Source organism: Lonchura striata, chromosome Z (genome assembly GCF_050655825.1).
Source record: "Lonchura striata isolate lonStrDom1 chromosome Z, ASM5065582v1, whole genome shotgun sequence".
NCBI classification, from domain to species: domain Eukaryota; kingdom Metazoa; phylum Chordata; class Aves; order Passeriformes; family Estrildidae; genus Lonchura; species Lonchura striata.
In genome coordinates, this window is record NC_140740.1 from 76929837 (window position 1) to 77063450 (window position 133614).

General features: G+C 38.7%; 1 protein-coding gene and 1 long non-coding RNA gene across 2 annotated transcripts; one reads left to right on the plus strand and one right to left on the minus strand.

Annotated features, from left to right (window-relative positions):
- Positions 1-9741: 9741 nt before the first annotated feature.
- Positions 9742-58277, plus strand: ERCC6L2 (ERCC excision repair 6 like 2). The gene is made up of 19 exons (XM_085567323.1): positions 9742-9940; positions 12450-12874; positions 15208-15327; positions 16763-16956; positions 18125-18286; positions 19468-19675; positions 21077-21217; positions 22617-22730; positions 24138-24257; positions 30211-30282; positions 30861-31006; positions 35821-35916; positions 37289-37388; positions 38358-38510; positions 39163-39243; positions 40520-41669; positions 42372-42526; positions 55462-55643; positions 57013-58277. Exons 1-19 carry the CDS (start codon positions 9919-9921, stop codon positions 57944-57946), a joined length of 4575 nt encoding a protein of 1524 aa, XP_085423449.1. The 5' UTR covers positions 9742-9918; the 3' UTR covers positions 57947-58277.
- On the minus strand, positions 20110-92036 carry LOC116184646 (uncharacterized). Its single transcript, XR_014951468.1, has 5 exons — positions 86875-92036; positions 62021-77941; positions 36823-36903; positions 22368-22431; positions 20110-20649 (listed from the first exon to the last, which is right to left on the minus strand). It is a non-coding gene; the product is annotated as an uncharacterized LOC116184646 (long non-coding RNA).
- Positions 92037-133614: the final 41578 nt, after the last annotated feature.

Consider the following 133614-nt stretch of genomic DNA (forward strand, 5'->3'; position numbering starts at 1 on the left):
TGTTGGGAAGGGATGTTTTGTCCCAGTGGGGTGCCCGCCTGGACATTCCTTGCCCTGCGTGGGATTTTTAGTGTGGGCCACTGCGGAGCGCACCTCCCCACCGCTGAACTGGAAAACCGATGACCCGGTGTGGGTGGACCAGTGGCCCCTTCCACAAGAAAAACTAATTGCGCTCAACAACTTAGTAGAGGAGCAGGTGCGCCAGGGACATTTAATACCTTCCACCAGTCCCTGGAACACACCTGTCTTTGTAATAAAGAAACCTGGCAAGGACAGGTGGCGCCTGCTCCAAGACCTACGCAGGGTCAACGAAGTCATCGAGGATATGGGCCCACTCCAACCTGGCCTTCCCTCCCCTTCCATGCTCCCCCGGGATTGGCAGCTCGCAGTCATCGATATCAAGGACTGCTTTTTTAGCATCCCACTGTATCCCAGGGATGCTCTCAGATTCGCCTTCTCCGTCCCCTCCATCAATCGGGCGGAGCCTTACAAACGTTATCAATGGACCACTTTGCCCCGGTGTTGTGCCAGACGTTTGTGGCGCAGGTCCTATCCCCTGTTCGAAAACTGTTCCCAGAGGCCGTCATCCTTCACTACATGGATGACGTGCTTATCTGTGCAGAAACATCTACATATTTAAAGGCTGTTTTGATAAAGACTATGAAAGCCATTAGATCCGCGGGATTCGAGATCGCAGAGGAGAAAATTCAGCTGACGGCCCCATGGAAGTACCTCGGATTCGTGATCACGGGAAGGACCATCGTACCCCAGTCCATCACCATCAAGGACCAGCCGAAGACACTGCGGGACCTGCAACAGATCTGCGGCACCATCACCTGGATCCGACCTCTCCTGGGACTCACCACGGAGGAGCTGGCGCCCCTCTTCAACCTCCTGCGAGGAGACGGTGACCTGGCTTCTCCGCGCGAGCTGACACCTGCCGCCAAAGGAGCCCTGGAGAGAGTCGCGGATGCCATCAGGTCCCGCCAGGCTCATCGGGTCGATCGGACGCTTCCCCTGGACCTTGCCATCCTGGGTAAGTGTCCCAACCTCCATGGGTTGCTGTTTCAGTGGGACGCTGGGCGAAAGGACCCACTTCTTATCATCGAGTGGTTGTTCCTTCCGCACCAGCCCTCCAAAACGATCTCTACTCCCGCAGAGCTAATGGCAAAACTCATCATTAAGGCACGGCATCGTCTCCGGACCCTCGCAGGGTGTGACCCGGCGTGCATTTATATACCATTAAATTTGGAACAATTGGAATCTTTACTCCAAACAAATGAAAATCTGCAAATTTCAATTGACAGCTATCCTGGCCAAATTTCGATCCATTACCCTAAACATAAATTGTTCAAGGACACTCTATATCTGGCTCCAAAATCGTTCAAAAGCAAAGTACCAATTAAAGGTGCTCTCACGGTGTTCACCGACGGGTCGGGAAGATCCCACAAGTCGGTGATCACTTGGAAGGACCCGGATAGTCAGAAGTGGGAGTCTGACATCCAGATAGTTGAGGGTTCCCCCCAGATCGCAGAACTTGCTGCGGTCGTGAGAGCATTCAAAAAATTTCAACAACCATTTAATTTGGTGACAGATTCGGCTTATGTCGCCGGGATAGCCGAGCGGGCTGAACATGCCTTGCTCAAGGAAGTCAAAAACGAGAAATTATTTCAGCTGCTCTCGGATCTTATTTGGCTTATCTCCCACCGGGAGCAACTGTTCCACATAATGCATGTCCGAGCTCACACAGACCTGCCTGGCCCCGTTGCCGAGGGCAACCGGAGAGCGGATCAACTCGCTATGCCCGCGAACTTCAATGCACCGGCACTTTCCACGAACCTGCCCGACACTTTTGCACAAGCGAGGCTGAGCCACGCATTTTTCCACCAAAATGCGCCCGCGCTCACTCGCCAATTCAAACTATCTTTGTCTCAAGCAAAATCCATCGTCGCCACATGCCCAAGCTGCCAGGCCTTCGCTTTACCACCGTTACCTACTGGGGTCAACCCCCGAGGCCTGGGAGCATTGGAGCTGTGGCAGACGGATGTCACCCACTACCAGCCTTTCGGACGACTTAAATACATGCATGTGTCTATTGACACTTTCTCAGGCGCCATCTTTGCCTCTCTCCACACTGGAGAAAAAACTAGAGATGTTATTAAACACCTCTTCATGGCCTTTTCCACCCTCGGGGTGCCTAAGGCCATCAAGACGGACAATGGACCAGGCTTTACATCAGCCCGGTTCAACCAATTTTTACAGCAATGGGGGATTGCCCACACCACCGGCATCCCTCATAATCCAACGGGACAGGCAATTGTGGAGAGGTCCCACAAAGAACTGAAAAAACTCATAGAGCAACAACACGATGCCGCTCTAGTGATGACCCCCGTGGAAAGGGTCTGTAAGGCACTTTATGTATTAAATTTCCTTAACTGCTCTGAAAAAGAGCCAGACCCTCCCGTGCTTAGGCACTTTTTTAACAACACGCGGGCACACTTAAAAGAGCGGCCTCCAGTGCTCATCCGGGACCCCGAAACTAAGCAGATCAGCGGCCCGTACCCTCTCATCACTTGGGGGAGAGGGTACGCTTGTGTTTCAACAGGCCAAGGTCCGAAATGGGTCCCGGGGAAATACATCAAGCCCTTTCTAGAAGATAACACCATCGTCGATCCTCCCACAAGAACTACAACAACGCCTGCCTCATTACCACCGGACTCAGCAGTCGCTTGGCGCCGACGGAAGAGGAAGACATCACAACGGACACCCAACATCGTATTAAAGACATTACTCACCAGACGTTACCTTCCCCCACCGATCAATGACTGCCCACAAACCCCATCCCCTCCTGTTCCCTTCCCTTTACCCACTTACCTTACCCGTTGCTCCCATCCCACTTAAATGTCAATTTTTTACTTAAAAATAAAAAGGGGGAGTTAGGGAAGTTGGGGAAGAAGACCATATTTTTCCTGAATATTTTCTCTTTGCACTTTAGTTCGCTAGAGATGGCTGCCCAAAAGACATCCACCAACGACCTACGAGAGGGGACGCCCCGACGTATCCGGCTGGCCGCAAGCCTCACGCTCCTTACCATCATGTGGCTGCAGGCGGCGGACGGCTGGATTGTGCCACAGCCGAAGGAAAACGTCTGGGTAACGCTGGCAAAGTCCTTGCAACAAGAGAACTTTTGCTTGGCCATGGGCAATGTGGACAACCCGTTGTCCACATGCCTGGTGGGGGTCCCTCTGGTAGCCGATGATTGGCCAGTTTCCAACTCTGACCTGCTCCGAACCACGGGCAGGAGACCTAACCCGGTCGACACTTGGGATGCGTGGACGAAAATACTACCAAATTCGAAAGAGGAGCCCCAAGAATTGGATCTGTTGGGGTCCTCTCCTGCTACATACTGCGTAAAGTTTTATTTTAAGAGGCCAAGTCAGAATTGGCATGGGATTGACTTGGCCAAAAACACCTACAGAAAAGATGTTACACCATTGAACAAAAAATACAATTCGGCTAATTGGTGTAACTATACAAGTCCTATAATTTCTGTTTCCTCCATTCGTCCCAAGTCGTTGCCCCGGGGGATGTTTCTTGTCTGTGGGGACAGAGTATGGTCAGCCATCCCATCTCGGCTCCAGGGAGGACCGTGTAGCCTTGGCAAGCTTACTACCCTCACTCCAAATAAAACCCAAATTATGGATTGGAAGAAAGAGAGACAATTGGCCAGACAAAAAAGATCCTATGACCAATTCGACCAAAATTGCGATGACAAAATTTATAATTGGGGAAAAACAAAGAGGGTTGCCGCTTCCATCTTTCTACCCTGGTATGCGGTTGCTAAAGCCCTCGGTGAGCTTTCTCACCTGGAGTGCTGGATAGCGAAGCATGCCAACGCATCGTCCGCCACCCTCTCCGATCTCTTGGCGGACGAACAGACCACCAGGCAGGCCACCCTCCGAAATCGGGCGGCGATAGACTTTCTGCTGCTAGCCCATGGCCACAGCTGCGAGGACTTTGAAGGACTGTGCTGCTTCAATTTGACATCAAGAAGCAAATCCATTCAAGCCAGCATCCAGCGTATCCAGACACAAGTCCAAAACCTACAAACAGAGACTTCGGCTGTGGACCCTGCCACCAAGTTACTGTCCCAGTGGGGCGTCCCGGGATGGGCAGCCTCGATCCTCAGAGGACTTTTATGGATTTTAGTTATTGTTCTTATTATTTTCATTGCCCTAGCAATTTTTAAGAGGATGTTAATTAAAACTTTAGGGAATGTTTATTTAATTAATAAAGAAGGGGGAGATGTGGTAGGGGACTTGGGAAAAGCTCCCCCGAACATGCCTTGGGAGGAGGCTGTTGTGTAAGTTCCCGCCTCCAAGCTGCCCATCAAACCTACCACTCCCCTCATGTTATGTAACCTTCAGTTATGCCCACCTTTATGTCAATCACTTTTGTACTTGCCCTCAGTTCTAGAATGTTCTTAAGTTCTTTGTCTGCAATTGGTTCTTCCCCAGTTACCACCCTCTTCCCTTATTCCCATTTGTTGTATCCCCATTATCTCATCCCAACTCCTCCTCCTAGCCCTATTCCTATTGGACCCTTTGTACCCTGTCCCTCCTACTTGTTACCTGATATAAGCTCTACCCCGCCCCTTGTTCGGGGCTCTCTGAGCCTGCTCCCTTGCTGTGTGGTCGGGTCACAGATCCTCCCTGACACCCACCCTCAGTGAATAAAGCAGAGCTTGAGAGTCAACCTGCCGTGGTGCAAGCCTTATTATTACCACCGCGTCCTCGTCGGGGCCTCCACGACAGACCCCCAGGACGCAGCCTTGTATGAGTTGCTCTCAAGGTTGATCGATCTTGTCTCCCACCAAGAGCAACCCTTCTACGTGATGCATGTCAGGTTGCATACAGAGCTGCCAGGGTTCATCGCCGAGGGCAATTGGAGAGCTGATGCCCTGGCTGCCCCTGCCAGAACGCCCCTCTCCCTGATATGTTTGAGTAGGCACAGATCAGCCATTGGCCTGGTGCGGCAATTCCATCTAACCCACAAACAGGCCCGGGCCATTGTGGCAACATACCCCCAGTGCAAAAACCATCAGGTGCCCGCGTTAAGCGCAGGGGCAAACCCCAGAGGGTTACACAGCTGTGAGGTGTGGCAGGATGTCACAAAGGTACCCGAGTTTGGCAGACTCAAAAATGTCCATGTATCAGTTGACAGCTGTGGAGTTGTGTTTTTATACTTCATTGTATTTTCATTATATTTTGATTTCCGAATGGTTTATTCCTCCCCCCCTTTATGTTTCTTTGGTTTGTCCCTAGTTTTCCCACCTCTCCTCATGTGTCCATCATCCCAAAAGTGCTAAGTAATCCCCTTGTCTCCTCCCAGGTGCCTTGTCCATCACTCAGCATCCCCTCCTTTACATCTGGAAGCTTCCCTCCTTGGCATTGGGTGATTGGATAAGGGCCTGGGGCCCCTCCCCCATTCCTCCCTCATTGGATGCCTCATCTGTCAGTTTGTACAAGAGCCACTCCTTACTGTTCTCCCATTGGATAGTCAATTCCCCTCCCTCTCGGTATTTAAACTGTAGTTTGCATCTCTCCGGTGCTCTTGTTTGCTGGTTGCATTTGAGTCCTGTTGAACTCTTTGGAACCCTTATTTTTGGGTTGCATTTCTAGGTTTTCCCCCTTCTATGGTTGTTTCTGTACACCCCCCACGTAAAATGGTTCTGCCCTCCTCCTCCTCCTCCTCCCTCCACCTGTCAATCCTCCCTCCCTCCACCCACTATAAGAGAAATCCCGCTGAGTCATTCCCTTGACCCCACCCTGGAGCCTGTCTGTCACTTGGAGGCCTCTCCCTCCCACCTAGAAAGTTTCATCCAGAGCCTTGAGTGATAGGCTGTTCTCTGGGGTCCCCTCCTCCCTCCCTTCCTCACTGGACCCCATACCTGCTTGTCACCCCAGTTGCCACACCACCGGGGGAAGGCGGGAAGGCACCGCAACAGCTGGGAATTCCCTCCTGGCTCCAGGGTGACCCATGCAGCATTGGCAAGCTTACTAGCCTCACTCCAAATAAGCCACAAATTCTGGATTGGAAGAAGGAAAGACAATTGGCACGTACAAAAAGGTCTTACTCACAATTAGATTCAAATTGTGACTCAGAAATTTATAATAGGGGCAAGATGAAGAGGGTTGCTGCATCCATCTTCCTTCCATGGTATGCAGCAGCCAAGGCCCTTGGTGAGCTTTCTCACCCGGAGTGCTGGATTAGTAAGCATGCCAACGCCTCGTCCGCCGCTTTATCTGATTTCTTGCCAGACGAACAAACCACCAGACATGCCACACTGCAAAATCGAGTGGCCATTGACTTCCTGCTGCTCACCCATGGTCACAGCTGCTAAGACTTCAAAGGACTGTGCTGTTTCAATTTGTCATCGAGAAACACCTCCATCCAGGCAAATATCCAGTGGATCCAGACGGAAGTCCAAGATATCAAGACAAAAACTTTGGCTGTGGACTCAGTGAACAAACTCCTTTCACAGTGGGGTGTCCCCGGGCGGGTGGCCTCAATTCTAAAAGGACTTCTATGGATTTTTCTCATCATTTTTATTATTTCAGTTGCTCTCACCTTGTTTAAGACACCTTTAGTTAAGACTTTTGGAAACATTTATTTAATAAATAAAAATGGGGGAGATGTGGGAGGGGGTCCTGGGGATAGTTGCCCTGGGATGCCCTGGGAGACCACAACTGTATGATTTCCTGCCTCCCTCATGACAATAATTTGTTATACCTTCCCCTGTTTATGTCAATCATTGTACTATCTCTCAGTTCCAGAAAGTTTCCTGTTCTCTGCATCCCCATTGGTTCCCTCCTGTTAACCATTCCTTCCCCTTGTCCCCATTGGTTCATCCTGTCACTCTTCCCCTGCTCCTCCCGAGTCTTTTCCCCATTGGTCCCTATGTACTGTGACCCTCCTATCCCCACCCGGATATATACCTTGACCTACCCTCAGGACAGGGCTCTCACAGCTAGCTGCCCTCTCTAGTGGCTGTCTCCCTTCACCCTGATTTGCCTTTCCCAATAATAAAGCCCTTGAGAACTAAAGCTGCCTGTGAGTCATCCCATCTTCGATGGAACAAGAACTATAGCTATCCAGGCTTCTGTAGACCACGCCCACTGTGGTGTTCCCTGTGGCACAAAGGTCCAGGGAACGCCTCACATTATAAAATCTAGCATGCCACTCCTTTCAGTTTTGGGTTACTTTTGTGGTTGGCATAGTTCCTTTCATCTTCCTTTAGAATGAATGCATGACTACATACTTCTCAAAAATAATGTAATACTGGTACTATATTATGTTCTATTGCTGAGCAACCTCCTGCAATGTATGTGGTGCTCAATATTCATGTAGTTCATAGTTGAACTTTCTAACATAGCACTAACATAGCTAGTTATAATGCTTGCTATTTTCCTATTAGTTTAGTTTAACTGGCGAGCACCCACCACCCAGCTTTCATTAACCTCTTTTAGAACAAAATTCTGGGTAATAGCAGACAATTAAACGACTTAATGCTGATCTAGGCTGCACAAATCTATATTACTCTTAGAGCAGACAGGCAGCCTGCTTGCATGTTTGCTGCAAGCAGAAACAGCAAAGAGACCCAAATCTACTGCCTTTCTTGCTAATGAAAACACTATAAGATGCAAAATTTTGATAAGTCTAATTACCCATCTTCATTGTACAGAATTTTGTGGCATATGCCAGAAAAATCCAGGTTTTTTACTAATAATGCTTAATCCCTTCTAAAAATTCACCAAAATTATATAAACTGAAAGATAATTAAAAGGAATGTCCCAAATTTGTTGTTTTCTGCATTAAAAGCTAAAGCTGATTTGAAAATAATCTTGCATGCTCCTCACACATTTACATTTAGCTTTCTGAAGGGAAATAAGTATAGCACAATTAAATGCATGTGAAGGCATTTTGTCAAAGTAATAGCAAGGATCTGGGAAGCCATACCTTTCATGTAATATTCCATTGCATTGCTACTGAGATATGAGTCCATCTGGATAGATTTCTTGGTGGGGCCTAATTTCTTTTCAGCAAGAACAGGGTAATTGCTACTGGCTGCCTTTGTAATCTGCAAAATGTAACTGTGTCCAGTTCAGCTCTCCTGAGAGTGGTTTTCATGGATGGAGGTGGAATGGCGCTAAACAAACGCGTCTCTCTTGATTTTTTGTCTTCCCAAAAGTCAGATTCTTGGCTCTCAGCACCCATCACCTCTGTGCAGCTGGCTGTTCTGTACTGTGCCAGCTGTGTCTTCCATTGCATCAGCGCTTTGTCCTGCTTCCTCACCTCTCCAGTTTTTTTCACAGAGAATAACTTTAGATCTCTTTCCCCCTGCCGCCCAGAATCACAGAACAGGTAAGGTTAGATGGGACCAGGTTCCAGTTTAGTCTAACTTCCTTGTTCAAGCAGGGTCATCCTTGAGCACATTACAGGATTATATCCAGTCCGTTCTTGAGTATCTCCAGCAAAAGAGACCCTACAACCTCTCTGACAACCTGTTCCAGTGCATGGTCACCAGCCCTCAGTAAAGAAGTTCTTCCTCATGTTAAAGTGGAACTTCTGTACATCAGTTTGCGACCATTGTCTCTTGTCCTTTTGCTTGGCACCACTGAGGAGAGACTGGCTCCATCCTCTGACACCTTCCCTTCAGGTATTTACTCACATTGATACGGTCTCCTTTCAGTCATCTGGACACTGAACAGGCCCAGCTCCCTCAGAAGAGAAACGCTCCTAAGGCCTCTAATCAGCCTCCTCCTAGCCCTGTGCTGGCCCCACTCCAAGAGCTGTTGTCTTGAGGAGGCCAGAACTGGACGCACGGGCAGCACGGGCCAGGTGCCACATCAGGCGTGGGTGCCACATTGGGCACAGTGCCACATCTGGTCCCGGTGCCACATCGCATGCAGGAGCCACACTGGGCCTTGGTGCCACATCGGGCTCGGGTGCCATGTTGGGCTCGGGTGACACATCGGGCCCAGGAGCCACATCTGGTCTCAGTACCACATCGGGCTCAGGTATCACATCGGGCCCCAGTGCCACATGGGGCCCTGGTGCCACATCGGGCCCAGGAGCCACATTGGGCTCGGGTGCCACATCGGGCTCAGGTGCCACCTCGGGCTCAGGAGCCACATCGGGCCCAGTGCTACATCGGGCTTGTGTGCCACAGAAAGTGCAGGAGCCACATTGGGCCCAGTGCCACATCGGGCTCAGTGTGACATAGGGCCCACTGCGACATCGGGCCTAGGAGCCACATCGGGCTGAGGAGCCACATCGGGCTCAGGGGCCACATCGGGCTCGGGTGCCACATCGGGCTCGGGTGCCACATCGGGTCCCGGGGCCACATTGGGCTCGGGTGCCACATCGGGCTCAGGAGCCACATCGGGCTCGGGTGCCACATCGGGCTCAGGGGCCACATCGGGCTCAGGGGCCACACCGAGCGCCGCCGCCGCGGCGGCCCCGCGCCGCTCGGCCAGGACATCTCGCGATATTTCCCGCGGGCAGCCGGCGCCGGCGAGCACGGAGCACCATGGCAACGCAGTTCTCGCGATATTTGCCGCGCGGCCGCTGCCCGCGGCGGGCGGGGCCGGGCCCGGCTCTCCGCGGCCGCGGCGCTCCGGGGTCCGGCCGCGGTGCGGAGCGGGGACGGGGACGGGGACAGGGACGGGGACGGGGACGGGGACGGGGACAGCCCCCGGCCCTTTACCGAGGTGCCCCGCGGGCTCCGGCGGCGCCCGCACCGCCGTGACCCGCCCGGTGGAGGGGCGGCTCCGGGTCCCCCGCGCGCCGGTGCCCGTCTGCCCCCGGTGCCCCCGCCCGCGGGCCCCGTCGGGCTTTGCACGGCCAAAAGTTAAAATGTGTGATGATGGTGTCCCAGGTAAGCTTATTCCGTATTCCTCGAATTCTGTTTTTACAGTCATTTGTTAAGAGTATAAAATGAAAAAAAAAAGCAACCGAAGGACAACGAAACCTTACAGTCTAAGTGGTCAATTCTCACTGGTTAGAAAACATTCGACATAATTTCGTAGAGGAGTAGTGGTTGAAAAGAACGAGTGTGTGACAGGATGCCATTATCACTATGATTTAGTACAGTTAATGTTGACAGTGGCACATTTTTCCCACCTGTAGTAAAAAGTGTAAGTACAGGTAAGCATCCTAAATCCAGTTTCATCATTCGTGGCAACTGTATTATACCCATGCTAGGTAGCCATGTGAGATAATTTTCTTTGTTTTTAAAGACTGGTCCACGTGAATTATGGTTCTAATTCAAAAGCCAAGAAGTTGGTGAATCAGGCTAGTTAAACTAAGCAGTTCATGCATTGGCTTTATCAGCATTCTTTTCTGGCCCTTAGTAGCAGTGGTGTCCTTAATACCATTTTTTGTTTCAGCCTTTTTCTTATTCTGTTTGCTACTTCTCACTAAGTTTGGAGTTTAGTAACACTACTACTATTGCCCAGTGTAATTTATTTCACTTTGCACCTGAACTTTACTTGTGATGATCCATATGCAACTCCTTAACCTCAAGTAAAAGCTTCACTAAAATCAAAAACTGTCGTCTTAAATAATGGTTTTAACTTTGAGAGTTTCTGAACATGTTGCATATCCCTTCACTACTGTAAAAAAAAAAAAGGAATTACAGAAGTGCTCTGCTATTTTAATTTTGATTTGCATATATAACAGTGTACTGTACATAGCTGGTTTCAGTTTTTCATTTTTAGTTCCTGTTCTCAAGAAATTGCAGAAAGAATTAGATGCTACTGGAAGAAGTAAATGTACTCATCTTTTTGCATTGAGATGAGAGATGTGTACAAATGCCATGAACTTCAAGGATTAGTTTTGTTGAATTTACAGCCTGTACTTTATCCTTTGCCTCAGAAAGTTACATTTGAGCTTCAAGTCTTTGAGAAGGTCTGAGGGAATGGCTGAGGGGCTTGGAGCAGCTTATGTAGAAGGTCACAAGGTATGGGGCTGAACTCCAAATAAGGATAATGGGGCCATTATTAAAGAGATCTGCAAAATGGTGAATTGAGTGGGAAGACTGTGGTTTATGACCTTGTTAATGTAAGAACTAGTGGGCTGTCAGTTTAGGTCTTTGGATTGAAGTTCATATCAGGCAAAAGTGTGACTTGTATCCAGAGGAGACCCACAATATTTTTAGTCAGAAGTCTCCAAATTCTAGGAATCTGCATGTGTTGAAAGGGGAATGGAGCTACTTGAAAGAGAGCAGTCTACTGGTATTTGCTAAACAGACAAAATCACCTGTGGCCCATGAAAACCCTGTAACTAAAAGAATACTTTAGAGGCCAAAAAAAATTGGAATTAAGGGTGTTGTGTAGACTTGTACTGTTTTTATTGTTACCTGCGTCTCAGCTTAGGGCCAGTGCTGGCTGTGGAATAGTGAGCTTGGCTACATTGATGCTTTTGTTTTCTCTAAGTGTATATAATTAAATCAATTTAGTAAATGAATTATGAGTTATCATTGATTTAACTAATGCATTGTGGACATTAAACCTGTAAGTGTATGCTTCCAGGTGCTCAGAACTTGGTGGGGAAAATCAGTTTTCTTGCAGTTTTTACTCAGAGTCATTAAAATGGGTGAAGGTGGAATTTCTTGCCTTCAGAACTTTTTTCCTTACTTCTGAAAAGTGTCTGGGTTGATGTGTCCAGGAATATATACCACCACTGGTCATAGAATGATGAATACTTGCTCTGGTGCAAGATTCTTCATGGCTCGCTCCTTCCTGTAAAAAAAAGGTGTGCCTCATGGTAATTGATAATGACTTTCTTGTAAGTATCAAAACTATTCCAGCAAATAGATAAGAAACAATGAATGTTCTGAGATGAATCATGTATCCCTTTGTTTTGGGATGATTGAGCAGGGGAAGACTAAAAATTGTTTCTGCAAACTTGAAAGAATGCCCCTTTTTCTCTCAGTTCAGATTTGGAAAACTTTATGCGCAGCCATTACTTGCAAGGTCTTTTTACTGTGAAGAGTGAAGACCTTGTTTTTTTCCAGTAGAGGTATTTTGTATTATTTTTAATTGTCAGTGTGATGTGAGGTCTTTCCACTTTGGTACATACTGCTGTGTTTGCCTGTGTGAAGCCACTGTGTTAACTTAATGTATCGGAATCTGGATTTTGCTTTATTTTCCTATACACCTTCTGTTATTTCTAAAATACTGGCATTAGAGGAAACTATAATTTTATAGTCTAGCTGTAAATAGTAACTGCTATTTTGATTCTAGTGCTACCTTCAATAAAGTGTTTGTATGAAGTTGTGTGCATTTTGTCAACTAAATTTATATCTATTGTTTTAATAGTGAAGAAGTTAAATACTTTGTACATCAGGCCAGTTTATCACTATGTGTGTTTGTTTTTTTTAATAGACCATTGGCATATTGGGGAGAAATGCCTTGCACCTTGTTTTGAAAATGGAAAACTTCATGAAGGAACAATAACTGCTCTTGAAAAGGACAAGAATGGAAAATCATTTGCTGTTGTATCATTCTTCGATTCTGAAGAAAGGAAAATACTAATAAGAAAACTTTGTAAAATCAAAGACAGTCGAGGACCCTGGAAGAACTCAATATTTGATGAGGGTGATCTGGAAAAGCCATATTTTCCTGACCAAAATCTTCCATCTCCTGGAGTTGCTTTTAAATTATCTGACAATGGCGATTTTATCCCATATACAATTAACAGATACCTGCGTGATTATCAAAGGGAAGGAGCCCAGTTTCTGTATAGACACTATGCTAATAAAAGAGGGTGTATTCTTGGAGATGATATGGGCCTTGGAAAAACAATACAGGTATTCTTTTTGCTTGTTACAGTGGGAGAATATAGTATTTTCTGGGATCTGTAAATCTTTTTTTAAAAAGCATTGTATTTGTGAAGTTTAATCCTCCCTCTGCTGTTACAGGGGTGGATAAGGCAGGACATGATGTCCAGGACAGCGCTCAGATCCAGGAATCCATTGCTGATTTAAGAGTCACTCCTTAACAGGCCATAAAACTGGGATGGAACTCCTTTTAGTATAAGCATGAGTAATTATGATAGTTAAAATGTTAGTGTGTTGAATTTACTTTGACCATTGCTACCTGCTCATAATGAAAGCAGTTTGCACTGGAATACAGTAAAAGAACTTGAGACTCTTATCTGACTCTTGCTTTTAAAATACCTTTTTCCTTTTTTCCTGAAAACAACTAGTTTCACTGTTCTGGAAATGCAAAAGAACTGTCACTTTCACTTCCATCTGTGGAAATAGTGCTTTGTTATTCCATGCCACTTCAGTAGCCTTTGTGCTCAAGGTCAGGTTGGCTGGGGGCTTGAGCAATCTGGTCTAGGTGATCTTAAAGGTTGGTTTCTTCCAACCCTTACCATTTTATGATTCTGTGATCTTCTGTTGAACACAGTATTTGCATTTAAGTTCAGCATGGGAAAGGCAGTTCAGTAAATATAAAGTAAAATGGTAGAATTAACTTGTTTAGAAAAGGTTAATACACATGAAAAATATAAATCTAAACTTCATTGAATAACAGATACAGTCTTAGAAAAAAGTTGCTTTAGGATTGTCAGTTGGCTGAAGCTTACTGTTTCTGAATTATAGGATGGTTCATGAAATAAAAACTACTCTGGAAATCCTTTGAATTTTAATATTCTTTATATTTCTGAACTGATTTTTGCTTTAAATGTCCCAACGATATGGTTCATTCATATCAAGCTGAAGCTTAGGTGAAGGCAAATAGAATAATGTTATTTCTTAGTGTGATTACAGTAAACAGTAATTTGCTGTCAAGGCATTTAGATTGCTTCTTGCTTGATCTAGAAGAGTCAAAGATTTTTTTATAATGAGTTGCTGTTTCACTGCCTTTGCTGCTCTTATAAATTTGTGATGCAAATTCTTCCAAGAATGGAGAACGTGGAAAAGACATGGAGATTTATTGTTCAGTTGAATTTGATTTAATTCTCAAAGTCGTTAGTAAAACAACATGTGCAAACTGGCAGTTGATCTCAACCTCAGTTTATGAGACAGTATGTATAAAAATGTTTGGGTTATTTTTATTCTACATACCTTTCTTTCATTCTGTGGCCATACGTGTGACGGATTTCTTCTCTCTTCTGTCCATACAACTATTCTTTTCAGGGGGTATTTTTTCTGCACTCTGCTCTCCTGACTAGCTTTTTATCCACATCATTAGAGGGAGAAAGTTCTTTTTTTTTGGACATCAACAGTTGGTAGCTTTACCTCTGTCCTGCTATGAGCAGCTGTGTAGCAGCTGCACAAAGGAAGTGGCTGGAGCTGGCTGTTCTGAATAAAAGGAGCCTGTTGAGTTTTCAAAAGAAGGGCACCTCTCTGGTGATGCATCTGGTCCTTGCTGCTGCTTCTGGATGGAAGTCCATGGATACCATTTATCCCAAGTGAATTTTGAATTTGCATGTTCTGGCCAGATTGTTCTCTGCCTTCTTCCTGTTTTGGATTATGATAGGAGCAGTTTGGAATAGCCTGTGCTGGGATGTTTGTCCTTGCTGTGGTGTATTGTAATAAATGTGTTCTCATAATCACCTTGACTGGTTTTAGGCAGATGGGAGAATATAGCACAAAAGAAAAAAAATGGTTTTGATGTCAGCAACAGGAATTTGAAGGAATGGAACATAGAGGAAAAGGTGTATTAGTAAAAAACAAACCTGTAGGATAAGCCTCTTCTTCCTTTTGCAGGAATAACGTTGAGAGGATAGTTAGAGAATATCTGTTCCTTGTGTTTTCTCATCTGAAATTCAAGTACACTGAAAAGGAGGAGAGTTGCAAGACAAGCCTCATTTCTGTATTTTCCTGGATCATTCATACTCTGTCTTTAGTGTATTTTTGTGACATTTCCACTTCAAGAATGAAAGAGTGAGATAGAGCAATTAATTGTTCTTATCATTAGTTGAAGGAGTTCTTAGAAATCCAAAGTCCCATTTTAAAAACATTTATTTAAAGCCAATAAACACCTCATGTCTGCACCCCCCAGAAAAAAATCTACCCCCCCACCAAACTAAACCATCTTCCAGAGTCCTGTCCAGGATTTTGTCTTAAATGTTTATTTTTTGTGGAATTCATTCAATTGTACGTAGTCACTGAGAATTGTTTTCTTTTTCAAGGTCATTTCATTTTTGGCTGCAGTGTTGCACAAGAAGGGAACACATGAGGATATTGAAAATAATATGCCGGAGTTTTTACTGAGGACAATGAAAAAGGGTTCAGATTGTAACCCCAAGAAGGTACAACTTTTAGTGACACTAGCTTAAGGATTTTGATAAAAGGCAATATTTGGATTTATTTATTTGCTTGTTCTAGGAATTTATGTACATTAATTTTTAAAATTCAGCTGCTGAGGTGGGATTTCATGCCTTTCCTAGTACTGTTTGGGAAGCCTTCAGTTTTCATGACTGCCATAATGCCCTCTCTCTCTAATTGTTATTGTCTAATTTGTTACTACTGTTCATCTGCACTAATAGAAAACATTTGGAATTGTCTGGGTTAGATTTGTGGCTAGAGTACATTGAAAAGCCCATGTTAGTGAGTAGAAAATTAGTGTTGTGTGATGATATTTTTAAAGTAAAAAAGCATATATATCTATAATAACAGGGTATTTAATTAAGACAAATCCATATGTTTGGAAAGTGTATTGCTAATAGTCTTGAGATGTCCTGGCTGTCTTAATGTTGGAAGTAAGTCTGGCTGATAATCTAGGTAATCAAATACAGTGACAGCAAATAAAAGATATATGTAAAACTTCGGTGTGAATAAGATAAATCTGAAGAGTATTTTAATTTTACCCATTACAGAAACCATGTGATTTCTATTTTCAGTTGTTGTTTTTGTTTTGCTGCAGTAGTTAAGAGAATTTGACTGGCATAATGGGTCGTATGACTGTAGCTCTGTGAATGATGGATACATGCCCCTCAGGAAGTAACAGGCTGAGAAGAAGGGGTAAAGGGATAGCACTTTATGTGCAAAGAAACAGGAATGGTTCTGACTCTGACTATGAGTGAGAGAAGAATGTCACTTTGAGGACATTTAATGTTGAAAGACGTCACACAGCGGTTATAGACCCCATCCATCCTTACAGGGTTTTGAAGACCTCAGTTGGCTAAGCCTGGGTTTGATGTCAGTGTTGCCACTGCTTTGACTATTAAGTTGGACTGAAAATGTCCCAAGGTTACTTCCTACCTGTTTGATTTTATTATCCTGTGATACTGAATTGTATGAGCTCCCCTAATTTTTTAAACTCTTCAGGACTATCTGTTTTCAAGTCACATGATGACTAGACTTACAGATTTGAGGAAGCTGCTCAACTTCTTCATCCTTTTATTTTCTCCATTTGTAAAATATTTTATGGTATACAGATGCTATGGCAATGCAAAATGATAGTTTCACATCCTACTGCATTTAAGAGTATAATTTAAGTAAGTAGTGCTTTGTAGTATTTAATTTTAGTATGACAGTATTTTTCTGCTGTATTATACACATCTCAGGGTAAACAGATTACTTTTGTATTTATATTAATTTTAGATATGTTCTATACATCTTTGAAATGACAGAATTAAACAGTCTGCTCAGAGCAGTAAAATAGTTAAGATCTTGACTTCTGTTATTGAGAAGTTGCTATGTTTTAATTTTTCAAGTGATACTATAATATATATTTGTTTTCAGACTTTCCTCATAGTGGCCCCTCTTTCAGTGCTGTACAACTGGAAGGATGAGCTAGACACATGGGGATACTTTAAAGTCTTTGTCTTACATGGCAGTAAAAAAGATGATGACATGAATCGCATCAAGCAAGGGAAATGTGAAGTTGCTCTTACGACATATGAGATACTTCGCCTGTATTTGGATGAATTTAACAGGTAATAGTTTTAATATCTTTTTGTACACACTGAATTTTAGCTGTCTAATTTGCATTGTTCTTTTCAAGGACTTTTTTTTTGTACAATATATTTGCAGCCTAAAAAGATGCTCTTAAGTAATTACTTGTCAGGAATAAGAATACGTACGCTCAGTTATGCATGTGAATCAGTATGAGAGATTTAAGTGGAAGGAGCTAGGATATGAACATCTGTTAGACTTTTCAGAAACTACAATTTTTAGCATGTTTTGGGAATGTAGGAACTTGAATATGAATGAATGTATTTAGTGATTAGCAAAAATGCCACAAGATCAGCCTTCATTAGTGAACTAAATGCAGCTTGCTCAGGAGACATGCTTTCTACTAAACATCTCTAGACATGTCTGTTTCAGCCTTTTGCAATCAATATGGATGTGGTTGTGTTCTGAAATATTCATATATATAAAGTGAACTCATGAAGTTAGTAAATATCTTCCTAGAGAGTTGAAGACTTTATTATTATCTCAGTGTACAGGTCATTCTACCCCTAAGTTTTATTTTTGAACTGGCTGCAAAATATCTTTTGGTCACTGCTTATAGCAATGTTCCTTCTTATCACAATCCCAAAATATTAAAATTTCTCTGCTATATTGATATTGTATATATATTCTTGAGTGATACTTTATTTTGTAGAAAGCCATGCAGATTGAAATGTTTTCAGTTCATTGGTATTTGTCTTGGATAATTTTTGTTGGCAAAATGAAGCATACCTATATTAAGTGTACTTCAGTAGTTTACCTTTAGAGACTTATTTTTTGTAAATCTTAATTATAAGTGGAGTTAATTTTAATGAGATATGCTGGATTCATTGGTCCACAGATTGAAAGCTTCTTTGTTCACAGAAAGCATTTGATGCAGGTGACAGTAGCTCATTTATTTGACAATGTAGTTTAGCCATTAAGTTCAACTATGTTAATTGAATTTATGAAACAAACAATATAAGGAAATAGACTGGTATAATATAAAAACAGGGAAATCAAAAAATAATAATGTGTTATAATATTATCACAGCTTCACTTTTTGTACGGCTTTGTATGACTTTCACTTTTTTGTGTGGCTTCACTTTTTCTATGTATGTGGGATGATGGGACAAATAATGTCAATGAATGGAATCTTTTTTTGATCTGCAGTATAGAGTGGTCTGCTGTGATAGTGGATGAAGCACATAGAATCAAGAATCCAAAGGCTCAAATAACTCAAACCATGAAGTCATTAAAATGCAGTGTTCGCATAGGTCTTACTGGAACCATTCTTCAAAATAATATGAAGGAACTTTGGTGTGTTATGGACTGGTAAATAGAATACTTTATTTTATATTTAAACACCTCTGTGTGTTGACTGTGCAGTGGGGTTAGGGCAGGACTGGATGATATGGACCCATCTGTGTTGTTAAAAGAACAACAACAAAACACAAACCTCAACCTCAAAACACCTGCTTTTTTTTAAGAATATGACTTCCTGGGGAGGTAAGCTCCTGGTATTTTACAGTTACTTACTTAATAGATTTGGAGTTCATCCCAGATGGCTTCTTTGGGGAATTTGAGAAGTAGTTAAAATTATTCTTCCTCCACCTCCTTTTTGTTTCTTTTTTTTTTTTTTTTTTTTTTTTTTTTTTTCCCTGAGGGACACTCTTTTTTCCTTCTGTCCTTCACCCAGTAGATAGGGAATCATTACACAACCTTGACCAACATAGTGCCTTTGCTCCAGTATGTGCAGGTCATTCTGACCTGCTTGGAGGATGAAAGTAGTAGCATTTTGCGCTTTTTTTTTCCAAAATACACAAGTGTGCATATTTGAAAAGCAAGTCTTGTCCAGAAAAACTTTAATGGTCAAGGAGAGGTACAACTGACCGTAGATACAAATCTAAATCTCTTGGGAATGCTTTGCAGAGAAAGAACAAAGCAAACATACTTTAAATATAAGGACATACAGAACAGAATTAGCAGGAGGAATATTTTAAGCTTAGTGTTCCATCTGGTTCATTAAAACTATGCTGATGCTGTTGGTAAATTGTTCCAATGTGTAATGCTGCCAACAATTACTAAATTCTTTCTACTATTTGGTTTCTCAAGATTTTATTTTGTTAATTGTAATATCTGCATATTCTGATTTCATAAAACCAGTAAAAATTGAAAACATGACTGCTTAGCTTCCAGTTTAGTCTCCTCAACTCTTGCAGCCTTGTAGTTTAGGGCTTCTGTATAATTTTGATTTCTGTTGTTCTGCTAAATGTTTTTTCTCATGATATTGGAACCCTTTTCCTGAGGGGTATGTCTTAGCATTTGAGGATCATAGAAAACAAAGGGAAGATGGCATGTCTTAAAATAGTGCATGCTTCTATTTGTACTTAAAATTTTTAGTAGTTTCTCTAGTGACTGCTACTTTAAGATATCTTGCTGTTAGTCAGAAAAAAAATGTATGGTATGCTTTAAATCAGTGAATCGATGCCCCATCCCGTTTTGTTTTTTAATAGGGCTGTACCAGGACTTTTAGGTAGCAGAGTACATTTCAAGAAGAAATTTTCTGATCCAGTGGAGCATGGCCAGAGGCACACTGCAACTAAAAGGGAGCTAGCAACAGGTCGTAAGGCCATGGTGAAGCTGGCAAGAATAATGTCTGGCTGGTTTCTGAGACGTACCAAAGCGCTTATCAGTGATCAGTTGCCAAAAAAGGAAGATAGGGTAAGAGTGCCTTCATGTTTCAAATACAATGCTAATAAATGTATCTCTTCTTTTTTGTTTTCTTGTTGTATTTTCTCTCTTGCATCATGTCTGTAGTTTATGGTTCTTTCTTAATCTTTCTAACTTAAGAATCCATACCCTTGGACAAAGTGCACTTGAAGTAGTGTGCTTTGTTCACATAATTACTATGATTGCACATTGAAATGGAGTTAATCAAGCATGAAAGTGCTCAACTAGTCTTCTGATTAGTGATTTACACATCTGTTTTATGTATGTTTTTGTCCTTACCTCTGCAAGCCCAAAGCAATGTATGTAAATGTCTTGAAATTCTATGCAGAACTTGTGAATTTGCATCTTGACACTTTGTGTATGGAACAGTATGCTTTTAACTCCCTTGTTTTTCAATCTTGAAATAAAAATCTCAGACAAATGGATTCTGTGATAGATTTGTAATCCTGTTCATCTGATGCAATTGTAAATATTACATGAAGTGATAATACTTTATTGAAAAAGCTAAGAGTTCTGCTAAATCTTTTCATCTGAGTTGACAAATATGTAAGTTTGCATCTGGTTTTATTTTCAAAATTTGGTGGTTTTTCTTCATCCTTAGTTTATAATAATGTCATCTGGACAGTCTTCTGAAGGAAAGATTAACACAAACATCAGTCAGTCTCCTTTCTGAATCTAGCAGGTTTTATTCTTTGCATTATCTTGTTAATGTGAGTACATGTTCAAGTTACTGCTGTATTATTATAGCTCAGCATGGTGCTGCTGCTATGTTGATAGTGTAGGTTAAGGAATGATCTTGGGATTTCTGTCTCCTGCTGCTTAAGACTAAAGATGTCATGGAGATGCCACCCATGGTCTTTCAGAAGAGGGATCAGAGTTTTCGCCATAGCACTGTGTAGTTCCTTGCCTTCTCATTGTTTATTCTGTTTGTCCCGCCTGTGGTAGTGCCCTACAACAGCTAATGCCTAAAAAGGGGAAAGAAAGGGCAAATTAAGCACCTTGCAAAACAGAGAGAAATCTGTAATTAATATTATGCATTTACTTCTCTCACTTTTCCTTCCTCCTATTCCTTCACAAAAGCCATGTTTAAAGGTTTTGAGCAAAATAACATCAGGTTCTTGTAGAATGACACTGTTATTCTTTGTAGAATTTTGGGGTGGAATAGAATACGTATGCATACATTTTTGCTACAGTTTCATGCTCTTTTTTTGTCAATATTCACTTTTTTCATTTGGTGGTAGAATAATTTCCTGAAACTATTTGAGCAAGTATAGTATTTATTTCTACTTTATTTTCAGTGATCTGTGATTTGTGTTTTTTGATGCAGTGGTTTTTTTTGCCTTTCATTGTATGCTGTACATGATAGTGTTTCTTGTGTTTTCTCTTTGTCAGATGGTGTTTTGTTCCCTAACTGAATTCCAGAAAGCTGTGTACCAGGCTGTGCTAGAGACAGATGATGTAACCTTGGTGTTAAGAGCAGGAGAGCCCTGTAGCTGCAATAGTGGCCGGAAGAGGAAGAACTGTTGTTACAAAGTAAGAACTTGGCACTGTTTGGATTTTACAGCGTAGTCTCCAGAATTTCTCAAGTGACTCTCTGCTGATGAAGAGCTGACTGAAATGTTTGTCTAGTTGTAGCTCATCTTTTTGGGAAATCGCAGCTGGAAACATGGGGAGCTGCATCACAAGCATTATAGAGTTAAGCACTCTGGGGTTACTGCAAAGCTGCTTTGCATGCCCTGAGCAGGTGATTGTTCCGTATGCAGTAAATTTTGGAACTTCTGTATTAATAAATGCACCTGTGATTTAGTTGATACTGGCAAAGCTACTGCATTGAGATGTTCAGTACGTGTCAGGCATGCTGCTCCCAGGTGCCTCAGGGGGTGTGTGCAGGAGCTGGGAATGGGAGGCATGCTGGCTGAACTTAGCAGGTTGCCTGGGTAGTTCCTTGTGTTCTAACATTGACTTTGCCTTGCTTCATGAGGGGAGAACTGTAACAGCACCGCAGAGCACAAGCTTTGCTGATTTCTTCAGTCTTTTCTGGACCTCTTTAAACCTTAATCAGTCTGGCTTTGTATTTATTTTGCTTACCTCACTCAGTAGTCTCATATTAAGCAAATCTTTTAAACATTTAGAAGCATAGGTAACACGCCCATTTCTCCCTTTTATCTCTCTAGCCTGCTCTGATTCTTATGCAGTGTTTTGAGTTTTTTTCCAAATGATGTAGCTTCTTCAGTTTCCTGCATCTTTCTTTATAAGCAATCCCCTTATCAGTTTTGTTTAGTATTCCATGGACAGTAGCCCTCTTTGCAGGCTTTTGTTTCTAGTGATGTTCTGTAGAAAAAAAGAAATGCTGGTGAACTTCATTCACAAAAGGGCAGTAGGCAGGCCTGCAGATAGTTGAGTGCTCTTATGGACTGTTTTATTCCAAAGTTAACTGTGAAATTTAGTAATTTGAGAAGACAAAGGAAAACAAATATTGATCAAGCTAGCCAGCCATAACTAGGAAGATAGCTGATGCTGTTGCACAGTTGCTGTTGCACTGTAGAATGTCTTGAAGCTTGAATTACGCTATTTGAGATGTTTGTAAAGCTTTATAGGCTTTTGCTGGAGAGAAAAGTTAGCAGTTGAAAGGTAAGAAGTCATTCAAACTGCTCTTGCTTGATTTAGTTAGCTATAAAGTTACCGTTTCTTGTTTACTGAAGAATTTTTGTTTATCTCCATGGGATGTCTGTAGAAGGGTGGCAAAGCTGAAATAAAAATAAAACTTGATTAATTTTTGTCAGAAATACAGTATTCATCTCTTGGGGATTAGTTATAGTACTGAAAATTGTTAAACCTGGTACGAATTAAACCTGGTAAGAATAGCACTTGTTTGACATTATTACTTATTTTCAGTAGTATTTATTTTCATAAACTGGGCTTTTTTTTGTAGGCAAATGCACATGGTGAAACAATTAAGTCATTGCGCTTCAGTTACCTAATGATCCTACAGAAGGTTGCAAATCATGCCGCACTGCTGCAGACAGACAGCACTAGCAAACTGCAGGTTAGTTTCAAAAGTATCTAAAAAATATACTTTTGTAAAATGAATGGGATGGAAACTCTTGAATGAAAATTGCTGCAGGCCTCCTTATAAGTCTTAACTAACTGCAATTAAGGTATTTTGTAAAATTCCTATTCCATTCAGTCATACAGATGCATACCTTGTAAAGATGTTATATAAAACAGCATGTTCATTTAGTTGATTCATACCTGAAAGTAAGAGTTATAAAACATCGAAGAGATTAGGAGGGAGAGTAATTTTTAATTATTTCTAATAGTGCCATTTTTGTTATATTTATGAAGAGTGCCTATAAGAGGAATGTCTTAGTGCAAATAAAAAAATAATGGATAATTAGAATGTTTTTTTTCTCTAGTGCTTTATGTTAAGAGCTGAGTTTGTTTAAATAATGAGAAACAGGTTTTAGAAGAAATTGCTCAATCAGGATCACCTTATTTTGTAACTGTGGCAAGCAACAAGACCCACAAACGGGAGTTTCAGAAATGCTTGTGTGTGAGCCTTAAGATCCAGGAATGAGGAAAGGGATTTAGGGATGTTACAACTTTTTCTTAGAATCTATCAAGGAACAGAAACCAGAACGTCCTAGCTAATTTTGCAAGTTTGTTCCATTAAAGCAGTTTTGCTTTCTCATAAATGTTACTTTTAGTGTCCAGCACATTACGCACAGCATATTCCCAGATGTTTTCAGTGGGCTTTTTTGTGTACTGCATTTTTAGTTTTTGTTGTTATAATATCTGATATTTAAATAAGCTCTGAAATCACGGAATACAAGTATTTTGTGACTTAGAGTCTTCTGCATCATGCATAATTGCTAATTTTACCAACGAATACTTCATGGTGTTTCTTACCTTGAGTATTGAAGGTGCTTATGTGTGTTATCCTTAGGTGAGAGATGTGGTCTTTTCTTTCTTTCTGGAAAAGTGGACTTAAAGTGTGAGGTTGTGATTAAGTTCAGAGCTAAATTTAGCAATGGAGCTTTATCTGGCTTTTGAACACCTTAAGTCCATTTCCTGTACAGTTTTTGTTGTGGAACAATATGCAGTTCCCATACTGGCTTGTTACCTGAGAAAGTCAAGAGAAATGTTGGTGCACAATCCTTGGGTAATGCAAACCTCAAGGCAGCAGAATGTTTTGAAACTGTCAGTTCTGTCCAGGAGAAGAAATTCTGAATGTGATCCATGATTTCAGATTAAGAAATCCTTTGTTTTTAAATGAAACAAAGCAAAACACACAGGATATGTTTTATCCAGCAGTTTTGTAGTGAACTAAATTAAAAACCACATAACTCTTGAGATACTTTGGCAGATCATATTTCAACCTATTTAACTCCTCGCATTGCTTAATATATTTCTGATTTTTAACACCTGTTTAATCTTTCTGCTTTTCTTCCAGGAAGCACATATCAAACGAGTTTGCAACCAGGTATTTTCCAGTTTTCCAGATTTTGTGCAGTTAAGCAAAGATGCAGCCTTTGAAACTATTTCAGATCCAAAATATAGTGGAAAAATGAAGGTAAACCCCTTCCTTAGAAAAAATATAAATTTTATTAATAGTAATAGATTTGGCCTATATTATATGGATATAATAAGATATACACCTAATAGTTCTGGGGGTTTCAGTTATTCTGTTTACTGTTCATCATACAACAGCAGGAATCTCCTGTCATGGATCAGTATTTATCTGGGCAAAGACTGGATAAGAGTAATCTGTGAAGCTAAAATTTTCTGAGATTTTAGCTTCACATGTTTGATGGTGGGCATGGAAATTACTCTTACAGTCAACAGAACTATTGTTTCACAAAACCATGGATTCTGGTGACAGTTGGAAATATCTGTCAAAGAAAAGGAAGCAAAACAAAATTATGGTCTTAATGGTTTGTGCACAGCTTCAATTTTGTGTGTAGCTCCAGTTTCTCCTCTCAAAAAGCAGATGTTAGATTTGAAAAGGTTCAGAGGACAGTTCAGAGGAGGGTCACAGGTATGGATAGTAACTGTGTCAGAAGCAGCCAAGTAGGCTGGGACACTCCAGGCTGTAAAGAATGTCTTAGGTAAATGTGAGTGGGTCCTAAACAATCATGAATAGCATGGAACTGGTGAAAATGTATTTGAACCCATTCTTGAACGCTTTGGACAGTAAATGAAAATAATAGTAGTTTCTCTGAAGATGACCAAAATAAATGTGTCTAGTATGAATTTGCAAAACTCCTCATGTTAGAAACTGTCTTTCTCTGGTTTCAGAGAGGAACAAAAGGTTACATGATGACATATAGTGTATCTGAGGATGATGTTGTTTAATGTAGATGAAAAGTATGTCTAATACAACTAATTAAAAAGAAACCATACTAGTTTTAGTGGTACTCTGGAGCTGAGTTGGGAGGGGTAGGAGCTATGCAGAATTTTGGCTTTCCGTAAGCCTGGATATTAACATTTTCCTCATGGGACTTTTGGTAGTGGGAGGACTCTGTTGCTGTAGCAGGAATGGCTGTTGCCACTTTACTGATTTGTTACTATGTAAGCAATGTCTTTCTTTACTGTTAATACATATGTGTGAAATGCCTGCATATTAACTTTGTTGCTTACACTTGATTATTTTGCGAATGTGAATTTATCTGTTAAATTAACACATAGCATTAAAAACCAAATCCATCATCTTCAGAAATTGAAGAATTGCTTATGAAGCAATTCTGTTACTAATTATTTCACTATGACATTATTCACATTGCTACTTGTAATTTTTGTTATTATTTTTTTTTTTTCTTGTTATATTCTTCTGGAAAAGTTGGCAGCCCATGGCTTGGACTTGTACACCTTTGCCAGATTAAAAACTGTCTGGGTATCTGAGCCCAGAGAGTGGTGATGGATGGTGGCACATCTAGTTGACATCCAGGCACCAGTGGTGTCTCCCAGGGTTCAGTTTTGAGGCCAGTCCTGTTCAGCATCTTTGCTGATGATCTGGATGAGGGGATCAAGTGCACTCTCAGTAGATTTGTAATCTTAAAATGGGTGGGACTGTTGATCTGCTGGAAGTTAAGAAGGCTCTGTAGAGGAATCAGTGGGCTGAGACCAATGGTATGAGGTTCAGCAAGACCCAATGCCAGGTCCTGCATTTGGCCACAGCAACCCCCTGCAGCACAGGCTGGGGCAGAGTGGCTGGAAAGCTGCCAGCTGAGAAAGGTAATGGAGGTGCTGGTCAACAGTGGCTGGACGTGAGCCAGCAGTTTGCCCAGGTGGCCAGGAAGGCCAGTGGCATCTTGGCTTGTATCAGAAATTTTGCGTGCAGCAGGATCAGGGAGGTGATTCTTCCCCTGTGCTTGGTATGTGCTTGGAGGCCGCACCTTGAGCACTGTATCCATTTCTGGGCCCCTCTGGGCAAGAAGGACACTGAGATGCTGCCTGGAGCATGTTCAGAGAAGGGCAAAGGAGCTGGTGCAGGGTCTGGAGTGTCAGGTTTATGAGGAGCAGCTGAGACAGCTGGGATTTGTTTAGCCTGGAGAAAAGGTCTCCCCTGAGCCTCCTGACTGCTCTGTACAACTACCTGAAATGAGGTTGTGGTAAGATGTGGTCCTGAGTTAAATTTGTGCAGTAGCTGTGAGGGAGTGGTAGCTGAAGTGGTGTAGATGCAGCCAAAGGGTTGTTCTTTACATCCAAGAAAGCCACAGGTGTCCTGGAAAACAGCAAAGAAGATGTGGCCACTAGGGCAACAGAGGCAATTTTCCTCTTCTGCTTCATTCATGCAGTGTACTGTATCCAGCTTTCTCAGCAGAAAAAGTATATGGACATGCTGGAACAAGTCCAAAGGGCCCGTAAAGATTATTAGATGGGTGGAACACCTCTTCTATGAGGAAAGGCTGAGGAAATTGAGGTTGCTGAGTCTGGAGAAGAGAAGGGTTTTGGGTAATCTCATTGCTTCCTTTCAGTGATGAAGGAAGTCTAAAGTAATCTGGAGAGGGACATTTTACAGAGATAGGGAAAGAAATAATGGCTTCAAAACGAAATAGAGTAAATTTAGGTTGGATAATAGGAAGAAATTCTTAACTGTGAGGGTAGTGAGGCAGTGGAGCAGGTTTTCTGTAGAAGCTATGGATGCCCTGTCCCTGGAAGTGTTCAAGGCCAGTTTGAATCTAGTAGGTGGCATCTCTGCCCATGGTGGCATGGTTTGAAACTAAATGATCTTTAACTGAAACTATTGTATGATTCAGTGATCTTTGTGCCTGGAAGGACGATAATGGTTACATAGCTATCATTGAAAATAAGATGGGTTTTGGGTCCATTAATTTTAACTTGATGATGCCAAAAACCGGTTCATAGCTTTTTGGGGTTTTTTTGCCTAAATTATAGAATGGAAGCTATTTGTGATGATTGTGCATTTTATATTGTGAAAGCAAATCATTCAGGAAGTATGTAATTTAGAAAGTTGTCATACCATAAGAATGTAATCACAGAGGAGTCAACTGGTACTAGGGCTAGGAAATGGCTTTATAAAATTTTAACATGTTTATTTGGAAATAACTGAGACTAATTATAGTAAAATGTTTTTAATAACCTTGTTGCACTGTAGTAGTTTGCATTTCCTAGATAAATAAATTCATCATTCATTTCATAAATTCTGGAAACTAAGTGACATTCTTTTGTAACTTTAATCTGGTAGTGTAGACTGAATAAGCATTACTTAAAATTCACTACAGACTACATAGAAATTTTGGTACAGGTGATTATTCTTTTGTAGATAAACATAGTTGCAAAGGAATAGTTTACAGCATTTAAAAAAAAATATTCAGGAAGGGGGAAAGGCTGTGATTTTTTTAAATGTTTATTGGTTAAGCAGCTGTTACTGTTTTGCAGAGTTGAAAAGGTTCCATCTGCTTAGCCTATCTCTCCTCCAACCACCCAGAAACATTCTGTTGTGGGATATGAATTACTTCCACCAGTAAAACTAGATTTGCTTGTATGAAAGGGTTAAAGAGTATTTGTGTCCTACCTGTTCTTGTGAGTCATCTCTGTGTTTTGCAAGCTGTAGCATGCCACCCCAGGCTTTTTGCTCTGAATTTTGGATTACAAGAGCCTGGAAAAAACAGTCCTGCAATCCAAATATACAACATGTATAATCATTGATGGGGTACCTAATACGGTATAATGAGGACACTTACATATCTGTGTTACAGTGGGAGATGGATAATACACAGTGATTAAAAGCTTCAGCTTTTTTTTGTGAAATTATCCCCTCCTTTTCCCATGTACTGCAGAACATACAGTGTGCAAGTTTTGTTGGCATGTTTTATTACAAGGTAAATTTCATGCTTAGATTTTTAAATAGACATAGTTAAATATATGAGAACTGAAAGGAATGTCATGTTTTGTTTGGAAACAACTGTTTTTCTGTCATGATGTTGTAAAATAGTGGACACCTACAAAGTTTAAAGACAAGTTGTTCATTGCTTTTGAAACACAACGATTTCAGATTGTCCACATGGAAGTATTGGGGACTGCTTGGAAAAGAAGATAAGTGAGGATAGTATTACAATCCTGCAGTAATTCCCATTCAAACTACCTTGTTTGATTATTTCTACAGTTTTGTTAACATTGTGTCTCAGAGAGACTCTATAAGCTTTTAGGTGTAAAGGGTTCTTAAATGTCTGGGCCATTGAAATATTTTTTTTAAGATTTATTTTTTTTAAACTGCATACATTTCCACAGAGAACCATTTGTGGGGTTTTGGAATACTGTTCTTAATACAAATCTCTTAGGAGTAACTCTTGTATTGATTTAATTAGTTTTGCTTGGGATATCATCATTCAGTAGGAAAATGGAAGTCTCTTGGAGCACTTTGCAAGAAATGGTAACCTCTGTCATTAAACATAACCCTGACCCAGGCAGGGCTGGCCTTGAAGCCTTAAAACATACTGCAGGCTAGCTTGAACATCTCTATAGAAAAAAGTTCTCAAAAGCAAGAGGTAAAATTTCATCACATATAGATGACTCACAATGCATCGCAATGGGGAGACGTATGCTTAAATCCATGTGGTCTCTTAGAACATGTGACTTCTGCTTGAGTATGATCAAGTGTTTCTGTTTTGGGCTAAAAACATACAGGATAGTATTCTGGTGTGCAAATGTAGAATTTGCTTATCTTTGGTGCAGAAACGTTAATTACTTTTCCCTGTTAGAGTTGTTTCTTACTCCAGAATGCCTAAATTCTCCATGGGGATGAAATTGATCCATTTCATTTAAGTGAATTGGGTGGATTTATTTTTGTATTCTCCTGTAGGAAATTCACTATTTGACCTGTACTTTAATAATAACAACAATAACACAGAAGCCAATTTCTTCTAGTTTAAAAGAATGTCACTTCTGTTTCTTTTCTTAATGTGGCTAAATAAAATGCAAATGTGAGTAGTATACCTTCTGCTAAATGGCCGGTTGTGCATTTTTCCCCAGTAAAATAAATCCTAGTTTATATGTTCATGTACAATGAAATGAGGCCAAAAAAATCTGTCATTTGTACCTTGTTTTCACTTGTAACAAGCTGGCTAACATTTACTAAGGAGCTCATAAGTGACATATAATTACTATTTTATGTTCTAGATATTGTCCAAAATTGTAACATTAGTACAAACATTCATCATTATTTGATTGTCAAAGACTTACTAGGCTTGTAGTTAAATAATTATTGATTAACAGTTTATCTATTTATCAGTGAAGAAATAGAATTTCAAAAATATTTATTGCCCAGTGGGAAAAAGCTACAGTCATGGTACAGAAAATTCCTCTTTTCCCATTGTGTATGACTTCAGCACAGTGCTCTGGAGCGGCCATTGCCAGATGTGGACATGGTTCTTTTGAAAATAACAGTATCACTATTATACACAAGGCTCTGGATTATTTGCTTCCCCACCAGAACGTTGTGTGTGGGCGGATTATTGGCATTTCAAGGTCTGTACAGAGTCTGGGAAGCTGGATCCTACTGTAAACAGAGCAACAGATGAGAGTGGGAGAGGGGAGAGGCATACATCTCACTGATTATTTTAAGAAGACAAGTTCCAACAAGCTCTGAACTCAGATGTAGGACAGGAAGTTTAAACAGACCTTGGAGTTTTCAGGATAAATATGTGCTTTTTTTAAATGAAAAAACTCAGAATCTGAGCTAAAGTGTGACATAAGTAATGTTCTGTTGCAGTCTATACACTGACACAAGTAGCTTCTGAATCTACCTGTTAATGGTTGGATAACCTTTTCACAGTAGGATTTCCATGTACATCATTGAAAATGCAAAGTTCCAGCATCTCCATTACCTTTAGGCCATTTATTATGTTAGTAATGATTTTTGTTATGGCTCTGCTTGGCTTTGCAAATAAGTTTCAGTGTAGTCTGTTTGGAGGTTCAAAACATGAGTTAAGTGTGTGCAAGATAACATGATAAAAATTTAGATTTTAGATAAAAATGTCTTTATTTTTCTGCTTCAATTACAGGTCCTTCAGCAGCTTTTAAATCACTTCCAAAAAAATAAGGATAAAGTTCTTCTTTTCTCCTTTTCCACAAAGGTGAGCTCCATGTTATTTCTATCAATTAACTGCAGCAGTAAGTTCTTAAGTGTGAATCTGAAAATTGACACCTTGTCAGCCACATTTCCTTATTGTTTTTACTGTTCAGAGTAATTATGAGAACAGTGTGCCATACTGCACAAGCATATTGAAACCCTGTCTTACTTCATGATAAAAATGGGTGATGGCAGAACAAGTGTAAGACTCTTCTGTTTTCCCTAGAGCTTTCTGAAATAGTTGTTTAAAGAAATATCAGCTTGCTAAGATGGGAGGAAACTGCTTAAATGGAATGCCTGCTGACTGGGTGGATTGAGTGACAGGTAGCGATGAAACAGGCAGCCAGGGTGGGATGATGGAGTCAGACACACCAGTATTAAACACCTTGAGTGCTGTAGAATCATGGCTAAAGAGAATCGTGAATGTTGATACCAAAATGGCAAATATTTACCATAATTAGCAATGGTGGTGTGCTAAAAATGTATTTGATAAACATAGTCCCTGTGATCATGTTTAATTTAAAAGATACTATTAAGTACTTAACTTTCTTTTTTTCCTTTTTTCTTCATTTTTCCACTCAGTTGCTAGATGTGCTAGAACAGTACTGCATGGCATCTGGGCTAGATTACCGAAGACTTGATGGAAATACAAAATCAGAAGATAGGATCAGAATTGTAAGAGAGTTCAACAGCCTTCAGGAAATTAACATATGTCTTGTATCTACAATGTAAGAAAATTTAACTTGTAGTTTGTTTCAGTATGTCTGTCAAGCGTTAGTAAATTGGTTACTCTGCATTTTTCTTGCTGAGCTTGTAAGGGATTACTTTTTGAGAAGGTGAGAGTAAGTGTAGACTTACTGCTTTGGTCTGAAGCTTCTTAAAATATATAGACACCTTCTCCCTCCCTCCTTTCTGCTTTGTGAAGATTTCTAAGATCAGAAAGAAGTGGGTCTTCTGGATCCTAGTTTAAAGTTGTTGTAGGATTGAAGAAGCAGTTTTAAACATTCCTATTAAAACATTATTATGTCATTATCTACAACAGGCTTTTAATTTTATTGGAGACAGACTCAGTGTCTTGTTTTACAGTAGTAGAACTAGCAAGTGAATTTGAACATGAAGTGCCATATTGAACTGAAAAATTCTCACTATTACTGCAATTTATTAATCATGTTAATTAGCTAGCATGTCTATTTCAAAATATTTCAACAAGATCTTTTATTGTCTTTCTAAAATGTATTTACCTATCAGATTTGCGTATCAATTTATGATGGGTAACAACTTCTTTTGAAATAGACTATTATGTTCAACTAAAGTTCTTGTTACTATAATAACTATAACTATTTATTTGTTTTATTTGGGTTACTTCCTTGCTTCATCTTGGATAAAATTTTTTTATTGGGTAAGGGCAGAAAAGGAGCAGAAAGAAGCTTTGCTTTTTTTGCCTCCTACCCAGAGGGGAAAACTCAGTGACACTTGATGAAATATGAGTATCTGATCACTGTAGTTTTTACTGGAAGTGGGTGTGTTTGAGTTAGGAGGATCCAAACTACCTCTATATAACTAGAGCAGACATCATCTTAAAGGCTGTTGCAAGTGGATGTCAGAGCAGTCTTCACATACTCTGCTTATGTATAGGGTTGTGCAGAGATTTGTGATACTGGTCATGTACATCAGTTTGTAATCTCTGCAACTGTGAAATCTGGCAATGAGCTTCTCTAAGACCTTCATGGGTCCATACCCCTTTGTCCCTGAAGACAGATGGAAAATTCTGAATCTATAGCATTATGAAGAACTAATTTTTGCTTCAGTCAGTACTATAATCATAGATCTGTTAGTTCTCTTTCATTAATTTAAATCGAAATATAAATGAAGGTCAACCAAACAGAGATGGGTTTTCTCCTCTCTGTTGTGAGGGCTTGTGTACAGAGACTAGTGAGCCTTCTCTGCCTGCTGATGGTCCTGGAGAAAAGGCTTGGTTTGGTTGTTTGTAGTTTTACTTACCTTATGAAACAAGTGAAAGGAACAAACCATAATGGAATTACAGTCAGTATAAGTACTGTATTGAAAGCACAACAGAGGGTGCAATTGTTTGCCTAGTTTATTACAGATAACAGGAAATGACTTTTTCCTTGCTTGATGCACAGGAATGGAAGCATCTTTACATTTATAATCCTTTAGAAATTAGAAAGTGATTTATCCTATTTCTGCTATACAAGAGATTGATCTTTCCTCTCACTCAGATTTCAGACATATATATAATAATAATATGCTTTAGAGTATATTCTCTATTTTTCATTACAGAGGACATTGATAGAATTGGTTCATACTTTTCTGTCTATACTTTCTTGCAAAGTTTCTGGCTGACTGCTCTGTGTAGTCAATTTATGTGTGAAGGTCTCATTGCTCAGAGAACCAAATGTTGATTTTCACTGAAAATACTTGCATGGTCTTTTGGAAGTGTAAGTCCATTCTGCAAAGGGTGAATTCTCTGCATAGTAATCTTGAGACTGCCATTATGTTCACTGGCACAATTAATATGCAACTTGGAAAACATAAAACACCAATCAGAGAACTACAGTGCAGCACTGATGATAACTTTCACTATTAAATTTGCAATGTTCATATTTTATGTTCCTTTGTTTTCAAAATCACATATAGAGATAGAGACCCATAGAGATTTGAAAATCCTGGTTTTAATTAATCAGTTAATTTTTTTGCCAAATGGGACCTTAAAAAAGAAAATAAAAGAACAAAGAATAAAAAACCAAAAGTTTATCTATCTTTAGACATCAGTCTTGAAGTTAATATTGCTACCAAGCATGGCTATCCCTAATGCTTTTATTGACAGCTGTGACTAATAAAGCTTTATGGATAAATATATAGGTGTTGAGAGAAAATGTAATTAATTTCTTCAGAGCTTGTACATTTAATCAAACCATTAGATAATGAATTTCAGGTTGAGCACTAGGGAAAAATAGGTATACACCTGTTGGAACTTCTAAGTCTCATGAAGTAATACCTGTTTGAGAATACTTCAGTCTTGCACTGGTGTTGCTGGGAAAATATGTGATTATTTAGAAAAAAAGAAGAAGATTTTTAGGCATGCTTAGAAACATTAAAATTATCGCTGGAGTTGCTGTAACTTGATAGGAGAATGTCAAACCTTTCAATTTTGCTGGTGCTTCTTAGCCAAAAGAAGAGAAACTGTGTATGCACCAGTACCAAAGTCAGCACAGTTCTGTTCCATCATAGTTTTCTGGAATAAAGAAAAGCAGCAAATATGCCTGCCTTTAAATCACTGTTTCTGGATTTGTTTTTGTGGTAGTTTTTCTCTAGGTTGGTTCTGTCAGAATTAATTGTTAATGAAAATCCATTTCTGCTTCTCAGCTTTCTTTTTATGTAAAGAGAAATGTCTAGAGAAATTTGTAGGTAATTTTTATCATATAAGGCCCACTTCCATTCTGCCTGCAGCATTCTCTACTACTGTCCATTACTGGCCTGCTGTTAGTTACTTTTTACTTTTACAGAGCTTCATTTAGCTTTAATTCTTTCACAGCAATGGTTTGAACAGCTTTTAGTGTGCATATGATAGCATTGAAAGAACTTTCAGCCACAAAAGCCTCTCTGGAACAAAGAGCATAGAAACTATAGAAAATCTAGCTTGGTAAACATAATTACATAATCAAAACTTTCATAGACCCTTTCCTAATGTAGCATTGTTCTGTACCTTTTGAGGTACTAAGTTGGGCAGTTTTAAGTAAGATGGTCTTCTGAAAACTGTTCAACAAAACTCTTTATTTAAACCACATCATAGTAATTTGCATGGACCAAATTGCAGTAATGATTAACTGCTAGTTAAAATGAAAGGTAAAATGGAGAACGTAACTCACAATGCAGAAACTTCTGCATTTGCTCTCTCTATGAAGGATATAAGAGCTATTCCTTTCTGATTTGGACTAACTGAATTTTTGGGTCATATCTAAAAACACTGAAAGGTAAAATTATTATAAAGCTAGATATCCTATTTTGTTAATTTTTATGGACAGTTGGTTTTACCTGTTGACTTACATTTCAGTCCAGCTGCAGGGCTGGTTTGGAAACAGGAGAGGCTAAAGTCTTACTAAAAAGAGTTATTTCATTAAAAAGAAACACACTAAATGTGATAAATACCATCATGTATTCTGAAAGAAAAACCCAACCCAAATATTGTTATTCAGTAGTTCACAGTTTGAGAATGTGAGTTCTCTAGAAGTATCCATTAATATTGGCAGGTTTCTATATCCCCTCCCTTTCCGGATATAACTAACCCAGAGCTACACCATACTTAGAAGGGAAAGGCCGCAGCTGCATTTACATTGACATGGACTCCTTGAAAACCAAAAAGTGGTGGGGGCTCCATAGGTTTTTGGTTTCTGTCTCCATTCACTCTTACACTTGAAAACTTTACCTTACTTGTATATCTTGTGTGCTTCAAACAAGCAAAATTTAAAGTAATCTGTTAAACCAGGTGCTTGATAAATTAAATGGGATTGACTTTCTCAATTTTGCAGTACTGCTTTCAGAAAAATGGCACACTTCAAATTAGTGATGCCTATGCTAATGTGAATAATTGTTTTAATAGTTTATTTAGTAATAGTATTTATCTTGTGCTTGTGTAGGAGCTTGTGTCTTTTGTATGATAGTTGGTTGAGCCAGTCAAAAAAAAAATCAGTATTTGCTTGCTTTACAGCTGGATGAGAAGTGGTATTTTTCTCACTTTTGGTCCTATCAAATCATTCATCTGTGCACATGCCAAACTCCAAGTAGCTGAGGAGTTTTGCAGGGTTCAGCAGTTAACTGCCTCAGGTTAGATGTATGCTCAATTTCTTGTCTGGCTTGCAGGTTTTACCTGGAAACACTTTACAGCTATTGGGTGTCATAAGATGATGCAGGTGACTTTTTTCCTTTTAATGTCTGGTACAATTGTTGCTCATATGCAGATACATGGCCAACAGCTGAGTAACTTACTGTACAAATACACTTGTGTTAGTTGTTAATGCTTACAGGTGTGGTTTATCTGTGATTGTGACCACTTTAGTGAAAGCTGCACAGCATTATTGTCAAAACCTATGTACTGAGAATAGATTAAGTAAAATTTCACCTGTAGTTTTCCTGCTTCCATAATGTTAACTGACATAAAACTGATTATGAATTTCATTATAGTATTGAGGGGTGTTGCTCTGTGTAGGACTTAATGGGAACGAAGTAGCAACAGGGATTTTTACTAAGTTGATAGCAGTTGGTTATTACTCAGCTATTTATACAGTCTGTAATAGTGTTGATATTTAGATGAGAAAACTGTATTTTATGGCAGTGGTTATTTGAATACTTGATGGTTGTTAGTACAACAGTAACACAAAACTGTACTGCACTGTTTTCAGTATCTTTTTTTTTTTTTTTTATTGGGGAAGGGTAGGCCAGTATGGACCTAATACAGAACCATCTAATTGCAGTTTTTTTCTTACTATCATATAGTTCTGGTTTTTCATTTTTATGTTTTTAGGGCTGGTGGACTGGGTCTTAATTTTGTTGGTGCCAATGTTGTTATACTGTTTGATCCTACATGGAATCCAGCAAATGATCTTCAAGCAATTGACAGGTACACTCTCAAAATATAGAACTTGATCCATGTTGCACTGTTCCATTCATTCTGTAATCTGATTGTCCAACTAAAATTTTTTTCTCAAATAAGAAATTTTTTACATTGTCTGATTCATCCATAACACAATAGAAAAAGTCCAACTAAATTAGGCTTTAGCTTTGATGTGATTATTTTAACCCAAATTTTAGAATATATTTTCCTTTATTTCTTTTTTTGCAGCACTGGGCCAAACAAAAACTCAAAAAAACCTCCTTTTGGTTACTATAACTTCTTGTGATCTCTGGAATATGTGTGTGTAGATGACATTTTTCTTGTGTTCTTCATGAAGAATACATTGTAGTTAACCCTAGTTCAAATGGTGTTTTGAATTCCCAAACCCTAAAAGACAGGGTCTCTTTATGTTCTCTTCTACTTTACCATTGTGGAGATTAATGTCTTTTTAGCACTCTGATATTATGGTGTTGGAGTATTTCTAGTAATGTAGATTTTTCTTTCAAGGCTTTTTGATTGTAGGATATTTCCCTAGGAATCCAAGGCAGACTGCTGACTTTTTAGTAACTGAAGTAAAGAATATTGAAAACCTATAAAGAATACTAAAAACCTATAAAAGAATACTAAAAATTCAGTAGATTTATATATTTTCATGAGCAGAAATACACTTGTTTCTATTATCTCATGCAATTACATAATTCTGTTTTAAGGGTCTTTATGATTTCTAGGATGTGTTTATGTGCAGCTGTTCTAGAGAAGTATATCAGAAACATGTGTTGGGGACTACCTTTAAAGAATCTTTGTAAGACCACATTACTATGAATTGTTTTAGCCTTCTGTGAATTTTGTGGAATATAGTCTATTAGAATTCTCAGAATTTACCATTTGAATAGAACACTGTCAGTTCCTTACCTGTTTTTATGATGTTGTATCTTGTAAAGTAATTTATGAAGTTAAAGAACCAACTGCTCCAAGAAATCCATGAGTTAATTCCTGTATAATGGAAATAGGAGAATACTTTGAGCAAAAGTAGGTGGAGACACAAAAGGAAAAAAACCCCAACAAACCTGAGATAAACAGAGAAGATGTGTTTTGTGGAGAGGTGGGAGGCAGTTCTTGTGATATAAAATGAGGAGAAGGCTTTTTAAACTGGATAGGCCTGGAGAGAAATATAAAATACTTGAAGGTAAAGGGAAAGGAAATCAATTACTGAGGAAAATTCAGAAAAGTAAGGAAAACAACACAATCAACGTATGTGTAATTTCGAATAGTCCTGTTTTATTAGAATGCACTTAACATATTTACTTTGTTTACTGTTTATTCCTACCCTAAGAACTCTCATTTCTTAAAATGTTTTTAATGTACCATGTCCTTGCAGAGCTTATAGAATTGGCCAACACAGAGCTGTCAAAGTGTTTAGATTGATATCCTTGGGGACTGTAGAAGAGATCATGTACTTGCGACAAGTTTATAAACAGGTAAAGCTCACAAACAATTTAAATGGGGAGCTCTTCCAAGCAGATTCAGGGACTGAAAGCTAATCTAGCCTGTAGTAAAACTGTAGTTTACATTGTGTTTATGGTAGATGATGTTTCCTTAACATACTAAGCCAAAGTGCATCATTTAGCAGCTGTTAAAGAATGGAACTGAATTATATTTGTATTCAAGAGTTTTTCTGTAACTGTTGACAGTTTAATTATGCAGTGTACATTATTCAGGTTATACAGAGAGCTGCTTTTATTTGAAGACTTATGAAGTACAACTGTGATAGTTGTAGTAAGTATCTGCAGCAGTTTGATTCACCAACTTTTTCTCATGGAAGTCTGGAGAAAGTAAAGCAGAAATCTTGCTGATGCTATAGAAGAAAAGTTTGTGATCTCTTAGAAAAAGAAGACTGGGATTTTTGGTCCAGTCTGCTTGGATTTCCAAAAAGCATGTATAAGTCTTGATAGGATGTATAAATGTTTTTTTCCATTTTTATCAATTGGCTTGTATTTCTCTAGTTGAATAAGCAGTAATAAACAGAGTAATTATAAATCTGAGGGTTGGGGTTTTTTCAGCTATACTTGGATTGCTTTCCCTTAGCAAGTAAGTATACAGTGCAAAGGAAGGTGAAAAAATGCTAATAATTTAGTATAGTGGAGCTGAGCTGTCAAGATACAGAGGAGTGACAGTAACATGAATAGTAGGTATCTGATAACAGGCAACAATGTAGTAAAAGTCTTCAAATGTTCTATTTTTTTTTTAAATTCAGTAAAGCGAAGCAGGTTCATATTATACCACAAACTATTATACCAACATCTGCCAGGGAAATTAAAACAAAATATCCTCGCTTAGGAATTTCTGCTTGTTCTAGCTAAAGCTGTGTATATAATGTGGGTGCCAGGAAATTCTGACGTGTTGTTGTAGCAAACACTTCTGAAATCTCTTGTGTTGTTCTGTTTTAGCAACTTCACTGTGCAGTGATTGGAACTGAAAATGCCAGGCGGTATTTTGAGGCAGTGCAAGGATCAAAGGAGCATCAAGGAGAGCTTTTTGGGATTCATAACCTTTTCAAACTTAGGACTCATGGGTCCTGTCTTACCAAAGACATACTGGAGGTATGAAGTACTACCCTTTTAGATAATAGTTTTACAGTTTTCATTTCTTCATGAGGCTTTTTGGTCGTTGTTTTGAATGGAAACACTATAAAACAGAATCATGAAACTTAATAAATACTTGTCTGTGCAATGACTTGAATGGAATAGGAATGCTAATTTCTCATTCTGATATAGACCATATGAATTTCTCTAAATCCAAGAATGGTAAAAGCTTGGTTTATAATTTTCATAAATTTCCTAGTATATGTATTTTTCTGGTATAAAAACTACGTATCTTATTTTTTTGATACTTTAATGCAGCTTTGTGCACAGATACCTTTTATGCATCAGTTACTGATACTGACCTTTTAAGCCAGAATTTTTACCAAAAAATATTTTTTATGATCACATTAACCTTCTTAGTGCACTTCTGGGGATGTCAATAATTGTTAAGAAAAAAGTTTGCTACAGCTAGCTTACATCTTCAAATTTACTGCAGCTTTATTTCATGTTTCTTTTTCTTTTCCTTTTCTTTTGTTACTTTTCCTCTCTAGGAATTTAGTCTGGACTTTGCTTATTCTACTTCTGGTGCTTACACTTCTTTTTCTGTGCTTGTCTTTGTGTGTAATAAAAAAGCTGTATCTGTTTATGTTAACATATTTGATTGTCTTAGAGGGAAGGACGGGTAGAAGCAGGAGTCATTACAGCAACTACATGGCTGAAGGAAGAGAATCGTTCCTGCAGCTCAGAAGAGGTGAGGTGTCCTTGTGGACTGTACACCAGAGCATGACAGACCTCTAATTCCCAGTATTGGAGTGGCAAATGTGGGCAATATATCTTTAGGCTGGTAATACTTTTACCCTGTTGTTATGAAGATTTTGTTTAGGGAATTGTGGAAAGGAGTACAGCGGGTTTAGATGACTGAAAGCTTCAGGTTTTGTGTAACTCTAGAAGACCTGGGTTATTTAGTTGTTATAGTCAGACAATCAGAGTGATTTCCACCAAACCAGTGGTCTGTTCAATGTCTTTTTTATTTTTAATGTATGTAATTATCTAATGGTTTCCTTCTGGAATAAGATCTTTTTTTTTTTTTCCAACAAAGGTCAGTTTTAATAGGAGCATTGCATGTTTTGACTGAGTGCCATGTTCAGGTACTTTGAGTAAAGTTATCACTAGATTAGATTGCACTGAATTATATTACAAATTAGCCACTATCTCTTATGCCTGTTGGAGATTTGTGTGAGTATATATCAGCATTTCTTGTAACCTTACATTGATCTCAGTCTCATATTCATAATACATAACTGGATGGTCATGATCTCACCTATGACTTGATGAAAAGCAGCAATTTTTTAAGCGTAGGTTAAATGCTTTTTGATGAGCAGAATTATATCAGGATTAATATATTAAATTTAAAACATCTCTGAGTACAGAATTTTGGTATTTACTGTTCTTCCATTTGCAGGCTGTCATAATTCTTACCTCAGTATAGTATACAGTTTTGGAGCGGTGTTCTGGACTTTAGGATCTTAAAAATGTTTTAAGATTGCCTGGGCATAATTTTGTTTGAATACAGTAGGCTTTGATGAATTTTGGAGTGGAATGTTAGCACCCATATACAAGGAAGTAAACCACTGCACAGATATTTATCATTATACACAATATTAAAGTTTGAATCATAAAGTAATCTTCCAAAGCACCCTTGAAAGATGAAAAGTGGCAGTGAGATAGTGTAAACTTGAAAAATATGGATGTGGATTGGGAAGGCATAAATTGTTTTAGCAGTGTACAGCATATACTGTCTCAAGTACATAATACTGTTGGTTATTTTCAGTGGTTTTCTGCTAACAATATTCTGCCAGAGACTTCAATAATTTCTCATTATGAATTATTTTGCATTTTATAATATTATTTTGCATAGTTTTTGCTTGAGTAACAGTGAAATTCTGCTTTTTTTACACTGCTTTGGAATTAGGCATGTTGGGTACACTATAAATCTTAAATAACTTTGTAGTATTTTTTATTTTTAGTATGAAGAACCAGACTGTCAAGAAGATGGAGATCCTCAAAGCATTCGGGCGCAATTAAAAAGAGAAGAAACTGATTTTTGGGATGATTTGAGTGATGATGATGTTCTGGAGAGTTCTGTGAAAAAATCTGACAGAAGGAAGCCATGCAATAAAAATGGTTTTGTGGTAACAAAGGGACAGCTTTCCTTAATACAGTGTGGATTCTCTAAGTTGTTGCAGAGAGAAATTGAGACTACCAAAGAAGGGGATCATAATTGTAACTCTCATCATTCAAGTTCTAATGATCACACTATAAGAAAAAATGTAAATAGCAAGCATGGTGGTTTTCAGAAATGTCAAACCAGTGTGCCTGTTTTGAAGCATGGGAAAGCTGTTCTGCCTCCAAATGGAAGTGATAAGCAAGATATGCATAGTACAGAATGGCTTGGTTTATCAGGCTCTGAGGAGGAAGGGGACAGAAAAAATGAGGATCAAAGCATTTTAAAACAATGTGAAATAGTCATGGAAACTGAAAGTAGTTCTGAAGCAGATGATGATGTCATCTTTCCTACGCAAGTTCAAGTATGCCAGCAACCAGTGCTTACTAAAGAAGGTGAAATGCATAGGTCAACATCTGAAAATTGTGAAGAGTTAGCAAAAGAAAAAGCTGGGTTTGTGTTTAAGGGAAACAGTAGACAATTTGGATTCCACAGTGCTGAGTCAGATTGCACCGTACTCGTTGAAGATGTCAAGAATGACATAGAGTTGAAAGGAGCAAGTGACGTAAGTGATGAGTCTGATGATATTGAACTTCCCTATAATTCTGAATCAAGAAAGCTAGGAACTCGGAGTTTTCCAAAGTGGAAAGAATCTCTCCCACAAGTAAAGGAGCCCTACAGAAAAGGAGAGAAAAGCGGTTCTCAGAATATAGATGAATTCTCATCCTCTGAAGAAAGCTCTCCAGTTGAGAAAATTCATGCCAGGAAGCAAAGCTATAGGAGTAAACAACAGAGCAGCAGAATTCAGTTTGGGTCTAAAATGTTGTGTCCTATTCAAGATACCTCTGTTGCACAAATGAAGTCTAAAAATTATGCTGTACGTAGAACATATGCAAATAAAACTGTATTTGAGCATCAAGAGAAAAATATGGAATCAATGGACAAATATTTAGGTAACTATTAAGTTTATTTGTTAATTTTATTTCAACTAAAGTAATAACATATGTCTAATTTACCATTGTCAGCAGGTTTTAAGTTCTTGTTGCTGTACATTAATTTTTGTTACATAGTAAATGTTCTGCTAAGTTATTATTCAGTAATATCTTTCTGTAGTTTGCTCTTTATTAGTCTTACTTTTTTGTCTTATAGGCTGACAGGCTGCTTTGTAATTCTTAGTTAAACTCTTACCATATCTTGAAATATGCTGAGATTGAAGATTTATTAAAAATCCACAACCTAAATATTTGAACTGTAAAATCTTATGAGTCTTGACAGGGTTGTTAAATAAAATTTACAGAAAAAAAAAACTGTGGTGTGGGAGTTTTAAACACCATGTAGAAGACTTGATTCCTAAAGACTTAATTTTAATCATTGACGTTGCAGCTGTTGAGCCATAGATGCTTTGAAATGTCTTTGTCCATATGAAAATAATCACACTGAAATTGAAGTAGTGTTAAACTATCTGGATAAATCCAAGTAAGTCTAATGATTGTTGTTAATTTCATAGAACTGAGTAACTTGGTTCTGAGTGAAATCGTAACAAATTTTACAACTTCAATATAATTTTTTTTAATTACAGTATCTTTCAGTGCAAATGTGTACCTTCAGAGTTTTGGAATAACTAATGTCCTTGTATTTTTCTCATAATGTATCAGATGGTGTTCAAGAAGTGGCATATATTCATTCAAATCAGAATGTGGTTGGATCCAGCAAAGCTGAAAATCACTTGAGCCGATGGGCGGTGCATGACGTATTTGAGTTGAAGCAGTTTTCCCAGCTCCCTGCTAATGTAGCTGTCCGTAGTGCCAAGGTAAAGAGATATTTTTGGAAATGTCATTTTAACTTTTATTTATCTTCATTTTTCATCGTAAAAACCTCTAAAAACTTGTTTTTCTGTTACTGGCCACCATGAATGATCAAAGACACTGAAGATGAGAGGAAGAGAATGCTCAGTTGGAAGTCTAATAAATTACTTTGGTTTTTTTGGGGGTGGCTTTTACATTATTCAGCTTTGAAAAAGTTGGGAACTAAACAGCACAGCACCCTCTGTGGGATTTTTTTGTGGAAGAAATGTTAAGATTAAAGATAGGGTTTTTGAAATCAAATTCTGAGACATGTTTTTCTGATTTGAGCCTTGAAAAATCTTCAGTTTGTCCTGGATTCAGTTAACAAAAACCCAATTGTCAGGGTACATTTTGGACACCCTGTAGCATAGAAATTTAAACATACATCAGTTGGCAGACTCTCCTGGGGAGGTGAGCATACACAGTTACTATAATTAAGTCAAATTGTCTATGTTTAATGTCTTAAACATAGAAGTAGAGTTTATTGGGAGTTCTTATTTTCAGCAATGGATATGTTTAATGTTTTTTGTTGGTCCTGTAGCTTGTTTGATTGCATTTGGTATACACACAAATCTGGAATAAAATCAGGTACATCTTTCATATTTTTTATTCTTACTACATTTTTTTTTAATCTGCTGTGATTATCTGGGTATTTGGTTGTTGCTTTGTAATAAATATTTGCAATTTCCTAGACTGAGTTTTGAGATAAACCACAAGCACAGAATAAGTCACTGGTGAATGTGCAGCTTAGTCTTTACGGACACATTAGCTATCCAGAAATTGTAGACATACGACTGTGTTGTTCTGGGGTGTTGAACATCTTCAGTGACTAGAAGAGTTTCTTCCAGTGCTGTTGTTATACTGTATTTAATTAAGCCATTAGCAGAGTTGCCAAGAATTTTTATACTGGGAAGATCAAACCAGGTGAATCGGTAAAAGTAAGCCCTTTTCAATTCTAACACATTTGTATTAGAGTGTTCCTTATTAGCAGAAAAGTTGGTCAAAAATACTCAAGAGTACGGTAGGAAGGTACTTATTAATTGGCAATGGTTGACAACATTATTAAAACCAAATAAAAATGAAAGAAAACTTTGAAGAGAGTATTTTGACTAAATGTCTGTTGATCCACCTCAGTTCAAAATTAGTTTGTGGTTCTCATGTAACTTAAAGCTTATTGTGTAGAGTTACGTCACTGCAAGTATTGCAGATTAACTTACCTTGATGACCTTGTCAGGTTTTTTAAGGTATGCGCTTTGGCTCAGAAGCAACAGTAGTATCTCTTCTCTTGGAGATCTAAGTAACAAGAAGAACATTAAAAATTATGGAGAAGGCTGCCTCTTTTTTCACGTCCGGTTACTCATTTATGTAAAGGCACTAAGGTAGAAGTAAAATATAGATTACTCCATATTCTTAAATGTGGCATTTTGAGCTTTGTAGACAGTATTGAAAGATCCTCTACTAAGAATTTTACTGCCACTGTTTTTGTTTTTACTTTGTATTTCCTTAGAAGACATTTTGTGAAAAGACATGGTCACTGTTGTGCTTCTGGCCATCAGACTTTGCTGGTCATTTTTCACTTACTTGCCATCAGTTGAAGTTAGGACATTCACTGTCTGAGCATCTACCTGTTTTATCATAAATAATGCTACTTAATAAAAATGTTTTTCAGTAGATTAAAGCAAGCAGCATCTTATGTAATATTAAAAATACAGCTGAGTAATTGCATTTCCATACTTGTTTTAGGTAAATAAAATTACAGTTTTGAATGTTGGAATGTTAATTGGAAACTGATAGTCATTGAAGGAAAAACAAAGTCTTGTCAGAAATGTTGAAATTCCTTATTAATGTAGAGTTCAAGTGTCATTGGTTTAATAGTTTGTCAAAAACTCTTGTGTAGCTCTTTCTGTTGGCTGTGGGTATCAATGATATTAGATTCGTAATTCAAAGCTTTTTTTACAGTGTATTTAGGCTGAAGCTTTATGTGATAGCATCATGAAGGCATCTGAATAATATTTATGCCCCTTGTTAGAACAGCTGATCTAATCATTTTATTTCTAAGTAGAAGCAATCAAGAAAGGTTATTTTAATTTCACAGACAGGTCTGATCAGGACCAAAAAGTATAATGTCCTTTGTGCTCATTTGTGTCATGTGTGTTCATTTTACCTATGGCAACTCTGTCTTCCTGCTTTACAGTTTCACTCAGTAAACAGTCTGTAACAATACATTTCTGATGTAATAAATTTTAAATACATTTTCCAAGCAACAACTTATATCACTGTGAAAGGGGTTCAAGAATTTTGAAAAACTGGAAGTATTTTGTTGAATTGTATGAGATGGGAAATACAAATTTCTAAAAATATTGGTGGAAGAGTGACATTTTTGTCTCATGCTTACATAGAAATCTGGAATGACAGGGATAATAAGCAATGTTATAATATGCTAAAGCAATTAATAAAGAAAACCCCTTGCAAGAGCAATGACATGTTGACTTCTTGCTATTGACTAGCCATCTAATCACATTTTGGGTTCACTACTTCTCTTGAACTTTTAGAACCTAGGTTAAGGTCTATAGTTTCAATAGCCAATTAATTGAGATTATATGAGTACAGGTAACAGAAAAAATAAGTTGCTAGAAAGCACTATAAAACAATGTCTTCTTCCTGGTTGTCTACTTGTAGTAGCTAAAAGTCTAAATTAGGTTTATTAGTGCTTCATTTATTGCTGAGTCATGAAGACTAACGTAGTTGCTTAAGTTGTAGTAACTGCTTAAAGCTGGAGCAGGCTGCAGAACCTGTGAGGTCTCTGAAAGTGAGAGAGGTTGCATGGGAAGAAGATCCCTAAGAGCCAAGTTGGAAGGGATGGGAGGCAGCAAGTCTTGTTCCTCAGAAAATAATTGAAGGTATGTAGAACATCCTAAGAACATGAGTAATGAACAAGCTTGTATTTAAATTGATTATAAAAAAAGTGTAAGACTTTAACACATTTTCTTACCTCAGATTTCACCTTGGTGATATTTTCTTTCCTTGAGTTTAGAAGGCCAGTGTTAAATCTGCACACTTGGCACTAGTTTAGTTCTCAGTCAAGTCTCTCTTAACTTTTTAAACTGTGGCTTCAATTAAGCTGATTTTTTAATCCAGTAATGTCTATTATCAGTCTCTCCTTAATTTTACCTGGCTAGTATTTTTACATCCTAGCTACCTTTTCTCTGAACAGGTAGAACATATTATGTTACTCTTCTACTGCTCTGTGCCGTTAAAGGCTTAAGGAGACAAAACTTTGATTCTTTTTATGAGAAATAGATTTTACTACTATTTTTTTCCCTTGTTTTCTTTGTTCTCCAGGTTCCATAATAGTCCTGAATTCAAGTCTGCAGAGCCTTTTACACTTCTTTCCCCAGAGCTGATGGGGAGTGTAGTCATATTGTCTATATATGGTTTTTAACAGAATTTTTCCAAATAACTAGTTTAGCTAGAATGTTCACTTTTATAGTAATGAGTGCTTATTTGGTCTGTATTTGTATAAGTACTGCACGACTCTGAAAAGCACAGTTTGGCAGCAACCAGAATATAAAGGAAAAAAAAAAAAGACATCATGATACTTCACTCACAACTTAGCAGTTGTGAGATAAAATCCAGAAGTAATAAATGTAACAGTGTAAACTATGCATTAATTGTACAAGCAAGAGAATAAACTATAATTTGATTGAATATAAAAGAAAATCTGTGTGTGACAATAATAGTAGCAAACATATGTGGAAAGGTATTTTATCATGTGATCCATTGTAGAAAATGTGTCTTTTATCAGAGAAATCCATGAGATTGCATAAAAAGAGAAGAAGATGCTCTTCTTCTGTTGTTGAAGATTTTAGGTGAATTGAAGCAGCATTCTCAGTGAAGAAGGACATTGTTAAGTTGTTACAGAACGGTTTTCACAAATAGTCACAGCAGTGGAGATTCATTTATGGTTTATTTTGCAAGTATGATGAGCGAGTATGATGAGCAGGTACTTTAAAGACTTAAGATTTACTGGAGTTTTTTGACAGACATGGCATATCTCTTTAATGCAGAATGCTTATAATTATAATTATAATAAAATATTGTAATACCTGTAGTTCCTGTGTTGAATGTAGTTATCCTTTTTGTGAAGATTATCTGTTTTCTGACCATGGCCCACGACTGTCAGTATAAGATTGCTGCAGATTTTGAGAAGAAAATACATAAGTCCTATAGAGTATGACCCTTAAAGTTCATCTAGTTCAAACTCCCTGCAATCAGAAGGGACATCTTCAACTAGATAAAGTTGGAGCCATATCCAACCTGACCTTGAATGTTTCCAGCAACGGGGCATCCACTGCCTCTCTGGACAACCAGCTGCAGTATCTTACGGTCTTCACTGTCACAAAGCCTTCTTCCTTATGTCTTATCTAGATCAAAACCAGGCTCTGCTAAATAGTCTTTTTCCATCTCTCTTACAGACTTGTTAAGTACTGAAGGGTCATGGTAAGTTCTCTCCAGAGTCTTCTCTTCTCCAGGCTAAATAACCTGGCTAAATAGGAGAGGTGTTCCATCCCTCCACTCATTTTTGTGATCTTTCTGCATGAAGAGCAAGGGGACAGAATCACCTGCCTTGACCTGTGGCCACATTTCTTTTGATGCAGCACAAAACAGTATGGCAATCCTCCTTCAAAGAGTTGATGTTTCTGATACTGCTGCTTATGCAGAAGGAACTGATGTGTCAATACTTGGAGGTGTTTAGAGCCTCAGTAATCAAAACAAAGTCAGGAGTTTATGTTCCATGCATAAGTGTTGCAGACAGCTGTTTCTGAAGAAAATTTGGAGATAGGGATTACACTGTATAATAGGTTAATAGTACATCTTTTCTTCCTTTATAGTTATAAATTTTGCTTGCATGTCCTAGAACCTAAGCATCACAGAAAGTAGACAGGTGTGTCTCTGTGCAGTTTGAGATCTCACGCTACTCATAATCTTTGCTAAGAATTCGTGAGTGCTGAAGCATGAGTTTAATTTTTATTTGTGATGCCATGATGCAGGGAGAATCACATGTGGCTATAGTAAACACCTTGAGGTAGAAAATGCATGGCATTCATTGTGGCACATGGCCACTCCAGTAAAGATTACTGAGAGCTGTTGTATGACAACAAAACACACTTGGTATGCTGCTTCACTGAAGATTATTCATAAGAAGGGTTTTCCAGTCTATTATATACAAGTGTGAAGGAAGAAGAAATTAAATAAATAACTTGTTTTTTTCTGGGATTATTTTGTTCAGTTTAGTCTGATATGACGATGTTGAACACTGTGTTCTGTGCTTGAGTTGAAATTCAAGTCTTGTTTAAATAGACTTTTAGACCTGCATTTACTTCAGCCTTTCAGAGAGAGAGAAGAGTCTTGAGTAATTAATGTGTACTTTGCTCAAAATTATTCTGACATTAATTTTGAGGAAAGAAGTGTTAACAAATTCTCTAAGGCCTTACTCGTCTACTAAGTAATTTTAGAGGTTTTATTTTCTTGGTGGACTTCAGGTTCCAAAGCAACCTGATTTCAGTGCAGAAGCTTTTTATGTCCTTGGGTTTTTTGGCAACTTGCACTGAAACTTTTATTTGTGATACTTTTTCTTAGCTACCATAAGAAAGAGAAACCTCTCAGAGGCAAGATTTAAATATCTTCTTCTAATGTTTCTACTCTGTTCTGAATTAAATGACTGCATTTCCTAATGAATTTCCTAATTAATTTCTGTGTTAATTGGCAAAACCAGCTTACGTTAAATGTTTTGCACAGAATGGAAGTCTGGGATGGGCTTTCTCTAGTTCTTCTACAGCTGAATTTGTGTAGTATTTCTTCAGTAGGAATCCAGGGTGTGGAGGGGGGGCTGTGTGAGCATGGGGATGTCTTTGGAGAAGGTTTGGAGGTTTCACAAAAAAGATGGAAGATGGGAACAGTACATACTAACTAATTTGAAAAACTGATGATGTCGCCTATTAGAGCAAGTTTGCGCTTACTAATATGTGGAAAAGTATTAGTCACAAGATCTTGTACTGTACCTGAATATGTGAAGTCTTTTTTTCTGTCAACTGCATGTTTTCAACTTAAGTTTACTTAATGTTTTACTGAAAAGAAATGTACAAAGACAGCCATTCAATTGAGGATTAATCACTATGGCAATAGAAGTGTGGTGACTAAAAAGGGGGAGGATGTATTCCCCCCTCAGCTTCCTGCCAGCTGTCATATTCAACCTCAGCAGCATGAATTCAGGCCAAAATATAGACTGTGACCAGCTCGAAGAAACTTTATCTGTATTTTTATAAATTTGTACAAGAATTGCACTATAAAGGAAGACTTAATCCCCTGGATTGGATGACAGACATTTGGCACTATTGCCAGTGTTTGACAGAGAAATAACGAGATGCTTTGTAGTAAAACCTGGATTAATGGTAAACCCCTCTTTATGTTATTGCAATGTGGTGTAAATGAGAAAACTAAGCATGCTGTCAGCCTAGGAAAAAACATGGCCTTTGTATCTCCAATGCAGATTTAAGTACTATTGAGAATACTGTAAATACAAAAGTTGTGTCATTAAGAACTCTACTTTATTTTATTTGTATTACACTGACATTTTGTAGATTATTTAAACAAAGACTTTCTATCAGTTGTAGGATCTCTTATTGCAGTGTGTTTACACAGCTTTCAGATTCAACAAGTTTAGATAGTTGTTTACAAAGAGTAGGCTTTTGGGAGATAACATGCCTTTGGCCTTGCTCTTCTAGGATGGGGAACTATGCAACTTTAAAGTAATTGTTCCCAAATGATTGGCCTGTAATGCTGTTTTATTGAGTTTACTGGTTCAGTTTGCAATGGAATTAACCATTTCACTATTCTACTTTTGTTTGTGTTTTTATAATGTAGTGAGGTTGTATTTTTATGATGTAATGAGTTAATATGTGGTATTCTTTGAAGGTTGTAGTGGAGTTTTCTTTATGATATATGTGCATGGCCTTTGGTTTTGCTACTCTTTGACAGAAGGATGAGAGGGTGAATGAAGATGGGTGCAAGTCCACAGCTTCTGCTGGAATAAGCAACTACCTTAAGCTTTGAATTCTGAGACAGGCTGAGTGTCTCCTCCCGTTCTCAACAATAATAACTATAGTGATTCAAGGTCTGATATGTCTTACAGGAATTACTTTAGGTAAAGGTTCAAAAACTTAAGATTGCTCCTAATTAAAAATTCTTGCTCTGTTACCTGATTGTAAAAGAAACAGACTCAAGTAAATATGAAATACAGAAGATGAAATCTGTTCTCAATTCATATAGTAGTAAATTCTCCAGTACCAAGAAAAATATTAGAGTTTATGGAATTCCTTGTCTCAGTTTGTTTATGCAATAAAGCTACATGAAACATACATGGAGAAATGACAATGTAAAAATTTGTGTAATTTTATCAGCTTTAATTCTACTGGTCTCTTGGTTCTGGCAACATGTTTTGGAGGAGTAGTTTGGATCCATAATAAATCTTAACAGTTTTTATAACTTGAAAAATATTTCTGCTGTTAGTCTGCTGGGATGCATTCAAATATTAGATACACTTGTAATTGTAGCCAACATAACTTTGTTTAGCTCAGAAAGCTTGATGTAAATATAGTTATCCTTAAGTATTTTAAAATTTTAAGGTAGGTTAGCTTTATTATCTAAGACAATTAATGTATTGACTGTTGACTATACATTACTTGTAATTCTCATTCTACAGCCTTATTTTCTTAGAACAGCAGATGCATTCATTCAGAGACTTGCTTTTCCATTAAGAAAGCTAAATTCAAAGGAAAAACTAATGTCCACATCAAAAATAGTTCTGAAATACTATAAGATTCAGGCTCATTTTAAACTGGAATTTATAACTCACCATAAGTCTCTGAAGTACAGTTTGTTCAGTAGTGTGTTCTTGGCAAGTAGAAAAGTAATTCTAGTTTATTTAACAATCTTGTGAAAGTAGATACAGGGGTTTTTTTGCTAATTGTATTTTTTGTCTTCAATGTGGACCTCATTTTTAAAGAAACTGCATGAAATTTTATGTAGATACTATTACAATTTATCTTCCTTGACATACAGAATAATTTAGGAAGTGATTATTATGTGACATGTACATACTACATTGGCTTTAAAAGGTCCCTTTCAATTTAAACTACTCTATCAGTCTGTGTAGAAGAAAGAAGCAAACAAGACCAAGAATGGACAGTCAGGTATCAAACATTTCTTGGTACTTTATGTCCTGACAGCAGAGAAACATTGGTAAAATAAAAATAATATGTAGCAATAGCATATGCTCAAGAAACATATATAGAAGAGTTGTAATAATTAATACATATGATCAGAAAAAACTGTCGGGGGGGGAGGGGGGGGAACCCAAACCAACAAGAACCTCCAAACCAGACCAAAAAACTACATGAAAACACTGCAAAGGAGAAAAAGATTATTTGAAATAATTTAGAAATGTAATTTGTGTAGATAAAAACACTGGAATGCAGTATCAAATCATCAAATTAATAGCAATCATCCAAAACCAACTTCAACTCGCAATGTATTGGGAAGGTCATGTGTTTTCTCAAGTTTTCAGGGAAATGGGAAAACATAAATTAAGATATGGCATAATGATTTGTTATTTGTTGTAAAATATATTTTAAGAGGTTAGTCATACTGAATTTACTGTTTCTTTCTGGTGTTTTGGGTGACTGCAAGACAGCTAGACATTTTAGAAGGCAATTCTTGTTTATTATAGAAATATAAACAGTGCAACTGCAATGATAAGTATTCTGGATATCTGACAACAGTGGTTTCATGCACACCAAAAGAGAAAAGTCTTGTAACACTGTGGGCAAATCAGAGGGATTATTGATGCTTGGAAGTCAGTATCTGGCAAAGTAATTACTGTAGGGATACTTTGGGTAATGAGGAACTAAAAGAGAGGAAGGTGCTTGCACATGGTGCAACTATGGCTGAAGAATAATTACGCAAACATTTTCAGATTCAGGCTTCTGAAGGACGTTCATTATCCTCCAAGTCTGGTGTCTTAACAAATTGCCACAGACATGAGACAGTTTAAAAAACAAGTATCTCTGTTTCTCTTTTTTTTCTACTTCATCTTACTCCCAGCTTCTGCCCACTTACTCTCCCATACCTTTTCATCTTTCTTTGCCTTGCTTGAAGGAACTAAAGAAAAGGGAGTTACTGGCTTAAGGTGTCCAGTCATCTCCGTCATGTCTGATGATGCATATATGTGGTGTAACATTCATTGCTCTAGAGTATAGTGCTGCCTCTTTATGCCTGCTGCAAGAAGGACAGATACTGAAGTTTTGTACTGTCAAAGCTAAACCAAAATTAGGTTTGGTAGGTGTATACAGTTTTTAACTGCTGTAACTACGCAGCAGGAGACAAATTGCCACACAAAGCTAATACATCCAAGAGTTATAGCTTCAATATGGAAACTTAAAGTAGGTATTACTGCTGCATTGTAGCACTTAAATTTCTGCTTGATGCCTGTGCTCATTCTTCTTGAAGAGTGTTACCCTTAAATGGGTTTTGTGACACTTAATGTGCAGATAGTCTAGCATGTTTGCTACATTCTTGATTGCTGCATTAGGTAATATATAATTCAAAGAAATCAAAACTATCATTGGTATCCAAAACTTTATATATATTTTCAAGAGTAAGAGAATTAGGAAAAGAAGATAGGATCAAAACCTACATAGACTCAATGGAACATGAAAGGGTTTAATATATGCTTTCTTTGAAGAATTTTTACATTGTAGTAAGAATCCCTGGGTTTCTGAACACTTTAGAAATAATTTTCTGAACAACTACTTAATCTGTCGTCTTTCCCATTGCGATATTTAAAAAGTGTCTTAAATGTAGTAGATCAAGGGGGAATAGAAGAAGAAAACAAGGATAATAAGACAAGAAGGACTGGCTACAATTTTGTGGGGTTTTCCATAGTTCACAATAGCACTTCATAATTTCATTTTATTGTACTTTCATTAACTTTTTCTTTGCATTTAGTTAGATATTTCTGGAGTGTAACTTTTTCTCATTTCATTTTTTCAATTAAAAACCACTGCCTTCTACTAAACCACTTGCATGATCTTTGTCTTACATGTATGCCTTTGAAAGTAAATAAAATGTGCATTTCTTTTGAACTTGCTGTGAAGATTTTCTTGACATAATGGAACTGCACAAAGTTTAGTAAAGTATTAAAATACTGCATTCAGTAGTTCTATCAAAATTTTCTATCTTTGATGTCAATGTAATTATTTTGCTGTGCCTCTTGCCCCTCCCCCTCACATTTGTGAAAACAGAAATGTATAGTGGTGTTACAGATAATTCAATATAGACAAACATAATTTGACAGATGACAAACAAGTATTGATCAGCTTTAAATGAAATTTTCCACTTTGATCCACAGGAATTTTATAACAAGCACTGCAAAGGCATACTGTGTTTAATGTATTTAAATATTTAGTAAAGACTTTCCTGATTGCTGTCACTCTGTCTGTCAATATTCTTTTAACATACAGCATGCAGAAGGATTTTTGTTTCCTTTATCGATTCCATTGTACAATATCAAAATATGAGATACTGAATATCATACAGAGTGTGACATTCAATAGTACAAACAGATTAAATGTCCCAGTGTCTGTAGAAGAAGAAGCTAGGAGTCAGAGGCTTCTAGCTAGATCAAGTTGTCTTGATCTCAGTCTTGCTTTGTGAGATTGTCTTATGTATGTGATAAGTGTGATAATTTGTGTGAACATGACCTGCACTATACAGTCAACACAGCATTTCGTGTAGAAGCGAGGGGTGTGGACACAGTAATTTGTCAGAGAAAGGGCTTGAAGAACAGAAAAATACAGAAATCTGTGCAAGAGAAATTATCATTGTGAGATCAGTGATTCAGAGGGCAAATATTGAAAGATATGGCCATGAGATTAATGAATTTAGGAGGACAATACAGGAAGTCAAATTCAAAAGAAAGCAAAATAATATAGAATATTGACAGTACTGGAATATTGACTGAAGTTTTCACTTTTTGATAGTAATGCTAATAGAAAGATAGAATATTTTAATCTCATTTTTCAAATCTTACTTACACATAGACCCTGTCATCCATTGTGTCATTTTGAATATTAAGCAGCAGATTTGACCTTTAACAGACATGGAGACATTTAAAAAAAACTAAGTGTTTTGGGTTTATTTTAAAAATTTTAGTTTTTTAAAAAAATAAGTTCCTGGATTTAGGAGCTGGGTGTTGGGCTTTCTAAAATGTTTGTCTGTTCAGCAGAGTCAGTTGTTGTGTTTCAGCCTAACCTGAGTATCATGTAACCAATTGCCTTTGCTCTAGGGAGCTGGGAAATTCTCAGGAGTAACTCACAATGGCTGCAGACTTCCACTGGAATTCGCTCCTGCAGTTCCTGCAATAACTTTTTTTACAGTAATTTTTTCTGCAATGAGTTAAAAAAAAGCCCACCTTTAAACAACTTATTAAGTAGAAGAGAATGCATGCTTTTTGTATGCATTTGGTGGTATTTTGGTATTGTTCTTTTGGGTGGTGCAGTGTACCTAAGATTTTATGCTTTCAGAACTAAATATTGCCTTTTGTGCATTTATATGCAGTTAATAATACTTCCAACATTAAATGTGGTTCTTTGCAAAGACAAGCAATTTTATGACTTTCAGTCTGTTAACAACATTTGGTTTTTTTCCCAAAGATATTAAAAATCTTCTGTGTTTGAACAGATGTGTAAACCCAAGTGTTACTACCTTATATACTTGGGTCTTGTTTAATGAGAGGTAGATTGATGTGCATTTATGGGGGTTTTAACATAACTTTAAGACAGACATTTACATGTCTGTCTTAAAGTTGTCTTCTATTGTATTCAAGTTATACTTTTTTGAATTATACAGTCCTGATTTCCTAACAGAGTGAAAAATAAGCTGTCTTATCATAGTGAGATCAGAATACTATATTTTTCATGCAAAAAATCCATAAAAATAAATATTTTTTAAAACTATGGTTGCTTTCTTTTTTGAAAATACATTTTCCAAGTAAAAATGTTAACAAATGTATACAGAACCAGCAAAATAACTTATTTATGCTGCAGGTAACATCTGCTAATTCAGTCTTAATTTTGTTTCTAGTATTATACTATTATTGGGAGAATAGGGTTTTTTTCTTAATTTGGGTGGAGTTTCTGTGTTGTGTAGAGTAACATAATGGTGTAGTAAAATGTTGGTCTTTGGAGCTGTAGATTGGTCTTAGAATGAAAATTTATGCCTGTAGGTTCTGTAATATTAACATCTCTCTCACTATGCTAGTTTGAGGTTACTTACCAAAGTAGTGGAGTGAGAACACATGTGATATTCTAAAGCTCAAGAACATTGTGAACAGCCTATGAAAATAAAGGAAATGGACATGGACCAAGTAGAAAAACATTGAGAAGAAACAGTGTAGCTCTGAAACCAAAATTTGAACAGCAGATGACAAGGTGTGAATGCCATTTGTGATTTAATCTCTAAAGTAGTGTTTGTAGGGAGACTGAGGATATCAGTAACCAGCTATGTTTTGGCAAAGGGGAGGTTTTGGTGAGAATTTGTGAGAATTTCAGAAAAAATAACTCATGTTCAAATAGGATCATATTTTTGTGCAAGATGCCAGAGAATCAAGACTTCCCTTCATTGTCCCTGGAATTTCGCGACTGAGCAGGGAGTCTGCATTTTAGCTCTAAATACCAATCCTAGTGTTCAGTTTAGTTACAAGGGACAGAATTGGGTGCAGTTGGGTGCATTGTTACATCACAGGCACAGCTGTTCTAATGATTTCAATGTTTCATTTTACTAGAAAAATTATGAAGTTCCAGAAGACAGTACTTCAGAGAAGAAAGTTATTAAGGAAAGGCAAGAAATGTTGAAGAAGCAAAATCATCTGTATATTACACATCCTGTGACCCAAAGAAGCAAAAAAGTACACAGAGTAGGTTCAACCACCTTTATGATTGGAAGGACACCCAAAGAAATACGCAGGTGAGACTGTTTTGGTGAGTTGGAAGTAAAATTCTAAGGTTGAAACAGACTTTCTTTTGAGTAGTTGCATTTGTCTTTGTTTCAACCCTATATACAGTAATTTTTTCAACCCTATATACTGTAATTTTCTATGGCAGGAGTGAAATTAGTGGGAAACTTTGATTCACATTACTCTATGAGTACTGTAATTGATTAATAAAATTATTTGAATGCACAAATTACTTGAATGTGTTGATTCAATGGTCATAGATTACATAACTGTAGATGTCATCACCATGAGTGTTTGTATTATGTGTATCTTGGGCTACTACAAAACAGTGTTTAAACTGTATAGAAAAGAGGCATTTTATAACATTAGCTTCTGACTGCATACTGATTTTGCCCAGATCTCATCACTTGCGCTGAATGACTGTTAAAAAAACTGGGCTTCATGCTTCTTTTTTAGCATGGCGCTCAGTACTTTTGATATCTCTTCTAATGCTTTTTTCCCCACCGTTATTTTTTGAGGGATAATAATTTTTTGTTTCCTTGTTTTTTGTTTTCCCAAGTGATTGCAGTTATGAATATTAATTTCTGTTGTTATGTAGATAGCAGTTCAATAAAAATATCCCCGTGTTTTGTGGAAATAGAAAGTAGAAAGCGGTAGCTAGCTAAGCAAACCTACAGAACAGGTATTTGGTATATATTTTCAATTTGCCTTGAGACAAGTAAATTGCTATATGAAAGTTGGTATCTAGGTAATGCCTGTAAGCATTCAGAAGCTATCATATGTGCTAGCTGGCTTCAGTTGTCCATATTGTTCTTGTCAAAGTGGCAAGAGCAGGTTATCTATTAGCACTGGCATGCAATTAGACTTTGTAGTACATGTGGATGTGCCATGGAGTGAATGAGGATGATTACATGCCTCAGTTTGTTGTGCTTGTAGGGCAGAGTGGAAAGCTGTCTGCAGTTACCACAGTCAAGTGATTGGAGCTAGCCAGTCCAGTAGTATTTGAGGCAAACAGAGTTAAATCTTACTGCCTTTTGGAGCCTTCCTAACAGGAAAGGAGACATGTTTCATATCTCTTCTCCAACACAGGATTGCAAAACTACCTTTCCAGCCTTCCAGTAAGGTTCTCTGACCTCAGACTAGGGCTAACTCAACTAGAATGGCCTATTTTAATTTGAGCTTGGCTTTTTAGCAGAAACAAATATTCCATAACCCACTGGGTAGGATGATGTGGACGATGTCCCCTGTGCATGCATTTATCCAATTTTTGTTTAGCAAGTCTTCTTTAAAAGGACTTGGAACAACTATTTCCACCCCATTTCCCCCACCTCCTTGTTAAGGGTTTTAGAATAACACATTTTTCCTTCTTGATAATTACAGGAGACAGTTTGAGGAAATGGTATCTCACTTTAATATGGGATCAGTGAAGGACCTTGCAGAACATATTGCAAAAGCTACATCAGAAACCAGGCAGAAGCTATTGAAGGAATTCTATGTTTCCAAGCATCCAGAAATGGAGTCTTTCTTCTCACTTGAAATACCAGCAGAAGCTTCACATAACTGTGAGGAAAGAGAACTGGGTACAATACGCTCCAGAAAAAGAAAATACATTGTTAATTTCAGAAGATCTGAGTCTAAACCTTCATCAGCTAAAGGCCTACTTTTGAGTGGAACTACAGAAACACAGACCCAGGAGAGCCATAAAGGAAAAACAGAACAGCTTCACAAGGACTCCTACTTGCAAGATATGTTTGTTGATGCAAAATATAAACAATCATCCACTGTTGCTACTCAACATATCCAAAGAAGAAACAGTCAAGCATTCAAGGATTTTATGGCATCTGGCTCATTAAGCAGTAAATCAGAAATAATTGAGGTGCTGCCTACAAAAAGTTGTGGAGGACAGCAAGACTCAGAAGAAACACAGCTGCCAAAGGAAAGATCCGTGTCTCAGTCAGAAAATGGAGATAGAAAAGCTCAGATTTGCAAGAAAAATTCTTTTGTGGACTTACTTGGAGATACGTCTATTCTTGATGAAATCTTCAGAAATGATGGAAATGGGTCTACAGGATCACCAAGGATATTCTCTTCAAGACAAGCAGAAAAATCAAAGGGGAGACCAAAAGATTTCTGGGATATGCTGAATGAGCAGAATGAGGACAGCCTCAGAAAGCTGACAGATATAGCAGTCATAGAGAAGCTTTGTGAAAGAGCTCCTCATTCCTCAGTGACAGAAGATAGAGACGTGTGTGAAAGTTCTCTCTGGAAAAGAAATGAAACTTTTTTGTGGAAAAAATACAGTGCAGATGATTGAGATGAACCATCCACTACTAAATCTTGTAATGTAGTAAAATGAAAGTTTTCTATGTAAGTTGCACTATAACTATTTTATTTGAACTTTGACAGCATTATGCCACAAAATGTGGTAATTCCATAAAATTAAAGGTAAAATGATAAATTCATATTTATAGTGATACAGAATTACATTTTACAAGTAATTATTTACTTGTAATTATTTGCAAGTAAATATGTATGTATTTACATATGCAGTGTGTAGTACATATATGCACAGTCATGCATATGTACTGTATATTGTAACCTATGATATATCATGATTTTATATTAAAATTTTTAGCATTTTCTGAGTGCGCTCTACTTTAATTCTGATTAGTGCTTCTCTTGAGCTTAGGAATTTTTTTTCCTTTACTTAAATGTGGACATCAGCAGTCATCTCAACACAATTTAGAAATAACAGGATTTGACAATGATACTGCATATATTTTCTGAGGTGCTAGAGACTGGAGGACTTCCTGAGACAGGGATGATGTCTTTGTGCCTAGTAGCTTTTGATGAATTCCCATCCTCCATGATTTTGCTTCATCTCTGAAGCTGTGGACCTTTAAAATCTTCATAGTATCCTATAAAAGTGAGTTTCTCAGCTTGGTTAATATGAAGAACCACCAAGTTTTTTTATTTGATCTTTCTCAAATTAGAAAACATTAAATTATGTTAGGTATCAAATTTCATCTCATTACACTTTCATCTCCCTTTTTTTATAGACTTCTGTTATGTCTTTGTCAGGGAATATGCAGCACAGTGTATGTGTTGGAAATAAGCAGTACATTGCATATGTGATAAGGAATTTGAACATCTTGACAGGTTATTATCTTACATGTGGAATACTGGATGTAGTAAAATTTCCATATGAAAACTATTCTTCACAGATTGGAAGAGTGTAAGATACTCAGTGTCATACCTCATTTGCCAAGTAGTCTGTCACATTTTTCAGTGCTACGGGTCCATGTAAAGAGTACCTTGTAAGACATAATGAGAAGAGACCAGGGCTTCATGTTGCTCTGGAAACCTTAACCCTGATTTTTGATTTTTGTAAGCATTAGTATACGGGTTTACATTGAATGTACTGTATAAATTGTTTTATGTAAAGGTTAAATGTTACAAAATTTTAAAGCCCTAGACACTGAACCTGCACAGCAGTAGTCTGTGAATGGTGGTGGTTTTTGTAGTCTGGAAGATTGCCCACTGGAAAATAAGCTTAAATTTGATCTGGAGCAGCTTCTACTTTAGGTCATGGGAAGCTGTTGTGGACTGCACTCTGTCTCTGTGGTAACCATTGTGCACATATTATAAGTGGAAACCATCTAAAATACTGATCGTGAAATCTGACTTAACTACCTTAAATAAGGAGCTGAGTATTTAACATAAATGTTAAGTAATTAAATCTTTGGGTTTTACAGCTAGCTAACATAAATAAGAGTAATGTCTTCCCTAACTTTTTCTTACTCTGAATACATGCTGTTGCCACTTTACCAAATTGTATAATGGCCAGTTGGAACAGCTTTTCAAGAAGTAGTATGAACTAAGAAGGTAAAAGAAGAAGCTGTAAGCTCTTACTCATTGGTACACTGGAATTATGTACAGCTAAAGGAAGTCAGCCTAAGTTAGGCAATATTTACACCCTCAGTGATGTTAATAAATACGAGATAAATTAATGCCTTTTGTTTGTGGTATCAGTATTGATTTTCTTTACAGGTTAGTGTTCTTACGCTTAGGCAAACTGCTTTTTAGGTAAGAAAGAGAAAGTTTGGTGGAATAAAAACTGTGGTCATCAAATACGTTAAAAAAGAGGAAGGGAATAGCTCCTTTGTGTCTATAGCAAAAAGAGGAGTTAAGTGGCTTAAATTGCACCAAAGATAATTGAAGTAATGTGTAGGTTTGGAAAGACAGGTGTCTGCTGAAGAAGGCAGGAGCCTCGCCTGAAATGGAAAAATGTAGACTCCTTCCCTCTGAATTGTTGTAAATTTGAAATTAAGGGCGTCTCTCGGGCAAAAATATGGGAGCAGGAATAACAGTTCTTTATTAGGGAAGAAAATAAAAAGATAAAATAAACAATGCGGTAAACCAAAACAATACTGACAGAGTCAGAATACAACCTGACACCCTGTTGGACAGGGTTTGTAGCAGTTCAGTTGGAATTGTGGCTGCATCCTCCTGCAGTGTCAGGTGTGGTTCTGTTAGAGCAGTGGTCCTGGAGAAAAGGGTGCATTCTTCCTCTGAAGAGGCAGTGGGAGAGGCAGCTGATCCTCTGGGAAATCCAGCATAGAAAAAGCTGTGCTGGTGAGCCAGAATCTCAAGACAATGTGCAGGTAGTAATGCTTGGCTCCTTCTGCCTGCTTAACACAAGTCAACTGCCCTACAGATGGCAAATAGAATACATCTTGCTTTTCAATCTAGGAAAAGTAAGATAATAGAGAAAGAAACCCTATAGGGAGTTAATAGGTTGTGTAGTGCCAGTATTTGACATAATCAAGAAGAGGAGAGAAAAGTACCTGCTAAAAGTTGCATGGATGAAACTGTCCTTTTTTAGGCCAGAAGGAGGGACTGATAACCTCCACCTGAGGGTCCAGAAGGGGCTAGATAACCTTATTTCATTTCAGCTCATATTGGTACACTGAAGGAAGGCTTCACCTTAGCTCCATGTTTGTCAGCATGGTGTGAATCAGTAGGTGCTACACAGAGCAAAATCTGATTGGGGTAGGTAAGATATGCATTGATGAACAAGTATGAAGCTGTCATAATTTTCCTGAAGTAATCAGGAAATTATGTTTCTCTTACAAGGTGATGGTATGCAGAAATCAAAACTTCCATAGATGTGCATGTTTTATTCACATGTATGCCAAATACTGACAGTATATTTGTGGAAATCTATTTGTTATATGCAATTGAATTGAGCTATGGAAACATGTCTTGAGGTAAGATTTATGTCACTCTATTGCTTCCTGAAAATGTATTTTACAAGGAAATATCACCTAAGCCATAAATGTTCCAACTTAGTGCCCTAGGGATCTGTCTGTAAAATATTTTGGTTGTCAAGACATCTGTATAGTTTTAAAAAATTAATCTACATACATTAAAAAAAAGAAGAATTTTACCATAGTCTTCAAATATTAGAACTGAAGAGATTAATTCTGTCTTCTTAGAAATCTGTGGATATCATTTTATTTGGCTTTAAAAACAAAAATTATTCTGTGGAGTTCATACTTCCATGTACAGGTTCCATGCAGGAAGGCATGGACTACAGGAAAACTCTTAAACAACCTCCTGGCATAAAGAAATATCTTCATGGTAGTTGTTACCTGATCTGAATATAAATCATCCAGGAGATGGGGTGTCATTGCTTTCATGTGGAAGTGACTTGGTAGGTTTTGCTATTCCTGATTGCAGTTCCCTTGTTTTTTTACTCATTGGTGTTCTTATGGGTCTGGCTGTGGGTCCCTGACCTTGCAGGTGGTACAGTAATTCCAGTATTGCCTTCAATAGAAATTCTTTGACTGGAAAAAAACCAAGTTGCCAGTGGAATAGTGTAAAATTTGGTCCTGTCTGTGCTAACAAACACAACAAGCTATCCCAACAACAACCTTACAAGACCTAGGTAAAGACACTGTGTGTTCTGAATCTGATTTGCAGTGCAGTGTGGACCCTAAGTTGTTTTGCAAATTAGGCCTGTACTTAGAACTGCATTTGGCAGTAGCTTTGTGGTACATGAATTCCATATTTGATCTGGGGGAGGGAGACTGAATAATTTCAGGTAATTAATATATTTGAGAAAGTCAAAGTGTAGATGTATACATTTGTCAAGACATTAAGACAGTATGAAAGGACACATCTTAGCTTTAGCAGGTCATGACTTTGAGCACCAGAAGGTACACTGATGACAGTGCCATGACTTCAGCACAGGGAATAAAAACCAGCCTTACAAAGAGGAAAGGGTGATTGGTAATAAAATAATCAGAGTATCACAGGATAATTCAAAGGTGATAAGACAGTTACTATGTAAGAAAAAAATTACTTACTTCCTTAGATATCTTACCTGCAGAAGGAGGAGAGAATTTTGTTCTTCCAGAGAAGCATTTAACTGCCTTTGCTGCTGGATATTTTTCCATTCCTGCAGTGTCCTGCATATCTTATTCACTGCATACCTTCCAGCTTATGCAACAAATGATGTAATATTGTTACAAATACTCTCTCCTCGTGTTTGCACATTCCCTGATTCAGTACATCTTGACTTGTTCCATTCTATAAAAAAAGTAATGGCCCCTTAAGAAGATATCATGTCACAATCTACCTTTCTTATGGGGGTACCTGAAAAGTAGATAATTGGCTAGGGATGACTAAGGAGATGCAATTTCTGCCGTTGAAACTGCATGTCTGGATTGCAGATGAGAGAGGTAGGCAGTGATTCAGAGCATGTAAGAGACATGCCTCTTGTCCTGTAGATCATGTGTGGATCATAGCAGAGTCCTTGTGAGTCTTTATTTCACAAAGACAAGTGGGTGATTCTGACAGCTAATTCTGAAAGAGGAAGAAAGTGCATCTAAATGGATGATTGGAGGGCTTTAGAACTGTTTGCGTGGCATCCTAACCTTTGTTTAGTTGGCATCAGGAAGCTGAATTTCCTTTTCAAACACCAAGTGAAGACTGCACTCTGAAGTAAAGGACTTAATGTACGCATGACACTTGAGGACAGATTGTCTCAGTTGTTCTCTGAGTTTGCCTGAGCTGAGATGATGGAATTGAGTGGTCAGAACCTGACCTAGTGTCTGTGTCAACACCCAGGATGACTGAATTGAGACTGTACACACAACTTGCACAAGCTGGGCCATAAGCAGGCCCACTGCACTAAAGCATTGTTTTCTGAAAATATGCAGAGACATCTTAATTACATTACAATTGGCATTGGTCTGTTGTAGCATATCGCAATAGCTGAATGTTATTTATGTATTTAATAGCAGTATTACCAGCCCCTAACACTGTACCCAGTGAACACAATGACTTATCAGTGGGGATAGCTGGGATGCTAAACAAATACCAGCTAACCTCAGTGTGAATCTCTTTTCTTCAACAGAACTGTTTATACTAGATGAGTTTTATTCCCCTTTGTTTGTATTGAATTGTTTCCTTCATGTGAATGGTCATGTAAACATGATATACTGTATCATCCTGAAAATCATTCTATGCTACTTACTTTAAAAACAAAGACCATATGTCTGTTTATATTGTTTGAGGTAAGTACTCAAAACTGTCATCAGCACTTGCCTCTCCATGATTCAGACTATGCTAGAATTTCTGTGAGAGTTTCTGCTTGTTCGGGTTTATAACTCTGCAGCAAGTAAAACATTCATACTGTGGTCTGATTGGAAGTGGAATTTAATCACCTCTGAGAAAGCTGTTTTCTTAAAACGTCTCTTTTGTGCTTTTGTCTCTTCACCTCCACAGCAGACTCGGAGATTAGCTTGGCTTGATCCCTCAATATATGTATACTGTAATAGCATAACTAGAGGTATTTATGCTCATCTTGCCTCTCTGCCTTCACTTTTTTGTAGTTGTGGTTATATATATTGCTGTAATTACAATATGCTAATTCTAGTCTAAGAGTCTCATGCTTGGAGGGAATATTGAGGAATATCTCCTCATTAGTACAATACTGAGGTTCTGTTCTGCGTCTGATATGTCACTCTGCACTATTTAGAAAAAACAGAGCCTGTGTTCCTTGTAATGGACATTTCCTTTACATTACTATTGCCCTAATCATTAGAGGTAGATAATATATATTTTATAGATAGGTACTTACTTATGTACTGTATATTATATACTATACATACCTATGTATATATAAATTAGAATGATACTATATAATCAACTTCTAGCATACAGTACAAGAAATTATGATTACAAAATAAGTATTTTATGCCTGAGGCAAAAGAAATATTAGGTATTTTATCTTAATATTTGACATACTGCTGTTTGACCTTGGGAACAGAGAATAATTTAGTGGTTTAGAATTTAGTGGTTCTATCAAATTGTAGTTGGATAATTTGCCATTTCATAGTCTTCTATGTCAAACCCTAGGCAGATAAGAAACCAGTGAAAAATGGTAACATTAGAATTCAGTGCCATTCATCTCTCTGATTCTTTGTAAACTGTACAGAGGAGAATGTGCAGTCTCTTACTTAGTGTAGTTTCTTAGACTGTGCAGTCTAGGAAAATGTGCTTGGACTAAACTGGTATTTCTCTTGAAACATTTCTGGATAGAATAAGGAATTCTCTTTGTAAATTCCATTTCACTAAAAGAAATAGAAGCAGTAGGAAGCCACTTAAAAATGAAAGTTGGACTTGCTATTGCTTATATAATGAAAGTTAAAATAAGAATTTAATATTTAACAATTAAATAATCCTCTTTAGTAATGAGAAAAGCTGTTTAAAGTGGTGGGAGTTTTAAAAATGCTTTTGTTTACCCTTTGGTTCAAGCATTCTATGCATTAATGTTCATGAATTCCAGTGAAAGGAATAACCTGACTAGTGACTGAAAAAGACAAAGACATGGAACTTGTTTGCATCTGGAGACCCTGATGTCCAGTGTCAAAACTACCACCCTTACCCTAAGAAAGGTAAAGGTTTAGGTAAAGGTTTTTGCAGAGTTTACTCTGTATGGTTAGGTATTTAGGCTGTGATGATAGGTTTAGCGTGGTTACAGTTTTTCATCTCATGCATGAAGTCTTTGCTTCTACTATGAGAAGAAACATTTGTAACGTGGTAGTCTTGAGAATGATGTGTTTGAAAATAAAAAATCATGGTAAGAAAATTTAGGAAATTTTAGGGGAGTTTAAAAAATAGAACAAGACACTTTTATTTTACTTACCTCACCATCAAAATCTCAACATCTTAAAAGATTTATTTAAGACCCAGAGTGAGGAATAAAATCCTCTGTAATTGAATTGCTATATTTTAAGCATGTTACTTTTTAAGCAAAAGTTTATGTTTTGTTCTTTCATTCCTTCAGGGATGAGAAGTGGGTATTCAAAACCTCTGGGAAGCCTCAGTGAATCTGTTTTTCTTGGCAGCAGAGAACTTTAATTTTTAACCTTGCAGGATTACAGCATAACAGATTGGAAGTCTGTGGTCTGTGTTTGGCTTCATCTTTTGGTTTTCAGGCAGCGAACTGGGAACTAACTAGAAGAGATTATAACTACCCAGTAGCTTGGTTTGGATGCACTGAGATGATAGCCCACAGTGCAGCTGTGCTTCACAGCTGCAGAGGCTGCAGCTGATCCGTGGTGCAACCTAGGATTTCTTCATCCTTGGCTTTGTGCTCAGACAGAGGGGAAAAATTATAAATCTTAAAGGGGAAGAAATAAAGGGATGTCATTAGAAATGTGGTGATCTGCAGAGAGGGAGGGTGATGTCTCTGAGAAAAGTTAGTATTCCTCAGCATACAGTAGAAGAGAGGATGCATGAGCAGTTATAATTTTGTACTTTTCCAGCTTCTGAGTGTTTTTTATGACTTTCTTACGCAGTTCTGAAAAGGTGATTTTTGAAAGCATACAAACAAAACCATAAAGAGAAGGGTGTTCCTTTACTCAGAAGTGATTGATTCCCATGTGGGTCATTATGAAAATTTGTAATCACAATTCCAATAACTTGACCAATTGAAGTTGCTGATAGCACTGGATTGCAGTCTTTTTTGTAGACTAGCCAGTTAGGGGGAAAAAAAGGATGTAGTTGTTGAAACTGATTGAAAACAAAAGAGTGCAGGTGTCTGTGAAATTTTGGTTCTATTCTACAGCTGGAGACAGTGTTTGTGTATTTAACACAGTGGATCATTATGCCCTGCCTGTTTCATCTGTCTCTTGAAGTCTGCTCTGCTTTCTATTTCTTTCTTGTTAGCCCAAGCTCTTCAGCTTGTTTCCAAGCTAATGAGTATTCTCCGTGTCCTGCATGGGCACTATCTGTGAGTGTTGATGGAACAACAGGCAGAATTTCTCAGCTCTCGGTTCTGGTGCCACAGCAGTTTCTGGGGGCCAGTACCAAAAATTGCCAGTACATAATTGCCACAAAAAGACCCAAAATGCTCTACAAATCCTTTTGTAATTGTGGAGTCACTGATTTCATCTGTGGGAAGGACATGCATTTAGTCTGGTGATAAAGGAAGTGTAATAAGGCAAGGTAGTAACCTGAACAGTAACAGAAAGTGTTGTGCAAACTTCATTGGTGGACGTATCACCAGTAGTGTGTATGATATGAGTATAGATGTACATTTGTATGCATAAGCAGATAGTATCAATGGCTCAGTTGCTGGTATTACTGATGAGGTAGAAGACAATGGAAAAGGCACAGGAGTCAGTCTGTAAGCACCTTTTCTTGTCCTATTAAAGCTTTGTTGGGGCAGCTCAGCAGTGGTGCTACAATTGTTATGCAGGAGAACTCCTTACTTGCTGAAGACAATAAAGCTACTTCATTTAGTCTAGCATAAAGGAAATATTTAAGGAGAGGTGAGCAGGAGTCCGGCTGCTGTCTTACTGTTTATAAGTGTATTCATTTGCTGTAAGGCTGTGAGAATTAAGCTTAGGAGGGGATATTGAATCTATGGAGTAACAGCTGTGGAAAAGTTTGCCCTTTACCTCTTCTGTGTGTAGTTTGTTCCCAACAGCCATACAGTATAGTTCCTCTGCTTAGGAGAGGAAAGAGTGTGAGTTTTTAATATGCAATAAACTTATCTTCCTGGTTTACTTATTTTTATTGTTATAATGCAAAGTAATATTTGAAACATTCAGTGATTTTAGCTTAACTAAACAAGTAGTGACAGAACCAACATTAGTCTCTAGGAAAATTGTGGGAAGGTCTTCTCATCTCCCTGTGCAGTAAAAATAGCTTTAATATGTTTGCATCAGCAGTTTCTCCTCTTGAAAGTATTTAAATGGCACAGACTCTCTGGCATGGTATGCACATACTGCAGTAATCCATTTTTTTCATCAGTGTGTTACTAATAATGAGCAACCTAAGCTCTGAAAACCTCCCTCTGCTCTTAGCTGTAAAAGAATGCTTAAAGGATTTAAGGATGTCAGTCATCATCTGGTTTTTTAGCAGGGGTGTGTGTATGTGTGCACAGGGATGAGGGGAAGAGAGCCCAAGCCGGAGTTCAGAAATTACACTGTGTGTGTGGTCTGAGGTTATTTCTCATTTCATGAAATGCACGCTTCATTCCTGGCTCCAACAAACTTGCACGTCACTGAATAAGTCCCTTATCCAGTTTCCAAAACACTGAAGAGATTTGAAAGGACTCTGTGGGTGGACTGCTACTATCAGCAAAAGCAAATAAGCTAGCCTATTTAGTTAAGCATTTTTTAATACTTAAGCAGAATAACCGATAGCAACACTTGAACGGTTGTGGCCAGCCAAGGGAAGAGAAGGAAGGGGAAAAAACCACACAAGTTTAAGCAGTCATACATTAATTAACATTAAAGGCTGCATTATATTTCCTGGTGTGTGAAGGTGCTGTCTGATCAGTCCAGGAAGAACACTAGGGAATGATTAAATGAACTGCCTGTGCCTCTAACAGTCCCCTGTGGTCTGCTGGTCACAGTTTAATCAGCATTTCACCTTCCTTTAATCAAAAGTGGTGTAAAATTATTATTGTAAGTCCCAGAAAGATCAATCTAAATAATCCTTGTATCAAGCTGGTTTGGTGTCTAAAATATGTAAATTGCTCTACCCTGGAGTACTACAAATGTCCAGCAAAAAGTATTATTATAGCAAAATGTAACTCTGTAATAAATCTCAGTATCTAAAACAAATGATGGTTCATTTTGTGGCAGAAAGAAACTACAACAAGCAAACAAAATATTACTATTCATTCCATTTGAAATGGTTTGGCCAGAACATGGTTGAGTACTCCAAATCCTGTTTTCAATCTAGTATTCAGTGATCAGAATATCTCCAATCTTGATTCGTTGACTCCAAATGAGCAGTGTTGCCAGATCCATGTATTCAAAGATTAACTTCACTATAGCTCTGAACTAAATCAGAAAAAAAGAATCTCCTTTAAAGTGAATCTTAGGCAGAAATCTTGTATCCTGAGAGATCAGGATCTATGAAAGCCTAGGCAGGGCAATAAGTGATAGCGTAATTTGATGAAAGCATCCTGTGACAGAGAGGCAACAATGGTCTCCTTGCCCTGGGTAGCATGGCCTGGGTCCACGCCTCTCAGAGGTCTAGCAGAGTGCATGGCTAGAGGCCTTTGCCCCAGCAGTGAGGTTCCTGCTTCCCTGTGGCATGAGAGAGGGAATAATCAGGTTGTAGATCGGGGATTTTGCTGAAACCTTTGCAACCCAGCATGCAACTTAAATACTTCTCACCTCCCAGTACCAATGTTAAATTAGGTGCCAAAGGTCTCATGCTCTGAATAAACAGTAGAGAAATGAATGTTGCCAAGGGGTTGTTGAATTGTAGGGAAGGGAGGCAAGAGGTATTAGATGGTTTTATTTCCTTTGTGACATTAGCAACTCTTACTTGCTTAGTGTGGGCCAAAGACAGTTGAATTGCCAAACCATGTTACATATTGTCTTTTCAGGCTGCATGGATCCAGGAAGAACTGGTGACTGTAGCTCTTGTCTGTTTTCACAGGCTGCTGCCACAGGTTGTCTCCATCACATCTTCTGTGTGGGAAAGGGGGCAGGCTTACCCTTCCCTTTGATAGCATATCTGCATCTCTCTCCCCACAGGGAAAATGAAGCACAAGGCAGGCAAACTGCATGAGCAAAAACTCTTGTGATGGACCCAGATGACATAGATCTTAGCTGTGAAACTGTTCTTCCTTTCTTAGCTTGTGTAATGTGTGATCTGCCTTCAGGGGATTTCCTGCTGTGCTGCTTGACAGATCTGATGAACAGTAGGTACTGGAGGGAGTTGTGGCATGATGGCATTCAAGGATGAATGGCATGAAAAGCTCTAAAGCATGTGCAGTTACTCTCTGGACAGACTAGACAATATAGACCCTGAAAAGAAATTTGTTAGGGCATCCATAATGAAATTTAATGGTAAACAGATCTGGACAGTGAAATGAGTTAGTTTATGGGGAAAGGTGGCATTTGAAAAAATTTTAGGGTGTACTAAGGACCTATATAAAAGGTTCAGAGAGATTTGAATAATAAAATACTAATGCACTGCAAGTCATTTTATGTTTTCCCTGTCCTTGAATGACAGCAATTTATGCTGAATATTTCCACATTTTTACCAGCCCCAGAACTGAAAATTGTTGTATTTTTATTTATTTAGTCTGACTTATTCTGGACAAGATTTTAGTCTTTCATTCCTTTGTGCTTAAAGCACACCAGTGTGTCCAGCTGCTGAATACAGAGCTTTTCTCAGCAGTTGTCTGCATTAGCATCTGGCTACTAAGACCAAGCTGTGCTGCCAGACTTAACAACACTGTCCAGACAAGGCTTTCCCAGAGTTGGATGAGCCTAGGAAATAAACCCACCAACCCCAAAACCGGCTTAGAGAAATCAATGCCAGTTTCAAATACCACACTTTAAAGAGCTTCTGCTTGTGAAGCTAGCAATCAGAAAACCTCTCTCTGTCTGGAAAAGGGCACTGAACCATCCCCTGTTACAGGACCTGACGCTGAGTTCTTGGTGGTAAGTGACCACATTACTCTTTGGGGCCTGTGGGTGTCAAAGAAAAGATGCATGTGAGAAAAGACGCCAGCTGAAAGCATGGATATGTTTTGAACACTGGAGGTAGTTTAGTAGCCTGAGCCTGTTTCTGATTAAAATAAGAGTCCTTCAGATGAATGGAATGTAAACCACATACCAATTATTGGAATCCCATAAAGGAAACTCCCTTTTCCGTCTGTCTATTCATCCATCCGGCCACCCACAAAAGTACAGTGTCTCAGAAATATCCCTCAGCAGAAATGATGGAAAAATTCAGTCCTTGTTTCCTTTTTCCTTACCTCCCAGGTGCTGGATGACAACTAAAGAGATGAAATTGCAGTGAAGCCACTTAAACAGTTATCAAAGAAATGGACCTGCTAATTAAAAGGATAATATTTCCTGGCACAGGAGAAAACACACAAAGTCAAATCTTGAGGCTTTCTTCAAGCCAACTTCTGTGGGAATGTGACTGTGTGAGGGCTGCAGGAGTAAGTCTTTGAGTAAAATCCATTCTAAGTGAAAGCATTAGGTCAATGTACTCATTAGAACAAAGTACTAAGGCATGCATATGCCTGTTTCATTTGGCAAATCTCTCACTCCTTTGTGTTCCCATTGCACTTTTCATTGAGGCTTTTCCATGTAATTTATTGCAGTAATTAATATTCCTGTTGCTTACTTCTGTGAGGTGGAAGGCATTTCTCCCAGGTCAGTTTTGCATTTTAAGTGTTACAGTATCTGTTTTACAGATGGTAAGTCTAAGACAGAAAGTTCAGAAACAGCAAATCAGTGCTGGAGTATGTCAGAGTCCCATTCCTGTCTGTGACCACAATAAACACTGCTTCTCCTAAGTATGCTCTAATCTCAAACACACTGCTTAAATGAGATCTTCCCTATATGACTGAAGGCAATACATCTGTTTTCATGAGCAGTCTCTAGCATCCCTGACACCACATTGAGGAATACAGATCTGTGGAAGAGGTGATGCTATGAAATGCTTTTTACATTGCTTCTGTAATTGCAGGACAGTTCAGTCTCATTGCAAAAAGCAGCCTTTGGACAGCTGGAAGAAGTTTTAGATGTTAATAGTTTAGGCAAGATTTGGGTCTACAGTAGTATTATGGTCTAGTTCATGGTGATTGGTTTTTGATACTCTGCTGGCCTCTAGAGGGATAATTTATACAGGCTGAAGCAGTAACAGAGGGATTTTAAGCAATCTTGCCTGCTCTTCAATCTTCTTGCCAGCTAGTTCTTTCCTATTTGGCAAGGCCTTTAAATAATGAGGCTTTGTAGCTCTTTGGAAACACTTTCTCTTTTAACCTCCATGATTTTCCTTCTCTCTGGGCAATACATGTAAGCTAAGTTTCTTCTGCTTGAATAAATAAGGGTAGAAGATCCTGGTAATAAACACTGCTCAACCACTGAAGTGAGAAGCTCTGAGGAAAATGTGCCAAAGGCAAGTGAGAGAGAAAAATGCAGAAAAGCCAAGACAGCATTTTGTGCATAACTTCCATAATTTAAAATCTCTTAAAGGCTAAGAATACCTTCTCATGAATCCTGTCATGTTTATTGAAAATAATGACTGCATTGTAAAAAAAATAAGATCATGACTTTGAAATTCCCAAAAGCCAGTAGGCTTTTCTGCTTTCTTCTTGGCTTTTTCTACTTTCTTCTTCACACACTGTAAGAATTTTCTGTATTTGCCAACTTATTCCCAGACTATATCTTTATGTTTTTCAGGATATGTGTATTAAATCTTAAAAAAAAAAAAAAAAGAAAAGGTGACAATTTACTGCAGAGAGCAGATAATGGTCTGTAAGCAGTAACTGCTTTCAGGAAATGATGTTAACATTAAATACATATAGTCTTAATACCTAAACTGTACCTCTATAACTTCTGAGGATAATAAGCATCTTGGTGCATCTATGTGAAGGCATGAATTACTGTTTCAAAGTCATTATACCCTGTATTCAGCAGAATACATCCTTCAGATCCTCAGCTCTGTCCAGGTCCTTTGCCTCCATTCACTGTGGCCACTCTCACTCAGCTAAAGTGTTTCTTGTCTCCTCGGGATGTTCCCATTACCAGCTTATTGACAGTTGTCCATTTGGAGTCAGGTTGGCTTGCTGGACCCCAGTGCAAAGTAATTTTTTACTCATCTGTGCCTAGTGATATTATAATTGAGGGATATGTTTCTATTTGCTTCTCCTTTTCTCTTTGAGGTGACTCAGAAATTTTCAGTGTAGGGAAGAACCTTGTCAAGAGATCATCCTGATGTCAGTGCTATTTTAATGTTTAGGCTAACATAGTATTAACCAGTTTCCCTCACTTATTCCTTTGCACCATTAAAACATGTGTGGCAAATATTGCTGGCAGCAAAATGGCTTTTGTGGCCTTGCTCTGGTAGGATACATATCAGTCATGGGATGTTCTTCTTACTGTATTCTAATAAAATACTGAAGGAAATAAAATGCTGTAATAATCAAGATCTATGGCTGTAATCTACAACAAAACTAATTTTGTCTTCCTGTCTTGTGTGGAAAAACAAAAGATTCTACACTGGTATACCTGTCTTCTCTAGAAATATTTCCTCTAATTCCTTCCCCGTGTTGTTGCTGTGCAGCTATGTCATCAAAATTCAACAAACTAAGTTACTTATCAAAATTTATATATACTCTTCAATGTGTACAGGAAGCTAATATGTCAAAAGAGTGCAGTGTACTGGAGTGAGAGGTAAATTTTTGGTGGAAAGTTGTAAAATTATCTAAGTAATGATGGTTGCTGTGTGCCACTTGAGAAGCCAGTCAAGACTAGTTAGTTGTTATAAATCTGATCTTCATGTGGCTTTGTATTAAGAACTACTGTCAAAGTTTATGATGAATCTGTGTAGCTCACATGTGCTATTAGTAAAATTGTGTTTCCAAATGGAGAACAAATGAAACAAAGGAAATTCTGTTTCATTCCAATTAAGAATGTCAATCCAATTAAGAGCTGTGTAGCGCCGCAGAGTCTCAATATTGTTTTGCAGCTCTGGTTAGTGTGTGGTATATGAAAAAAGGCAACCATAAAACAGTGATTGCCTGATGTGGCCCTAAAATGTGTACTAGAAGTTGCTGGATTAGTGGTGATGGTAACTACAGGCAGGGAAATTCAACAGCGATGTATCATCTATGCAGCAAATAACTGGGGTCAAAGACAAAGACTACATTCAGAAATTCTGTCCTTTTGTTGTGGGAAACAGCCTCAAATGCAAATGCTTATTGGTTTGAACAAACCTTGAAGGAACTGATGGAAATTTAAACATATTAAAAAAATACACAGGTCTGTGTGAGCCTTTCAGAAATAAAATGCCAGGGTCTTCTGGATTCATCAGAGTACAAACAACACAGAACTGACAGAAAATGTTGCATTTCTGCAGCTGATGTGTGACATAACAATAATCAACATGTTAAATGAGAGTTAAAACAGACCTTGATATAATCTCCGTAACTTCCTCCAGCTTCACAGCAAGACCGTGAAGATGACCTAGAGGGATGAATATGCAAAAAATCTAGATGCTATGAGCAACTTAAACATAAGAAATCCCTCACTTTCTCTTGGGTGTTATTACAGTGAAGCTCTCATATAGTTGTGAAAAGCTGACACTAAAAATCTGTCTTGTGAAGTACAGGAGTGTTGAGTTCTCTGGCAGAGAACAGGAAAAGAATATTCATTTGATCTGCAGAATATCCAGGCAGCTTACAACGAAACCTGTATTATGTGCTGAATGTTACTACTTTCCCTCACTCAAGCTTTGGTCTGAATGACTGGCTTATTATGCTCATGAATTTGGAGGCTGTAGCAGGCATGTAGTGTTAGTGAATATGGCCAAAATGCCTGAGGACACAGAAAGAAGGAGGGGGAAAAATAATTCCTGCCTAAATAAAAATGGAGCTTCAGTTTCATTTGTGTCAGTGTTGGATCAAAACTTTTGGGAAGTCTGAGAAGCCCATTGTAGGTTTATCCACATGGATTAAATTCATACCATGTGCAGGAAGGTCATTCCCCTCCTTTCATTTCAGTCTTCCACATCAGCAAAATGTCACAGTAATTGACAGAGGAACTTAGTGGTTATTAAGCGCTGCTGGGTAGGAAATTATTTTCTTGTACTGCAAATAACCAATTTCTAAATCTTGCTCTAGGAGTACATGTGAAGGTCTTATGAGAATGACAGAAAAATATGATCATTTATGGTACCAGATATTAGGATAGTCATTTCAAGCTATCAATCAAGTTACAAATGTTGGTTGTGTGCCAGTGGAAGAAGGAAGTAGCAGTGGTGACAAGGGGCTGGCAACAATTCTTTTGTGTCATATTCTGATATGATGGGGTGAGATCTAATACAGTCCCACCATGTCTAAACAGTTATGGTAAAAGGATTGACTGATATTCTGGAATAACTGCTCATTGGATTCTTTAGTTGGAAGCAAGTTAGAGTAGTTAATTTGTTTTTTCAGGTGGTTGTTGCCATGAATTGTGGGTCTTCTATGCTTCAAGTAACATCAGGTTCTTGGGAAGCTGATGAATCAGAACTGTCTGAAAGATGTAACCAGATGCTCATATACAACTAGGAGGGAAAATAATCCTGTAACTTTTTAGTATCTTCTTATAGATTCATAAGAGTTTAAAACCAGAAAGGACCATTAACTTCTTTCACAACCATTGAATTGCATTTCCTCTCGATTTTTTCATTAAGCATACTACATTACAGCTACTGCATACTACATTTCAGGTATGTTAAACAATCTTCATTGTGCTTTATACAGAATATAAATATATATTCTATATGAAGGTCAGCCAGAGCAATATGTGCATAAATAGCCTTCCTTATAATCAGAAAATCTTATTATTTGAAAACCAACCAATATTTCAACATTATTTTGTTGAATCAAGACCACAAGATATGTGTAGAGCCATCCCATCAGTCATTTTTATTAATCAGTCTACAGTGTTAAAACCAAAAAAATGGACTACCAGTAAACTTTTAGTTGTTTTGTTTTTTGGAAAACAGGAGTACAGGAATCCATTACGGCTTTGTGTTTTCCAGACTCTGTACCACTGCCTTGCTTGGGCTTGAAATTGCCAAATAGCATTTCCAATGGGAACTCTAACACAGAGCACACATTCCATTACTGGATACTTTTTCCCCAGTGAGATTTTAGAAATTTTTCAAGAAAGGGAAGAAACTTTTTGGAATATTAGGAGAAAACTACTACTTTCAGTTTGCATTGGAGACTTTTTCTGGCAGCCATCTGAGTGGGCCAGTTCTGCACACTGAATTCAATGCACTAGGGGCTGGAGTCATTAACAGGAGACTTTGTAATCTGGAGGGTTTTTTTGCCCTTTGAGGAAACTGGAAGACATTTTCTGACTCAGGGAGAGTCAGATGATAAAATTCTGTTACTGACAACTGAATTCTCTCTTTCTTAACACCTTTTATATGCATCATACTGTCAAGAATTTAGCAGCTTATTGCTTTCTGCAGAACAGCAGAGCACTCACAAGAGCTATGAAAGTTAATGGAAGGGTCATATGGAAAATGTAAAATCCTATTAATTCAAAAAAATTGGAAAAAAAAAATCTAGGAACCTCAATTTACACACCCACTTGAGACCCTGATCCTCTTGGACATTAATCTTCTGTGCTTAAATTACCGTGTTTTATGGTAGTCCCTCACTTCATAGGTTTGGTATAAATGCAGTTTGTAAAGCATTCAAGTATTATAATGATAAGGAAAACAGAGAGACATGCAAGAAACTCAGGGCTTATTTCTTCAAAGTTATCTCTGAATTATGCAGAAGACACATGCTGAACACTGGGAATGGAACACAGTGATGACTAGTGGTCCTTGCCATTTCCTAAGGCACATACAGAAGTGACCCCATGTTCTGGCATTCTTCATTTTAAAGAATTGAAACTGTGACTTCATTGTGGATTTTTAGATGTGTGCACCACACACAGAGAATAATGCGTCCCTAATAGCTTTTCTTTTCATCATCTTTGTAATCCTAACTCTAATCTGAGTTTCCTAAAATATTCCTTACATTTCTATACTTCTCTTTTACTAGAAAACTGCTTTTGTTTGTTTGTTTGTTTGTTTTGTTTTTGTTTTTGTTTTTTAACATCATGACATATTTTATGTTTACATCAGAAGAACAAGTATTTTTTTGTCCACAACATACCCATCCTTCCTCCAGAATCAAAAAGAAAATCTAGGTCTTTGCATCCTGTTGTATTGTTCTGTCCTTACCTGCTCTGGTTCTCAATCCTGTGGGTGCTTTTTTATGGAAAAAGGCTTTTCACCCAGAGGGTGGTTGGGCACTGGAACAGGCTCCCCAGGGAAGTGAGGTCACCAGCCTCACTGAGCATAAAAATAGTTTGGACAATACTGTCATGCACATGGTGTGGCCCTTGGGGATGGTGGTGTGCAGGGCCAGGAGCTGGACTCAATGATCCTTGTGGGTGCCTTCCAACTCAGCTTATTCTATGATTCTGTAATCCAGCTGACAATTATTTGGCATCTGCTTTGGTTCCACTTCCTTACTCCCTGCACTAACCTTCTTTCTGAGGATGTCCTGTCTAGTGTTTCAGTGAAGAGATTTCTCTGACAATATTAGTATTCACAAAAATTGCCTCATACAAAGCACAGGATAGCACATTCTTTTCCCAATCCAGTGTGACTTGTATTCTCATTTTTTTCATGTAGGTGGTACTTAAATTTGCCTTGTGTCTCACTTTAGGTCTATCAAATACTACAGGTCTTTGTCTTCTACCAGTAAAGGAAACCTCATAAAGTTTTAATGGTTATCTTTCAGTATATTTCTTACTTCAAAGGCACCATTATGACCATATTAGGATTTCCCTTCTTGAAGATATATCTATCAAAAATTTCATTACATATAATCATCATGGCAAAAAATGAGCTGTCTAGATACAGTATGCAATTACAGTAACTGTAGGGACATGGCTGAAAAATCACACTTACCCATGTAAACCTCAGGGTGTGAGATCCTCTTCCAAACATCTCTCCATAAAACAAAGGAATTTTGCAGCATGCTGCTTTCACAGCCCAAGTCATTAGGACATTTCTCATTGATTACACAGAAAATAGATTAATTTGTAATGCAGCCAACAAATGTGTAGCTCACACATGTGCTATATTTGATATTGTATGCTTTGTTTTGTAGCTGTTCTTTATCTAGTTACTAGAAACTAAACATGGTGTCCTTGGGTGAAACATTAGACCAGGGCACTGCTGGACTCTTCAGGATTTGCAGCTTCCAGATGTTTTTACACAACTGTTCGAAACAGAGAGGTGGTGTGTATGGCTTTCATTTTGTTTTTCTAAATTATGCTCTATTGCTCCTTTGTCTCCCTTCCTTTGTGTGGTATTTGAGATGGTTTAAGGTAAGGGTGTATATTGGCAATCCATTTTTATTGGGGCTCTGGATCCAATCAGTGCTGCTAGTCATTAAAGAACTTCTCCATCTACTATTTTTTATAAGCTTCTTTACACTGTCTGAGTAGTTATGTCTTTTTTTGACAAAAATATTTTACATGATAGATTGAATGAAACAGAAATTTTCAAATTAATTTGTGAACTCTGCTAATGAAAAGAAATAATGTGAAAAAATAAATCACTGCTTTAAAAAGACCTCTATGTTGTGTCTCATAAAAAAGCCTTCAGATGTTCTTTAGTACTAACTGTATTTTTTTATTACTCTTCCTAATATCTAATAATGAAACCTTGTATTTATGTGCCTCATCTTCAAAGTGCTTTGAAAACATTTGTTATCTGAACATCTGCAGGATGGGATGTCCGTCTGCTACACAAAGCAATCTTAAATGAGTGCAGCACAACTGTACCACATGCCAGATTTTGGGAGGATGATTTTGCTTCAACTTTATCTACCATTTGCCCAAAGGTTTACAGCATATTTTAGACATTCTTGGCTGTAGATTCAAAGATGCTATAGCAAAATAACACATATCTCTATGACACAAAAATTGAATTTGTTTATTTTGAATCTGGAACTTTCTAATATGTGCTACTTGGTTGCCTTAATCTCAGAATCCTGTGAAATTCTAATGCTACAACTTAGCAGAGACTTTGGGTGATTTTCTGTGATTTGCAACTAATAGGAGAGCATTGTCAGGAGGCAAAGCAGCTCAAGAGGTCTATAGGCTCTTCTACAGCATCTGCCATAGATCCCTGTACAGCAGTGGAGCTCAGGAGCAGCCCTCTGTGTCAATGAGATCACACTCTAAAAAAAAAAAAAAAATAATTAATTGAACTGGTAATCAAGCAAACGCTCTTGGAGTTTGCATTCATTGGGACATCACATTAATCTTATATGGGTGTGAGTCTAGTTTTATCAGTGAAACTAACAAAGAAAAAAACCCTCCAAAACTTCAATTTTACACAGACTTTTTGAAAAAGAATGTAATAATTCATCAAGCTGAACTTTCATCTTCTGTTCCTAAACAGTAATTTAGGGCCTGTTTGCCCTGCTTGAACCTATTTCATTTTTCTTCTTTCATTTCAATACTTTGGTAGCTGAGATTGGGAAATGGCAGATGAATGTGTTTTATGGGAAAGTTTAAAGGCAGGAGTTCATGTGCAGCATGTTATCAATCATGTCCTGTAAATATGATTACAGCATTTACACTGCTTCACATCAAAAGCCAAATGTTTTGTGATGTCTCCACCATCGTAAACTTGAAGGAAACTTTTTAAATGGTAGTGATCCCTCTCTGAAACTGGATGCCTGCTGTCAGCAGTGAAAGCAGTAGCAGTCAGCAGTAGATCTGAGAAAACTGGTAGCAGAGGGTGCAAATGCCAAGCTGCTGGTCAGTGCTGCAGTTGCCTAGGGAAGAACCAGAGATTTGCTATCATCTGCTCCAGCTGCAGTGAGGAAGTTGGCATCTTTCCACCTGCACTTGTAATGGAATCAATATGGGTGTCTTGCTACAGCATCTGTAGAGCCATCTGTCTTTAACCACTGACCCTGATTATCTTAGTGGGCCTAACTTTGATTAATCTCCTTGAGTGTTTTGTTTACAGAACCTGATTTCATTGTACTCAAATTTTACAATTATTGGGGTTTTTTGTTTTGTTTTGTGTTTTTTTGTTTTTATTTGTATCAGAACAGAGCTAAAGTTAGCTTTTTTGCATTGTGCCTGGGGACATGGATGTGAACAGAACAACTGAGTCTGAATTTTTCACTTGTTATTGAGATGAATTTAGGTGCAATTATTTCTGGTTTACATTTTTGTCTAGTGTCTCTGTCACCCATTGTGTGCAGCTGGCCAGTAGTTTTTATGCAAGAAAGAGATCCTGGAGAACAGAGGGACTGAGCATGATTTATTTTTCTCTCATTAATCAAGTCCCCTGTCCAGGATTCTGGGTAATGTAGTCTCTCCTTGGGATAAATGGTCATTATCAGGGACTCTCCTTGGGATAAATGGTTCTAGATGGTTAATGTTTGTGCTGCAAGAGATTATTTGAAAAAAGCCCTAGGCACAGGAACATAACACAATACAATTGCTCTCCAAAGAGTGGGCTGTGGGCCCATGCTGTCTGCAGAGGCTGTTTCTCAAAATGAGAGCCTGTGAAACCCTACATAGCAGGACTTGTGAGCATGGGGAGGTGGCACAAGGACATGCACTGGAAAAGTTTAGCCTCTGGGTGCTGGGATCTGGGATGCAGGAACAATGGGAACAAAAATGGTTGGTAACTAGGATTTCTGTTCTAAAGGAAATTCCTATGGTTTCAGACAAAGCTTATTCCAAAACAGAAGAAAATGCTAATATGTTCCCATTAAACAAAAGTCTGACAGGGTTTGCTTACTGTGGTAGTATTTAAAAAATTGTTTCAATATTAGTGTTGTAGTTCTGTGGAACTTTGAAAATTAAATTAGGCTATATGATACATAATGTTCATAATATGTAAATATTTAGCATTTTCTCTATGTAGATTATTGTGTTACATAAATATTGTCACTGTCTGAACAGCTAAAGGTTAACCAAAATGGAGAAAAGAAGCTGTGTGTTTCAAACACTTCCTGATGAATTTGTGGAAGCCGACCTATTCCTGTAAATCTTTCTCATACTGACAAACTGGATATTTTAAACTCATCTAAGTGGGCACATCAGCAGTAATGCTACAATTGTGACCTAATGGAAGCAGTTCCTTTGCTCCCATCTGTAAGAGGTCAAGAGCTGTTCCAACAGCCTCATCCACCACTGATGTGCTAAGTCCAGATATTCAAATTTATAGATTAGGATTTAGAATATTCACAGGTTTTATATTAATTTCTTTCTTCAATTTGCAAAACCAAAGTCATGAGTTCTAGGAAGTTTCTGTGGTATTGCTGGCTGATCAGATATCTGCTTCAGCCCTTCATCACATCAGGGAGCATTCTGCCTGTTCCTCCCTACAACCAGCATTAGATTTGTTGTAGGTAGCACCAACATTGTCAGAGGTAAAACAGAGCTATTGTAGCTGTTACATTTTGAAAAATCTCTGCAACAGAAAATTTTGTTGTACAATTCATGGTAAGAATTTGCTGTAAAGCATAGTTCTTTCTTGATTAGCTCAGGGGCACCTTGATCCTGCAATTAGAAAACTGTGCAAACTCATATTTCTGGGGCCATGATGCTTTGGTCTCCTGGCTTCTAGCAAATTGGATATTTTACACTTGTAGCAGGCAGTAGTGCCTGCATCAATGGATCTGTCCTAACCTTTGGTTAGAACTAAACAGAAAGGGCAGAGATGGATAAACAATTTAAATAGCTTTTAGCTTAGTCTCTGTAATAAATTAAGATAGACAGTGAATCAGGACAACAGTGATTTTATCAATCACATGTTGATGAAGGAAAGGGAAAGTAGCCTGGATCTGCAATCAAGTCTCATGTTTGTGCTGCTAATTGCAAACTTGATGTCATTTTTTAAAGGGGTATATTCTAAAAGTGGCTATGATCTTGCACTAGAAGTCAAAAGGTATCATTTAAATCTGTGCAATCTGAAAAAATTGTCCCATGTGTCTCTCTTCATAGAAGAAAGACCATTTGCATTTGTATGTATCCACCAACAAGCACAGAACCCTTTTCATGCATACTTCAGCCTGGGACATTTTATCAGGTCAGCAGGAGCAATGGCTGTGCCTTACATCAGGACAAGCACACAGGGAGTACAAGCACACCTGACCCACCATACATGCTGGCAGCACTGAACAGCTGTCCTCCTGGGAAAAACAAGTCATGCTGGGGAGCTTTGACCCAGCTGACAGCCTTTGAAATGCAGTCCAAGGGAAGAGCAAAGATTTCTCTATTGGCAAAATGTATCAATTGCCAGAGTGCTTTACACTCTGCTTGTCATGTATCCTGCTCCGTGTCTGCCCAGCACCTCTGAGACACATCAGACCACCAAGGGTCAGACTTTCTGTCTCTCTCATCACTCAACTACTCAATAGATTGCCAATGACCAACAAAATGAGGCTAAAGCTGAGGTAGGGATAATGGCACAAAAGACCTTTTCAAAATGTTCAGCAACTTTAGCTGCTGGTAGGTGTACAGGGCATTTTGTAGTTTGAGAATTCATCTAGATTTGTCACTGCTTTACTGTAGTCAGGAACAGTGGCTGAAGTATCATTCCAGTTCCTTGGGTTATAGTGTTTTTTGTTTAAACCCTTTTTGGTTTCATTTGACACCGTATGAGAAATTCAGCTGCCCAAATGGATGTCTAATTTCAGGTGCTCTCATGAGCCATGCCTAACCATCAGCTGTGATCTTTGAGGGCTACAGAGCTCCCACAAGCACTGCATGAGGGTTTCAGGAGTCTACTGCAGCCTCGTGCCTCGATGGAGCTGCAGTTGGTGCTGCAGTTGATGTCTCCCATGAGGTACCTTAGTTACAGCACTGCTGCTGTGCTGTGGAGTAATAGCTCTGACTTTTTACCAGTTCCAAGCTGCTAAGAGGAAATCCATGTGTTGTTGCACAGGATGAAAAGTCCAACAAAGACAAATCATATCGTTCCTTGTGCTTTTAGCTGGGATTTAGGAAGAAATTACTTCAAAGCATTCCACATGGAGTTTGTTCAGCCTTGAGCTCCAAGTGTTTATTGCTCACTTTTCTGAGGTCCAGAGTGCTCAATCCTACTGCAAACTTCATCTACTGCCTCACTGAAAGCCTCCTCTACTCCTCAGTGGAGAAGGGTCCCATGGAAGTGTCAGCCCTCTGCATATCTATGGATATTCTCAGTTCAGTCACAGAGAAAATGAGAGATTTCTACCAGGCTGAACCTGGGAAAGAGTCAGAAAGGAATGTAAATAATTCTCTATTTTTCTTATTGTTCGCATTGTTTATAGATAAGTTCTGCCACTGTGCATCATTCAGCACACACTAAGGGTTTGAGATGTTTTTATTTTAAGAGCAGTGAAATTGGTCTGCACAATGTGCTCTATAAAAAGAGTGGTGTATTTAAAATAAATCAGTTCTCTTCTCGCCATCTGACTTGGAGTCTTCATTATTACTGTCCTGCCTCAACAGTGACACAGACCCATTGAGGGCTGCAGGGCTAGGTCCCAGCCTACAGCATATCCCCACTGCCCACTGCTCTCAGCCCTGATCTTCTGCTAGCCAGAAATTGCCACAGCCAGGTTCCTGTGTAGCCAGGTTTGTGCACAGGCACATGTTGACTCTCCATAATTCCTGTGAAACCAGCTCTGCACTGTGGTCATGACTCCTCTCAGTGCTTGGCACAGGCTCTCCCAGTTGAGAACATGAAGCAAAACAAAGCAAAGCCCTCTGCCACCCCTGTCTGAGCTTTTTAACTTTGTAACTACAAAAATTGTCACTTGTAAAGTCAGTGTCCTTCTGTAAGTCTACTTAGAAGAATAATCTATTAACTGTCAAAACATAAGCAAGTTTCAAACTTTCAAAACTCAGCAAGAGAATTTATCAGTAAGCATGTAAATGAAGACCTGCAGAGAAATATCTTTCCCTTCATTGGGAATTAAAACTCTCCTACCTGAAAGGATATCTTTACTTCACATTCTGTCTCTAGTCCCTTTATACCCATCACTTCAGATGATGTTCACCCTTTTCTTACCATATCTGTCTTGAAAGGTTGTCCTCTGCCATGCCTTCTATTTGTCATGCCTGATTTAGATCTAAATTTTTTGGGGCAGGGAAAATATCTATATTTGTAAAGTGCCCAGTAAACTTAGGGTGCTGTATAATTTACGATTGTAAATGCAGGACATATTTCAGTTTGACATTCCAACTTATATTTTCAAAGCCATAAATAAAATATTTATGAGCAAGATCTTGAACGTTTTATTTTTAACATGTTATACTTGAATGCTTAATTCAAGGATGGATAAATATTGAAGTTATTTGGGCAGAACAGAGTCCTTACTTTCTCCTTCTTGAGGCAATAATGAGGGTCCAATGCCCCCTTCATTTCCAGAAAAGGGATATTATACTCTGCTTATGAGGATCCAGTGTCACCAGGAGGAGTCAGCAATGATGGCTCCAGCTAAAAATGGTTTTGGAAAGGACAACCAATGATCCCCTTTCAAAAGCACTTGTGAACTAAGCTGATATACAGAAATGTTATTTTGATACAGCACAGAGTGAGTATGAATGTCCATTTCTTAAGAAAACATTTGAGTGCTGCAGTTGCTCTCTTGTCCCATATGGTTATGCTTTTCAGCATGGCTTGAACTTGAAGCCTTTCCCATTTGTAAAAGAATAATCCCTTAACAAAATCTTTTTTCAAAAAATATTCAATTCCTTTTGCAATTCACATTTGAGAATCTGCTTCTGGTATTTTTCTAATCAGTTAATCTCTTGTTCTCAGTTTCCCTTGCTCCTTTCCTCTGTTCTATGTGCATTTTATACGCATAGCTTTGAAATCTTCCTAACTGGTTTGAGCGTGTGGAAAGGTTAGACTGCCTTGCTGTTGCTCCAAAGGATCTTTAGTTACTGCTATGACAGTCTATAAAGTCTCAGAGAACAGATGTGCTGCCTCTTTTTTACAGACTCAAACCCATCTTCTGTGTTAATTCTCTCACTGATAGTTTCCTGCTGCTTTTGCCTCTGTGAGACTGTCCTGGGCTGGGGATGGACAATGAAGTTATGTATCACATCATTATGAGAAAGAAAGATCCCTTTAAACATTGGAATATGTTCATGCTAAGTCCTCTGGGCCACCTGGCAAGGTAGCTGAGCTCGCCGGTGCTGGAAGCACAACTGCAGACAGATCATCTTCTTCTGCAGGTGGCATCCTGCAAACACTAAATACAAAATAAAGGCATATAAAATACATCTCCAACTGAAAAACTTTATCATTTAAGGCTGAAAATGAGTGTAAGCTAGATTTAAAATGTAACAGTGAAGATTCAGAAACAATATATGACTGAAAAAAAAGAATAATACAAAATATATATGAATGTGAACCTCCAGCATTCAATTCTGCATGATATAGGTCCAGTGACAGAGTTTTATTATACGAATTTCAGTCTCACTGATTAATGGAAAACTTCTGTGCATACTTTAAGCTTTCAAATGGTTCTTTCAGCTTCCTTGGGACTAAGCAGGTGTTAAAGTTTCTTCATATGCTTGAGGACTTACCTGAGTTTACACTGAGGCAGGCTGCTCCCTGCCACTGTCAGATGGACTAAGACCCTCCTGATTTGTCTAAGCACTGCTCAGTCTGTAGATTGCCAGTATCTGCTTCTCACCTCTGCACAAGTTTTTTTTTGCTTGACTAGCTGGCAGGACAAGTATTGGCCAGACTGTTTCAGATGCAGCTACCCACACGTATTCCAGTCTTATCTAAGTGGACTGATTTCTTCCCACCAGTTGTCATGAGAAGGCAGCTCGTGAAACCGATGTTTAGCTCCTGGTCTTGAAAATTCTAAATTTCTGAAACCCAAATCACAGCAAACCTATGATAAAATCCTGTGGATATTATCAAAATTTCTGTAAGAGCTAGGACTATTTAATCATGGTCTACAGACCACTAGAATGTTCTTTAGCTTTCCAAACACCATGGCTGGATATTATACCAGTATAGCTTTCTGCTAATCCTAATCCTGATCAGTGCTGGGAACAGTGATTACATATACCTTCAAATCTGTTTAAAAAGTCTCAGAGTTGCTTCATAGTCAACGGAAGTCAAAGGTATTCGGTGTCTTGATGCTGAGCATAGAAATGTGTGTGAGTGAAACCTACCCAACATTGCCATCACGTTGCTCTCTGTAAATGCCTGTGCAGAGGCACCAGGGCGGGGTGGACACAGACCACAGCTCTGTCCACAATGGCTTTACACAGAGTGCTGGAAATACCAAGAATCATAGCCAAAGTCATCAGGGATTCCCTCAACCCCACTTCCCTCCCTCTCTCTGCAATTCCTTACAGGCCTTCCAGGCATAACAGCAACCATTTAAAAAATTAGGCTCCTTAAATAAGAGGAAAGATCACAGACTTGGACTCTTTTTTGAGTTTGCCCAACAACAGCCATCGTCTGGCTATCCATCTCCATGCAGTGAGTAACTTAGATCTTAAAGAGAGCTTTATTTACTGTCCTCTCACATAAAAGCAGACTAAGAAAGAGCTATTTATGTGCCACTAAAACTAAAGCAGCACAAAGATAATTTAATCTAACATCAGAAAAAAATTCTACACTCAGGAAGGCTTATTATAGTTTTTACTAGTTCAAAGTCCAGGAATCCTAATGTATTTCGGCAGCTAATAAAATAACTCTTTGGGATTATTAAAACTTCCAATTCATTGCGCTTATACATTCTAGGGATTAAAAGGACAAATTCATCAATGCTCTGAAAAATGCTGTCTAAAGTAGCATCATTCCACCTGAAAAGAAATTGACTGTATTATTACCAATACCTAGTTGTGATACAGTAGACCCTGAGGTGATTCACAAAGAATTCGGCAATTGGGAATTTCAGCACAGTCTTGGTGAAGGTCACAGAGCACAAACCTGCTTTAGAGCAGCAGGGAAGTGTGCCCAGCAATGCACACAGTTACCAGGCTGGTTTATGTGTGCAGGTCTGCTTTGTTGCACAGAGATGAACAAGAAGAACACCTTGTCATCTGGGTGCTGCTTCATGTTCAGGTTTCTAAGACTGCCAGTGGTAGCTAATGAAAAGTACAAGATTAAATCCAAGTGTTCTGAGCCTGTCATGTCCATCAATGTGTAATCTGCACCCCACCTCTCAGTAAATCCGCTGATCATGTAGTGCAAAACAGCACACGCTATTTGCTTTGCAAGAAAAATGTGATTGAACTTCTGAGATAAGACATGATCTTCTTGCTAAAATGGTAGATGAACTTTTCAGGCAGGGACCGAAGAGGAAGAGGCGTACTGAAACACAGGAAGGCAGAATGCCAAGGTTTGCTTTCTGGAATAATGACCTAAAAATACGAGTGATTCTAGAGCATGCCTGTGTAGTGCTTACTAAGCTGCCCAAAGTAGGCATTTGTGGGATGCTGCTTGAATCAGAGGAAGGCAGGTGGTCCTTTATTGCTTGTTTATTTTTTGTGTGCCTTGTTTGAGATTTCCAGATGGCATGGCTCAGGGATCTCAAGAGCTGCTGTCCGAGGAGATTGGGAGTGTGGAAGTGATGGGGTCCAATTCCTTTTTAAATGCTGGCTTGGTAGAGTGGCTCCTTTCTGTGCCTAGCTCCTGTTTGCCCCTGGCTTTTACTCTTACATTCATCCATGTTGAGCCAATGCAGGATATCTAGAGATAGGGACTCGCCTCTCAGAAACTCTATTTCACCTTGACACACAACTATTGCTCCTGTAGTTGTTATTAGTTGTAGCCTCCCCCTTCTGCTGTACAAACAACAAATAATAAGCACCAGGCAGTAAAAAGGGCCATCTTACAGTTACATATTTTGGTCACACTGTAATGACATAAACAGGAGAAATGTCTGACTACTGACCACCCCTGCAGGTGTTATGCAGGAGGGTGGATGCTGTTGTTTCTCTCAGTGCTGCTACAGCTGTTGTTTCCCAACAGGGCTATGCTGCCAATTTTTTAACTCCATCTGTTAGACAGGTCTCACTTCCTGTGTAAAATATACATTAGTGTATATACACACATAATTATATAGTTCCCACAGTTTGCCTTTCTTCCTGCCCCTCCTCAAACTTTGTGGTACTTTACCTGGCTAAAGCTTGCTTTGTTGGTCCTCAGCTTAGAATGGCATTTGCAGAGGGTGGATTTCTGGCTGGCCTGGGGAGAAGCTGCCACTTTTACGGTGGATAAACTGGTTGTGCTGCTCTCCTTCTGAGCCCACTCCCTGGACTTGAGCTCCACTTCCTCTGCAAAGGGGAGATGGAAACTGCTTAGGGGAAGGAGGACAATGAGCAGCACAGCTTTCATGTCTAATTAACTTGTGAAATACAGCTGGGTGCAATGAACACTAAGGAAACACTGAGATTCAAAATTCAGCAGTGGCAATGCAAATGTACCACAACTGGAGAACAAAGCATGAGGAAAACACACACCAAAACTTCCTTCACACCCCAAATATTTTTTGTTGTTGTTGCTTAATTACATTGTCGTTTACAATTTTTTTCAGGAGACCTCTAATAAGGAGTCTCTACATAGATCATTATTAGTGTGAGAATTAACAGCACTTTGTTAATTGCTAAGATTGGTTGCAGTAATGCTTCTTTTGCTTACTATTTTATAAAATTTTTAGAGTTTTGCTGCCTACTATGTTTTTGTATTTTTCATATTAATAGCACCACACAAATACACCACAACCAGCCTAGCAAGAGCTGTAATTTCCTAACTGAATGTAAAATCATATTCAAATTGATAGCAGTCTCCCACCCTTTAGCTTGCCTCTGCATGCTCATTGGAATTTTGCTTTGACTGTGAACCAAAGTTTGATGAAAAAATCTTCACCTCTCATGTTTGCATCCTGTAAATGTTATGTCTTAAATCCCTCTTTTTTTTCCACATGACTTCATGTGCTAACAATTTGACTTAATGGGCAGCTACAATAAATGTACAGTATGGAAATATTGTTGTAAGTCTGCTAGAACATTCCCATGCTTAAACAAAATGTTGCATTGAAAGAGATGTAAAACATATAATTACACTGAAGCCTTGAACAAAATCCTGGTTCTTATTTAATTTTTACCCTTTTTTGGACAATGTGAGTAGTCCTTGTTTATGTCTTCTTTTTGAACAATATTGCTGAGCTTTTAAGTGTTAGAGCTTTGCTTTCCCTGTCATCATCCATAGATGCTACTAAAAGAAATAGGTTTCCTTGTGTATAGTTTGTTTTATTTGAAGGTCTGCCAGATTTCTTATGCATTAAAGTTATTTTAAAAATAATTATATGTCCATTGGTAATTTTATCTGGGAATTTAATTTACTAGAGGCAACAAAGAAGCAGAGCCTAGAATTAAATCAATGAGATTTCCTCTCTAGTATATTTACAAATCTTAAACAAGTTAAACCTGCCTTCTCATCTGCCTCAGTGCCATCCTGTTCTGTTTTTCTTGCCTACAAATGCATAAGTCATGGGTGCAAGTGCACATTCTACGTATAAGGGTTGATACTTGTTTTTTAATGTGTTTTAGCTCCTTTGCAAGCCACATCTTCTAAAGATTAAAGAAATACGTTAGTGTTGACTTATAAACTAAAGAGCTCCAGTCTGTCTTGTCCCCAGCCTCCGGGCTTTGGAGAAGTGAGTGTGTTTGCTGCATTTCAGGGAGTACCTGAGTGTCATTTGCAGGTCTCTGCCTGAGGTTTTGTGAGCTGCCATGTTTATGCTCTGCATTTTCCACTGATCTGCTAATGCTAGCCAGGATTTCTTTCCTGACCATGGGCTCTCTCTGTGACCTGTGTTTTCTCTCCTGCATCCCTGCCTTCTCTTTTGAGACACAGTGTAAGCCCTGAAATTCTCCCTGGCTGTAGTGTGTCACAGTGGACTGAACATGGCATGGTCCTGCCTCATGAGCTGTGAGACAACTGCATCTCAGAATTCATGCTGTCAACAGCATTACCAAAGTGGGAATACTTCCTGTTGACCCACATGTTTTGGTTTGTCAGGCAGACATTTACATTATTTATGAAAATGGAAATGAAATATTTTCTGCCGCAAGCAGATTTTATTTTTTGATTGAGACTTCATTTTTCCTCCAAGAAGGCTTTGATTAGAAGTCCTCTGAGCTATCACTGCTCTGCTTCCCTACCTAGTTAGTTTTAGATGTTGCTCTTGAGGTTTATGCTAAACTACCCTTTTTTATTTCTGGGCTAGGGAGCTTATGTCTGCTTTTATCATTGTTTGCATCTTGGTATGCTTCAGGAAAATGTTTCCTTTCAGCATTAATGTTGCAGGGAGGCCTGGGCAGCCTACAAAAGGCAAGATGGGACATTTTGCATCAGTGATCAAAAGCATTTAAAAGGTCCTTGCTCTTGACAACATAGCTCATTTTTTAAAAAATGAGATAACAGTTATTCTTGTAAAAGTCTGTTATGCCAAGGGATGAGAAAGGACTGAAAATCCCACAGGAAATGTTGGCAAGCCTGAACCTGGTCTGGTCTCCAACAAGGAATGCAGCACTGCCCTGGGTCCTGGCTCACAAATACCATTCCTGAGCAGGCACACATGCTCTGAGGTCTCCTGCTTGCTTTACAGGACTCAGCATCACAGACTCTCTCTCCTGAGCAGCTCCCAAGAATATTTTGGAAAACTTCTTCAAAACACTATTTGAAGCAGTTTGTAGCACCCGCACAATAATAGCACTATCACACTGTTTTACAAGGCCATAATTTGGTTCCCTCCCTGGCATAAACCAGGAAAACTTTATTCTGGTAGTTCCTCCACTTGGTGACTGGCTTACTGCCTTGTAAAACAGCACGATGGGACTATTACTGGGGGAGGAAGGGACAGGCATGAGGAGAGCTGATTGGTTGACGCTCTTTTTTATTTAGCAAAATATTTTTCTTCTTGGAACTAACATATAAAACAAATGTTTGCAACTGTAACACCTCATAACTTACTTTCCCCCCACAATCCAAAATAATTTTAATGCAGTTTGCTTAATTTATGACCAACTCACCTATACAATTATTCATTGCTAATACACCACCATAAACAAGGAGGACGTGGCCACCACGTAGAGTGGAGGAGGACAAGGTGGCCATGACACCTGATGGGAGGAGCAGGAGCATCTGCATCAGAGGGAGCAGTGTCTGCAGGAGGGTTTGCAGTCCCTTGGCTTCCTGCAAGTCTGTGCTGGCTGGAAAGGCATGTGACATTTCATAACACTGGCAGTGTTCTTCTAATACCTCATGGCCCCTTCTGAAAAATTTGTTCACTTATACCTGCAAGGCTTCTACCTGATAGGGTACAGTCCCAGTTTGATAAACAAGCATTTTGGTCAGAGGGGGGCAAAGACATGCACTGGCTAGCATTTGGCCACCAGCAACAGTACTGATTCCATGGACCAGCCCTTTGCTGTCAATTCTGCTTTGTTCCCATTGCAGACAGCATAAGGGTTCCTCTCCTAGTGATGTCCTACATGCCAGAGGGAACCCAGGATGCTGCAAGCAGCTCTGAGCATTAAAAGAGTTCAGCTGTAATGCCTGAGCAAGGCTGTGCTACCACCACAGCACAAATATTTTACAACACCTTTACTTTAAAATTATTTTGTGATAAAATGACTCTTAAAAAAAAAAAAATTGCTGTCAGGAATTCAGAGCCAGTGCTTCTGTGTGTATAAAATTTCTCATTATTCTCTTTCTTTCACTGTTCAACATATTCAGCTTGGACCAATTAATTGTCAGCCCAAAGCTCATCTATGCATAGCAAAAAGACCACTCCTCTGGAGTAATGCCACCTGTGCTTAGTTCCTGGCTAATGTGATCCTGATTAGCTTTGTCTCCTCATACCAAATCAGACCCAGTCTTTGCAGAGAATATAAGGAACAGCACCATTGCAAAGAACAAACTTTGATAAACTACCAACTGTAGTTGTTAGTTTTGACAACTAGTAGTCAAAGTTTTGACAACTTGTAGTTAAAAGTTTTGACAACTTCTTTTCTTTTTTTTTTTTTTTTTCTGTCAAAGTTGGGTTTTCTTCAATTGAAATTCTGAGAGCATCTGCCCAGTACAAAGTCAGTGTACTGCTGCTACTGCTCTGATAGTGGCAGTCTTTTTGCAAGCTTTCCCAGGAATCTAGATGGTGTGGAAATTCCTTGCAGATATGAATGTTGTTTAAGTTTCATTTCCTTCCTTCATGCATCCTCTGACACAAGGGGCCTTTAGAGGATGGGTCAATATTACTTCAACACAAGGGCATACTCCAGCAGTACCTGCCTGGTGTGGGACCCAGAAAGCTGCAGGGAGCAGTAACAAAACAAGGTCTGCAGCCTGATACAAGCTTTGCTAAGACTAAGTCAAAACAGGTAATTAGCTTCTGTCACTTCCCACTCTTAACCTGGCCTTGTACAGTTAATATGTAATACTTATAAATGTCATATATCTTGATTAACAGCATTTGCTCTTCTACCATGCGAATTTGCCAAATTTCTTGCTAGCTGCACTTGCTCCCTAAACCACTCTCGAATGATTGCTTTCTACTCCACTGACCTGACTAAAAGTTGCCTTGAAGGCACATTAAGTCACAGATGTGAAGGCCTATCAGGAGAGTGGGATTGATCTTGTCAGTTCTCTTTTTTGCTTTACATCTCTGGTTTGAGTTGCTCATAAGTGTTATTGCACTGATTAGCGACTGCCTTTGAGACAGGCTTTGCCCTGCCAATCCCTGCTGTGCCCTGGTGATGCTCCCTTGCCTGATTTTGCAGTGGCAGGTCGTATCTCACCTGCCTGTTGCAATTTCTGCTGTGGCAGAGCAGAGTGAGCCACTGTGGTTCACATCCCACTGCATCCCTTCTGATCCAGCTACAGAGCTTTCTGCAGTGAGCACCAGTAGCTGGATGGGAATGGTGGCAGCTGAGAGGCAGGTTAGATCATCCAGACCCCTCTCAGCTGCAGGGGTAGTAACCTGCAGATCTGGAGCATTAACCAGAGCTAATTCCCATATGGGCTTGAGATGCCCTTAAGGGGCAGCATGCCAATGTGTTTCCAGCAGACCCAGATAAATGCATCAGAAAAAAACTCTGCGTGTTCGATCTTGAAAATGGCCGGGTAGCTGTACAGCAGTAATTCAAATCCTTTCCAAACCCCACCAGTAAGTTTCCCTGTTAAGTCTGACCTGCTCGAAATCTCTGAAAATGTGATCCACTCTGTGGGCCTTGGGGTGGCAAGGCAGGGTTCAGGCTGTGCTGTTCCCACCCTGTGGCAGCAGCCTGGGAGCCTGGCGTGCCTCTGTGCAGTGAGAGCCCCGCTGTCCCCAGGCTGCTGCCAGGCCCTGGCCACAGCAATTCCTGTCCTGACAGCCACTGGGCAGCCACTTGTGGGAGGATTCTGGGTTGTGTTGTCAATGTCAATATTTCTTACAAGAAAATGGAACTTTTTATTTAAATTGTGGAATTCTTCTCTCTAAGGAAAGCATGGAAAAAATTACATGAGCTCACAGATTAAAATCTAACAAGTTTATTCAAATTTCAGATCACTTCTTTTTACTACTTTTTTTTTCTTTTCAGTTGAAGGAAACATTTTGTACCGAAGGGACAGTCTAGTTCCCATTTGTTAATGTTCCCAGTGCACCATGTGCATCTTGGCTGTGTCTCAGAGAGACTCTTCAGAGTGCTGCTGACAGGATTTAAAGCTCGCCAGTGCTGCTGGGCTGAGTTTAAAGCTTGGGCTTTAAAGCCAGAAGCCGTGGGGGCTGTCTGTGTTTGCATGCATAGTTAATCAGACATCGATTAACATCCTTAGCACAACAAATCCCTGTGGATCACAATTTAATGGATCCGTTCTGGGTCACAGGCATAGTGTGGCCCACTTGAGCTCACAGAAAACTGGCTTCTGACAGTGAAGTGGGGTTGTTTCTTGTCATATCATCAGCACTTCATACATGTTTCCTGATTTTATAAACACATTTGAGAGAGGGACTTTTATGTATCAACCATTTTCTCCATCATTCCCCCTCCATGATGCAAATGTTGTTAACAACTTTTTTCCTGTTCTTCAGAGCTTTCAGTTAAATCCACAAGTGATCATTTCACTGGCCCAGTGCTCCCACTCTGTGAGATTGCACACCTGGAGATTTTTACAGGAGTTTCGTTTTGGTGTAATTCCCACAGGGTTTTGTACCCCTCTCTTAACAAAAATCAGAATAGCTTACATTCCTGCACCATGCTTTTCCTCCCAAAGGACCCTAAAACCATTTACAAACTATAAAAAGCTGCTTTTTCTCTAAACAAAAATCACTTTTCCCATCAGTAAAGTGCAGCCACCTGGAGGGAAGGGAGAGTGTCGAGCAGCAGCTGCTTAAAAACTCCCAATATTGTTACATTTTAAGCTGAAAAGTGGTAAGTACTAATATCCAGCTGAATGTATGGCTGGCATTTCAGAAAGTAGGATGTAGTTTTTCAAACTGTAATTTGACCTAGAGAACATACCCAGCTCTTGCCCCAAGTACAAAGAGGCATTTAATTTTAGCACGCAGTCAAACAAGCAACTTATGACGACTTATAAAGAAAACTAGGACCTCTGGCAGGAAATTATCCTAAAGTTATGCAGAAAGAAAGAAAAGAACAAAGTGGATAATCACCTCCCAAGCACAACTGTGTAGTATTATTTCATGAAGGACTATGTGCTAAGCAATCTCAGGCTGTTTGTTTTTCGAGTCTCAGATAATTGCAGCCCAAGGGGATAGGCTGCAACAATGATCAAGATGACACTCAGAAAAATTGTCTGTCTCATCACTGTCTGAATATACTAAAAATTACTGTAATAATGATGATGATGACGATGACGATGATGATAATAGCAGCAGCAACAATAATAATAATAAAACCCCAACAACAACCATTGATGGTACAAATTAAACTCAGTTCATGTGAACATGCTTGAGGCTGGTTTTCTTTGTTTTCAGAGATTACTTTTTGATGACTCAGAAGTGCTGAGCTCTACTATGGCAGGTTGTGTACTTGGGAACATGTACATGAAAAGTACAGAAAAAGCACCCTGTGTCTGGAGTTATCATGTGCAAATTACCCAATTACAGGTGATGTGCCAAGGGAGAAATCTATATGCATTTTAAAATGCTGTGACAAGAGTACAGATTTTAAATGTGCACCCTACTGGAAAGGAGTTTCACAGAAGACGTTTGAGGCTACTGAGACTGCAGATGTCTGGCTGCCATGGCTGTCATGGCAAGAGCAATTACTGCTCATTTAACAATCCACATCTGGGCATTCTCCAGGGATCCTGAGGGACTGCAAGAGAGTCATATGTCTCTTACACCCATCCGAGTGATAAAAGGTCACCATCCCTCTTTTAATGGAAAAACTCTGATGTTTTAATATCATAAGACACTGCTAAAGGACAGGCTGTCACAGACCAGGCAATTCCCAAAAGTTGCTCCCTTTGCTGAGCCTGGTGCTTGGGCTGACTCTAAAAGACACATTACTTTTGGAGACTGTAGGAAACAAAGGTTGTTAGACCTCTTCTCTTAATAATATATTCTTTGTTTTGCTGAAACATAAAGGTGTTAAAGCACTGTCATCTAGTGAACAACAAAATAAACTGCAAGCATGATACAGGGAATGAAAAAAGACTGAGCATACGGGCAAAAGGGAGTGACCTGATCCCAAAATGCCGGAATGAACCAATGTTATTCCCTCTGCATTTGTTCCAGAAATATCTGGGCTCCATATATGACTCCTGTGTCCTGCCACAAATCAAACCTGCATCTTCCTCTACTGTCTTCTGTACTATCCATTTGAAAAGCCAGTGTTAATACACTTTAACCAGAGTTCTCATTGCTGTTCTGGAGTGCTCTTGTTAGGGTTTGAAGAAAATTACACTCTTTAAACTGATAGAAGATTTTCATGGGAAAATAAAGCAGAATATATTAATCTTTAATATCTAAAAATATCATGCAGAAGTGAAAAGAATTTTAAAAATAGTAAGTTTGCCATGTAGCTTATTTTTCTTTTTATCATGCTGATGAAATCCACACTGAGGCCTAAGTTGTACCATCATAACAGAACACCTATACCCACACACCTATCGAGCAGGTTTTCTGAAGTTTGATTCTTCTTGACCTAGATTTTGTTCCTTAATTAAAATCTTCTCTATAGCTTTATTCTTCTTTATAGCTTGATTCAAGGGTAAATGACATTTTTTATAGCTACTATGACTTCTTCAAAAGAAGTCATAGTAATTAGAAAAATGCTAGATAATAAAGTTAGACTTAAGGCAGGTTGACTAAAGCGATTAGAGTGTTTTTCTTTTATTAGCATTAATTGAAGATAAATCTATTTATTCCATTTGCTTCCCATATGCTGTTTCCATGTTAGAAGGTCGTTCACAAAGTATAAGTCATAATTGGGTTCACTTAATGGAAAGACAGAGCATGTAATTCCTGCAAGGAGATCAACTGATATTTCATCCCTCAGAGATAAGAGTCCACAACAAAATGAAGATAACATCAGAGTCATTGAGGGGAAAAGTAACTGCACCTGAAAAACACGTGATGATCAAACCTTGAAAATATGTCTCTAAGAAACCTTAGAAGGTTTTGATTTTTTTATCAACTCTATCTTTTGAAGTACTGAAATGACATAAAAGCAGGGGGAAATGATTATAGAATTTCAATTCCTTTACAGTATTTATTTCAAAGGCCATGGGTCAAGTGAAAATACAACAAAAATAATCCTGGTCAAACTTATTTGAAAAGTATAAGCACAATCAAAGCCTGGGAAGCTTTGGAGACCCATTACTTTAAGTATGAAGCGTAAGTTTCTTATCCAACAAACATTTATACACCATCTGATTTTGGAAGTCTCCCATCAAGTTCAACAAGCCTAATAGATTTCATAATTTTAAGTGCTGTTCAGTATTCAAAGATATTTTTATCTCTTCTTCAGCTCTATTCAGCAGATCATACTTTGTGTATACACAGTTCATCATGCTTCTAGAAACCTGCCTAAAAGTTTTGTTAATTTCTATAATGGAGAATAAAGAATTTGCACCTTGGACACCTGAGTGAAATGTTTGTATAATGTATACTGTATTATGAGGAGAATCATGTTCTTGTAGGGCAGGAATAAAAGTCTCATGATGAATTTATTGTTAGTCTGCAGTTTTTGTGAACTAGGTGGAGGAAACATTTGGGCAGTTATTGTTCATATTATCAAAGCTGTTTTCTGAATGTATTTGAAAAATTACCTTTTGGCAACCATATAACCCAGATTAAATTACAGTATTAGCATAGATAAAGTATGGCAATAAACTGAGTTTGTAAATGTGCATCTAATTTTATAGTTTGGGGATAAAAACAGTCAAAGTGAACTATTTTCCTCGGAAGAGATCTCTGGCATCTGCTGCTTATTTTTTTCTGCTAAATATGAAAGAAATTTTGTGGATCTGATAAAAGGTTTGGGCTTATTTAGAAATCTTGCTCAAAAAATAATGATAAGAAGTATTTAACTTAAAATTTTGGTAGGTAGCATTTATTGTGCAAGCATATGATATCTCCTGTAATAATTTTAATATGTCTCTGTGATTGTTCAGTGAGATGTACCAAATGAAATGGATATTTAACAGGTTTCTTTTTATCATTGCATCTGCCTAATGATCTACCATACATGCTTATCATGTGGAGGACATAGGCACAAAATAGACAGACTTGGAGTAGGTACAGGACTCTATTTTAGGCAAAATTGGAGCTTGGTTTTGGAGGTAGGCTCAACATCAGCCTGAAATAGCCTTTTCTGCTCTTGTAAAAGTTCACATTGGCGTGGTAGGCAAAAGGCATTGGAGGACTGTCTTTGTCACTAGTAATGAAAATTTCACTTGCCAGCTGTTGTGCTTGTGACTGTTTGCTGCTTGTCTCCAAAATTTCAAAAGTAAAGGTATCTTTAGGAAATTTTGCTTCCATTTTTGCTCTATTCAGAAGAAGCAGCACTTATAGGTTCCACATGTTTTCCAAACCTGTGGAGGAGTTCCTGCTCTGAGAAATCATCCATCTCTTTCACCTAATCCTCATGACAGAAACGATTTGTTGTGCTGAGTATGACCTTGGTTCTGTAGTAATGTGTTATGATTTCAAGGAAAGCAATAATAGCCTTTCAAAAGACTCCTGCCTCTTCCTATTTTGTAACAAGAATATAATCCCCTATTATTGCAGGTTAATCCAGAAAAGCCTCTGTTGCATTTTGTGAGATCTTTCAATGAAGATGTGCTCTCTTTCCTCTTTTTCTTGACAGAAATGCAGTGTGATTTCCAATTGAGTCCATCCCTCAAATCATTAAAAATGAACTTGATGAGCTACATGACATGCAGCGCTGTATGGTACCTTTTTTTAAACCTGGAGAAAATACCCAACCTTTCCAAAAATGAAAGCTTTTCTCATAGTCATCATAGGGCTTTAAAAAGGTTTAAATCCTCATCAGAGGTGACTAGTGCCACTTACAACAACAGGTGAGTCCTTTTTTCGTTTGGGTAAATGGCAGCTCATAGGAAAGTGTAAGGCTTGAACAGTACTTCTAGTAGTGTTTCTTTCATGTTAAATTCCAGGTGTCACACTGATAAGGAATTGCCAGTATTCATGCTGTATTCTATACAACAGGCCAGTTCCCACACCTATTTATAAGTCTTATCCATCAGTGAACCATTTCCAGGCGCATGAAAAAGAATGAGGTGTTTTCTTTTTATTCTTCTGATCTCTAACATATGAGTTGTGATTTAAAATTGATGATGTAGATGCAGCACAGTTACTGAATTTTCCTACCTCTTTTTATGTTATGGAACAAAAATGCTGTTTTCCAGGGGAAATTATTTCAGATTCTTCTTCTTCTTAGGAACCTAACTGTGTATTTTTCATGCTTTATTGGTGCTTTGCATGATTTTAAATAGATTTGATTTTACAGAATTCTGTGAAGTTTACATCAGATTTTCCAATGATTAGTGGAAATGTATCAGGGCAAAATTGACAGTGATCATCATCAGCCAAACCCAGACCTCAGAACTGAATATGCAGACCTACAAAGATTGCTTGAATGCCAGTTTGTTTTTTAGGTGTTACTGAGTTGGCTTGGAGGCTCTTCTTGGGTTCTACTTCTCTGCTGTTTGCAGCAGGAAAAAAGGGACAGGCAGGATCTGTCATTTACCAGCTAGTGGGTATGGTTTTAATTCCTCAGGGCTGAGAACTGTAGCTGGCATTAGGTTTCTCTGAGTACAAGAAATCAGAATGTAACTGAAAGAGGAAAGGGATTAGAAGGATGGAAAAAAGGGAAGGGACAGAACCACAACTCTAAAACAGTTCCTACTGCGTGCAATTCAACCCATGCCTATTGTGCTTAGCTGCCTTTTCCCATGCACTTGTTTTTGATCTACAACATACACAACGGTGGTAAATACTAAAACCTAGGGAACATTTGCAAGGCATCAAAGGAGGTGGAGTCACTCAGGCAACTGGAAAAGGAAACTCTGCTATTTCTCAGGATATTTATAGAAGGGTACCCCCACTGCCATTTGTGCTTCAGGGAGGTCCTTCCCTTGATTGCTGATAGTGTGTACTTTAGCCATGTGTGGTGTAGCAGATTGGGCTCAGCACTGTGAGCCACAGTTCCCCTTTCCCAGAGATTCCTTTGAACTTTGCAGCCCTGCGCAATAAACTTATGTGTGGTGTTAGGCTGGCCCACCCAGAAGCGAGATATTTCTTGGAAGCTGTCTGGCACTTCCCTATGGCAAGCTACTGTGAAAACGCGATGGTAGGAGCTCTGTGTCAACACTGCTTCTCCCTCTCCTCGCTCCAGCCTGCCCACTGGAGGCAGACCAGGACTATCCCAGCAGGAGCAGCACCTTTTGCTCAGCACTGTTTCTGATTTGAGACATTTCATTACTGTCCCCACTCCATGTGGACTGCTGGAAAAGCAGGACGTTCACTGAGAACATCACATTTGCCCAAAGCTATTGTTTCAGCTTTTGTTTTTAATTGCAGCATTCTCAATAGCTGGCTTCTTTTCCTCTTTTTTATTTTTTTTATTTTTTTTTTTTTTATTATTATGAAATGGGGCTATGTTCCATGTGTTTTGTTATTGATGGTGCTGTTCCAATCTCTAACCCATTCTCAAAACAACAGTAGGAAAATACCTTTTAGGTCCCTCTCCTCAATAACAGCTGGTGCATTTTCAAAGACTTTGGTTTAAGATGAGAGAAGGGAAGGGAGTACCAGAAGGGCTAAGCAAGCCTGACAGCTCTCTTATCCAAACACACTGTCATTCCCATGATTGCTGCAGTCCTTGGCCAAACTCTGGAAGGCTTTCAAACACACTGTTCTGGGGTGGTGTGAGTTCCAGAGGGTCATTCTGGCAGGTGTGACTAAAAGCAAATTAAGTGTTATCTCCCCAAGTAAATACTAACTCCAGGAAGATAACTAGTACAATTTTCACAACTCGCTACCTTTGAGCAAAGCAAATTGTCTCAGAACTTAGAGATATTAATGAAAAATGCTGAGAATCTTACAGATGATTAGGTCATGAGCATTAAGTCTAAAAAGTTAATACTTCTGCCAACAAATGCATATTTCACAACCAAAAATGTAAATGTATGTTTTTAGTATTTGGCTTTAAAATATGTCAAAAACAATTAAAAGTAAAAAGAATCAACCAACCAAACAAACAAAAAACTCAAACAGAAAAAAGAATAGCAACATCAACAACAAAAACCCCAAAGTAATGTACCAAACAGAAAAAAAACCCGAAAACCACCAAACCACCCGCAACCACTCCATTCTCCTCAAACCTCCCAACCCTCACCATATATACAAAATAAAATTTTAGTCTGGTATCGGGAAAAGTGTCCTGTTCACTCAAAACATTTTCAAGGACTAACTTATCAGCAGGAAGAGGCTTGTGATAGAACTGTCTTTTCACTGAGAAACAAAAAACTAAATTCAAATGCCTTTAAAGAATCCCAGTCTGGAAGGGAAGCAGTTTTATATCCATATATGTATTGTTCATATCCTTGTGATATGATAGGTTGATATATATGTAATATGTATATGTATATTGTTGATACAAAAAAAGCATTTAATACACTACAAAGCTTTTTACAAATGTGACACAATTAGACAATTTCAAATGCACTCTCTAAACAGGAAGGTCAAATAAATATGCACATCATTTAAATGGAACTCTCAGTTTTAATGTCCATATACTAGAAGATTTTTCCAGTGTTTCCTTCTACTGTGAGTTATGACTAAGAATGTCTATCAGCCTTTAAATACCTTGCCCTGACAATGTTTCAATGTCAAACAAAAGGACTTTGGCTTCCATAAAGTGGATCACCACCTTTTTTATTTCATAAATAATACTTTGCACATAGAACACTTTCCACCAAATTTCCAGGAGTGGGAAAAAGTCTCCCTATGCCTTCGGAGACTGGAATGTGTGAAGTGAGGATGAGAGAATGTGTTAGGTTCCCAGTGATGTAAAAGCTGGAGCAGATGTAAGGAACCAATTTCAGTCCGTCCCTCTGTTAATGTGTGGCTGTGACTATTAAACCTTACCCTCATCTTATTTATACTAAGTCAGTGGAGAGTTACCTGCCCAGAATGTGGATCTACTTTTCTGTGTCTTCCCAGGGTTCTCCAGAGAAACAGAGATTCACAGTTTTCCTTTGGATTGGCATACATAGGTTAAAAGATGATACTGTCGAAACTGTATAATAATTATGGGTCTATACAATTGGTGAGGCTCTTGGTTTTGCCAGCAGGCAAATGGGTAGAAAGCAAAGACTCTATTCTGTCACTGTATGAGCTTTGTGGCTGCTTCTGGATGAAATAATCCTGGAATTTGACTTTAAACTGGAAAACGCTGGAATTAATTTTGCTTTTACAATTGCACTAACTGTGGTCAGTGTTTCATCCCCTCACTGAAGGACAAGAGAAGCTTTCTGCCATGGACTCATCAGACTCGTGATGTGCAGAAATATTCCTCTTGGCGGGTATCCATGATCAAGCCCATTTCTTGCTATCATTGAAGCTGCTGTGTTGTTTTCTCTCTTTGACAGCTGCCTCAAATCCCTGTCCCCTAGAAGTCCCAGCTAACTTCTCTCTGAGGCCCAAACTCCTGCACATGTCCCAGACTGCATTTTAGCACTTTGCACCCCACTCAGATTGGGTCAGTTTGCATGTGCCTTCCAGTGTGCCCTGGCATATGAGTCACCTCTTAAAGGAGAAATCTGATTTACCATTACACCACTTTAATACTACAAAGGCAGCTAGATATTTCATTTAGAACTGGGTTCTGAATACTGGCCTTGAAGATTTCATTCTGGTTTTAATTTCTTGGATACTTTTGTTTTGAATATATTGTCAGTGATTGAAAGCTTATACAGGGTGGGAAGGGGAAAGAGAGCAGATGAGTCACCACATTACATAGCTTGTGAAAGGCAGGGACAGAATGGCTGCTGCAGAACAATGAATATTTAGAAAGACGCAGAGCCTGTGCTGGCAACTTTAGGCAGCTTTAAAGTAATGTGGATATAATATGTCCCCAGCATGAGGCTGCATAACTCAGCCAAAGTACTGCAATGAGAAGTACTGCCAAAGAGTAAGTGCAGAGAAATTCCAGTATCTCACAGAGTAGAGAAGCTATGGAAACTCATTGTAGAAGATGCTTTGTTGTTGCAAGTACAGGTAGGGTAGGGCTTCCCCACTTATGACAACAGTGTTGTCTCTGCAGTCCTTTTTCAGATAAGGGAGGTAAATCAGCCCTCTGCAGGTAATATTTGGCTATAAACTTAGTGGCTATTAGCTATAAAAAGACTGGAGTGACTGGATCCTAGAGCTATCTACATTATAAGCCTTACCTGACTGTAGTTGGACAGACACAATCCCACCCAAAACAACTCAGTGCTCCAAGGACATCTTTCCAATATTGCTTCACATTCTGCTTAACCTTCCTGAGTTTTTTGTGGAGACAACCTTAGGTGCCAGCATAGCAAACAGCATTTGTATTGCTTGAGACCTCTGAGCTGGCCTTCCTATAGGTCTTCATGAATAGATACTGCAGTGTCAGATACTGAATGAGAAAAATATTTTATAGAACACACTCTCACACACACACATGTGCATCTACAGATATATAGATGAAAAGTCAAAGTTTTGTTCTGAATTTGGAGAAAGGGATGTAAATGTGTAGGCACTTGGTTAATAAGAACTTATTTAACCCTTTTTGGTCCTTCTTCTTGTTATTACCTTGGGTAGGCTGCACAGTGATAATGCTAATTTAATCACATGGACCCAGTGTGAGTCAAGGGCCACAAACAGCCAGAGCAGACTCACACTGTGTGTCATACATGCAAAATTAATAAATCTGAAGAGCTCTTTCTTTTCACTTTACATACATGACTACTGATTTCCTGCCAAACTAGTTCCTTATGTGAAACATAATGCTTTCTATCACTGAATATTTTTTGATCATGAGTTACCATTCTAGAGTTCACTAAGTGCTTATTAATTTACCTTAAATCTCCAATTATATGACACTCCTAGTTTATTAAAAAAAAATAAGAAGAACCACCAATCAGACAAAAACATCCAATCAAAGCAAAGCAGGAAAAAATCACACCCTGCCCCCAGAAAACCCCAAACAGGAATGTGAAAATTCAATTTATTAGTTATAAAAAAATCAATTCAGTGATAGCAACACTAGGGATATTATTTTCTTAGGTATTGAGAATTTGACTGTCAGATTGAATGCTCTGAAGGTTGTTTCCAAATATTGGTTTTCATCTGTTGCAGAAAAACAAAATAAACGACCATGTGTTTCTAGTAATATATTGCTATAGTGATTACTAAAATTAGGGAAATATGGTGCCTAAAATTGTTATGTACTCCAAAGCTAAGATGAAGTCTACAGAAGATAATAGGAGTCAATATTTGGTAATATTGACCAATAATTGACCAAAACAGGGTAATAATTTCCTTCCACGTTCCATTTAATTTTCTTCGTCAGAAAGAAGTGCCAGAAGTAAGGTGGTTATTTTTCATAAAACGGGGTATTATTTTAGACATCTTATTCACCAAAGTGCACAAGGAAAGGTGATAAAGCAAACAACAGTTTCTGAGGAGGAAATTCTACAGAGAACTGACCTTAGAAATAATGAAGTCAGGTGGAGAAATATTTGCCATAGTAGACCAAAATATGTGAGCCTCAAGGAGAGGTGTGAGGAGCAAAGGGGACACAGAGGAAGGAAAACACTTAAGCAGGGGGAACAGGCTGTTTGGGAGGTTGTTATTTTTAAATGCCCTCAATACTATGCTTTAAAGAACAATTTGATCTTTACACAGAGTGAGAAATTACAGTAAGAATACTTTCTTTCTCTTCTTACTCATTTATATCAGTGAAAACACCTACCTTCTGCTCTATTTAGAAATTAATGTCTGGCTTAAGAAACATGTAACAATGAATTTGTTCTTAAGCCTAGGCAGGGATTTTAATAGATGTTAATAATTTTTATGGCTTTAGTGAAAACTCTTACTGTTTAGATCCCATACAAATAAAAGCGTTTCTATCACCTGTCATAATACTCTATATTGTTGTAGTTTAAGATAAAAGTCCATTAGAGTGATTGGCTGACTCACTGCAAAGATTCAAAGGCTGTTTATCTCGATTAATTAAAGACCTGTAATTACACCGGTTTGACCTCGAGGACAGCAATTACTCCACAAAAGCTCTCCACAGGAAACCAGACATTAGCCTTGGCTAATTAGCTTGACATTCACAAGCTGCCTGTATCAGAATGCAGATGGTTTGGCAACACCAGCACACAAACAGCACCTACAAATGCTGCATGAACGGCCCCCAGAAAAGCAGCTGCCTGTCAGTGATGGCTAAGAGTGAAATTATTTTCTTGATGGCTTTTATAATTTGCATTTAGAAAAATCCTTTTTCCCAGAGTCAATTTCCCATGGAGAAAAATGGGAGAAGGGCATGGCAGCCTGGGAGATTGACTCAATTTATTATGGGAAAAAGTAGGGGAGTCTGGTTCTGTAAACTTTTCCTGGTCCTCCTGACAGTGATTATTCTTCTCATGCCTATTGGCACATTCCTTCCCCTTGTCAAACCCTTGTCTATAAGGTTTATATTTAGAATGCTTTAGGCTCCCTACATATGGTCCAAATACATCAGCATATAAAGCTAAAACTTGCATAATTTGTGCACAAATTGAAATTAAGTTTTGGGTTGAATTTACACTTCCAACTTCCATAGATATTTAAATAAAGATTCTATTACTCCTATAATAGGACTCAAAATAAGCTGTGAGCTCACACTTTTTGAGAAAAGAGAAAATAAAATTATTTCTCTTCTTATGTCCTCCCCAAGTGACAGTCAAATTCTAACCAATGTTTCAAACTTTTTCTTCAACATAGTTTTCTACTGTGTGTTTTCAATGTTATAAGTTTGGAATGAAAGAAAATAGTACAATGAAAGAAAATATTTGATATTTCCTAGCATGGCAATATATGGTGGGCCTAAGCACTGAAATGCCAAACTTCTTTGTATTTTCTCTAGAAAATACAGTATGAGGGGTTTATCTGTTATGAATCAGTGTTCCAGCAAATGATCAAGCTGTGAATTTGGATAGTGGCCCAATAATCCACATCAGAGCAGATTCTTGGCCCTTCTCTGAAGGCCTGACTATAAGAGATTCACTTACTCCTCTCCATCTTCAGTGTGCCCATCACAATTTTGGGGTGTTCACCTGGGGTGGCAACAGATCCTGCCAAATAGAGATTACAGCAGCACAAGGGTTAGCACAAAACAGACATATTCTTACATCGTGTCTCAAAATTACACCATGGCAGGTACCCTGGTGAGAAGCGAGATAATAGCTACATAAAAATAAGAGAGATGCAGCTGCTTTTTCATTTTTTCATTTTAATTGCTCACACTAAGAATGATTTAAGTAATGTCAGAATATTTTACTATCTCAAATACAAATTTAAATAAAAAATGTTAAGATGTCATTTTGTTCTTCCTGCCACAGACATATTTTATAAAAACATTCTTTGTAAATAAAGAAAAGATCCAAAAGGAGAATGGATCAGAAAAATTGAGTTGTTGAAGTGCTAGTAAATGAGTATTCATGCTTGTTGCCAGCAAGTATTTCCACCTGCTCTGAACACAACAGTATTCAGCTTTCAATCAGCTAAATCACTTCTGCTATGCCTTCTGGAATTTTCCATAAGCTTAACAGGAGAAAGGACTAGATTATGAGACTTTTATGAGATGCATATGAAGTGGAGGACAGGGAAGAAGAACCCCCCTCTGTGGACTTAAGTATGTTTGTAGTCCTTTCTTGTAGCTAGCTTTTCACCCTCTGCAAGATATGAGATGGATAAGGAATGTTGGCATTTATATTAACAAATGTGCTTCTCGTGAGTTTATTTGTCATTCATTTCTTTTCCATTCTCAGCATAAGCAGTGTTTCATTGTTCAACTAACTGGGTAATATCTACATTTGTCAAGTGATGTTTGATTCTTCTTGAAAGTAAAAAAAGGGGGAAAAAAACATACAAAGGACATTTTTATTGTAGTGAAAAATATCAGCTAGCTCTGTGGAACAATGTGCTAATCAAAGATTTATCAATATGTAGGGAATCATCTTATGGTTAGAATGAATATTCTTCCTTTCACTATTTCCACCATCTACTCTCGCCCCATATTTGCCCCTCTGTGACATTGAGAAACCTTTAGAAGTGTCATTAAATTGTCCATTGTTTTTACAAACATTCACAGCATATCTCAAATTTGATGCTTTTGCAGACCCAGAACCTGCAGAAGCACATTTACATTGCTCCGTGTCAAGCTAAGGAAAAGCAGTCAAGAATCTGGTCCTTGTCTCGGGCAACATCAGTTTTCTGCTGAAATAATTCATCAACCCTGAACATGGTTCTGATGGTGTTGCACTGTCAGCACTATCAGATCTAGCTGGTGCAAACCTACTTCAGGCTTGTGTCATGATGTTCAAACTAATTTTCTGGTATGGCACATATCAATCCCAAAGAAAGAGTAATGATTGTGAAATGTTTAAATTTTGATGAAAACCTGTCCTGTTCATAGTTCCTCTCAACCTCCCCTTTTTGGGGATAGGAAGGAAAAGACAGAGGAGGCCCTCAAATGCCAAGTGGTGCATTCCTCCCAGCATGAAGCATTTCAGGAAACTGAGGATGTAACAGAAGCTATGGAGCCTCAAGGCTACAAAGGACAATCCTGTATGGATTCCTGATTTTATAGGTAGCACTGCCACCTCTCATGCTTCTTTCAGTTGGCCTTCAAATCATGTGGTTCATGACATATTCAGAATCATGAGTGTCACCATTGCAAACAGGCAGATGCCAATCTAGTGCACCGAAAACACACAGCTCAGAAATTATAGTAACAGTGTGTGCCAACATGAAAATGAACATACTTACAAAGGTGCCTTTTCCAGTTTCTGTGTTTTGTCCATGCCATGAAATTTCAAAGGGCTGAGCACCACTCAAACTGCTTCTAAGGCCTAAGGGACTGTACTACAATAAAGTGAGAAAAAGATACACATCTACTTTCCCTATCCATGCAGGCTTGTGTGTTTTCTAGATGCTCCAACCTATTAAAAAGAGGAGGAAAAAGAAGATGCTGTTTTGCAAAACCCTTCAGTCCTTATTCTCAAGAACCTTTGCAAAAAAGGCTATCAAATACAGTGGTGGGACATGGGGGATTTAGGAATGGGAAAGAAAAGTTGTATATTATCTATTTTTCCCTCATGAAGCATACTAATTCCTAACAAAGAGCCACTGAAGCCAAACTAGTGACCCTGTGTGTGCCTCCCAAATCAGACTTTGGAAAGGTAGCTTGTTATGCATATGGGATAAAAAACTATATCCTGGAAAAACACAGAATGTAAATATTTAAAGAAAAAGACACACAATGAAACAAATGCCTTGTATTCATATTTCCATGGACCAGTGCCATGTATCTCTTTGCCTGTTACCCAGCTAATGTTTACTGTACCAAATGTTTTATAAACCAGTGGATTACTTTCCTCCACGGTTGTGAAAAACATTGATGTATTTGTTCTGGACTTCCTCTTCCTGCCTTTGTTGTTAATTTATGAGTTTCTCACATCCCTCTGACAATTTCTGTCTGTCTGTTTACATGTTTTAGATTTCTGATGGAATGTATACATTGCTCTTACCACCACTTAGGATCTGTTGCCCATTATCCCCAGGAACAAAAAATGTCTCTCAGCCATTTTTAGTGGACATTTGAGAACACAGGCCAGAAGTATCTCAGGTATATTTTATGCCACATGTTCCTTGAAAACAGCTTAGAGCACCACCTCTCCCCAAGGAGAAAAGGCTGTCAGGTCTCAACCTCTGTTCAAATCTCTTGAAACGTCTTAACCCAAAAGATTTGAATGATGGAGAATGAAAATCATAGACTCCTAGTTCTAACTTAGCCTCTCTCACAGCTATATTATACTTCACTTTGTGACTTTTGATGGTGAATCATGAGGTCAGAAGCCAGCTAGGGAGCTATATTTTTGCACATTGTGATTTCACACACCTCTGTGTATCAGATATGCCTCTCCTCAGCCTGACAAGCTCAGCCCTTGAAGATATAACCAGCAATGCCACCCATTTTCCCTCATTTTAGGTCTCTGATCAAGGCCTAGAGAGCTTGGAATGAAGCAAAATCATTCTTCTGAATGGTTTCAACTTTCCCAGAAAAGTTATCAGAAAATAGCAAGCACAGACAGAAATGAAGTATAAGACTGAGAAGAACAGCAGGCTCATCAAACACCACAAACTTTTGTCTCTAGGAATGTGCATGGAGGGAGAAGACCAAGAGCAGCCACTTCCATCCCCCAGACCCTTGCCCACACATTTCTTACGCAGTTGCATGTGTAGAGCACTTAGATGGAAGTTTGGTCACTTTCACTCACAGACAGGGCTGGAGACCTCATGATGGAACAGACTCCCACCCAGTCCATGGGATGCCAGGAACACATTCCTTAACCCTGGGAAAAGCAATGAAGCTGTCCCTTTAAACCATATCAGCAATCCCTTTCCGTGTTAGACCATGGGCCACAGCTCATTTCGTATGTGAGGACAAGCAGTAGCTGTGTCTAAATACTCTGAAAAAGTATTCATTTACTTGAAAAGAAAAGCTCTGTCTCAGTTTACACAACATGAGAAATGGCTGGTTGTCACATTACCTAGGCTGAAAAAATCTGCATCTCTTGCTGGTAACTAAAGTAATGGGAAAAATGTCAAAAATTTAATGTTTCAAATATAAAAACAAAGTCAAAACCTTCTCACAGATTGTGGATGGGAAGAATAATTAACTGGTGGTGCTCAGCTACTTGTAAGTGCTTAGTACCAAACTTCCATTAACTTCAATGACATGATTGTTTCCTGTGGGAATTAGACTCATGATTTTTTTTTTTTTTTTTTTTTTTTTTTTTTTTTTTTTTTTTTTTTTTTTGAGGGATTGGCTGCTATTTCTTGTAGCTTTTGGGTTAGTTTTTGTTGATTTTTTTTTTTTTTTTGCTGCTGCCTACCAGAAATGACTGGGAGTATTTCTGCAACTTTAGTAAAAATCAAAAGTTGAAAATGATTGACAAGTCTCAGTGACACGTCAGGGCCTAGTTCCCATTGCTTGTCAGAGCAAACAGAAGTCCACATGCCTCTGTTGATTTTTTATGCTCAGCCTATGCTGTTGCTTTTTATTAGATAGATGAGAATCATGGAAGAAACCACCCTGTTCAGACAACATCAAGTTCAAAGGCCAGTACTATCTGATTTAGGCTTTCCTTTCTTCTGTTTTTCTTTGATCCCATTTTGCATGCCTTCTGTCATTAGAAATAACAGCAGCACAGATCCTTTTTTGGAGAAAAGTCTGATTGTAAGGTCAACTCTTACTCTGCACTCCAAAGTGGTGAAAAATTCTTGTTGACCACTGAATGTAGCAGTTTTAGAGCAGATTCATCATCATAGCATTTAGCAGGACAAGGTTTCCATTCAGTGTGACATCATTCTTCTAAATAATCTACTTTTTAGGTCCATCACAGATGGGACACAAGTGGGTACAAATCATTGCAAGAGATTTTAAGAAAGCATTTGCAATGGACTATTAGACTAATCCTGACTCCATGGCATTGGAGTCCTAGGCAAGAAAACAACTGAGAGGTTGCAAGTGTTTATGTGGTAGGAAAGGACTCATTGTGTGCTTCTGCATAGATATACAGGCTATTTCCTGAGAACACAAGTGTTGCCATCTTCTTTATAAAACAGTCCCAGGAATATAAAAGTTGTTCGAAAAGTAGATAGGCAGTGTCTGGTCAAAATGCTGTCAGGTGTTTGTTCTTATGGGACCTCTTAATGTCTCAGGGCATCTGAATATTTAAAGGGATAATTTGTATGTGAGGGGGTAAAGAAGGGTCAGGCTCGCATTGTTCTTTGCTCTCTTTGTTTATTAGAGCAAAGCAAGGAGTCAAATTTGAATTCACAGTGGAGAGACAGCCAAACTTCACGCTTGGGAACCTGTTTGCATTTGTAACTAGCATAGTGTTAATTAAGTTAAAATTGATTCACAAGCTAGTTTCAGTGCTGGTTGTTTCTCTAAAACTTTGTTTCAAGGACAGGAGGGAAAGACAGTCTTTTTGTATGTGCATGTGACAATTTAAGCACAGTTACTTAACACTCCAATCTTCTCTGTTTGCGTGGTGCAAATCATTAAAAGACGATTTGCAGAATAGTACTGTAGTTCTCATAGTAACCATACTTTGGTCTTGATTTTTCACAAGAAATTGTAGAGGGGGAAAATAAGATAGTTATAATGTCAGTTCAATTTGGGGTTTAGCTAATTTAAAATGTGTGATTCATATGAACAATAGCTCCAAATAGCAACTGAGATTAAATTACGTGTTATCTCATTTGTATTCAGCATCACTACTACAGCTTTCAATTGCAGCTTTCCATATAAACTGCCCATGTGAACAAAGCATTTTACAGTCTCTGTATTTCTGGGTCAATCTGTATCAAGCCAGTTCAGCGATACACACACAGAACAGACTTTCTGCCTCGTTCTTTGCTACCAGACTGGTGCTTGCAAGGCCAAGAGATACAGCAGCACATTGACTTCAGTCTAGGAAATACACAATAAACTCATTTCCATTTTAAAGTCATTTTCTAAAGTAGAGCTGAACCTAATAAAAAAACCCCAAACATATAGTTACTGAAAAAGAAGGAGGAGGAGGGCTATGTAGCATCACAGGACTTGTATTGCTCTGAAGTGTTTGCAGCCAAAGCCAAGGCTCACACAGCAGGTCAGAGAGGAGAGGCCTGGAGCCATTGTCCTGCTTGTTACTAAAGCTGCAGGACCTGGCCTGTGGGAAGGGACAACATTGTCATTCTGCCCCTTTCTGAGTCTCTAAATCAGGTGGAGAAGGGATGTCCCCATGCTTAATCAGGAGAGAAAGTCCCCTGTGCCATGAAAGCAAAGGCCAAGAGCAGGGATTGTGACCATTTGCTATTTCTACAGTAAGGACCTGGCCTCTGGGAGCAGCAGTGTCTTCCTAGTCTGAAGGGGCTGAGGAATGGGTGGGAATTACCAGCTGTACCCTGCTAATCCCAGGCTCACTGTCTGCTGAAGTTTAGTACAAAATACAGAGCAAAAACTGTCTGGAAAATATGTAGAATCCAGTTATCTGTAATCACAATTATGGAAGAGTGACTACTGCAGCCATTATGATTTTGAAAGCTTTAAAATGCTTTCAGCCATATTATTTGGTAAATTTCATTATTTACAGTCCTTTAATTATGCCAGTAGTGGCTTAATCTATCACCTGGTTATAGATTACCAGGTGATAGATTGAAACATCACCTGGTGATGTTTTCTTGCATGACAGAATATAATCACGAAAATTTTTTTGTGCCTATTATTAGAGCTTTGAAGTTCTGAATTAAATGAACTCTTCTTTTTCCTAGTGGATCTCTTTTGGGTTTTGTTTGTTTGTTTGGTTTTGTTTCATTTGTTTATTTCAGTCCAAGTGAATGTAACTGAAAAATTAAACTTTGCTTGACTTGGAGCAAAGAAGGCAGGAGAAATGAGATCTCATGTAACCCATTTATTTCTCTGTGAAAGCAAGGCAATTTTTCTTCCTATAATTTCGAAGCTTGCTAAAATTTGAATAAATCTTTGTCAAATAAAGAATGTTCTTTGGTCTCCAAACAGAATATACAGCTATGATTTTTCAAAGTTGGAGGCAGGCCCCCACAAACTGCTAAATGTGATGGTATCAAGCACTATGACTCTGCTGTCAGTTTCTGTGTTTACTCACAGTGTGCCCTAAATTTTACATTAGACCAATTTTCTTTTATATTGCCTATTTGTAGAAGTGAAAAGCACCTCCTTGGTGACAAAGCTTGTCCTTGTTGAGGACTGTGTGAAAATAAAAAGTTTGCATGGAAGACTAGAAATTAATCTTGCTTCTAAGGGCTGGGGTTTGGGGGTGAAGTTTTTTGAATTTTGTATGAGTTTCAGATGCAAACTGGTGGAGTTCATATTGGTAGCAAGCATTGCTGAATCAGGAGAAACTCAGATATAAAATTAACTCTTTAAGTTTTGGATCTTTGTCCTTATGGGAACAGGAGACACAAGTTGTATGATGAAACACAGTTGGATTTGCTGTGGGTTCAGAAAGATTTCCAGTACCCTGTCTGTGCTCTGTGGTGCCTCTCTTGAGAACTTCAGGGGCTGAGACCTGAGTGTGGTTCTGGTGCCCCACTTGTCTAATGGAGAGGTGCTAATAACTGTGAAAAGTGTCTTTTTCGATTATTTATGGGAAAGTGTATTGAGAGACTAGGGAAATCAATGAAGATCAGCACATCTCTCTGTGGCTAACTCAAGATTTATGACATTTTCACTGAACAAAACACTTCTGAAAGCCAGTTTGACTAGACACCCTACAAAAACTTTCAGTTTAGCCATTCTGCATTTGCAGGGTGCATCTAGTGCTGCAGTTCTTCTATGCCTTAACTCCTAATGTGGTTCATGTCATCAGTCCAGTATGAAAATAGGTAAAGGTGTTTGGAGGGGAAAGCAGAACCATTTGAGCAAATTCTTAGAATCCATCACCATTCTGTACTTTACACTTAATTAACTTTTTTTTGCAAGCAGTTTCTCCAGAGTGATATTTCAGTGACAAACTGTGTTCCCAGGTAGCATATAGGCACAATGACTAATGTGTGAAGAAATTATTTAATTTATTCAATTGCTTGCACTTGGTAGAACAGCACCAGAGAGGCAGTGCAGATGAGGAAGACAGAAGAAAATAATGCAGATGTTAATTTCAAAGAGAAGTTACTAGATTTATTCTGATTTAACCTGGGCTTTTTTCTCATTTACTGCCTATGGAATTAAGGGTGGAAGACCAGATTATTTAATGAAGTTTCCACCTTTGGCTGATGTGAATACCCAGCAAGAGAATACAAAAATCTGCATGCTGCCTCAGCCAATATGGAAAGCTCCTGTTAACCTTAAAGGCAATCTGTATTGTAGCAGACATCTGTTTTCCCTGCTGTAGCTTAACATCAAGATTGAAAAAAGGGGCAGTGGAGATGCAGTAAAACCCAAATTAAGCCTGTTTGCAATCAGGCTTGAGCATCTTTGACAAAACAGAGGCAGATTCATGATCTTGCATCTCCCTTCTACATCAAATACATTCCATAGCCTAGGAAAGAGACAAGCTGACAATTGGGCTTCAAAAATTATTATTTTAGTTTTGCAGAAGCTGACCATTTACTCGGAAGTTGAAAGGTACACTTGAAAGAAATAAGGAAAACCAAAGTATCCTGTGATAACCATTTCCCCAAAACTTTTCTGAAAGAGACAGGAAAGATAGCTTTGAAATCACCTCCATTATGGATTTCCATCAAAAGCCTGAGTGCTGACAGGATGTTGGGGCCTCTAATAGCACCATTTGGTCACTGATTATTTGTAGGTTGGGGCTTAGTGGGTGGCATTGAGCTCTTTGTGAACTTTTTCATCTTCTTGTTGCTTTTGGCTGTTTTCTTCTTTTTTTCTTTTCTTCTTTCTTTTTTTTTTTATCTCCTATCCCCTGGAGTGGCCGGGAAAGGGTGGTGGTGGGAGGACACAACATTCACAACTAGCCTGAGACACAAGCCAGTTTATTTACTCAAACAACAAACATCCAGCATGCCAGGAGAGCAGTGACAGAGGGCAGTTCCTGAATGAGATGAGGCAGCATGTCTTCTGAAGCGCCCACCCACGTTGCCTGAAAGGGTTTAGTGGTGCTGACTCCTTGCGAGGAAATAACAGCTTGTGTGCTCAGAAACGTCACAGGCAACCCAGCAATGTGTGTGATGTGAGGATCTCACAAGCTGTCTGGAAATGACCAGAGGCAAAACTCAGCTTATTTTCCCTTTATTTCCTTCACAGCTCTGCATACCCCTCCCTCGGCCCTCTTTTTGGGGCTGTCATTCTTCTCATCATCCTGCGTGCAGCTGGCATTAAGCAACAGAGCACATTCTCCATCAGATGGACAGAGGAGGGGGTTATATAAACAAACAGAACAACAAGAACATTTCTGGGAGCAACATCAAACCTGACCTTTTGTTTTATGGCAAAAAGTAACGAAGATGTTCTTGGGAAAACAGCTTAGCTGAGAGAGAAAAAACACGAACCCTTGAACTGTTGTGCCTGTGAGGAGCTGACCAAGCAGTGATTTGCTTTCTTACCAGGGCTCTGAACTCTGCTGGACTATAAAAATGTACATGGTCGTTGTCATTCTGTAAAGCTTGGTAACCTCAGAACTCAGCTGAAATGAAGTAAAACAAACCTTTTGCTATCTGTTGTTTTTTCTAGCAGTCCTGGAGTTGGATTTTTGCTGACAACTCCTCAGCATGGCAATATGTGACACCAGTGCTCTGTGATCTCTGCTGCTCTCCTGCTGCTTTTCCAGATTGAGGCAAAGGTGTTGACTTTGACCTACAAGGCCCTTGATGGCTTTGGACTTTCCTGCTAGATTTTCTCTCTCTGAAAGCTGTGACCAACAGAGGGGCCCCAGATGTTTAAAAGAGAGAGGTTTCTCTTTAAGGATGCCTTGTGGATGGTATAAACTCTTCCATATACACTCCAAAATATTCTCATGTGAAAAGGTTGCATCAGAGCAAGTAATTTCCTTTGTCTCTTGTCAAAAGTCTAATGCACCCTTGAAAGACTAACAGGGAATCCCAAGATTTCATCCTTGGTCTTCTAAATGCCAGCTCAGAAACTCTGTTATAGGGTTTTTTAAACTACTTGGGCACTGGTAATGCAGTATGACTTTCCTTCAGTTTTCATGGCATTTCAGAAGTTCCTTATTTCAGTTAAAGGGAATAAACTTAATTTAATCTTAATTCAGGTGCTTAAAATCTTATTTCACCATTTATTATCTAATTAATGAGTACTTCTCACTTAATACTCTTGCATCTAGGCTTCAGTTAATGTGAACTATTAGACTTCATCAACAGTCAGTGATGAGGATTATTTTAGATACCTAGACACTGCCATGGGATCAGAGGACCCATGCTTTAGAACTTCCTCTCCTCTTCACTGACCAGACAAAATCAGTGAATATTTATATGCATCTGAAACTCAGTTACCTAAACACACTTAAATAGGTAAATGTCAGATGGTGGTCACATCAAAACTGGATTTTTTTATTCCCTTTTAACTAAAATTACAGTTTTGTAATACATATTCCTTCCCGAGCTGTTTTATGACTTCTTACTGGCACTGAGTTCTTTTCATCCACAACTCTTAGGCTGGGATCAACAACAGTGGTTAGCTCTACCCACATGGCATCTAGATAACTTTCTGGATTTGGACTTTACTATCCTAAAGTACAGTTTATCTCATCCACTCTTGCCTGGCTACCCTTAGCATTATACAAAATCATATGCAGACATCCCCTTCTAAAAAACTAAAGTTCATCCTCAAAATACACACAGAAGCAGCACCTATTCACACTCCACCTTTTTAGGGGACTGGTGAAGTCATGCTCAAAAGTAGTGTAAGAGAACGCCTCAGGTGATATTTCTGAGAACGGCACTTCTCTCCCTGCTTTTTTCCACAAAACACTGTAGGAAGCTTGTAAATAGTTGGTACATCTGCAACAAGATTCACAGATAATTCATGCAACACTCACAGTTTAATGGGGGAAGAATGATGCATTTGGCTAGATTTCTGTGCCTATGCACATCTGCAGTTCTGGACCTGCATCCTTACATGTGAAATGACAACTCTGAACAAATTAGATTAAATTACTTAAATAAATAGGAAGCTAATCTCTAGAACTAAGCACAAGCAGAGGTGATTTTGTGCACTGTGACCAGGCCATCAAATCACATAAGTATATGATATATATAAGTATATGATAATTTGTGAAATGTGCCTATCACATCCACAGAAGTCTCTGGCTGAATGAAACCAGTCAAAAAAGTACTCTGCTTCTTCCATCTAGCTTTTCCAGATTCGAAATTGTCCTTCCTTTCCATGTGGACCATAAGAGGTAGCTTGTCTCTTCTGGTAAAACTGAGGTTTATCAGCAGACAGAATCTCACTTGGCCACGCCACTGAACACCATTTCTAGCAGAGGTTGTTACCTGTGCTGGAGCTCATAGCTCATGCCTAGTTTTACATCAATCAACTTTCTTGTTCTATAGTCTCCATGCTGATCATATCATATGCACAACAAAACTCTCTGCCTAAGAGGTGTAACCCTGCATTCCTCCCCTGTGTATTGAGAGATACAATCTTAACTAATACATAATTTTGAGTTTGTGCATCCTCTGTTGCTGTTTGCTGTGTGTGGATATAGTCTCACACAGCACCACTGAAGCACCAAAGTATTTCTAAATGCAGTTTGAAAAAAAGGGCAAGGACATTTATAAATATTGCTACATTGTTTGGGGTCTCTGAAAACATTTGCCCTGCCATTACACCATGCAGACAGTCATATGCCTAATGGTCATATGCCTGAACTTGGGCTACAGTAAATATGTGTTTCAATGTTTTGTTAATAAACTATAGTACAGCCATCCCTGGTGTAATTTTAGTTGGAGAATCACACTGTCCCTGAAAAAATGAAGGAGAGCTTAGTCCAGATTTTTAAACAAACCTTTATACTGTATTGTACTGCACCCAAGGGAGAAGAAACAATCCCATAATGAACAAAACTGTACAATTACCTTTGGGCATATGTTTTAATTAGCAAATTATGGCTCATTTCAAAGTGACCAGTAGGAATAATTTTTGCTCACAAGCCTCAAGTGAATAACAAACCTCTAAGCTCCTACCATCAGTGGCACATGCTTTTGTTGTGCCAAGAGTATTGACCCTTCATCAACTCCTGTCCTCCAGGAGGAAAGAGGTAGGAAGCCTGTGTGAGTTAGTGGGCATGGCTGTTTGGTCAAAGGTTGTACTTGATGATCTTGAAGGTTTTTTCCAACCATGGAAATTATTCTATAGTTCTGACACTCAAAATTTGTTTGCAGTTCATTAAATATCTGCCTTCTGCCCACACCAGGCAGGAGAGACACAGCTTTATAAAAATGTTTTGTGAACAAGCATTTGTCTCCAAAGTTCCTCTGAATGTTTTTTGGTACAGGTCCACAGTGGATTTTTGTGTTTCATCTCTGTTTGTGAGATAATATTTTATCTAAATATTATTATTATCAGCCCAAATTACCTAAACCACATAACTTGTTTTGGAGCTAGCATGGAAAATCTTGACTTCAAAACAGTAGAGTAGATACAGACATAAATGATGAACAGCTCCCCCACATAGTAAGGATGTTCCTAATACCTTAATCCTAAAATATATTGAATGAAATGAAGCAATATCATACTAATATATACAAACTGTCATTCAAGCATGTGAATATATGAATGTAATTATGACCTGCCAGCTCTCATTCTGAATATTTTAGTGTGGTGGGAAGTCTGCAGAAATCTTTGTGGAATGCAGATACATTCCAGTCATCCAAGTAGCTCCAGGACAGTCCAAGAGTTGTGATTTCAAATAAATTCGTGTAGACCCCATGTTTTAGAACTGAAGGATGTGTCTGACATCTGGATAATCTGAAATTTATTTACGAAAAAGCTGACTCATCTGAGGTTACCAGAATCCTGTATTTGGACTATCTTTATTATGGATTTACAATGTTATCAGATTCAGACTCTTGAACCCGGAGATACAATCCACTCATACCAACTATTTGCCAGAAGAGAAAGAGGCAGTTTTCTGCTGAGAGATGTACCACTGGTATTGATTTTGCATCTGGATTGCAAGTTTTAGGCAGACTCTGGCTATCATTGGTTTCACTACAATTCTCAGACCAATCATTATACATATGAAAATTTTCCAAACAGGGGACCACAGTATTGTAAATGATGCAGGACTTTTTTTTTTCCAGGGAATTATTACATCAAAGGAATAAATAAATTGTAATAATATACTCCCATAGTCTAAAAATAATTAAATCTAAATAATCCAGAAATAAGTGCAGTTAGAGAGAGAGGAACTGTGTTTTATTAGTTTGGAGTTAGTTCTGATAATGTTTCCTTTGTAAAAGTGAGCTGGAATTAATGTTGAACACGTTGAGTTGTTTTAGCCATACAGAGAAAAGGAAAAGTTTTCATTGACATCCTAAATAAAAAAAAAAATGAGAAGTTTGGTTTCACATTTTGAAGTGACATGCTGTTTAGAAATTTATCCATCCTTATTTTACAAGACAGAAAAATCTCCAAATGAAACCCTGCATTGTAGGATTAAACAAAATGCCTCATGCATTCTCTCCAACAACTGTTCTACAACTTCCCGGTTTGTCTGTGACTGAAAATGCAACTGATCCTTCATGTAAAATTTAGGGTTTTCAAATGAAATCTGAAATTTGTTCTCAGGGACACATCCTTCTAGAGCACTGCAGCAGTGATGAATGCAAGGCACAGCAGGATGACAATGAACCTCTGACTTCACTCTGGGCAAGAGACAAGAGCCTGTGGCACTCAATCCAGGCAGATGCCCTTTCAATTGGAGAAGTCAAGGCAACTGATGAACTTGGGCTGCATAAAGAGTAAATATGTTCCGTCTCCACTGTATTTCTAATTTATTGACCTGTAGATGAGAAGAACAGAATTGAGAAAAAGAGAATTTATGTTATTTTTATTTTCTGGTGAAACAAACATAAAAAATTCAATAGGCTGTGTTTTAATTTGTCATAACGTTAATGAGATAAATAAATATCACTGCCATTAATCACCACTTGGAGCTGCAAAACACTTGTCTGATTCTGGAAGCTCAGATAGTCCTCTTTTATATTGCTAATTTACTGTAAAACCATTTACAGATTTAATAAGTGGGACTTCTGTCTACATCTCAATTTAAAAAATATTATAATAGGCAATGCCTCCCCCTACAAACTATTTTAAAAATATCTCTTCTGTGTCCTGCCTAATAGACACAATAACAGAAGCCTGTGAAAAATGTGACAAAACTGTACACAAGAAAGACCCACCACAACAGAGCATACTGAACAGCTGCTAAAACTATTGAAGTCACACTGTTTCCTGCACTGGCTGTTTAAGCATCTGATCTTACTGAAGCCAGGATGATTTGGGACAGCTTAGAGAGGAACTATTGACTGAAGAGATCTTTATATGGAAAACCAAAGTTCAGTTAAATTTTATGACTTCGCAGCTATTAAACTAGAGAAATTTTAACAGAGAAAATTTCCACCAAGGTTTCTTTATGAAGTGAGTACACTGAGTTCCCCATTTCTTCACAGATTAAGCTCTGTTCTAAGAAGCTCTCTCATCTTTCATCTATTGGAAAAAACAAAAAGCATGGCCTGGGTTTAGCAGTAGAAGCCCCTCATCATGAATGAACTTCACCTACCTAGAAAGAGGAGCAAGAATTGTCAGCAATTCTTGTTAATGTTAATGTTGGGATGGATATTAGAGAAGCCTGCTGGAGGTAACCAGAGTTTCCCCTCTGGCTAATAATTGCATTATCAGGAATGCCCTCCCTGTTGGCTGTAACATTTGCCATCAAGGAGTTTCCCTTTACCTAAATGTCATTCCAATAGCAGCACAGAAAGAGCAGCTAATGATTACCATGTTGCCTCAAGTCTTGTCCTGCATGGTACTCAATTGTTCAGAGGTGAAGGATCTTTCACCAGGAGCAAAAAGGGGAGAAGATAAAGCCTATCAAAACACACTCTCACATATATGCATGTGCTCTCATGACTCGTCCTTCTGCTGAAGAAAGGTTACAATCCATGGCAGGGCTTTCTTCAGTGACCCAGCAGTTAAATCTGCACAATACATGTGCACAGTAGCACTCATTCAGCTTTTCTGGTGCAGCCACACAAGACCTACAGTGCATGGAGGGAGAAGCAGATACCAAAATATGTAGACTTCAAAAGTACCTTGACATGACATTCCAAAGTCATATTAAAATCCACTGTAATGTTCCTTGCCAGGACTTTTCTGCCAGACCTTCACTCATGGTCTTTCTTTTCCATTCTTGTAAATCTGGAGAATTATGTTTTGTCTCTTGTTACATGTTAAATGTAATTTCTAAAATGCTGATGTATGTCAGGACCAAACCAGGACACCATCTCATGAGAAACTACAGTGTAACACTTTATTATATCTTCAAGATATATCTGAATTGAGAACAAGGCTATTATGTGTCTACAAGCATAAGTGTATTCTGAACTACCGTGTTCCAGTGTCACTGATTGTTCTTAGTGCTGGCCTTTCCTGATATCAGAGGCTTTGTCCTGATTATATGATGTCCTTTATGCTTCACTCTGTTCCTTTGGGTTTTTCCCTGATTCAAGGAAACATCATATTAATTAGAGCAAGTCAAGTTCAATGCAGAGGACATTGAGTGAACCCAACAAAGTGAAGACCCATTTCATAATATTTTAATACCCTAAAGCTTCACACTTTGTATATTGTGTCATTTTAGGATTTGTTCTTCCCATTTTTTCCCGTGTTTGGACTTGATAGCAAAAGCTAATTGTCTCAAAAGAAAAAAAACTGCATCTTGAAAGGCAAAAATTGCTCCCTACATGGTAGTGCATTCCCACAAGTACAAATTTATGTCAGTGCACCACACAGACTGCTGGGGATAGGGAGAGAGCAGCTAGAAAAACAACTTGGGATAAATGCAATTTATCTTTTGTGAAGATAAATGCCATTATTCTGTTTTGAAGCACCATTCAGAGTCTTGTCTTGACAAGATTGCAGAGAAATGGCAGGCCTATTGGTCTTTGGCACTTTTTTTTTTTTTTTTTTTTTGTTCAGATCACACATGTATTTAGAGTAACACCATAGAAAACAAAAACATATGAAAAAGCCATGAGCTTCCTTCCTTTTTCTGGGAGTTAAGTTCTGTGCTCTACTAGCACAGTGAAATCTCAGAGCAATCCACCTATCCACCTACAATGCCCTGGCTGTGTGGAAGCAGCAGCAGCCACAGAATCTTTCCTGTCCACTTGCATTAAACCTGCAGTTGCAGCTCATGTCAGTTTGAATTTTGAGGGTGATAGGTACTGTCATGGTTAGTGTTCTTGGTGTGTTTAAAAGGGAAAAGGCATTTCCTTGAGGGACAGCAGCACAGACAACTTGGGGCTGCTGCAGTCTCATCTCATTTTTATTAACGGGGAGAAGCTGCTTTATTTGGATCATTTATTACTTCATTCTTCCCAGAATTTTATTTTAAGATGCTTTGTTTGTGCTGTGACAGCCTTTACAAGGGAGTATGGGTTTTACAACTTAACAGAGTGCTGGAAACATGAATGGTGCCACAAACATAAGAGAGGTATATTGACCCTGCAGCTTATTATTAAATCAAAGGTACTATTACAGCAGTAGTGAACAGATGAGTTCCAAGGATTAGCAGTCCAGCTCTTTCTTCAGTGTTGTTATCTAGGGGCTCAACACATATTTGATGAGCAAATATTTTATTCAGCAGTATTTCTTTAGTCAGACTAAAATAATTGTCACACTTCCAAAACCTTATGGATCAATACTGAACTTTCAAAATAAGTGATGGGAGAAAGGCAAATGTATGAGAATTGCAGCACCACCATGGCCAGGTGCATGAGAATATTTATTACTTTTTAACAGCTGAAAATAATAGTGAATATACAAGTTGTGTGCATGAATAATACTGTGTCTACTTGATAATAAAAACCAAAGAGCATGATAAATGACCAGATAGCCTCAGAGCATTTGTGTCATGCATGTGCGTCTGTGCGGAGAGATACAACATCTGTTTCACACATATTTTATTTACATGAATGCTAAAATATCTACTGCCCCCAGAAGAGGAAAAGGACTTAAATGGCCCTGAGAGTGCTTGGGCTTATCCCAGTGTAACTCTGACCTCCAAACTTAGGTGTAGCTTTCCCTACATCAGTGCTACACGTGGTGCTGCTGAACATTATGAAGTCACCCCAGCAGGGTGAAGGCAGCTTACCAGTGCCCAGAGGAACTCTGCCTCCTGAATTATATTGCCACATTCAACAAAGTAGCTTCTGAAGGCGAAATTAGCTGAATTCCACTTTTGTGTACACAGGCTGTGCTTCTTTGGCCAGGTAACTGGCTAGATAACTTGATGACTGGTGTATCTAGGGGCAACACTTAATCCCTAGAGGAGCTGGCTTGATGTGTCACCTCACATCAAATTACATGGCACACTTCCACATTGCTCAAGGCCAGGTTCAGCAGAGCACCTTTTGAGTACCAGGAACAAAATGTACTACAGCGTAAAACAGGGTCTGAAAATGCACTGAATAAGAAATTGTCACTTTCTTGCTGTGTTTGTGAGCACTTCCAACATATCAGACAGTGCTGGGTGGCCCTTTTCTTGTGGAAAAGTAGAAAATTACTCCACATTTAAATGGGATTTAGAATATGCTCACTGCTGGAATTACACGGCACCTGGGGAGCCAGAGGCTGTCTCTATAGAGTAGTTAGGAAGCTGTTAAAAAAAAAAAGCCTGTTGCTGACATTAAGCAGAAGTTTGCAACTAGATCAGAGCATATATAAATGTATAATATCTAAAAATTAAAACAAAATTTAAAAAATACTTTTATTTTCATCTTTACTGTGAAGCCGGTTGCATTACAGAACATAAAAAAAAATTGAGATGGCTGTGAGTGTGGCTCATAAACTCTAAAAGCAACATCTGAAATTTCCAAGTAAAAAACAAGTATCTGTGATTGTTACTCACAATCGTATGAATGCTGTGTTGATTTAGCTTTGATACAAGGTACAAGGATAAAATTAGACAGTGTTTGTGAGGAGAGGCAATATTTTTTATTACATTAGAACCTGAAGGAGGGCATATATGTCTGTAAGATTTCCTGTTTTATCCAAGTATGACACTCAATCTAACAAAGGACTATCTTTCCTGACAAATCTTGATTTAGTCTTATTAAACATGAATTTACTTTCTTTTTGCCAGACTTACTTATACTTAGAATAAGAAATTAAAAAGTTGTTTGTGTGTAACATCAATACTCTCTCAACAGGCAGGGGGGAGGAAGGGCATCAAGGAGAGCGGATATTCTTCTGCTGTAACATCTTTCTCTCCTAACAAACAAGTAATTTACTAGCAATGGATTTTGCTGGACTGAAACTACTAGAAACAAACTAAAACAATAGGTTCAGAGTACAGTATGTTTTTCATGTGCTTGCCATATGCTTATGTTGCAAGCACAGCCAGATCCACACAGTTATTCAGTATTATTCAACTTTTACTGAAATCTTCTGTGATTTCATCAGTCAAATTGGTTTCTGTAATCCAGATGGGATCAGTGACATAGAAGCAACTCTGAAAATTAAGGTGATTATCAATGTGTGGGCCAGCCACCCACTCTGTGCCATTCATTGGAATCTGCCAAACAGAAAAGGAAGAGAAACTGGCATCTACTGTGTATCAACAGCAGAGCTATTTTGTTACTTTATTTATTGATCTATTTATTGATTTATTATGTGGGTGGTGTTCTGGGAGAAGAAAATTGCTGTTTAAAGCCTAGATCTATAAAATCAGCATGTGAAGATAGTTAGACGATGTTCTGCAAACATTTGTCTCAGACACCAAGAGCTTCTGCTGGTTTGGTTTTTCTTTTGGTACAGAATTAATCCTTAAACATTCCTGCTTTCAAAACTATTCCTGTGCTGAAAAAATTGCAGAGTGTGATTTGCTTATCCATTCTGAGCAACTCACATTGGGCACAGGTGGTTAAGTGTGATATAACATCTTCAGAAGCTTTTAGTCATTGCATCTAGAAAACTTACTTACAAAAAAACCCTCAGGTTTCAATTAAAACTGTGAGCTGCGGGCTGTATTACATTATCTTGCAGTAAAACAGCTCCAGAAGATTGAAAGAAATAAATGTAAAACTCAGGTTCACCAGGGGCCATGTAACGTCCAGCTCATTCCCATTATGTGACTGATGTCATAGTTACTTCATGCAACAAATTGTAGAGAAGGAGAGAGAAAAAATGGGATTGGTGTTGATTTTGCCCTCTGATAGGCACACATTTGAAGCTGGGTAGCAGCAAGGAGTTTTAGGACCCTTAGAAATAAGAGTGAGCTGCTAGAACAACTCCACAAGCCTGTAGATTTGTGGAGAAGCAATGGGACAGGCAGAATGGGACATAATGGAAAGGTTTATAGATTTTCATTGCTTTTACAGCACAGGAGCCAAAACCAAATGACTTACCTGTTTCTGATTTCTCAATTTCCCCTCTACAGAAACTCCCTCCACTTGACTTTGGGCATTAGACATTTGTCTCACAAGCTGATTTCCATCTTTATGCCTCCTAGACATTTTTCACTCTCCTAGATCTTTGTTCTAGTCCCTCAACTGTGAGATATTCCTAGCCTTTCAGTCTTCCGCTTTGGTTGTCTCACTGGAAATTATGTCCAGTACACACACCATGCAGACATTTCTGCAAGAATCTTTTCCACCAGGGCCACTTCTGTACATCTCTCATCCCTTTCCCTAGATATTTCATCTCTAGGTTTCTTTCTTCTCCACTACATGCCTTCCTAGCACGCACACCTTTATTCATCAAAAGACTTTCTTTCCAGATGACCCAGATATTCTGCCTCTTTAAAGTACAGTAGAGAAAATAAGAGAGAAACAGGGTAAAGAATGGTCCTTGATTAAAGTTACAAAATTATGGTGGTTACACAAAATATTCAACACTTGGTAGTAAAACTGATTTAATTAATCTTCATCTTAAAGGGGCTTTAGTTTTCACAGATATTGGTCCTATCTAAGAACCAAAATAAATTAAATAAGCCAAGAAACAAATTCACTGCATGACCTATCTATGTACCAGAGATCAGTGAAAGAATCAGACACAGATTAAGCTGCAGCCAGCCCTGGAGGAGCCCACTGAGATGAGCTACTTCAGTTGTTTAAGCTGAGTGGGGTTCTTCACTCTAAAATATCAAGGAATCAATACTTACTTGTTTTAAACAGATTTGTGTTCAGATAACTTGAAATGGCTGAAGTTACAAGTTATACTTGCCTCATAACTTTCACATAGGCTCAGACCTTTATTTACATTTTTAGAAAGTCAGCTCTGGACACTACAATTCAAGTTGATTTAGATTTAAGAATGCTTAAAAATGGAGAAGTCTGTGTGTGACTGTCTTGCTGTGCTGTTCAAGGTGTCATGAGTCCTGGCTCCATGGCCTCTGTGGTGCTTGACCATGCCCAAAAAGCCTCCTGGCAACTTGCAGCTGCCAGTCTTCCGGGGAACTCCACTGTCTGGCTGCCAATGCTTAAATTCAGCTCCTTTTACAGCCTTCTTTTTTTCTCCCACTCCTGCATGCACTCTCAAGTCCCTCTGTCACAGTGTGTGAGGGAGAATACCATTCTGATGATATTTGAAATATTTCCATCCTGTTTGAAGTGAAATTTTTATTATAATCTTAAGTCATGAGTGTTGATCAGCACAGACTGGAGAGTAGGGGGTGGAACAGATTAGAAAGAAGATGCAGGTGAAAACTTAAGCTGGAATAAAAAGGGGGTGTAAATACCCAGTTATACTTTTTCACTAAACCTTATTGCTCAAAGCTGAGATAAAACCAAAGGCAGACAAACTATGGAATCTGAGTGACAGATTAAATCAGCCTTACATGCTGTAAACATTAAATTAATACAAAAATCTCTGTACGTGTAACAGAAAGGGCTATATAACCACCTTTGATCAGCGGTAAGTTATATAACATTCTCTTGTCTTATTCAAAGGCAAAAAGGTGTTTTATTTACCTAATGTCACTTATATAATTGTTTGCTCTACCAGAGCAAGATCCAGAAGTATTTCTGCTTGTGTGCAGCACAGTGAAAGATAAGAGCCCATAAAGGAGTCAGATGATCCCACTCCCAGCCATATGTTAGCCCGTGGGTAGGAACAGAACAACACAGGGGATTTAGACCAAACTCCACAAGCAGAGCAGACATAACCAGAACCAGGTGTGCCCCATGGGCTGATCTCCTGTAGTGTTGATCCTTCTTCAATACTGTGCTGACATCAGTGGGCTTTTGGTGGGAGCATGCCCAGTCAGGTGTTTCGGAAGTTATTAATTTGGAAGGCATGCTGTTGAGAGGTGTACAGAAGGCAGGACTTTCTGCTGGATTGTCAGACCTTCCAGTTAAGACCGGAGCTGAAACATGCTGTGGTCTCTGTATGGCTGAGGCAGAACAGAGATCAGTGATGCCTTTATCTGGGTTTCACTGTGTTGTCTCAAGAAAGACTCCCTCGAAATCAGCATTTAATTTTTAAATTATTCTTTCATTTCTCCTTTAAAAAAACCCTCAGTACATATCTTGGAGAGAATAGCTGAATGAGAGTACGAAGCCTCCAATGCCGTTAGTAGAAAAAAAACAGGGGAATAAAACAGCAGCCAAATTTGCCCGGGTTTCATTTTGTGATCATAGTGCCCCCAAGAGGTATTTGCCCAGATAGCTGCATGGCTCCCTTTCATTTTAAAGCTTTCTTTATTTAAACAGCAGTGTGCATAAAGCCTAAAGGTCTAATTTGTTCTCTCAACTCTGACTTGTTCTACTTTTTGTACAGTTTGGTGAACTCCTAGCAATGCACCATTGCTGTTCTCCATGCACAAGCTAGAGTTGCACTGCTGGCTGTGTTTTGGTTACACACTCTCATAGCACGTCCCAGAGGTGAGGCCAGCTCTTAGTTTGCTGCTTCCCAGGAGACAGTTTCAGGCACTAGGCAGTGCTTCTGTTCTCTAGTATGCCAGCAGCACAAAGACATCTCTGCATCTCTCACCTCCCTCAACCTGTTCACTTCCCTGCAGGGCACATCCTTGCTGTGCCTGTTCCAGGAGAGAGGCTAATCTACACCTCATTCCCAGACACTGGCTCAGCCATCCTACATAAGCATTTAAAATCTGATATTTTGATCTCTTTGTTTCAATAATAGCACTTCAATGTTCAGTAAGAGGTGATAATTGGTCTGATTAACTCAATCGGGTCACTTCCCTGCAAGAAATTCTTGCTGTGTAAAAAAAACCTATTAGGACTGAGTGTAGAGAGATTACAGATTGCTTTTCCTTGAAACACAATATCTGGTATCAGCAGAAGATGTTTTGTTTCCTGCAGATTCATTCTGTCTCAGTAGGGATTGAGCCAAAGTCCACTGAGGTCACTGGAAGTCTTTCTCCTTTCCATGCTGACAGATCAGTACTTTGTGAAGCACACTTGTAGAAGTTAGCCTACCCTGGATAGGAAGATTCAAGCAGATATAATCCCAATATAGGCTGCATCTGTTCTCTTCCAGAATTCATTTAGGCTGTACAATCTGTAGGGAAAGAACTACATTTCCCAGGAATGATTATCGCATAATTATCATATACTAAGCCATTAAACAGTAGTAATACTAACCAGCCTCCCTATTACTGCAATAAATCCTCCAAATAGGTAGCTTCACATCTTAGTATCTTTGCTGTGGGATAAATGTTCTTGTGTCCATGGAGAGACACTTTGATCCAGAGGTCTTAATAACCACAGAACCTCTGCTGAGCCTTATACCAGATTCAGTCATCAGCCTAGGTCATCCCCTGCTATTGCTCCAGCTCAGGCACTGGGGCCAGCCATCTCCCCCTCTATCCTGCACCACAAATAGGCCTTAGTCTGCATCAAAATGTTTACTTTTTACTTCTTCCTTTCATTTTCCAAGTATTTCTCCACAAATGCATTTTTGTCATTGTTTCTTCCCACTATTTACTTCTATAGCAAATTGTAGGTCACTGTCTATTTGAAGACAGTGAAAAGAACTTTGATCTCAATTTAATTTTCATTGACCTGTTTAGTGAAGGTATTTCCCCAGCACAGACTCACACTGTGCTCACAACATAGCAAAGTCTGGTGGCAGGAGGACACCTTCTCCTAGGTCACAGTTTCAACAAAATCTCTCGTATTGAAACAGGGTTTTAGCATTTTGAACAGTAGCAACAATTGCTTTGCCACACAGGTTGTCCAGAAGGTTCCCTGGGAATACCCAATATATTTTTAATCTGTTCCTAGGGAGTAACAATCCTAGCTGTCTGGATTCAGAGCGGTGCAAAATGCAACAGGTCATCCTCCAGTATATTATATATTCTCCCCTTGAGCTAGAAAAGCTATCAAGATGTGATTTCATTGTGTAAAGCTGTGTTTGACCTTGCTCCCCACTCAGTCACTCCTCAACCATTCAACTCAGAAGTTTTCAGAGTAGTGGAGGAAAGAGAAGGGGAGAGAAGAATGAGAGAAGAATGTAATAACCCTCTTGGGCCAACTTCCTTTCTTGTGTTTTTCTTCACCAAGCAAGTAGCCAGGAACACTCACCAGCCTTTTTTTTTTTTTTTCTTTTTTTTTAGTGTACCTTTCTTTCTGGCAACAACAACAACAAAAAGTCACAACCAGCCAACCCACCAAAGAAACTCTCAAAATCAAATCAGACTGGAAAATAAACAAACCAAAGCAAAGAAACCCAACCAAACCCACTAAAATCAATACCTCAAAACATTGCAGAGACAGGAGAACTGTTTTACAAGAAGTCTCCTTTTTGGTGTAACTGCCTCCGTTTTTCATGACAAATGCCCAAATTCAGCTAGATTTGAAACATTGGAAAAGTTTAAATAGCTTTAGATCAAAATATGCTTTATATGACATTTCGGTCACTCATGATTTTAGTAATTTCTGTAAGGTTAAAATACACCAAAATTTATGTAGGAGACTTAAGCTAGAAGTGTATTTTGCTATCTCTCTCCCAAATCTCTCAGCAAGCTGGAGAGCAATTTCAATGCAGATCACATTGACTGTTCTAAAAGGTGTAAGTGTGGATGCTGGTATTCAGCTTTAATACCCAAGACTGAAAATGGGATTTAGAAAGCTCTCATTGTCCTACAGCTGTCTCAGGAGATGCTAGGGGATGTCAAGGGGCAGTTTGTACCAGATGTCTGCCATGCTCCTGCTGCAACTGCTGACAGTGACTGATAGTGTGTCTCACTTTGGAAAACTCTGGGTTGCAATGCTGAACTCTGCCTTTGCCTTCAGAAACCCATATATACCAGGATATATGCTACCCTGGCTTAAAAACAGTGCAGAAGGTCTGCAAGTAGGCTCTTAATCAAGAAGGCTCTTTAAAAAGAAAGGGGGCAGGGGGAAAGACAACTGTCCCTTTACACATGTTATGATTAATTTGGGATTCTTGAAATGCCATAATACTGGAAAGACCAAAGGACAGAGCAGAATAGCCAAGAGATTATTTGAAGACTCCCTGTCTTTATTCTGCGTTTTAGGAGGGCTGACATTTCTGAAGTGCATACTGCAGTCACTGTCAAGGCCAATCCCATCATCTGCTCCCTCAGCAAAGCACTCCCCACTCATACAGCTCTTTCATGCAGCTACCACATACTGGGATACCATAAATAAATTTTTCAGGCAAGTTGCCATATCAAATTCTTTCTCTTGTGGGTGGTCCTTGAGAAAAGTAGAGCCCTGTCTGTATTACCAGTCTTGATAACAGACTGTTTACAACATTAAGATTCAATGGTTTAAATTTTTTCCCCTGCTGTAAATTACTTGTCTAGACAGATTTGAAGCTCCAATATTTGCGAAAGTAAGGCTTTGACTCAACTGCTGATGTAATCCACTGATTGAATACAATGTATGTTTAAAAGCTATCCTGCACTGCATAGTTCTTTTCTTTAATCTAGGAGTGTTGAGCTAACTGGACAGATTTTTTTCCTAGTGTCATTTTCTGCTTTGCCTGAGCATGTGACTAATATAATAACTAAAATCTGTGTGACTCAAAGATTTGAAGTTTACATTCCACAGCTGTAAATTGTCTTAGATTTACTCAAAAAATAGTAATTTTGGGGAAAAAAACACTATGAAACAAACAAATGAAAAATACAATGAAAAATAGTCAAAAGTAAAAAAACAAAAAAAAAAAACCAGCAAAACAACAACAAAACAAAACCAAACCAACAAAAAAAAAAAACACAAAAACCCCAAACCAAAACTCAAACAACAAAACCACAAACAAAAAACTGCAAACAAACAAACAAACAAAAACCCCTACAGCACCCAAAAAAACCAAAAAGCAACAAACCAGCAAAATCCTCACTCAACTCTATACTGGCCTGCACACTATGCATTCAAAGACCCTAGTGAACACTTGCACTTTTATGCCTGAAAGGAGCTCAAGGACAAGATCTGACTTTCTCCAATTTTTCTTTATTTTCTGTGGCCCATATTGAAGACCAACTTCAAGGTAACTCAAGCCACATATATGATGGCATGACCTATATGTGACTATGCACATGCATGCTCACAGGGAAAAGCAGGGGAATGTAACCAATGTGAGTGTGTGAAAGAAAGAGAGCTCCTTTAAGTATTTTGCTTTGTGCACTACAGTGTATTTCTGACCCAATTTCTTTTTTCCACCAGTCCAGTGCACTTCCTTCTATCTCTCTTCTCATTGCTCAGAAAAATGAGCTAGGTTTAGTTCCTTGCAGAAAAATCAGGACACAAGCCCTCTTTGGGAATAACTGCAGCTACAGCACACTCTTGAAGGGCCTGCCTTTCACTTAATGCTTTTGCACTGCCATTACTTGTGTTATTGTTTACATGCCCAAGAGAAATTTTGGCTCAACATCCCTGGCACCAAGCCCATAAGGAAGATGGCCATGGCAAAAGGCCTTTTTTCATGAAAGAGCCAGATCTGAGGGGAGCTAGAATTGTTTGTGGTCTTCCCAATGACCTGCCATCATTACAACAGGATATATATGGAGTTTTTGGAATTTTTTTCTAGCGCATGTATCATAGAAGGGGTCCCCGCCAGGTAAAAATTAGCATTCACTCCGTGATTCCAGAAGGCTGATCAATTGCTTTATTATGTCATACTATATATACTATTAGGAAACATTCTGCCCTTGCAGACAGTCTGATACAGACAGACCAGATTGGTCCTTGAATCCAAACACCATCACCAGTGACGTATTAAGAAATCACCCTTTGGTTAAACAAATCTCCATAACACATTCCACATGTGCACAACAGGCACAGCAAGTGAAGATAAGAACTGTATCTCATTCTTTTCTCTGAGCTTTCTCACAGCTTCTCATATCTTCCCAGGAAAATCCAGGGAGTTATGTCTCTCTCTGTTCAGAGGATATGTGATTACAACACGCGTGGCTTGGGCTGGGACGAAAATTGGCACACTGTGTGGAGACAGTTGTTGAAGCAGCCCTAAGAAGCTGAAAATAACCAGATGGAGTTCTGGCTGAAGAGATCACAAATTTTCTCAGGATCCTGTCACTTGGGATCATTCAGTGATATAGTGAAAGGGATCAAGTGCATCCTCAGAAATTCTGTGGATTGCACCAAGCTGAGTAGTACAGTCAGCACTTGAAGGAAGGGAGCTTGATAGGCTTGGGAGGGCAAATGTGAACATCAAGAAGTGCAACAAGGCCAAGTACAAGGTCCTGTACCTAGGTTTGGGTAATTGCCCATATCAGTACAGACTGAGAGATAAATGGATTGAGAACAGCCCTATGGAGGACTTGGAGATACTAGCAGATAAAAAGAATTACATATGAGAATTACTTATGTGTGCTTGCATCCCAGAAAGCCTGGGCACCATCCAAAGAAGTGCACACAGCAGTGAGAGGGAGGAGATTCTGTCCTCTGTTTTCATGAGAACAGAGGAGCAGTGCACCCAGAGCACTGCATCGAGCTGTGAAAACTCCAGCAGGAGAAAGACATGAACCTGTTGGACCCTGAGGTCCCAAGGAGGGCCACAGTAATAGTGGCCTGGAGCACCTCTCCTAAGAAGAAAGACTTAGAGAGTTGGAATTGTTCAGTCTGGAGAAAAGAAGTCTTAGGTAAAACCTCATTGCATCCTTCCAATAGACAAAGGAGTCTTATAAAAGAGAGAGAGAGAGAGAGAGAGAGAGATATTTTATCAGTGTCTAATGACAGGACAAAGGGCACTGGTTTTAAACTGAAAGAGGGTAAATATATATTATATATATAAAGAATAGTTTCTTCACTGTGGGGTTGGTGAAACACTGCAACAGGTTGCCCAGAGAAGCATTATATGTCCCAACTCTGGAAGTGTTTGCAGCCAGGATGGATGGGATCCTGAGCAACCTATTCTAGTTGAAGTAGATGATCTGTTGGAGTAGATGAACTTTGAAGTTTTTTCCCAATCAAAACCATTCTGTAATTTCCTGATCCACTGACCCTGGGAAAAGGAGGCATAACCCTCCATTAAGGCATGGACAGCAGCTTTTCATCAAATTCCCAGGTTTGGTGGAGTTGGACATAAGCACATAGACCCAGCAAAGTTTGATTCTAGGTGGATAGCCGTTATTTTTGCTACATAATATTAAGGCATTTGACTTTCTGAGCCTTGAGACTCTATAGAAGTCATAGGCTCCTTGGAGGATAGGGCTGAGAAGAGGTGAACAGTGTTTGTCTTGAGGTGACCCTCCCTCATCCAGGTGGCTTGAGGCAGGTGCTTCACCTCCCTTCACTTCTTCCCACTCCTTAAACAGGGATAATACTGAGTCCTTCCATGAAGAGCCACTGCTCCAGTGTCCAGGTTTGTGGTTATTAGCAGTGTTTTATCACAAAAGAGGAAATTCCTGTGGGTTCTATGGGAGAAGCAGAAGGCCTGACTTGCTGGTCTGCTCTTCCACCTTCTCCCTAGGTAGGGAGTACTGGGAAAAACAGCCATTTTTCCCTTCTGGTTCCATTTCCCAGTCAACCAGGTCCAAGAGCAGGAGCAGATAATGTAACTTAGAGCAAGAGCAGATAATATAACATTTGAATTGTTTGTTCAGCACTCAGAGAGAACATGTGGGGTACAAAATGAAAAGGAAGGTATGTTTGCTTCTCCTCCAAGCTTACACACTGGTGGCTGACCCACTCACTAACTTCACTGAGAAGTCAAAGGAAGAGAAATGTCTTCTTGCAGACTTAGGTTTTCATCGGAGAGAGCACTCTAATTTATCATTAGAAGATTGGAAGTCAGCAAGATCCAGCCTAATATTGTGCAAATGGTTAAACAAAGTTACAGAATCCTAGAATATGCTGAGTTGGACAGGACTGATGAGGATTATCGAGTCCAATTCCTGGGCCTGCTCAGGACACCCAATGAATCACACCATCTGCCTTAGCTGAAAGGTTAAACAAGGATGCTGTACTGACTGACCATGCAAGAGAGCATGTAACAGTGTCCTTATCAAGAGAAACAAACCAACACCTAGCTGATTGCTCAGCTCTCTGCTCAACAGCCTGCAAGACTCAGGCAGAATGCACAACCATAAACCAGTGTGAGACAAGAAACATGGATTTGTCATTTGTCGCAGACTACAGGACTTGCAAACCTTGGAAACCAGGTCTTTTACTCACTAATCCATGCCTGTACCAATGGTATTTCTGTGTTACTAGGGTACCTGCATGTCAGATAAGCATTTGTTTACAGTGACAAAATATTGTCATTATAGGAAGGGTGAAAGTGTATTCTTTAACATGAGTTACGTAACTGGTGTGAAAGTCAGAGGGAAAATAAAGGAATTTAGCTATATTGTTGGGATCATGACAAGCTGCAGGCAAGAGTCCTCAGGTTTGTTGCTGCTGTGACTGAATCCCAAGTGACCTCCACTGACTCAAGCAGAGTAGAAGAAGTCACTGCTCTGCAGGAGCTGCTCCACCCTGCAGGGACTACAAACACATGCAAATCAAACATACAGAAAGCTCTCCGGGGACAAGGCCTCAGAATGTGCTTGGAGCAGATGAACTGGGAAAGAGACAAGTACTGCATCCATGCTGTATCTGAGGATGTATTGATTGAGCACATACATATGTAGAGAAACACAAACCCTACTTTCCACCCTTGTGCCTCATATTCAATGTACACTTCCCCCAGAAACTTCAACAGCTTTTGGTGTGCATGCAATGTGTAACATATCTTGTATTCTATATTTATTTACTGCGCAGCCACACAAATATAACACTTCAAAATATAACACTTTTCAGTTTAATCACTTGAAAACATAGCCTTTATGGAGTGATGAACAAGCTGTTTCTATTCCTTGCTTTTCAAACCATCAATGCTGAAATGTCCAGCA

Excerpts from the sequence above, each read along its gene's own strand:
- ERCC6L2 (XM_085567323.1), top strand. The coding sequence starts at position 9,919 with ATGTGTGATGATGGTGTCCCAG. Across the intron at positions 22,731-24,137 it reads ACAGCACTAGCAAACTGCAG|GAAGCACATATCAAACGAGT; the intron begins GTTAGTTTCAAA and ends CTTTTCTTCCAG. Across the intron at positions 24,258-30,210 it reads AATATAGTGGAAAAATGAAG|GTCCTTCAGCAGCTTTTAAA; the intron begins GTAAACCCCTTC and ends CTTCAATTACAG.